Source organism: Oryza sativa, chromosome 5, assembly GCF_034140825.1.
Source record: "Oryza sativa Japonica Group chromosome 5, ASM3414082v1".
Lineage (NCBI taxonomy): Eukaryota > Viridiplantae > Streptophyta > Magnoliopsida > Poales > Poaceae > Oryza > Oryza sativa.
The window spans coordinates 5468186-5612364 of NC_089039.1; the positions used below are offsets into that span (position 1 = coordinate 5468186).

At 45.2% G+C, this 144179-nt stretch overlaps 6 protein-coding genes, 2 long non-coding RNA genes and 2 pseudogenes across 10 annotated transcripts; 1 reads left to right on the forward strand and 9 right to left on the reverse strand.

Annotated features, from left to right (window-relative positions):
• The first annotated feature begins 1674 nt into the window (after positions 1 to 1674).
• LOC4338019 (ubiquinone biosynthesis protein COQ4 homolog, mitochondrial) lies at positions 1675 to 3743 on the forward strand. 2 transcript variants are annotated; one of them, XM_015782440.3, is made up of 3 exons: positions 1675 to 1865; positions 2303 to 2486; positions 3049 to 3743. In XM_015782440.3, exons 2-3 carry the CDS (start codon positions 2307 to 2309, stop codon positions 3550 to 3552), a joined length of 684 nt encoding a protein of 227 aa, XP_015637926.1. In that variant the 5' UTR covers positions 1675 to 1865; positions 2303 to 2306; the 3' UTR covers positions 3553 to 3743. The 2 variants fall into 2 exon arrangements, with proteins under 2 accessions (XP_015637926.1, XP_015637927.1); XM_015782441.3 differs by having other exon boundaries at positions 1675 to 1834.
• A 3102-nt stretch (positions 3744 to 6845) lies between these two features.
• LOC107281024 (uncharacterized) lies at positions 6846 to 10133 on the reverse strand. Of its 2 annotated transcripts, XR_001545905.3 has the most exons (3): positions 9973 to 10133; positions 9680 to 9808; positions 6846 to 7714 (listed from the first exon to the last, which is right to left on the reverse strand). It is a non-coding gene; the product is annotated as an uncharacterized lncRNA (long non-coding RNA). The 2 variants fall into 2 exon arrangements; XR_010741355.1 differs by lacking the exon at positions 9973 to 10133 and having other exon boundaries at positions 9680 to 9821.
• Positions 10134 to 24296: 14163 nt separating this feature from the next.
• Positions 24297 to 26306, reverse strand: LOC4338021 (acid phosphatase 1). Its single transcript, XM_015783345.3, has 2 exons — positions 25832 to 26306; positions 24297 to 24930 (listed from the first exon to the last, which is right to left on the reverse strand). The coding sequence occupies exons 1-2, from the start codon at positions 26200 to 26202 to the stop codon at positions 24546 to 24548; spliced, it is 756 nt and encodes a 251-aa protein (XP_015638831.1). The 5' UTR covers positions 26203 to 26306; the 3' UTR covers positions 24297 to 24545.
• A 10547-nt stretch (positions 26307 to 36853) lies between these two features.
• LOC107280912 (acid phosphatase 1-like) lies at positions 36854 to 52888 on the reverse strand (annotated as a pseudogene).
• On the reverse strand, positions 39972 to 42405 carry LOC136356472 (uncharacterized). Its single transcript, XR_010741305.1, has 3 exons — positions 41819 to 42405; positions 41431 to 41496; positions 39972 to 40305 (listed from the first exon to the last, which is right to left on the reverse strand). It is a non-coding gene; the product is annotated as an uncharacterized lncRNA (long non-coding RNA).
• Positions 52889 to 60032: 7144 nt separating the features above from the next.
• LOC136351241 (acid phosphatase 1-like) lies at positions 60033 to 64503 on the reverse strand. Its single transcript, XM_066310817.1, has 2 exons — positions 61477 to 64503; positions 60033 to 60721 (listed from the first exon to the last, which is right to left on the reverse strand). The coding sequence occupies exons 1-2, from the start codon at positions 61842 to 61844 to the stop codon at positions 60337 to 60339; spliced, it is 753 nt and encodes a 250-aa protein (XP_066166914.1). The 5' UTR covers positions 61845 to 64503; the 3' UTR covers positions 60033 to 60336.
• On the reverse strand, positions 62995 to 64503 carry LOC107278344 (uncharacterized). The gene is made up of 2 exons (XM_026025892.2): positions 63644 to 64503; positions 62995 to 63362 (listed from the first exon to the last, which is right to left on the reverse strand). Exons 1-2 carry the CDS (start codon positions 64316 to 64318, stop codon positions 63354 to 63356), a joined length of 684 nt encoding a protein of 227 aa, XP_025881677.1. The 5' UTR covers positions 64319 to 64503; the 3' UTR covers positions 62995 to 63353.
• Positions 64504 to 67714: 3211 nt separating this feature from the next.
• LOC107277453 (acid phosphatase 1-like) lies at positions 67715 to 72634 on the reverse strand (annotated as a pseudogene).
• Positions 72635 to 86152: 13518 nt separating this feature from the next.
• On the reverse strand, positions 86153 to 87944 carry LOC9269151 (acid phosphatase 1). Its single transcript, XM_015783288.3, has 2 exons — positions 87321 to 87944; positions 86153 to 86852 (listed from the first exon to the last, which is right to left on the reverse strand). The coding sequence occupies exons 1-2, from the start codon at positions 87665 to 87667 to the stop codon at positions 86468 to 86470; spliced, it is 732 nt and encodes a 243-aa protein (XP_015638774.1). The 5' UTR covers positions 87668 to 87944; the 3' UTR covers positions 86153 to 86467.
• A 17394-nt stretch (positions 87945 to 105338) lies between these two features.
• Positions 105339 to 106579, reverse strand: LOC4338023 (acid phosphatase 1). Its single transcript, XM_015783327.3, has 2 exons — positions 106098 to 106579; positions 105339 to 105962 (listed from the first exon to the last, which is right to left on the reverse strand). Exons 1-2 carry the CDS (start codon positions 106508 to 106510, stop codon positions 105578 to 105580), a joined length of 798 nt encoding a protein of 265 aa, XP_015638813.1. The 5' UTR covers positions 106511 to 106579; the 3' UTR covers positions 105339 to 105577.
• Between the last annotated feature and the right edge of the window lie 37600 nt (positions 106580 to 144179).

Genomic DNA, 144179 nt, shown 5'->3' on the forward strand with positions numbered 1-144179 from the left:
TGGTATGGTCTCTGGAGTTTGGATCGATCCGCCATTTTCACCTTGGAGAAAATTGGTCCCTGCACCTGTGAATTTTCGTGTTCAAACGAGTGATTATTTGTCTTATTTTAATTTTTTTATGATTAATATTTTTTATTGTCATTAGATGATAAAACATAAATAATATTTTATACGTCATTTATTTTTTAATTTTTTTTCATAAACTTTTTAAATAAGACGGACAATCAAAAGCTGTATACGGAAACCGGTAACTGCACTTAAAATGGGACAGAGGTAGTACTACTATCCTGTCTCAAAATATATATATAAAAAATGATCGGATATGATATATTATAGTATCATGAATCTGAATAGACGCATTCAAATTCGTCGTAGTGTCACATATATCACATTCGACTTGTATTTTGGGTTGGAAAGAGTACAAGATCAGAAGTTACTCTTGTGTGAACCAAAAATATGGAATCCAATATTTGTTGCTCCGGTTAATATTTAATACTCCCTTCGTCCTAAATTACACGGCGTCCTTATTTTGTTTTAGAAAAAAATAAACTCGTTAACTTTTGATTAATGATTATACTAAAATTATTTATGTTAAGTATTATATATGGAGTATGCTATATCACTGTATTCGTGTCTTAAAAATTTTCATGTGATATTAATTTTATAGTTGTTGATAATATAATGTGAAATAAAATAATAGTTCATTGAAAACTATATGAAAAATTATATGCCTTATAATTTGGAACAAATGGAGTACTCCCTTGGTATTTAGAAACTACTTAGTTTGTCCATAAATATAAGGATTTAGGGTATAAATATAAGAGGTTTTGATGTACTACTTTCTCAATACACCTGACCATTATATTTATTACCATTATTTACTCTAATAAATAGTAACACTTCAATAAATATCACTCAAGATTGTAATTGCTCTTATCTCCTTGACCAAGGTTTTTTTTATTGTTTCGCTAATAATTTGTAGTACACAAATTAATAAGGTAATAATAAACGTTTCTTGAGTGACAAATACTACAGGTTTTACAACATCGGGCCAATACATTTTAAGTGTCATTTCAAATTATCTTTTTACTGCACTAAATTTTCTAGATGTGTTTGCTACAGCTAGCTCGCTCCGCCCGGTGCCGTGTGGCGAGAAGGAGAAAGAGAAGAGATGAAGGAGAGGAGAAAATGAGAATGAGAATGACATGTGGATCTACATGAGCTCCACTATTCTTTTATTATTTTTAGTGTAACTGACCTATGGGTCTACTATTTTTATATATTTTTGGACTGAATTGCCACGTAGGTGTCATGTCAATGCCATATGGAACAAAGAACTAGTCAAAATAGCAACGTAGATGTCACATCAGTTAAAACTGAGAAAAATGCCGCCGAGAGACCTAATTTTCACTAGTTTTGTAAGCTGGGAAATACATTATATCTAGTTTTATAATTCAAGGACGAATTTGAAATTCGGTGACAAGATGAGGTGCCTCCGGTGTACTTTTTACCTCGGATCGCAAAAGTGACCCATGTTTTTGGTGGGCCTTTGTGGGCTTTCCAAAAGCCTGTCTCAAGCGAGCCCAACTTTGGTGGGCCGAATTGTGTTTAGGGAAGTTGTGCGGCCCATCACGGATTGGCCCATTATACTGCAACTAGGCCATTCAGAGCTTCGGATCCATGGCCGGCGAGCCCAGCTCTACGCCGGCGGCGGCGACGGCGAGGACCACGTGACGTGCGGATCAGCTCGGAGGCAACGGCGATCCATCTCTTCTCTCCCCCCTCACGATTCAGAGGCTCAACCGAGCGGCGAACGGGAGCGCTCGACGGCGAGGTGCGCGCACGCGAATCCAGTTCCCCTAGAGGTCGCAACTACGCCTCCACAGTGTTCCTAATTTTCTTGATTTTTCTGTCACCTACTAGTTTGTTGATCTGCTTAATTTGTTTGTCACATGCTAGTTTTTTTGCAACTATCGGTGCTTATCGATTTAGCGATTCTTGGAGACTTGGTATCTTTTTGTGTTGACTCGCTGGTGTTAGGAGTGATGCTCTCTAGCTGCTCGATGAAATGCCTGATAAAAGCATCCTGTCATGCCATGCCAATACATCTATCAACATTTATTCTCACGATTTGTTCTTCTTTGCTAATGTACCTATCACCATCGATTTGCATGCAGTAGGACCATCGGATATATTAGATTAATGGTGAATGGCGTAATGATTTTATTTTACAAAGTATTGAACAAGATTGCGAGTGGCTTGATGAGTTCATTATTCTTTCCGATTTCTTCTGGGTTTCTAGAGTCATGCAGGGGGCGCGCGTTAATCTGAAGGGGTGGCAACAGGCAGCGGTTGCATTTGGTTCTGCATTTGGGGCATTGCTTGACCCTAGAAGAGCTGATCTGATAGCTACTCTTGGGGAGACTACTGGGAAGCCAGCATTTCACCGTGTGCTTCAGCGGATGAGGAACAGTGCTGAAGGCAGGGTAAACTCATGCTACCCTCTATTTCCTAAAGGGTGACGTTATGCCGATGCATCCATTTGTTGTGCTTGACCATCTCTTTATAGCCTTTTTTACTAGCATATTCTGTAAATAATATACATATATACTCAGCTTCTGAAACAGCAACAGTTTCTCGGTCAACAAATGCTAAGGACTGTATGATGTAGATTTTTTGTGTGAAGTAGCATTATCCTTTTTACTTGGTTGTTTCAGGGAGCAAATGTTATCCTGAAAAATGGAATTTAAGGTGTAGGTCTTCTAGCGAATTATTTTTCGTATGTTGTCCATCTTTTTGTTGTTTGTTTGTTCTGTTATGCATTTTACTCTCCAGAATATGTTCCTTATTTGGCTGCAGTATAAGTTTACCCATTTAGTGAACAATAAATTTAAACCTGCTATTGCTATACTTGATGCAATTTTCCTTCTTATTACATCACTGCCATGCAATTTGCAAGTACATAGCAACACATGCCAACTGAAAATGTGTACCCAACTCTGTGGACTTTTTTTCCCAACTGACTTAACTAAGATAATATTCCTGCAGGATGTTCTCCTGGAGCGTCCTCGAGTTATATCCACGCAGGTTTCTCATGCCTGGGACATGCCTCAGAACACATTTGGTGCAGCATATGCTCAGTTCATGGGATCAAGGAACTTCTCACCAGATGACCGCCCACCTGTCCGTTTCATTGACACAGATGAGCTTGCGTATGTTGCGACCCGTGCCCGTGAAGTCCATGACTTTTGGCATGTGCTGTTCGGCCTTCCTACGAACCTGATTGGAGAGACTGCCCTTAAGGTCATTGAGTTTGAACAGATGTTCCTTCCTATGTGCATGCTTTCAGTCGTTGGGGGCTCTGCAAGGTTCAATGAGAAACAAAGGACACTGTTTTTCCAGCATTATTTCCCATGGGCTTCAAAAGCTGGTCTTAAGTGCACAGATCTTATGTCTGTGTACTATGAGAAGCATTTTCATGAAGATTTGGAGGAAGTGAGGAGGAACTGGGGAATTATACCGTGCCCTAATCCCAAAAGGAGCAGTGTTTAGACTTTTAGATCGGTACATTTTGCATGAAAGATGTATGAACTTGGTATTTAGCTTTGTCTATGTTAGTATTAGCTCTTTCCTTTGAAGAATAATAGAAAGAGTTATGCTACTGATACCTAAAAAAAACTAGTAATTCTCTGTAATTTAGCATAGCAACTAAGCTTGCAATGTCAATGTTCCCTTTAACAATAGTGTAGATGAGTTACTTACGTGTTTATGTGTAATACTAGTTGTTTTGCTATGGATAGAAGAAAATGTATTATAATAATATCTAAAATAAAATTATACTAGCAAAAGTGCCCGTATGTTGCACCGGGTGATTACGGAGTGTGTATATTGACCAAAAGTGTTGTTTGGTTTAGAAAAAGTGCCCGTGCGTTGCAACGAGAAACATACAGATCAGAAAAATATGCAATTAATTAAAATACAAACACATTCAATAACTATAATTATAAATGCTTCTGGAAAAAATGAAGTACTAAAAATGAACTTCTTTTCTTTTTCTTCGGCCTGAGGGACCAAAAATAGACTTCTTTCTGGCCCTTGCCAGTCAGCCCAGGCCTTTTTCGCTCACGCGGGCGCACTTCCCCTCCCTAGGCCGCAACCTGGGCTTGGGCTAGAAAAGTGGCCTCGCTCTCGATCCCTCTTGGGCCGATTTCGGCCCGGCCGACGCCGGCCGTCTGATCTCTAGGGTTTTGATCGGACGGCCGAGCGTCGAGATCGGGGAAACAAAACCCCCTCTGGGTTTGGTGTGAACTTCTGTGATGTATGTTGGTATTGTTGTTGTTCTTGGATGATTTTGTTATTGTTGTTGTTCTTGGATGTGGTGTATGTCGTCGTTGTTCTTGGATGATTGTGGTTGATTTTGGAGGCAAAGAGTGATTGATTTTTTTTGGGCGACGGACGAAACCGGACTGAAAAAGGCAGAGTTGTTGATTTTTTTTGGGGGCGATGGACGAAATCGGACTGAAAACGGATGGACCAATCGGACTGTGACGATAGGAAAAATACAAATATTTATATTATTAGTTATATATATAGATATAGATTTACTATATGGAATATTCACCTCAATTTGATTTTAAGGGTATGTTCAGATTGGTGCTAAAATAAATCTTATTAAAATTTGGCAACTTTAAAATTTTGATAAATTAGCAATATCGCCAAATTTTCATAGGATTGTCGTACATATGCTGAGGAAGAGACCTAGACATGACCGAACCGTGTCATGCCTGACCGAGCCAAATCTCCGTGCCATTAGGCTATGGGCCATTAGGCAAGCGGTTCGTCGTGAAGTCGTGATGGCGAGGGATGGAGATGGGCAGATGGCCTGTACCCCACATGTTGTAGCTGCAGCCGCATGCACTTGCCCGACACTACCATGGCTGCCGCACGGCACCGGCCATGTACTCCTTGCTTTGCTCACAAAACGTACGTATTCCCGGCCGCAACAGCATGGTCAAATTGGTGCCGACGCGACGGTAAGGCCATGTACAGTGCGTATCCTCAAACTATAGCCTCGCTCACGCCGCCCGCCGCCCGTTCACGAGCCATGCCCTTGGAGGGAGGCACGACCCTCACGAGGGAAACACGCGCCTCTACCTCCTCCAATTCCCTTTTCTTGAGGCCGAGGCGAATAAAAGGAGGGGCGACGAAGAAAAAGAGAATAGAGAGAGGGGGAGAAGAGAAGAGAGGGGAACACCTAGTGTAGACTTTTGGGTTGGGACACCCACTATGAGCTTGAGTACTTTTATTCAATTGCTTCAGATTTTGAGAAGCCTATTTAGAATATCCTCCATTGGAAGATGAGTGCCCCAGAGTGTCCTCAGTTAGTGAGAGCACTCTAAGAATGGCTTTGATTGTACATGCCCTAATTAACTCCCGTCTGTTGGTGGTGGTGGTGGGGTTCGTAGATGATCTTGTATGGGGCACGTATGAGGCACCGGAGCAACACGTACGTGGCCTCGTTGGGGGCGATCTCAACAGGGGGATAGCCGTGTTGTTGTATGTATGCGTACGTTAGCTGTCGACGGCTTGCAACACCCTGACTACATGTACACATATATAGCTAAAGAAAGTTCGCTTCTTCTTCAGTGGCGCCCGCGTTGAGCTGCTACTGCATCTCATCACCAGCTAGCTCTGTCTCTTCAATAGTGAAGGCTTGTAGGCAGGAGCGCGCACGGTACAGTCTCATGCGTGGCGAATGGCTCGCCACCTTGCACAAGCTCCAACCACCACCGCCGTCGATGGCACCCCCGTCGCATGCCAGTTAGCGCCATCTTTACCCCGTCAGGTGCTCTCCCTACTCCCTCACCTCGCCTCCTCCTGCTGCATTAATTCCCGGGAAAGAGGGGAGAGACAGAGAGAGACGGGGAAGAAAGGAGAGAGAGGGGAGGAAGGAGAAGGTCAACCTCACTGGCTCCTTTGCGTCCCTCCTCTTCTTCTCTGTCATGGACCACCGGAGTCCACCTTGTCTCCGACCTACCATATTTTAGTACTTTTTTTTAACTATGATGTCACATTAGCAAAACCAATCATCTATACTGTCATGGGAACTGACTTAAATGATTTTGCTGGTGAAGATTTCTGGCACCGTGCTTTAGGGATATCGATTAAAGACAACATAAAGACGAGGGAAGATAACTGGACTTATTCCAGCTACCAATAGTGTAGGCCTGCCTGCCGATTCTTCCCTACGTGCTCTGCATGTACACAGGCCCTTGCTGGCCCATATATAAAAGGTGCGATGTGGCTGCCATATGTAGCACTATACCAGGCTCGATGGAGACGGGAATAGATTTTAAGGATCCCTTAATTAGGTCAGTTTTCTTTAAATATAATGTAAATGATTACGAACAATTTCAAAAAAATAATGATGTAGTGTACAAGTGACATCAATCACTTAAAAATTCAAGTTAAAAAAATCTATAAAATCGTCACACATTTGAGCATGAATAGTACCGGTACTGTTAATATATTGGATTTGTCTTTTTGATGTGCGAGTTAAGTTTAGATTTGATTAATTGGTACTTTATATAAGTTTGAACCTTTTCCTGTAGTTTTTAATTTTTTTATATGAATTCTAAGTTTATTTCACGTAATTTTATAAATTTTATATGTTGGCATAATTGATTATTCAACCATTGAAGAGTGATAAGTAATAGCTAATAGGAACGTGATGAAACCATTAAAATATTCTGTAGGGATGAGAAAAGTAACTGAAAATTTTGAAAATTTAATTTAGACGCCTAACACTACTAAAAATAAATCCAATCAACTTGGAACAAGTTCAATGGAACAAAACCCATCAATTCCATTATTACTCGAAATAAATACAACAAGCTTGCGATCAACAGTACATTGATCATCAACTAATGACCAACTGCATGCCACACAAGCGTTATTACAAACAGTTCATGGCCTTAAGCAAAGTACGATGAAACACACGCCAATTACAACGTACGGATTCATGGATAGACAGCTAGTTAATTACTACCTCCGTCCCAAAATAAGTGCAGCCGTGGATATCCGTGCCCAACGTTTGATCATCCGTCTTATTTAAAAAATTTGTGAAAAATTTGAAAATATTTAGTCACACATAAAATACTATTCATGTTTTATCATCTAATAGCAATAAAATATACTAATAAAAAAATTACAAATAAAACAAACGGTCAAACGTTGAACGTGAATAGTGTAAAACTGCACTTATTTTGAGACGGAGGAAGTAGCTAGCCAGCCAGCAATGGCGTCTCCTCCGGCCGGTGAGCAATGCAAGCTTGTTGACGTAGTACACATCGGATTGGAAAGCTTGAAGGTGCGGGCTCCCGCCGCCGGGCCGAGGAGGTCGCTCCACTGGTCACCGATGTTACCGACAATGGCATAGCCATCGCTCACCAGCTTATGCCGCTCACCGCTCTTGAACGCCTCGATGGAGAGACCCCCCGTCGGCTGAAGCACCAGCTTCTCCCACCCGGAGTAGCCCTGTTGGGAAAGGTTGCGGATGGTGACGGCCCTCTGGTTCTCGGTGCGGACTGTCAGGAACACCGGTTTAATGCCGAGCTCGAGCAGCCGTCGGTAAAGTCGTAGCGTCCCTGCTAGCGCCGGTGCGGTCCCCTGCTCCACGTATTGGAGGAAGCTCCTATTGTCGTACGGCTGGGCTCTGTAAAATGGATAATATATATACCGGCCGTTTCAAAAATGTGTAAGCATGTAGTATTAGCAAAAAATATATTACACATGTTCAACTTTTTTGTTTTATGCAAAATATTTTAAGCAACTAAAATTGTGCCTATTTTACTACATAATGTCTAAAAAAACTTTTATATTTTTTTACTACCGGAAAGAGTATTTTAGTCATCACTACCTCTTATGATGAACGGGCATCAAACAATTGCAAGAGGTATTCATTCATTACTAGAAATATGAGCGCGGCGCCACGCCGCGCACGTTAATATCGACGTGGTTAGAACCACACATAATCAATGTTAATTTGACAACGTGGAGTGGAATATTATATACATGTAAATTTGGTTTAACATCAGTTTATTATATGGGCCCCCTTTTTTAAGAATTGTTAGTTTTTTTGCCATCTAAAAGTGGATAAAAAATGGTATAATTTTGGAAAACAAGCGGTAACACGCAAGAACAGCAGAGATTGGTTTGAAAACTATAATTTAGTCGTATATGGGTTTATAAATGATAAACAACAGGTTTACTATGCAGACCAAGTACTAAACGAATTTACAGCGAGTTGTTAATACTTGTATAAGGGTCTGCACATTTATCCATTACTTTTTCCATTACATAATGTAAGTTATTCTAGCATATTACTTTTTTCATTACATAATGTAAGTTATTCTAGCATTTTACATATCATTGTGAATGTTACTGAATTTAGACGCATATATATATCTATATTCACTAATATCCATATGGATGTAGAAAATGCTAGAATGACTTAGGGTGCGTTCGTTTCTGGGGGATTGGGTGAGAAAGCCCATCGTATGCCGCACGCACGCTTTCCAAACTACTAAACGGTGCATTTTTTGCAAAAATTTTCTATAGGAAAGTTGCTTTAAAAATCATATTAATCTATTTTTAAAATTTAAAATAGTTGATACTCAATTAATCATGCGCTAATGACTCACATCGTTTTGCGTATCTTCCCAATCTTATTAATCCCCTTCTGCTCAAACTCACCCTTACATTACGAAAGGGAGCAAGTATATGGTTATTGGTAAGGATTTATAGGGAGGCTAAGGTCTAGTTCAATCTGTGAAGAGTATAAGTCAGCAGCCTATATACGTGTTGGAAAGTTACTTTATCAGTATGGTATTATCGTGCCTTAATTCTGGGCTTTGGAACATATGGTACTGCGTGGGGCCGGTAGAGTTAATATTAGGGTGTGTTTCGTGTACTCTCATGGTACCAAAACACAACAGAGCATTTACGGCAAGAGTAGTCAGGACCACCATAGTAAGATCGACCAGAATACGCAGCTAAAGAAAAAAGAATAAAAATAAATAAATAGCCATCAGAAAAAAAGGTAGAAGGAGGAAGACGGAAACAAATACGATAAATGGAGTATAAGGGAAAAAAGCACGAGAGGAAACAAACCTTTCAAATGGCATATATAATCGGTGGAAAAAACAACATATCCAACAGGGAAAGAAGGATTAGAAGTAGGAACTGTAAACGAGGAAGAAAAAAAAAAGTTTTCACACCGAGCACGGGAGGAAGAAACTAAGAATAAACAAAGAGCAGCAGAGAAAACAAGGCTCAACATGGGAGCAAATAATCAAAGAAACGATAAAAAAGATAAGATAATGAGAAAGAACCAATCTGGTGAAGCAAACAACCGCCGACGTAAGATCGCCAATTTCCTTTTCCTTCGATTCACCAAAGACTGGTACGAAGGACCAGACTTGAACGATGCAGCTTAAAAAAAAGTAGCATGATCAAACTATCTAAAAAGTAGAGGGTAAACACAAATTTAAATCTAATGAGTATCGAAAAGCATAGCGCGCTAATCGTACAGTAAAAAATGCAACGGAAGAAGTCATGTTTAAATTTGGGTCAAAAGGAGAATAAAAATGAATATGGTAACCAATGAAACTGAAATTACCAGTTTGTCGTGTCAGTTCACATGCTGAGCGCGAGGAAAAACTCCTACCACGAAGGATTGCAGCACGGCGAGCTCTAGCAGCTGATGCAGACGGCATAAACCAATACGGCCAAGCAAGTATACCCAGTGCTTAATACGATTTGGCAAGTAAAAACAATAAACACATAAGTTTACAGAAACAAGGAGGCGTACAATCATCAGAAAATTAGCACAGTATAATTGAAAGAACAGAGCAAGCGTCGGGAACGGGAGGAGAAAATAACAAAGAAAAGACAAACAACAAAGACAAGCACCTTGAACGAACGGATCGCAGAGAGAACAGAGGAGCTATCACTAATGCAGAGAGGAACAATATAAGGGGAGGAGCAAGAAGAGACAACAAGCAAGAGCATGGACACGCATAAAACAAACAGCAGGCATGCAAGCTGACACCTAGGCCATTAAACAGTGAATCAAATCGCCAGCAACCTCTGTTAACAGTAAATACCAAAAGAGGTCGGGACACATCCGGAAGAATACAACGCATGGGACAACAAAGTCAACTTACAGAAAGAACAAACGGACAGCAAGGTCGACAAGAAACACCAGCTGTTTTTTTACCACTAATAACATATTAAAGACTAATCGAGCAATCAACTTGAAAAATTACAAGGCATCACAGCAACCTACATCACCCAAAGGGCGAAAAATACCGCTTACAAACGGAAGTTAGGCAGGTTAAAATAAATATGCCCATGTGTGTACGTAGTTAGTACACATTTTTTTTACCCCTACAAACAGCATTTTACATTTTACCAACTACGTAAATCTGTAACACTGAAACCATATTTGGAAAATAGATTAACATACCGCACACAACAGCAAAGAGGGCAACTCGTCATACACTGACACCTGATGAAAAAGGGAGATTTTTACAAGCGGTAATACATATCATCAATCAAGGTTAAGCAAGGGGATTTGGGAAATTTAACAAGCACAAAGTAAATCTAGGTGTTATAAAACCGGCCCCGAAATCACATCGGAAACCAAATACGGAAGAAAACGCCATAGGAGATCCAAACATGATGACAACACCGAGACACGATATTTGATAACGGAGTTCAGCCGAGGCCTACATCTCCGGGGCACTGATTACGGGCGCTTCTCCCCGATCCAGCATATTACAGCGTATGAGAGTTACAATGACTCACGGTCGGTCGCTGCCGGTAGCTGCTCCCTCTCGCTATGCTAAGTCACCATGCGGTTACAACAGGCACGCTCCTCTATTTATGAGAGAACCTAGGATAGAGTCCGACTCTTACCCTAGTCCTAATACCTATTACAACTTCAAGTCCAAAACTGTAACCGACTACGTACACATATTCGATATAAACTCTAACAAACTCCACCTTGGCGAATATGCCATGCCAACCTGAATTTGTTACTTGCTCGAACCTCCGTGTACCCGGACTTGAGTTGGTCATTTTTCGCTGCTCAGGCCGAGCTGCCCCGACAAACCTCCATCAGGCTCACCGTAAACAAGAGACTCCCGCTATCCCGGTAACTTCTTCCTCTCGACTCCACCTGCAGCAGTGCTACACCTTCTCTCATATCACCATAGTTGTCTTGCCAAGCGAAATTGAATTCCTTTCTAGCTGTCACATCATAGACTCCCCGAAGACCATGTTCACCTCCATCTTCCGTCTTAAATTTGACTTGATCTAATCCATGGCCAGATAACCGATGTCATCACCAAATAGATAAATTGAACTTACTAGACATGAAGAGAACCTTTCTTGCTTGTTGTCTTATGAACTGAGCTAAAAAATCCAATATCCACGCTTCTCCGTATCTGTAGACTGAGTATCCGATAATTTGAGAAAATCACCGTTGCGTTGAATCATCTGAAGAACTTATTATCATAGAGCTTGCTCTTTCTCTTCAGTGATGCAGATTCCATATATCCCCATCATGCAAACCCGCAGATTCTGGATATACCCTGTATTGCCAAACAGACCGTTGACACCCTCAACGATTTTCCCCCGCTGTTACCCGGGATCTTCTTCACGCACCTTTGCCACACCCCTGCACCACCGCAGCCTTGCCTTCGAATCATAATGCAGAAGCCCTGATGCACAGTTATTTGCTGTCAATTCCAGCCACCTAGCCTCCGTGCTGATCTCCACGTCCATTGCGACTCCGAGTTGATAAACAACTCTGCAACCGTGTCGATCTCCACCAGCTACGCAAACTGCACATCCTCTGCAACCTGATTCCAATACCAATTTGCTGCTCCGTGCATGGACCTACACACAATATGCCCATGGACTTCCCTGCCGCATGCATGCACATATCCAGAGCCACCACGAAAACGAGCCTGCATGCACATGCATCCAATTAACTACTCCATGCATGTAACCATGCAATTAATTAATTGATGTCTTCATGCTTGACTTGTTCTTCGTGTCTGATTATGATCCATGGCAAAAAATCCAAACGGCTCCTATTGCTTGGTCCAATTTTATTGTGTTGCTCCTGTGTGCACCGCCACCGCCTCCTCTGACCGGAGCCGGCCCGACGAACTACGCCAGCACCTGCACGACGACTACACCAAGCCGTGGTCCTACCGCTCATAATTCGTTGCCCAAACCACCGCCGCCAAGAAATCGGGACCGATCTCTTCATCGCTTTGGTTGTTTGATTCGATTGCAATCTCTGCAATCCCGTGGATTCCTCTTGCTGCTTTACAGGGACAAATTGAGCCCGATTCTATTTCCAAATCGAATTCTCCTCCGATCCCCTTTCGTGTCTGACGCGGTATCCTTCTTGATCTCTTTTTGTTGTGTGTATTGAAGCCGAGCTCGTGCTCAACTCCTTTTCTACCACGGCCCCCTTCGAGTCGAGTCCTGCATGAACCCAAATCGGGTCTGCTACCACCAGCACCGCTTCTGTCTCCGTCGTCGGCTTGGCCTCGCACGTCGCTACGACCCTGACGTCCAAGCTTCACGTACCCCCAGCGATATCCTCGCTCCAAGAGCAAGCACACACAGGACATAGCATGACCACCGACATCGTCAATGACTTCCGCTGCCAATCTGCGTCGACCCTATCCTGTCCTCTGTAATCCATTGCATGTACGTCTCTAAGTAGCAATCCTCCATGCAGTACCTTGCCGTCAACACCTCCAAAACAGCCTCTAGGAACCATCCGCTCCGACTTCCGATTGAACGCCATCAATCTAGTCAAGAGCCGAAGCCGACAAGTCACATGCCGTCTTCCCAGCCGCCGAACGACCTGAGCGCTACGTCTAGCCGTCTCCCTGTCGAACGCAGCTCATCGAAAGGCCCAGGTCACCTCGCCCAGAGTGTTCGATTCCACCAACCGAGAACGCCAATCGCCTCCAGCTTCAATCAACCCCGAGCGTGTGGCCACACGTCTCCCTGTTGAGAGTAGCTCACCGGAAAGTTCGAGCCACCCACCCGAAGTGTCCGACCCATCGATTGGATCGCCAATCGCTTCCGCCGCCATCAACCCGAGCACCACGTTTAGTCATCTCCCTGTTGATTGCAGCCATCGAATGGTTCAGACAGCCACCTGAAGTGTCCGATTCCACCGATCAAAATTCCTTTGATCGCCGCCGTGCTCCACCTTGCGTCCATGTCCGTCCCTGGACACCCTGTGTAGCCGTCGCGGCGTGGAGCACCTCCCTCGTACCTCTACTATGGATCTCCCACAGGCTTTGGTACCACTTGTTATAAAACCGGCCCCGAAATCACATCGGAAACCAAACGCGGAAGAAAACGCTATAGGAGATCCAAACATGATGACGACACCGAGGCACGATATTTGATAACGGAGTTCAGCCGAGGCCTACATCTCCAGGGCACTGATTACGGGCACTCCTCCCCGATCCAGCATATTACAGCGCATCAGAGTTACAACGACTCACGGTCGGTCGCTGCCGGCAGCCGCTCCCTCTCGCTATGCTAAGTCACCATGCGGTTACAACAGGTACGCTTCTCTATTTATGAGAGAAACTAGGATAGAGTCCGACTCTTAGCCTAGTCCTAATACCTATTACAACTCTAAGTCCAAAACTGTAACTGACTACGTACACATATTCGACACAAACTCTAATACTAGGTAGGAAAAAGTAAACAGCAAATAAATTGAAAAGAGGGCCAAAACCTGCGTACCGTAGTGCTTGGTACCATGAAATACAAAAAAAAAAAACAAAGAATTCGGCAAGTAACGATGTACAGAGCGTATAGCCGTGCTGCTCCTTCTTCTCCATACACCCCCACAGTAAAATTTCCACCATCTCTCTCCATCGTGGAGCCATTGGAACCGGCATATTGGGGGCATCCCCCCGATCAAAATCTGTCCGGCGAGCAGGAACTCCCCGACGGCATCGGGATAGAGCGGCTGACGTGGACGCGGTTCAACACCTCCGACAGAGCGGGGACGGCGGCGTCCGTGCAGCACAACACCCACGCAGATCCCACAGAGCTACCCCTCATCCTAATCGCAATCCCCGGCCAGGAACGGGCAAATCCCATCCCCCATCGTCGGCACCTCCTCCGGTCAGCAAACACAACGGAAGGGAACACATCCAAGATCGAAGGAAAAAAAAGCAGTCACAACAGAGGGGAAAAGAGACTGAACCGAGTGATGAACAAATACAGCAAGAAAGAACAAAGAACAACACAACCCCAATGTGGACTAACCTCGACCGATTCAGGAAGGGAAGATGGGAAGCAGCAAGGGGCGCCGACAAAAGCAACAGGACAGGCGAGCTCGTACGAGGAAACCACCGGCGACGGGGAGACGACCAATCCGAAGGGCACAAGAAAGAAGAAAGGGTCAACGAGGGCCCCATACAGAGACGGCCGGCAGGGGAAAATCGCACCTCCATACCCAACACAAGAACAAACCACAAACACACCCCAAAAACAGAATTTTGCCTTCTTCACATTCAATTTACATAAAAGCTAAGGGCCTAAACAGAAAATCACAAAGACACAGAGTACAGAATAGATAGACCGATGTGAAATAATAGAACACACAAGTGGACCAAAACAAGAAATGGCAACATGCCACGCGCCATTCAACGCGCCAGCCAACCGGAAATAGCCGTCACTGTGACCGGCATCCAAACCCCAAATGCATGAACTAATTACCTGATCAACCGGCGTAATTAAGCAGGCAACCGGCGCACCGGCAAATCATAAACGCGCAGGTTAGGCCGAGGAGCAGAGAACAGTAAACGGAGACGTGTAAAAACAATCAGATAGCCAGAAAAAAACCAAAATCACGAGAAAAACGGTGGGGTTAGGGGAGCTATTGATTGATGATTTATGCCCCCTAATGTATAAACGTTGTTATATACATTTGTCCCATGAATATGGTATACATGATGAGGCCCCCTCTTTGTACTCTTCTGTAACAGTTTCAAGTTACTATATGGTATACTCCGTACATTATGTCGGTTATCATGTTGGCTTTGGCGTTTTTCCCGTCTCACGACATATGAGTACCAGATGTGTTATACTCGTGATAGAAATAGACTGATGCACATAACTAATAACACTGGCCGTTAACCCGTGTGTTATTTGGGCTATTACGATTGGTATAAAATAAATACTGAATTTTAACCATACATTGAACGCATTGGTTATTTTCTGAGTTACAACTGGTTTTTCCCATGCCCTAATTAGATCGATGAAACATGCAAGTACTAATTCCAAAATTTCAGAATAATAAATTGAGCTATGATATCCACCTGTATGTTTTGGTTTGACACATACTATCATAATAATCGACCTAATCGACAGACGGTCAAATCTTCCTATATCGTATTCCTAATGGACTCTACACTCTTATTTTCATATTTCTTATATTTTAATTCCGAACTTAAGTTATTTCCTGTATAGACTCTAGACTCTTCTCCTAATCTTCATTATTTTTTAATTTCGAATTTCAGTGTTTTCTAAATTGTAATTCTATGTGAACCCTAAACCATAAAATCTATTTTTTGCAGGCGGACCTATTAAGAGGCCACACACAAAAATAAGCATATTTTTTTTTGCAGACAGGCCTCTTTAGAAGCCGTATGTAAAAATGAATGTTGATTTTTGCAGACGTGACCAACTACGGTCTGTCTTGTCTTGTAGTAAAGTTCTAAAAGGACAATGAGTTGTATGGCCTCTCTTTTCGTATGCGGGTTCTTAAGTGGCCTACACGCAAAAATATTCATTATATTCTGCCTTTTTTTCTCCCCTTCTCTCTCTTCACCCACTTCAAATTTTTTTCACCTCCTCTCTTCTCTCTCTTCCACTCCCTTTTATTTTCACTCCTATCATGTCTCTCTTTCTCTTCTCTCCCCTCTCTCTCTTCCTTTCCTCTCCTCTCCTCTGAGCGTCTGGCGCACGGGTGGCGGCTGGCTCGGCACCGACCATGAGCAAGCGGTGGCTAGGAGCGGGCGGGCGGTGGCCGGCTCGGGAGCGGCGCTAACCCCATCCCCGCTCGGCACCACTGCCAACGAGGAGGAGGAGGAGGAGGCGGCCTAGAGCACCGCCGCATGGCCGGATTCCGGCGCTGGCGCCGCCACCACCACTGCATGCCAGAGTTTTGATTTTTGTTTTTGAGATTTTTATTTTTTCGGATTTATATTTTTTGCATGAGGAAGACATAAGCACCCGCAAGTGAAAATTGAATTTTCGCGTGCGTGTGTCACCCGCACGCAAGAATCCTGTTTTTTGCAGACACTTCCGGGCAGACTGGCCAGAGTTTCACATGCAAAAATCCCTTTTTTGCCTTCTGGAAAGATTGTTTCTGTACTTGTGGAAGATTTGACAAATCTAATAGCGTTTTCTATTCTTCATGAAAAATTAAGTTCAATTAACTTCGAAAATGCTCAATTCTAGAAACCATCTTGACCCATCATTAATAATTCCACTATTAATTACTGTAAAAGATACAACAAGCTTGCTCAACACAGTACATTATTGATCGATCAATGGCCAATTACCAAACAAACCATTTTTTATAGCAAACAAACGTTATTACAAACTTAAATCCCATCCCACCGACAACTAACAAGCAGAAACCCTCTCCCTCTAAAAAGAAAAGGAGAAATAAAGCATATGAGTCGAAGATTAATTATGAGACGCAATTAATGAGAAAACGAGTAGATGAAACGGACACGAAGCATGGATATATAGTTAGCTATATAGCGGGCTAGCTAGCTAGTCGATGTAGTACATGGGTTAGGGAACTTAAAGGTGCGGCAAGCCGGCAACCCTCCGCGATGAGCGACGAAATATAGTTCCACTGGTCATCGATGTTGCCTACGATGATGTATCCGTCATTCACCAGCTTCTGCCGCTCGCATGTCTTGAACGCTAGCGTCGAGGTCTCTAGCCCTTCTGGTTGGAGCACAAGCTTTCCCAAATTGCAGTAGCCCTGCTGGAGAAGGTTGTTGGTGGTGAGCTCCCTCTGGTCGTCGTCAGTACGGTCACTCAGGAACAGTGGCTTGATGCCGAGCTGTAGCGGCTGTTGGTACAGCCTCAGCGTCTCCTCACTGGAGAATGCCTTTTCTCTCCCAATTAGAAACTCTTTTTGTAGTCCCGGATTATAAATTAGGAGAAGAAATTCGGGATTAAAGATAGCGGTTTAAATACCCGGGAATAAAGATGCATCTCTACTCTCGGTTGGTGTTACCAACCAGGACTAGAGATATTTTATCTTTTTTTATATACTCGTGAATCATTGTTTTTAGCTATTTGCACTTGTTTTTCAACCAAACTCATCCACAGATCATCTCCCGACATCCCAAATCATTCGTAACAACAAAATCATCATCCACAATTTCAAATCATCCACAACAACATATATAGTCAACAAAAATATCATCCACAAATTAAGAGGGAAAAAAGGAAAAAAAAACATCCGGCGTGCGCCCGGCCGCCTGCCGCCCGGTGGCCGTCGCTCGCCACGCGCCCATCTGCGCCGCCGCCCACCTCCGCGCGCCCCTCCGTGCCGTCCGCCACCCGTTGCGCGGTCCTTCATGCCGCTGCCCGCGGCGCCTCCCTCAGCCGCTCGCTCACCTCTACCGCAAGCAGGCAGAAGAACACGACTTAGTAGGAATAAGGATAAGAAAATAGAGAGAAAAGAGAGAGGATACGAAAAGAAAGGAGGAGGACAAGGAAAGAGTGGTTGCTAGAGGATAAGTGCGAGGGATTATATACTATGCGCTGATTTTTAGTCCCGGTTGGTGTTTCCAACCGGGAATAAAAAGAGTAGAGGAGCAGACACTTTTCAACCGGGACTAAAGATCATAAAAAGGCTATGGACTTTTCAACCGGGGCTAAAGATGATTTTTAGTCTCGGTTCTTTTTGGAACCGGGGATGGTTTTCGGCTGACCTAGCAAAAATCAGTTCTCTAGTAGTGCCTGCAGAGCGGGCACACCTCTTGCACGTATTGGAGGTATAGTTAGCCGAAAGGCTCGAGGCTCAATGGTCTGGTCCATGGCACGAAGTTTTGGTCCGTCCTAGGCATGGCACAACCCGACCGTTGGGCCGTGCTTGGGCCTCTGCATCGGCATGGCGGGCCGGCCCGGCACGGTCTAAAGATTTAGGAGGCAAAATCGATAAGGGAGCCAAAATAGACTTATTCCAGTCATTCAAGGCACCGCCAAAGAGTTGTGGGATGCAAAATAGACTTAGTATAGCTTTATATATAAGACACAACCCAATGAGTTGAGGGACGCAAAATAAAAATTTTTCTAAGAAGGAGCACGGTGGCTTTCGTGCCTTCGGGCTAGCGGGACACGGCTCGAATCTTATTGGGCCGTGCCTGGGTTGTTGGTGCAGCAAGTAGGCGGGCATGTAGGTCGGTTGTTCGACTAATCTCGGATCCGGCTTGATCATGGCCGGGCCGTGCTGGGCTAGGCGGCTCGTTTGGTCATCTATAACTGGAGGCAGTTTACATTGTTGAATGGTTAAGTCCTGCAAATCAAGGGAGTTAGATTTTAAAGAATCATAGTAGCCAATCCATATTGTATATTGTATTATTATTGATATTAGAGATTAAAATTTTAGGTATATATCACCAACTATGTTGGTCATATTTGGAATTATAGCGCTTAAGATTAAGGAAAGTACACGTTGTGATTTTTGCCTTACTAGGCCCCCGTGTCGCCCCGCTCCAGGGCAACACGGGCGGCGACGCCACAAACCCCGCCGCCACCCCTTCCCCCTCTCCTCCTCCGCCTCACCACCACCGACAAAGCTAAGCGACATCAAGGACAACAAATGTGGGGCCTCTCCCTTCGCTCCAGCCACAGCGGTTGGGGCAACACCAAGATCTCAGCTGGAGGGGGGTGGCGACCGTCGGCGCTAGTTCTGGCACCGACGAGGCCGGTCGCAGTGGATTCGGCCCACCCGTACCCAGATCGGGCAACGGAGGCGCCGACGGCGCCGCTTCTGGCTTGAGGAAGAGGCCACGGCGGATCTGGGGAGGCAAGTCCGACCCCCTGCGGCCAAACGGGAACGAGATTGATAGCACGGTGGCAAAGTCGGTGGCGTGCGTGGCCCTAGAGTCACGTGCTCGCGCGGGAGGCGCTAGGCGGCGTAGACGCGGCCGGCGGGCCTGGGCGGCTGGAGGAGGAGGGCAATTTTCTTATATTATTAACATGTATATATTATAGATGTTATAGTGCAATTTTTGAACACCCTCCCTTAAAATCGTGGGCCCGCCACACCTCAGGCCAACCACCATGGATGCATATGCACCAAGGAATGGATGCAAGCAATGCCCTACCTAGAGTGTCAAGTTAGTTCATTTTACGTACTGATACCATCAAGAACATATGGACCAACTATAAGGTGTAGTGTCCCATGCATACAGAAAACAAATTTACTACTCCCTCCGTTTCGAAATGTTTGACACCGTTAACTTTTTAGCACATGTTTGACTGTTCGTCTTATTCAAAAACTTTTGTGAGATATGTAAAATTATATGCCTACATAAAAATATATTTAACAACGAATCAAATGATAGGAAAAGAATTAATAATTAATTAAATTTTTTAAATAAGACGAATGATCAAACATATGATAAAAAGTCAACGGCGTCAATCATTTCGAAACGGAGGAGTATTCAACAATAATCTGTGCAAGCTCATGGTTGCTTGTGAACAGCGAAAATAGGACGCTTCGTAGGATCGATCTGAGGTGTTTGTTTTCAATATTAACTAGCGTATATAGTCACACGTTCGCCTGACTTTAACCTCCCTCTATACTGAATGTGTTTTTACATATTATTTGTGGTTTATAAACATATAATGAGGATTCATTTGAATTTATTTTAAAATTATTTATATGTAAATAAAGATCACGGATAGTACTGCGAGGATATGACTAGGGTTTATATTTATCTTCTCCATTATATTTTCTCTCTCCCTATCCGCTCAACCATAACCATATCTGCGAAGATATCTTTTTCTCATGTACTTGAGCCACCGCACGCGCTTCTTCACCAAATTACCAATCAGCATCTCCATGGTTGCATGACCCCTTTATCTTCATATTATATTCTATTCATTCTCATTTTCGGCAAATTATGTTTTTACATACTTGAATAGGTGTTAAGAAAATGTACTATTTGGCAGGAAATCTAAGTATAACACAAATTGATTGTCCTGATATGTAATAAATAAATATTATCACGGAAATAAATATTTTACAATGATTATGCTAAACTTGTGAAACTACCCTAAGAAACAGACTATAAAATTTTAGGTGATCTTATCATTTATTTTTTAAAAAATGATAAACAAGAAACCAGGAGACATCCTGTTGAGAGATAAAAATCCATCTCCCTTATTATTTCTCTTATAATGATATATTCAGTCACATAATGGATGTCTTCTAGCGGAACTATTGAACTCCCTCGGGGGTACGACCCTCCTTTGTTGCATGCAGTCCAAGTGATTACAAAACATTTTTGAAGATGGAAAACATAGATGGCTGTGTTACATATTCGTGGAAAATTTTAAAAAATACATCACATCAGGCAAGAAAGTAAAGTTCAGTTAAACTCGTAGTTGGATTGTTACTTTTATTTGTCGATGTATAGTTTAAATTTGTTGATTAATTTTTATCCTTCATTTTTATGGAGGAATGTACGTAAGTGGCAATACTATATATATCCTCACATGTTTGTGAATGGACATATATATCATGAACGATTATTTTATCTTCTTTTGTTCTTAATTTTTTATAATTCCTGCAACAACATAATCGTAGTCTTTAAGGTCTTGAAATCGACTTTCTATCTCCAAAATGTGATCAAATCCCAAAAAGAGTGGATTTTAAATTACCATTTTAATATCTGGCTAATTACTAACCCAATCTGGAATTTCCTTTGGGCCTTGTTCGGTTTGGAGGGGGTTGAAGGGAATTGGAAGGGTTTGAGGGGGAATAATTTCACACTATAATAGATGTGGAATAAATCCCCTTTAATCCCCCTCTTGGGATTAACCGAGCATGGCCCTGGTGAAAACTTTTCTTGTGGGCTAGCAAAACTGCCGAGGAAATTGCTGTTTCCTTAACGGTGCTAAGCAAACTGGCAATAAATTGTACTGTATATTTATTGAGGAGTGACTGCAAGTATATGGTAGTTTTCTCGGGTGTTTCACTGAATCAGCAAATTAAGAAATTGCCTTTTATTGCGCTTTATTCGAAACCACCAACAATCCTTTTCTAGATGGTGCTAAGTAAAGTGGCAATAAATTGTACTGTATATTTATAGAGGAGTGACTGCAAGTACATGGTAGTTTTCTCGGGTGTTTCACTGAATCGGCAAATTAAGAAATTGCGCCTTTTATTGCGCTTTATTCTAAACCACCAACAATCCTTTTCTAGACGGTTTTGGTACTTCCTTGGTGGTTTTGTAGCACTCAAGAAATTTCCTGATGCTGGTAATTCAGTCAGGCCATCTCGAATAAAACTAAAAATTCTAGAGAGAGAGATAAGTTAATTTGTTACTATTTTTGAAGATTTGACAACTCCAATCACTTTTCTGTTTATGTATAAAAAACTAAACTCAAAGAACCTCGAATATGTTGAATGCAACTCTATTAGAAAAACCATTTTTTCCGACGATGACATTTTTTTTTTAGCCAGGTAGATCTCTCGGAGCTAAATGGCCGCCTACGAAAATGACAACCGGGGTCCGAGATCGCCGTCCGCCTGCGAAAATATATTTTCCCATGCAGGCGGTACCTTAAGAGGTCTGCATGCAAAAATATTGAGCACCATAAAAATAGTCACCTACGTAGCCAAAAATCGTTAAGTCCCGCCCCTCCCACGAGTCTTTTACCCCTATACCATTAAAAAAGTTGCTGCTTATCTGTGTGCCACAAAAAAGTTTGGAGTCACCTGTATGCCATGAGAAAAACTTTCACTGACCCGTGTGCCATTCCGTCCACCTTCTGTTAGAACTTAACGGTTCCATAGCTCTGACATGTGGGACCCATGTATGAAAATGACTAATTTGCCCCTAAAGGATTTTCAGCTCTATTCTCCTCTTCTGCTATCTCCCGTGAGTGCCTGCTCTCTCCCTGTTGCGCCGCACGCCGCCGCACCCTAACCCTAGCCGCACGCCGCCGCCTCGCCGGAGCCGTCACCGCCGGAAGAAGATGGCCCGGTCGTGCGATGCCATGGAGAGGGCGCGTGCGGTGGCTGGGGAGAGCGGCAAGTGGTGGGCGCTGCTGCTGGGGTGGTCGGGGAAGGCCGACTACATCGAGGCGCCAACGCCGGCGAAGGAGAAGGCGCGGGAGCTGCGTGCGAGGATGGCGGAGACGGAGAGCTTCCACGACGCCATGTACCACTCCGCCATCGCCTCCCGCCTCGCCTACTCCGCCTAGGCGCGCCGCCGCCTCCGCCGGAGGAGGAGGAGGAGGGAGATGAGTCCAACTCGCCGCCGCCGCCGGGGGTGGCATCGCCGCGACGGCGTGTATATAAAACCCGGGTGGGATTCGTCTCGTTGCTCTAGCTGCTGTTGTTGCGGAGGAAATTTAGAAGGGATCTGGTTTTTTTAGAATTGATCCCTTGCATCCATCCATCTACTTTGCCTTTTCATTTTCTTCCGAGATGTAATCTGGATCTGAGATCGAGATCTACCCGCTTGTGGTGGACTATGATGCATCAGATCCATTAGGTTTGATATGAACTTGTTGCTATGGATGCAATGGTCATGTATGGTTTGATATGAACTTGTCGCTATGGGTGCAATGGTCATGCCCTTGTTTTTTCCTTGTGATATGTCGTTATTTGTTGGTATGCAATGGTCATGCACCTGTTTTTTCCTTTTCAAAAAAATCATTTCCGATTTTTCCTTATTTTTTCCACCATTTTCTAATTTTTCCCACATTTTCCTAATTTTCCCCGGAATTTTAATCATTTTTAAAATTTATTCTCACTTTTTCTGATTTTTTGCCTTTTTTAATATTATTTTCCATTTTTTCTGATTTTTTAACGCCTTTTCCAAATTATTTTTAATTTTTCTGATTTTTTAAACCCATTATTGTACACAAGGGCAAAACTGTCTTTATATAGCCCCTAACACCTCTGTTATGTATCCATCCATCCAAAATGGCACACGGGTCAACGAAAGTTGGGCTCATGGCATACAGGTAACTCCAAACTTTTTTGTGGCACACAGGTAAGCAACAACTTTCCTAATGGCACAGGGGTAAAAGACTCCCCCTCCCACCTCTCCCTCACTCTCCTCAGCATGTATCCTCTTCTCCTTTCCCCAGCGGCAGCGGCGGGTGACGTCGGCTCCTCCCCTTTGGATCTGGCCGGAGGTAGGTTGTAGCACTCGGCGGTAGAGAGGAGGGGCGGCGCGGTGCCGGCGGCGGGTGGCGTCGGCTCTTCCCCACCGGTCCGGGGGTAGGTCGGCAGCGCCCAGTGGTAGGGAGGTGGAGGGGCAGCGCAACGGTTGCGGGCGGCATCGGCTCATCCCCTCCGGATCTTGCGGCAGGTGGCTTCCGGCTCCACCTCTCCGGATCTTGCGGTGGGCAAGGTCCAGTTCCTCTCCTCCGGATCTTCTCCCTCTCCTTGGCCAGAGGTTTGGTTGGTAGAGCGACGGCATCCTGGAGCATCCGCCAGGCGGTAGGGGGAAGGAGGGGCGGTGGCGGAAGCTCACGTGGCGGCTCCCCTCTCCTCCCTTTCCTAGATCCTCGCTCCGGTGGCTTGGCGCGGTAGCGGTGACTGCTTGCTCCACCGACAACGGCCATCTGCGATGATGGTGTGATGGATTTGTTTTGTTTGTGAATTTATGATGCTTCCGTGTGGATTCGATTTGATTTTGGAGATGGGGGATTGGATTAGATTGGATGGGAATTGGGAATTGGGAAATGGGAAATAGGAAGCTGCGGCTGGCCAAAACGGCATCAGCTGCAATTTTTTTTAGCATAACAAAATCTCTTCGCAGGCGGATCAGTTGCCCGCCTAGGAAAATCATGGTTTTTACGGGCGTTGAGGTACAGACGTCATTGCTGTCCGCTTGTGAAATACGTTTTGTCCGCCTGCAAAATACCTTTTTTTTTAAGTAGTGCAAGACATCATATTGGCCCATCAGTTCCATTATTAATTCTGTAAAAATACAACAAGCTTGCTCAACACAGTACATTGACCAATCAATGGCCAACTGCCAAACAAGCGTTATTACAAATTCAATTTTCATCTCACGAAAAATTAACAAACATATCAAACATATGCACGCGTCAAAGATTAATTACTAGATGCAAATTCATGACAAAAAACGAGTAGATGAAACAGACACAAACAAGGTATATATCCATGGATAGCTAGCTAGCTAGTCGACATAGTACATGGGGTTGGGGAACTTAAAGGTGCGGCAACCATCCGGCGAGCGGCGGATGTCGTTCCACTGGTCGCCAATGTTGCCGACGATGATGTAGCCATCATTCACCAGCTTCTGTCGTTCGCAGGTCTTGAACGCCAACGTCGAGGTCTGAAGCCTAACCGGCTGCAGCACAAGCTTCTCCCAATTGCAGTAGCCCTGCTTAATAAGGTTGTTGGTTGTGACCGTCCTCTGGTCCTCGGTGCGGTCTGTCAGGAACACCGGCTTTATACCAAGCTGGAGTAACCGTCGGTAAAGCCGCAGTGTACTCTGCAGTGCTGGCGCGCTTCCCTGCACCACGTACTTGAGGAAGCTCTGGTTGTCGAACGGTTGAACTCTGCAAATTAATCAAGGGGGATCAGTTAAGGTCACCAATCCGTATGCTGTATATGTTGGCAGTTATTATTGATACTCCATTGGGTATTCTAAATGTATGCATTTTCTTCAATTCAATTTTGTACACGAAGAAAGCATTTTTTACGACATTGAATATTCCATTCCACTGAAATCCAGGCGTTTTTAGTTAAAGTACTTATCAGAGGAACACTGAAAAAAGTTAAAATTGAAATTTTCACTTACGAGATGACTAAAAGAGAATGTTTCCTCCTATCCTTTTTTTTAAACAACTTATATTTAGGACATGAGCTATTAGCTAGAGAAAAAAAGATTTAACTATATATGTTCCAATTACATTGGTCATTTTTTATAATTATAGCGCTTTACATTAAAAGAAGAGTCTAGATCAATTACAATCTCGCTAATTATTAATTTTCAGTTGAAATTAAAGTAATACAATTCTAAGAATAAGAGCGCAATGTTGGTACAATCAATATATATTCGCTCCGAAGTCAGAAATTATTAAACTTTAGGAAAACTAAAACTAAAGAGTCTATATGGTACAAACTATTGAATAATCCATCATACTTTAATATGATATTTTGTTCAATATAATTTTTTTTGCTACGATCTATGGTCATCAGTAAAATCTTTTTGACTACTAACGTGAGTATTTATTTAGTCGAACCAATTTTGATTAAAATTATTGTTTAGTTTCTAAGGCGTTTTTTTTTTGTTCATTTTTGCCGCTAGCTGATCATTTTTGCAATCCTAGTTCTAGATTGTCATTTTTTCAAGATGGTTGACTGTTAAATGTTGAGTATGGATTTGGCTTTTGATGAATGGAATTCCTAGCTAGTATGCATGAGCTAGCTAGTGTACATGTTTGTATATATACTTACCCGTAGCCATGGTTGGCTTGGTAGGGCACGGTGGAGAGGGCGGTGTCGTCGACGTCGAACACCCAGATCTCCTTGCCGGTGCCGGAGAGCTTGAGGCTCTCGGCGTAGGCGATGGCCTCGTTGATCACCACGTCGGCGTCGCGGCCGTACCGCTCGCCGGTGATGTAGTCGGCGACGTACTTGGCGCACGGCGGCGGCACCGTCTTCCACCCGATGATGTTCCGCGCCTCCACGGCCGTCCTCAGGCTGCCGCAGTACGGCGGCGGCGGCGGCGCCGCCTCCTGGCAGGTGGTGTGGCAGAGGCAGAAGCCCGCCACCGTGAGCAGGAGGAGCAACCTCGCCGTCGTCGTCGCCATTATTGGCCGGCGCATGCAGTGTGAGCTCCAGAAATTGCAGTGAGAGTATTGAAGAGGTTGTGTGTGAGCTGCAGCGAATGAGGCCTTTGGGATTTATATAAACAGAGGAGACGAGAGCTGCGTTGATTGGTCGTCGACGACTCACATCAAATTATTCACAGGCCAAACGTCGAGGTCAGCATTTCCTCGGTGTCCGTGTCGTTAAACTCTGTATTCCCTCCATCCCAAAATATAATATATAACCACTTTTTTTAATGTCTCATAATATAAAACACACATACATACATTAACTAGCATCTCTTGGTTCTATAAAATTGATTTGTTTTAAATCTTATATTATCAAACCTTCCAATCACATTGTTTGCATGTATCAAGGTGATCTAACTAAGAAGATGATTAAATGTTTTCTTTATTTTTTTTTTGAGTGGTTATGCCTTATATTTTAGGATGGAGGGAGTAGTATATTCTCCATGCGTATGCATCGTGGTCATTGTTAGTAGAAGGAAAAAAAATGTACGGTGCAAATCACATATATAGCGAAAACTTGAAAACTATCGTTGGATAAAAGTACATTTGATATTTATCCACATTATCCAGAGTAAAAAATTATTTCTGAATTAACCATAAGTAAAAATTTTACTGCTCTTGATAACATGGATAAATCTTAAATCTTCATTTTTTTAATTCAATGATTGTTTTTAGGTTTTCATTACATATATGGTTTGCACTTTACATTTCTCATGTTAGAAATAATTAATGTTGTTGTTGCAGCTACATGCATTGGTGTATAAGCAATAGAATTAAGGCCAACATGCATATGCATGTACGGGACCGTCGTCCTCTGCATGCAAGAGTGGGAACCCTGCGTACGTCGTTAGGGAGCAGTCCAACTGTCCAAATAGTTGGCGATTGCATAGATTAGTTGTACGTACTACTATAGTACACACAACATTTTCACAGTAACCTGTTTATACGGGCGTTTCTAGACTTGCCTCTATCTACGCAATAATATAGTGGCTTATAGAAAATAGGTATTTTTACATACACATAACTTGGACGTGGAGCCGTAAGGGAGAAAATATAATGCATTTGGTTGATTGACCCAGTGAATATAGAAGAAAAGAAAAGAAGAAGACACATTAGCTTTGTCATGTTGTTCGATCGAACTCTCTTCGTTTTAAATTGCAAGACGATTTAGTATTATTCAAAATGAAATATTCATTACTTTGACCATCAATATATTTATAAATTCACATACTTCATCAATATGTGAACTATATAATAGCATTTCTGATGGTGAATCGAAAAATATAAATTGTATAATATTAAACTATATATATTTTTAAAAAAAATCAACAGTGAAATAGTAATGTTTGAGTTAATTAGGATAAAGCTAGCTAAATCGTAGTACTACGTATGACTGGTAATTTATAAAGGGTGGAGTAAGTTTATTATGTTTAAAGATGTGTCGGTGTCGACGCCAGCAGCATGCTAATTAAGCTTAACTGCTTAAGCTATACGGTCACGTACTTAGCTTCTCGATCTCCCTCTTTTCTTTCCCCACGAAATTCTACCATGGACATTAGCTCATCAGCATCACCATTAATCGCTAGCCAATTAGCCGATAGGTTCCTGGCCCAGAACGTACGTAGCTTCTTATCATTTTGAATGCCTAAATGAAAGGAGCATGCTAGACATATATAGCGTGTTAATGGCGTTGGTTAAGCATGGGGCCAATGACGATCTTAGTTTTGAACAAGAGCAGTGTGAGAGATCTGATGGACTTAATGGCGCATAAATGCGAATTATAGAAAGCAGAGCGTGGACGTAGCTCAGCTGTATATGGTACCTTGTAGTACTGTAGTATTACGTGGTAGCTACTGAAGACTTTTAGAGCAAGTTTAATAGTATAGCCAACTACTAGCTCCAATTTATATATAGCCAATCTAATAGTTCATTTATACAATAGTTACATGGTACACTATTAATATCTGGTCCCACCTGTCATATACACACTGCGTCTTGGAGTCCGTGCTGTAACTGGCTACAAATCTGTAGCCCGCTGTCATTCTCTCTCCTTATTTACCTTCTTAAAATATGTTTACAGCTGGTTTATAGCCTGCTATTGTATCTGCTTTTATCTTAGTACATATAACTAATTAAGTTCCAGGTTCTACAATAACCAAGTAGTCCACTGGGCAATACATGCATGCATGCATGCATGCATATGCTTGCTTGCATTAGAAGGCATTTCCAACGATATATAGACGCTAGCAGCAATGTGTTCATCTCTGATTCCACCTCTCACATGAACATATTCATGAAACTATGTATGTACCTAGCAGTGGTTGATGCAGGATTTTGATGATGGGATACAAAGTTAATGAGGCATTATCTCAAATTAAGAAAAATAAACTTCATGAAAGTGGAAATGGAGTTGATGGCATTTTGTTTTGAGGTCACTTAGATGTAAAAAGGAGAAATTTTATGGTACTTAATATAATTTTACAGTGAAATTTTAATACCTTGAGATACCTGTTACCAAGTTTTATATTAGAAAACACGATACCTACTTACACATTATAAGGACGGTAAAATTAAAGAATTGCCATATAACTTCTCACATTTATTTGGAAGCTAACCTTGCAGTTGTCAACATTTCTATTTCAGCTCTTTGGTCGTGTCAAATATAATATAAAACAAAAGGTATTTTACTGGTGAGATTGTAAAGTGAATTTGTGAGGGCAGAGAAATCCTTGGTTCGAGTCTTATAAACCATATGCAGTATACACTACTACAGAAATGGTGATAAGTGCCGGTTAAATATTAGGAACCTGTTATAGGTACTAAAATTTTCAACCAACACCCAGCAGGGGGAATCTTTGAGGACTTAAAGGTGCCGGTTTAGGAACCGACACCTTTAATGTTGTAGGAATGCAAAAAAAAAAAAAAGCCGACTCGATTCATTGGCTCGAATTAAGCCGATCAACACATAAACCCCACTTCTGAGCCCAAAAATTTCTCAAATTCTTCTTAATCAATCACAAATTATTTTTCAACATTCAAATCACAGAGTGAATAACAAATCTTATCACTAGTGGATCCATGAGCTCGCCGTGGTGGATCTGGTGCCCCAAGCTCGTGGAGGCCGGATCAGGCCACTCCTGAGCTCATGGCGACGGATCCGCCGGTCTGGAAATATGTTAAATGTTTATATTGTTGGACAGTGGGAGTAATATTATTTCTATCTTGAGTTTGTTGTGTATGTCACGATGAATTCTATCCATATAGTATATTTTCCTAATATTTCTATCTTAAATTTTTCCTATGTTAATTCCATCCAAAAAAATGTTAATTCCATCGAATTAAGTGCTATAACAGGCGGGTGAAGCATCATCCATCCATTACAGGTACTAAATCATTCATTCTGAGGGCCATAAAATTAGGGACTGATACTACCAGAAACCAGATAACTTCTGACAGCCACAAGCAAAATCAAGAACGGAATGACCAGCATATATTTCCCATGCATGTAGCCAAAAACACTGTAAAATTACTACTTACTAATTAAAGGGTAGAAAATATAATAGGGACATATGCTCACGGCTCATACGTGCCAGTTTAATTAAAACCGGATCATATGCGATTTTTCCCGCCCTTCCGACCCAACATACATGTATAAAATTAAGCCATTATAACCTCTTATAAATACTGGACAAATAATATTTGTGCCAGTTTTTTTTAGTAAATTGATACATTTATACATGAGATATATATATGTGCTGTTTTTTTTATTGACGACTCTGTCCATTCTTTGTCACTCACTTAATCACTCACTCATTCTCTCTCGGAATCCATCTCACCGCCTCATTCTCTTGTCTCGCCCCCTCATTCTCTCCAGAGGAGACAAGGGAGTATCTCTCCCCACCACTGCCACCTTAGGGCCTCCTCTCATATTCATCGCCGTTGCCGCCCTCCTCCTCTCCGCCGCTACCACATGCAGCCCCTCCTCTAGGCCAGCGGATCTACCCAAATGAGACCAGGGGCGGCTAGATCCAACGCCGCAAGCAATTATATCATTGTTTCATTTTTACTGATTGTAAGCTGCATCCAAAAAATAATTTGTGAATACAGATTTTATATATGTGTTCATAGCATTTTAAAAGCAAATGCTGGAAATTAAATTGTGAGAAAAATTTCCTAAATTAAGTCTAAATTTAAGTTTTGTAATTTAAATTTTGGTTGCTGTTTAATTTATAAACTGAATTGTAAACTATGGGATTGGTCCACCATCTTTATATACGATTATATTGAAAGGGTGCTCAACACGGGAAACTTTTTTTATCCCTTAAGGGTATGAGCCTTCATTCGTTGCAAGCAGTCTATAAGTAATAAAAGTTATTTCAAAGAAAATAGAGACGGACATACAGATGATTGTGTATCTGGAGAAATATCGGACTATTGGTTCATCAGTCAGATTCGTTATGTTCCTTCGATTATTACTTTTATTTCTTCATGTGTAGTTTGTAGATCAAATTTGGTTTTGCATGTTTATGGAACAATAGTAATCTATCCTCAGATGTTTGTGGAAGGACATGTCAATTGTGACAAAAATAGTCTGTCTAGCTTATCTATTGTTTTCATATTTATTAGGAGTTCCTTAATTTGACATTTAGACAAACATACAAAATGTGACAAAATCCTAATGTAGGGCCGACTAGAATAAATTAAAATTTGGAAAGAGAGACCAGTTATATTTTTATCCTTTTTTGAAGACCTGACCAAACTCTCATCACTTTCTCTCCTTCCGTTATATGAAAAGACAAATTCAACCAATAATGTAATAAAATGTTTGATACATTAATTTCCATTACTAAGTACTGTAACTCAAAAATAAATCCAGTCTACTACATATGGAACAAGGTTCAATAGTGTAAGACATCATCTTGAACTATCAAGTTCATTATTAATTACTTTAATAAATACAACCAGCTTTCTGTACACTGTACATTGATCAATAAATGGCCAACTGCCAAACAAGAGTTATTACAAATTTAAATCTCATCTCATAAAAAACGAGTAACATGGAAATCAAGCACATGCGTCAAAAATTAACTATATACTAGAAACAATTCATGCAATGAAATTAAATAGATCAAAACATTCACCAAATATAAATGGATTCATCCATAGATAGCTAGCTAAGCTAGCAATGTTACCGGCAATAAGCTAGCTAGGCGATCGACCGAGTACATGGGGTTGTGGAACTTGAAGGTGCAGTACAAACCTTGAGCAAGCTTGTGAAACATATGTAAGTTTAATTTGACTATATAGTACAAAATGATAAATAAAAGATTAATATAAATGTCAAACGCAACTATCGTTACCGACATCATTACCAGAACAAAAATACCAATCCCATTATTTAGTCCTATGAAACTATATATATACACACTTCAAGTCTTTGTTCAACCTCTCAGTTATGGAATTATTTGGTTCCAGTCAATATGGTTTCCGTTTCCATGTAGTATTTCTAGTTTGCGCATGAGAGCTGACACATCTGGCGCACGAGACACAAGGATAAAGCCTATGGCGTTGTTCGAGTCTAATCTGGTGTGGTGCGGTCAGTCTAGTGCGTGGGACCACATGTTGCTAGAGTTGTAAAGCGTATGTCCTGGCTCGATGTCGGAAGAAAGCCTATCTCTATCTCTATCTCTACTATTATAAAAATTAAAGGTGTTTTTCTGGTACTTTGGTACGTCATCCGTATGTGAATCGGTTTTTAAATTCGTTCGCTTTTGGAAATAAATTTCCGTATTTGAGTCAGGCTTTAAGTTCGTTCGCTTTTGGAAATACAGAAGAAGTTGTAAAAGAAATCTCTTTAAAAAAACTTACATGCTAATTTGAGATGATCGCACTCTTAATTACAACTCATGATTTTTTGAAAAAGATATATATCCAAGCGAATTCCCACAGTGAATTCCATCTTAACTAAACTGTATAACAATAATAAGATTGAAATAACCTTCACCAGTTGCAACGCACGGGCATTTGTTCTAGTTATATTGAAGGATGAAAATTATTACACATACAACTATTACGTATGACTTGTGTCCAACTAGGACTTAGCTATTTCTTGCCTTGGCCCACATGCAGAGAAGTTGCTCGCATGGAGAGAATTGATTGGCAGATGAGGATGGGTCGGACGGGAGTCACGATCTGGTCGGATCACTACTACAAAAACCCTCATAGAGATCGGCTCATAGGTGCCGGTTTATTTAAAACCGGCACCTATAGACAATTTCTCACCTCCCTGTGATGGAAAAATATAGAACCAACACCTTTAAACACTATAGGTGTCGGTTCTAGCGAAAAAAGGGCACATATATTATAGGTGCCGGTTTTTTGAAAGAACCGGCACATATAGCTTAAGCCGAGCCGAGCCATCAGCGGCTCAGCAGCACCACACGGTCCACACCCACCAAACATCCTTATCTAGTCGTCCACACCACACAGTCCTTATCTACACATCGATCCCATCCCTTCTCGCGTCTCTCTCTCTCTCCCCTCTCTCTCTCTCTCGCATCGCTCTCCCTCCCATGGCCGGGCGCTGGCTGGCAGAGGTGGCGGCGGCGGGCACCCCTCCCATGGCCGGCGGCTGGCTGGCAGAGGTGGCGGCAGCGGCGGCGGCTGCACCCTCCCCTCTGCCAGATCCAGCGGGAGGGGAGGCGGCAAGCTCCTCTCCGCTAGATCCGGCGCCAGGGGAGCTAGTGGGGAGGCGGCGGGCTCCCGCCTGCCAGAGGCGGCGGCGGCGCAACTTGGCGGCGGCAGCGGCCGCACCCTCCCCATGTGGCGATGACGGCGACCGTGGAGGACAGCGGTGGCACGGGCTCTTTTTTGAAGAAACCCCTGTGGCATGTGTTCTTGAGTTTCTCTTTTTGATTTCTTGTTGAGTTCTAGTCCTAAACTTGAGTTCTTAATGATTTGTACTATTCGCTAGTTCTTGGTGACCTAGATCTTGATGAATATACTAGTTTGTTGTTGAGTTTATCTCGGATCCGAGAGGTGGTGATGAAGGGGAGTAGGGATGGGCTCGAGGGAGGAACGGCGGTGGAGTGTGGATGGTGAGTTCAGCTCGATTCGAGCCGGCTCGCTCTTTTTTTTTTTGGCTCAAGCAAAGCTAAAGGTGCCGGTTCTATTTTGGCATGGGTGTCGGTTTTTCTTATTGGTCCCGACCAATAGGTAGCCGATTTCCAACCGGCACCTATGGCGGTTTCTGTACCAGTGGATGTATATCAGTACTCTTGAAGGATTTAAGGCACCAACAATAGACCAAGAACAGAACTGCTACCTAAGCGCTTAGGTATATAAGGAAAGAAAAGTCCAATGCCATATTCCATCCATCTAGCTAATTAATTAATTAGTGTTAATAGGTGGGCGAAGCACATCCTATTACACACACAAGTCGTTAAAACATTCATTAGAGCACCCGCAAAGATAAAGTAAGGTGCTATCTATAAAACATGTACATCTCAGCAATAGACTAGATTAATAGTAAACCACTTCAATGGTATGTCTACATGGGTATCTATAGCTCTCTAATCCATTGCCTCGTTTTTCTCTATAGACTATCTCCAGGTTAGTATATAGCTTTGTTCTCTCTCTTCATTTAATCTCTTCCAAATAGAAAAATATGCTGACATGAATATCTTGTAGAGAGCCGATAGATAACCATTGCGGGTGCCTTTATAAAGGGCCATATGGGGTGGAGAGGTCATTATGTTGATAGTAAATACACATGCAGCCGTATAGTCTATTTCAAAAAGATGGGAGGCCACATGTCTCCTTCCAACCACCAACCCTACATATAGGGTCAAATTGTTCTTCATCTATGTAACATACCAAGGACATATATAGGGACCAACATATCTCCCATGCATCCAGCGAAAAGCAGTACCCGTACGTAAAATTAATGTGCGCAAGTTGGTTGTTGATGTAAAGAGGACAATATATTATTTGTAGGGTTGATTTCTGAGGTGTCCATTTTCAATAACGCCTAACATATCTAGCCATATCAGCGGTGATATATATAGTTGCATTGCATGCATGCATCTACTCCTTTGCAGGTATTTCTATAGGTTCTAAACCAATCTCTTAATGTATGACCGAATTGGTCGATCGGATGTGCTCCATGTTTCGTTTTTCGTCTCTTGATATTTAGTCACATGATAGATATGTCTGCATGCAAGGAACTATTTTAAGCCTCGAGGGTATGAGCCTTCATTTAAAAAATATTTTAAAGAAAATAGAGAATAAATTAAAGCAGGTTACCTTTTCGGCCAAATTCGTATAGTTGGAGTGTTACTTTTATTTCTTCATATGTACTTTGTAGATGAAGTTTTCATCTTGCAAGTTAATGCCACATGTTTGTGAAAGGATCAAAAGAGACATCTCGTGAACCAAAATTAGTACGTCTACCTGATCTATTTTCCGTACTTATTAATTAATAGTTCCTTAGATAATTATTTCTCGAAAGTTTGCATATATAGCTATAAAGAAAATCTCTTTTGAACCATAGATTCTTGATTTGTAAATTTCTTTCATAATTTATAAAGTCACACTGTTTTGAAGTCAAAACAATATGAATGGATTTTAAAATGGGATAATTGAAGTCGGCGTTGAACTTTGCTCGAAGGTCTCATTTTTCAAACCCAAATTGTAGGACATGTTATTTTTCATCGTCAACTTTTAAAACTTAGCATATAACACCCTAAATCATATTTAATGTTGGTTTTGATTCATATACATGATAGTAGTCTTTCCACTGGTGGAGAAGGGGTTATTACTCCTGGTTCGCAACCCCCTGTAGTCCCGGTTTTCTAACCGGGACTACGAATCCGGGACTAAAGATCGCTATCTTTAGTCCCGGGTGAAAAAATCAGGAGTAAAAATCCATTTTTAAGGATCTAACACCAACCTAGACTAAAGAGGCTAATCCGGTTGCTCTTTCCGGTTTCTCTTTATTCTTTTCTTTTCTTCATTGTTTTTAAATATATTGATTTCACCCCATCCCTCCATAAAATCCCAAATAATTCATCCTCAAATTGCCTCCAAATCCACAAATCGATCATCTCAAATACTCAAATACATCACAAAATCTTTTAAAAAATTATATCACAACTTCTACAAAATTCATCACATATTCACATCACACACAAATCAAATACATCACACAACAATCTCAGATCCAATCAAATACATCACACAACAATCTCAGATTCTCAAAAAAAAAAAGAGAAAGCCGTTGCCTCGCCGCGCGCCGCCGCCGCGCCGGCCGGCCGGCCGCCACCACAGGCCGCCGCCCCGCCGGTCGCCGTTGAAGGCCGCCGCCTCACCGCGCACCGCGCCGCCGCCACACTGGCCGACCCGCCCATCGCGTCCCGCCGTCGCGCCGGCCTGGCAGTAGAGAGGAGAAGGAGAGGAATAGAGATAAGAAGAATTGATAAGGTTGAGGAGAGGAATTAAAAATGAGAGGGGATAAGGTTGAGGAGAGGAGGAGAGAGGAGTTAAAGGAGAGGAGGAGATACCTCGATCCGATCGCGCACACCTCTCTGATCTCCACGTCGATCTTTTTTCCCGGTTGGTTTTACCAACCGGGACTATAAATAGATCTTTAGTCCCGGTTGGTAACATCAACCGGGAGTAAAGCGTATGGCGATCTTTTTTCCCGGTTGGTGTTATCAACTGGGGCTACAAATAGATCTTTAGTCCCGGTTGGTAACACTAACCGGTACTAAAGATTGAAAAATACCCTGTAGCTTTTAAACCGGGACTAAAGATATTTTTAGTCCTAGTTTTTAATACAACCGGGACTATTGTAAAATCTGGTCGACCGACCAATGGTTTCTCCACCAGTGTTCGTTACCATGAAAACTAATTAATTAGGCAAGTTTCTTGGTTGTAGACCTAATTAAGTGACAGTCACATGAATTAAAATACTATGAATAAGGGTAGAAATAGGAAAATCACGTTAATTTCAAACAAATTAAACTGTTGTAAAACTTCTGCATCAAGGTGTTTTTTATTCTCTAGTTATGAAAGTGTTGGGGTGAAAAATAACCTGTTTTGTTATTCAGGGTTTGAAAAATGGACTTTAACTCAGTAAACAAAAATGAACTTCAATTTAATCGAAGTTCAAGTACTAAAAATGGACTTCATGTTTTAAATTGCCACTTGTTAAAACCAATATTTGGCTTAGCTAAAGTAGGTTAGACTAGAATAAATTAAAAGTTTTGAAATAGAGACTTGTCAATTTATTGTCTTATTTTAAGATCATGCCACTCATAACATTCACGTAATGTATGAAATGACAAATATAATTACTACTAAATATGTTTAATGTAAGGAACTGCTTGATCATTGATCAATACATTGATCAATGAAAATCAGCTCTCTCAATACAATACACTGATCAATGAATATGGCCAACTGCCAAACACGCGTTATTACAAATTTTAAAATCTTGCCCATCTCATCAACAAACCAACAAGCAAATCAAGTAAACAGTTCATGACAAGAAATTACGTAGATGACACACACGAACTTGGATCCGTCGATGAGCTAGCTCTCTAGCCATTATATTCTAGCCATGGGGCCAGTGGCCCAGCTAGGCGACGTAGTACATAGGGTTAGGGTACTTGAAGGTGCGGCAACCCTCCGGTGATCCGAGGTCGCTCCACTGGTCACCGATGTTGCCGATAATGATATAGCTGGCGTCTACCAGCTTTTTCCGTTCACTATCTTGAACGCTTGAGTTGAGGTTTGGAGCCCAACTGGCTGGAGCAGTAGCTTCTCCCAGCTAGAGTAGCCCTGTGAGAGGAGGTTGTGGGTGGTGACACCTATTTGGTCCTCGGTGCGGCCGGATAGGAACCCCGGCTTGATTCCGAGCTGGAGCAGCCGATGGTAGAGTCACAGCGTCCCTTGCAATGACAGAGCGCTCACTCTAGCCACATACTGGAGGAAGCTCGCGTTGGTCGTATGGCTGAACTCTGGAAAGGGAAATGATGATTTAAAAATGATAATCGCCAACCAATACAACAAGTTTTATGAACTTTTTCTATTATATGAAAAACACGAGCATGCATACACCACCACGCATGTACGCACGCTCATGAGAGTGATGGAGAACAACTGCAAGTCACTGACCCATTAAATTCTTACGGGACTCCCGTGTGTGTAATATTCATGGGCAAAAATTTGAATCGTGGTTTGGTGAAGTCTTGCACCCAAAACTCTACCATCATAGCGCCGGTGTTTTCATGGATGGGTCACTGTTGCTGATACTATGGAGTAGTGCATATGTGTTATCTATTTTTTTGTATTAACTACAGCTTCTTTTATTGAAAAAGAGTTCATATATAATTATAATTTGCTAATTGTTATTTGGAATCAAATAAATTAAATAGTCAAAGTAAGAGTTTAAGGTACACATTTATATTTATTAATTCCAAATTTACTTTTTTATAGGGAAGGAATTATTAAATTTTATGCATGATAGAAAAAAAATAGTACTTTGACCTAGTGTTTGAGTATATATATGTACCCGTAGCCATGCTTGGCCTGGTAGGGCAGGGTGAAGAGGGTGGTCTCGTCGATGTCGAACACCCAGATCTCCTTGCCATGGCCGGAGAGCTTGAGGCTCTCGGCGTAGGCGATGGCCTTGTTGATGACCACATCGGAGTCGCGGCCGTAACGGTCGCCGGTGATGTTGTCGGCAACGTCACTAGTACAGATCCTCTCATCTGTGACGGCCCATCACATGCCTGGGCAACGTGGGCCGTCAGAACGAAGTCATCTCAATCGGGCCTAAATTTTTGCCGTTGTAGATGTACTCGTCGGGGTGCATATTGCTATAGCCCGTCACCGATGACACTCATCTGTGATGGGCTCAAAGTTAGACCCGATTGAGATGACCTCCACTATGTCAATCGGGCCCAAATATTGAGCCTGTCACAGATGAGTGTCATCGGTGACAGGCTCCAAAGAAGGCCCGATTGAGATGGCCTTAATGCTCGTCACCGATGACTCTTATCGGTGTCGGGCTTCTATTTGCGCCCGTTAGAGATTAGTGTGCGCCCGTTAGAGATGACATTTTTTTGGCCCGATTGAGATATACTTTGCACACTATATATACTCTAGCAGTCTGTTGTCCGTAGTTATCCTACTGTTCACTATTTTGGTGGGAGGTTGAAGGGGGCGAATTTTTGTAATTTTTTTGCAAACAAAACAGGAAAATCATAAAAGTAAGTAAAAGGGTCCTAATCATTTCCTATTAATTTAGTAGTAATTATGTTATGAGATGTTAACTAATATTTTGTTCAATGTTCAGCGATGAATCGAAGTTGGATGTACACGACTGGCTTGAGGCGTCAGTACAAGGAGTACAGAGATGACGTATTAAGTTTTATGAAAGCCGCAGAGGAGGATAGGATAAGAAGAAACGACAAGTACATGTGTTGTCCATGTAGCGATTGCAAGAATGAGATTTCGTGGGAAAATGAAAAGGAAGTACACGCTCACTTGATACGTCGGGGATTCATGGAGAGATACACATGTTGGGTGAAGCATGGAGAGCAAGATCCGGGTACTGATGGTGCAGCTGTAGACGGAAGTGGTGCAAACAATCATGAAGGAGATGAAGAAGAGCATGACATGTTTGTCCCATCTCCATTGGGTGGTGAAATGGTTCATGTGGACCCTGATCTGCTGCAAGACTTGTTACGTGACGTTGATTACCCAGCTATGAACGAGAGAGATTCCATGAAGTTCAGCAGGTTGGTAAGTGACTCGGAGACTCCTCTATACACAGGATGCAAGCCAAAGCACACCAAATTGTCAGCAACATTAGATCTAATGAAGTTGAAGGCTAGTAGTGGATGGTCAGACAAGAGTTTTACAAAACTTTTGGGAATATTGAAGGACATGCTTCCTCAGGAGAACACATTGCCCGAGACGACATATGAAGCAAAACAGGTTATGTGTCCCCTGGGGTTAGAGGTCCGGAGAATTCACGCATGTCCAAACGATTGCATATTGTACCACAAGCAATACGCGGACTTAGATGCTTGTCCTGTCTGCAATACAAGCGAAAGAAGAGCGCGGAGGAGGGAAAGAAGTCAAAGCGGGGTGGTCCAGCGAAGGTTGTGTGGTATCTACCAATCATTGGTCGTTTCAAGAGAATATTTGCCAACCCCAATGAAGCAAAGTTAGTACGTTGGCATGCCACAGAGAGAAGGAATGACGGTTTGCTAAGACACCCTGCGGATTCGATTCAATGGAGGAATATAGATCGAAAGCACAAGGACTTTGTTGCCGACCCCAGAAACATGAGGATATGTTTGTGTACGGATAGCATGAATCCTTTCGGAGACAAGATCAGTTCTCACAGCACTTGGCCAGTTCTTATTGCAAACTATAACCTCCCGCCATGGTTGTGCTTCAAAAGGAAATATATCATGTTGTGCTTGTTAATCCAAGGTCCGAGACAACCCGGCAATGATATCGATGTGTTCTTGAAGCCTGTTATCGATGACCTTGAGAATCTGTGGAAAGAGGGTGTGGAAACTTGGGATGCATATGGTCAGGAGAACTTCACGCTACGAGTTATATTGTTCTGCACCATTAATGATTATCCCACGCTGGGTAATCTTTCTGGACAAACCGTGAAAGGAAAGAAGGCATGCTCTGACTGTATGGAACATACACACAGTATGTGGCTGAAGAAATCAAGAAAGATGATTTACATGGGTCATAGGAGATGTGTCACGCCCGGAATTTCTATCCAAAATTCCAAACGCTTACATGTGTGTTAAATCCTCGTCCAGGAATCAGCCGAGGCACACAATAACAAATTGATAATAGAGTACTCTTAAACAGCTAATTAATATTCGCGAAATAAATTATTACACAGGTGGATAGTTCCTCTCAAAGAATAAAATTCTATGCAGCGGAAAAATAAACCAAAAGACGGAACAGCTATGGCGACTCCACTCCACAGGCAACTTAACCCAGACCAAGCCTAATCCTTCAGATCATCACCTTCACTGAAGTACTCCTCCTCTGATGAATGAATATTGCAAGAATGAGCATATGACATACTCAATAAGCCACACAGCAAATATGCAAGTGCACAGGATAACAAAGGACGGCATAATAAAGCTCATTTGCATAAACAGCATTTACTAAATATTTAAGAGAATAGTAAAACAGTTGAATAATTAAGCAGTATTAAATAAACACTACACAACACACCCGTGTTGCATAGGCCCAACTTCATCTGAACAACCAACCCCGGTTGTACAAATCAAACCTCCAAACCAGGAATATACCATTCCAAACTAGGAGTCAAATTGATTAACACAATTACCATTAATGAGTAGTGTGGGACTAATCACGAAAAACATTGTTTAACTCACCCATAACCGCGGGCACGGCTATTCGAATAGTTTTACTCTGATCAGAGGTGTACCACTGTACCCACAAGACACAACTCTATAACATGTCACCATGCGCCTCAGTACCACCACGGTACCTTGGAAAGGAACTGTGACAATACCCCTTGCACAACACAACTCACCACAGTGCACCGTTCCTGGATCATAATCTCCCCCTCAAAACCAGAGGTAATGGACTCCCCAGCGACCCCCACGGACTTCTCGCTGCTTCACAGTCTGGCACACTATAATGAATCATGCTATACAAAAGGTAAAGTCGTTGCCCACGCTGACTTGTGGTTGGCACGGTAAATGTTTCACAACAGTAGCTCGCGAACCGGTCTTTAATTGTCATAAGCACGACCTTCAAAACCATATACTCACAACCCACCTTTAATCAGGTTTTAATTATCAACTAATTAACATTACACGATTAACCATCATGAGCTACCATTAAATATAACCATAATTAATAATGTAGTATATATGATTCATCCCATTAATGAGTTAATGTTTCTAAGCATGGCTAAGCAAATATATATATAGCATTTAGCTGAACCAAACCAATATATAAGGTTCTAGCTAATCAAATTATAACCCATAGGAAAATAAAGTCATCTTCGGCCATTAATTAATTGGGAAAGACTCACCACCCGATGACATTCGAAAATAATGCATAAGTTGAAATAAAACATTAGCTTTAAACGGGTTCAACATGCTCAAAGGGTTGTTTGGGATCTGTGTGGCTTGCCTTGAGCTTCCACAAACACTTCCGAACCTTCCTCAACGAAAGCGCTCTCTTCGGGAACGTCGGAAACTAAAGCAAAAGAACAAAATCAATAAAACAGTACAAAAACAAGCATAAAGAGTACATGTGGATATTTTTAACATGTAGATCTTGATTTTAGAAAAATTTAGCAACTTGAACCACTCGAATCAGAGTTACAATGATTTAGTTATGAATTTCCGAAGTTTAATCGATTTGCATCTAATAAAGAAAAACTAAAAGAAAAGGATTATGACATCATGATGACATCATCATCACCGGCATGACGCGAGCGTCGACCTCGCCGGCGATAGAGAGGTCGGCCGAGCGATCTAAGGCCATCTACACGTAGAGGACGACGACGCGAACTCACCGGTGCAAGAAAACGCGACGGACGACGACGAACGGCGGCCGGCGTCGAGCTCCTAAGGCGGCGCGGCTCGGGTCGTCGGCGGCGGCGGCTCTCCGGTGACCGGCGACGGCGGCGAAGAGGCGGCCGACGTTCCTCACCTCAGTGCGCACCTAACGGCGGCGACGGGGAGCGGCGGCGACGGCGCTAACGACGGCGCGGCGCGGCTCGAAGACGGCCCGCGGCGGCGGCGGCTAGGGCGGCGTGGCGGTGGCACTACGGGTGACGAGGGAGCTCGGGAGTTGGGGAAAACGAAAGAGGACGCCAAGGGGATGCTATATATAGGCTTGGATTGAAGAGATCGGGCTCCAACCGAGAGGAATCGAAGCCGGAAAATCTTCGGGTTAGTTTGGAGAGATAAACTCAAACGGACTCGATTTGGTTTATCCGGGAGAAATTGGTCTCTGAGACTTTAGGGGAAAGGAAGAGGATAAGGAGGAGAGTATTTCCCCTCAACTAATTTTCGGAAAACACAAGGGAAAAGGTCGGATTTGGAGGGGAAAAACCGAGCCCACTCGGTCACAGTTCGGCTGTCCTGAGGTTGAAGATGAACAGTGCCGAGGGACGCAAAACAGACTTTTAACCTTGGGCTGGCTGAGAAAAAGGAAAAACGGAAAAAAGAAAAGAAAAGGAAAAGGGCGGCTCAGCTGGGCCGACTGGGCTGCACAGCCGCGTGCGAGGGAAAGAGATGTTGGGCCGAATTCGGCCCAACGGCCTAGGAGAGGATTTTAAAAACTTTTCCAATTAAAATAATTCGTGAAATGATGTTTCATTTATTAAAAATACTTTCCTTGCTCAAATAATTCCAAAAAAATCTAGAAAATAGATAAACAAGAAAATTATTTAATTAAATTTTATATAGCACAATTTTATGTTGAAATTTTTCCTAGATTATTAGAGTTTAACTTGTAGGCTTTTAAAATAATTTCTAGAAATGATTTAAAATATGGATTATTAATTTAGGCGATTTTTAGGGCGTGACAAGATGGCTCCCCCTACGGCACACCTTTAGAAGGAAGAAGAAAATTTTCAATGGTAAAAAAGAACTTGGATATGCCCCTGCGGATTTGTCCGGAGATCAGGTACACAACATGGTGAAGGACATTACTAATGAGTTTGGGAAGAAAAGAAAACGTAGCAAGGAGGATAAGAAGAGGATGTGGAAGAAAAAATCCATATTTTGGCGGCTAGCTTACTGGGAAGATCTTGAGGTCCGTCATTGCATTGATCTGATGCATGTAGAGAAGAATGTGTGCGATAGCATGCTGGGGCTATTGCTGAATATGCCTGGCAAGACAAAGGACGGGTTGAATACGCGTCTTGATCTACAGGAGATGAACATTAGCAGTGAACTTCACCCTGTTACGGATGAGAAGACATGAAGAGTGTACCTCCCACCAGCTTACCACACATTGTCGAAGGATGAGAAGATCGCAATGCTATCATGTTTGGCAGATATTAAATTTCCTTCGGGCTATTGTGCGAGAATAAGTAAGTACGTTAAATTGGAGGATCTAGAGCTGGTTGGAATTAAGTCTCACGATTGCCATGTGCTAATCACATAGATCTTGCCAGTTGCTATCAGAGGCATTCTACCACCACAAGTCTGTCACACGATCCAACGGCTTTGTGCCTTCTTCAATGCAATCGGTCAGAAGATTATAGATCCAGAAGACCTAGATGGGTTGCATGCCGATATTGTCAGTACCCTGTTCACTTGGAGATGTATTTTCTATTGGCTTTCTTCGATATCATTGTTCATCTCACTGTTCACCTAGTGAAGCAAACAAAAATATGTGGGACAGCTTTAATGAGAGAAATGTGGCCGTTCGAGCGGTACATGGGAATTCTGAAGTCCTACGTTTGGAACAGAGCAAAACCATAGGGGAGCATCATTGAAGTTTACACGACCGAGGAAGCCATTGAGTTCTGTATCGATTACATGGCCGAGACTGATCCTATCGGAGTTCCTGCGTCTCGCCACGAAGGAAGGTTAGCAGGTGTCGGCACAACTGGCAGAAAAAGAATAGTTCCTGATCAAGCTTCCTACACGCAGGCTCATTTCGCAGTGCTGCAACAGATAGCTGAAGTAACCCCATACTTTGAGGAGCATTTAGCGAAAGTTCGACGGGACAATATTGGTCGATCAGATATTTGGATCAACAGAGAACATGGTGCTCGTTTCAACGAATGGTTCAAGGATCGTGTAGCACGGTCGACCGATGGCCCAAGTGAGATATTACAAAGGTTGGCAAGGGGAACTTCACTATTCTGAAGGACCACATCGATCTGGTCCCTCAAGAAGAAAAAGAAGAGGCCTGGAGGCAGTTCAAGGAAAGCTTCCAATACCCTACATAGGCTGAGGCAGGACTCAAGCGGCAGGCTATCCGCAAGATGGGCAATTGTTGGAAAAATTTCAAGACAATGCTTGTCACGGAGTACGTCCTCAACCCCGCCCAGCCAGAACCATTTGGGAAATACCCATTCATCACCCGAACCGTGTGGGATGAGTTCCATGCCGCCAAATCAACGAAAGAGTCTCGGGCAAAAAGCCAGGACAACCGTGATCTGCAGGCAAGGAACCTTCACCCGCACCGGCTTGGCACCGGAGGCTACGCAGGGAAATAGGCAGAATGGGACAAGGAGGATGAAGCTGCAGTGGAATCTAACACCCTGCTTGCTGATATCCCGGTCCAGCAGGCATGGAACTGGGCAAGGGCAAGGGTGAAGAAGAATAGTGACGGAACTCTTTCGTTCCCAAATCCCGAAGATCAAGCGGTGTACCAGAAAATCATAAGTTGAACACATAGAATAAGTTTCATTATGTTGTATCGTATTCTTCGTCTAACGCATCCTAACTGTACCCCAGGTCGAACTGAATGCTGAGAGACAGGTCTGCTCACAAAGACGCGAGGATGACATCCTCACGAAAGCGTTGGGAAACGAAGAACACCGTGGACGAAGAAGGGGCATTGGCTCCAATGTTCCATGGAAGTTTGGGTTTCCCCAATACGCGTGGCAGTACAAGAAGCACAAGCTTTCCAAGGCGCAGAAAGCTGCACGCCTTATGGCCCAACTTCGGGTGGAGCTTAAAGAAGAGCTTAGAGAAGAGCTCACTGCCAAGCTGTTAGGTATGGAGGTTCGGATGGAGGCACGCATTAGGGATAGGTCGACCGATGCCACTCCCGGTCCCAAAGTACAAGTAATTAGCCCCACGCAGAGGCGTAGCAGCTGCGCATCAACTGAGGCTCCGGCAGAACAACCTGAAGGCCCCGCTGCGGTGGACCACATAACGGTAAAAACAACTTAATAACGCATATATTGTATTAGCACCACAATACATTGCAACATATACTAAGGACACTAATGAATCTATCGCAGGAACCCACATCGTGTACCCTAGTCGTTAGGGTGACACCAGGATTTGCAATTACTGCCGCAGAGGGTCAAGCGTTCAAGCCTACCCCGGAGACCCGAGTGCATGGGGTGCAACTGCTAGCCAGCAATGCCAAAGTTCAGGTGGACTTAGTGAAGCCCAATTGGGTTGGCTACACTATCCCACACCCACCTAATGACGAGATTCTGACTCTTGGGGCTACACGTGGGACCTTTATTCAATGGCCCAAGCACAACATTGAGATCAATATAACTCCAAGGCCAGCGCCAAGTTCTCGTCCGCTGCCGACGCGTCCCCATCCAACTGTTGTATCTCTCCCTCCTGCCGTTGAACAAAGAGATGAAGATCTCCAATTACAGTATGATACAGATTTTGGGGAGGACGGTATGGAGGTCGACAGCAGGCCGCACCTCCCCCTCCTGCCAAAAGGAGCAAGAGGGCGAAATCTTCTCTACCCAAGCTTGACACACGCAGAAAAGCTGTTGGAACGGGGAGAGGAAAAGTAAAGGTGCCATTAGCCCCAAAGAAGCTTGATCTTGGCAAGGCGCCAGTAGCTCCTCCAAAGCCTCCAGCCGAATTCACATTGGGCATGCCATTGGTCGGAGACGATGCCTTATTCAAGATGGGCCCTGCATGCAAAGAGTTGCACGGGTACTACATGGAGAAGTCCAACGCAAGGAGGAAGAATAGAGAGACCTCCATGTTGGGCCAACACGATGGTCAGCCGTTCCTTGGGCCTACTGCCTTCATCGCCGTAGACTTCAAATATCTAAGGGATCTCTACAGGGTGCGAGCGATCGACACCAACCTCCTTAAGTGCTACTCCTTGTAAGTATTTCTGGGTACGTGATATGGTAGTAACTGTCCATAAATTACGCTTACCCTGACTCTTGTCTTGCTCATAGGTTAACCTGGAAGCATGTCCATCGTAAAGCACCTCATGTTGCCTTACTCGATCCAGCTGTCGTCAACAAGACAACGCTGAAAAACGATCGAGCAAACATGGTGGGCTATATCAAGAACTGCTTATTGGTCCGTCAAGACAAGGACTTCATTATGTGTGCCTACAATCAACAGTAAGCGTGTACCGTACTTGTACTCAAATACTTGACGCGTACAATTGTAGTATGTAACTAGCAATTTAATAATTTCGCAGGCAACATTGGATTCTTCTGGTAATAACGCCGAAGTGGAGTTTGGTACACTACCTTAACTCCAATATCAAGCCAGAAATATATGATTGGTTGGCCATCGAATATGCCTTGAACGAGGCATCGGACCAATACGTGGCAAGAGGCGGGAGGCATAAGGATGGGCATCCCAAACTCGGTCACAAGAAAGACTTCCCAATACGTCAACAAGTTGGCGACCAGTGCGGGTTCCATGTCTGCCATAACATGAGGAGCTTCGCAGACAAGGTGACATTGCTCGACCCTGAGGTGTGTAATTCAATTGTTTATACACACATAGGATGACGAATTTACAAGTATGTAGACTAACTTGGCGCCGAACATGTAGGAATTTATTTCAAGGATTCCGGAAATCAACTTCGAAATCATTAGAGAGGAGATAGCACAATTCATACTAGATGATATCTTGTGTCACGCCCCGAACTAGTCCCGACCAGAACTAGCCCGTGACACTCCAAATTAACCTGTTAATCGATACCAGTCCCTAGAAACAGTGCTGGTATCACAGGAAGACAGAATATCACAGCAACAGAGGTCTCTTTATTATAGAGTAGGAGTACAGTCATGTTGGGCTGCGAACAGATCCCGAGCTCACAACTGCATTACAAAAGGGAAGCGGAAGCCAAGACTTGGACCAAACATCACAGGCGCGACTTGGGAACTAGGCCGAAACCCTAAAACTCATCGTAGCCGGCTTGCTCCTGGAAGAACTCCTCGTCAGCGGGATCCGCTTCATCTTCTTCAGCAACTGGGGGGGATTATTTATATAGAGCAAGGGTAAGTACGGGAGTACTCAGCAAGCCATGGTGAATAAGTGTTTAATGCAGGCTTCAAAGAAGGGCTGTTGTTTTTGCAATTGATTTTATTTAAACTCTTTTCTGAAACAACTAAGTGAGTGCTTCTCAAACGACACGGATGAGACAGTGCGTCTCGTCCGGTCGGAGTATGTGCAATGTATCAGTCTTTTGAATTGATCAAGATTGGCACCCGGCCAACAGCTTTCAAACGGCCACCCGGGCCTGGCTGATCCCGTCAGCCGCAGATTTTCCAAACATCAAACCCATTCCACAACAGCAAATTTCACAAGGCAGCAGTCAAACAAAACTACACTAGGAATCACCTCACATCCGCCCATGACCGTGGGCATGGCTGTTCGAACAGTTTTATTAACCTCTGCAGAGGGGGTACACTTTACCCACACGACATTACTAACACGGATCATCCAGCCCGTGCAGAACGGCCACGACTAGAGACCTTAAGGCTTTCATGACAAGGCATTTCGAAAGCCGACACAAGTTCACCATATGCCAACGAGAGGGGTCCCAGACCAACACCAGATTAGGTCCCAGACCATACTGTGCCAGGAAGCCCAGGGGTCCTCCCCGACACCACCCCGGCGAATCCACATGTCTCTTAGCATCATGGCTCCCCCGATAAGCTAGTTACTCAGCCAGGGGTGTCCCATTCCACCCATGTGGTCGTACTTGTCTTATGTTTGGATGAAATTCCAAGGAAACGGTCCTTAAGTGCAAGAGCGGGAATCCGTACACCCGGTACGTTCCCCGGTCTACGGTTTTGGAAATTCATTTAGTTCGCAAGCACCGACCCAGGTGTCGGGTTTTCCAAGTCTTTTGTAAAACCCAAGTTTTACCCAAGATGTTTCTCAGATTTTAAGTTTGAAGGCGATCATCGATACCCGTGCAGAGTGCATGATTACCGAGGCATAACTAGGTGGGTACAAGGGAACATGGTATAACAATTACAATGGAAGGGTCAAATGCAACAAATTAGGTAGGTCCGCCAATCTGCCTTGCAGACGGGACAAGCAGATTAAGTGCGATCCTATCAATGCATAATATTTTTCAAGCAACATAATTAAGTTCAAATATAGGCTCAAGATGTTCAAAGGTGGCTTGCCTCGCTCGAGATCTTGAGCTTGATCCTCGAAATCCTCGCACTGCGGGTCTTCAGGCTCCGAAACTACACGTGAGACGGGACAACTCAGCAAACAGCGAAAATAAAGCCCTATTATTGACCTCTAAGCATGCCATTAGATAGATCTCGAGATTTGAGGAATTTTGGAAGTTGAACGGAGTCAAACGGACTTACGGTTGGGAAGATATTGAATTTCTAAGATTATTGGATTTTTGGTCTAAAGGAAAAGGATTTATTTAAATCCTTTTTGAAAAAGAAAAGAAAAGAAAAGAAGGAGGGAGGGAAATTAGACTTCCCTCGGGCGGCTAGGGCGCGGCCCGAGAGAAAGGGGCGGCTCGGCCGAGCTTAATGGGCCGGCCGGCCCAAGAAGGCGGCCCAAGGCGCGCGCGGGCGGGGAGGGGAGAGAGAGAGCCGGTGGGCCGGGTCCATCCCGCGTGGTCCCGGGTGGGACCCTCTTGTCGGCGACTCGGCTCACCTTGAGCGAGGCGCACGCGGGGCGTGCTAGGGTTTGGGGAGGGAGGCGCGGCGCATGCGCGCGGTTCGCGGAGGACGCGGTGCGGCGGGCCCACGCGCAGCCTCACGGCTCGCGGTGGGCCGCGCGCGCGAGGAGCGGAGGGAAGCGGCGGACCGGGGTCTACTTGACCCGGTTGCGGCCGAGGTGGCGCCGACGTGGCGCCTACGTGGCTGCCACGCGGGCCGGCGGGAGGTAGACGACGACGCAGGCCGGAACGGACGGCGGACGACGGCGGCGAGCGGCGGAGCGAACCACGGCGATACAGGCGAAAGCGAGCACACCGGGAGGTTGCACGGGACGAGGGGAGACGAGCCAACGGCTCGGATTCGCCGGGGGATGCTCGACGGCGGCAGATTGCGGCGGTGGCAACCGGCGGAGAGAAAAGGGGGAAACGGCGATGAGGTTACGAGGGGCCGATTCCCGGCGGCGAGAGCATCTACGCGGATACGGGAACCCATCCCTTACGCCGGATTAGGAGGGAACGCATCGAGGGAGGCCGGCGACGAGAGGCGCTTCCGAGCTCGAGCGGCGACGGCGGCGAGCACACGGCGAGCGACGGCAGCAGTCGGGGCGGCGCTGGCTAGCTACGGGGAGGCTACACATGCTACTACCGAAAACTAAGGGGAAGAGAAGGATTGAGGAGGGAGAACGGGGAGATGCACTACCGTGCGGATGGGGCGCAGTGACGATGGGCCGACGGCACGGGAGTGATCTCTCCGGCCTCGGGCCGGGGAAGAGGAGGAAGACGAGCTCCCGGAGTCCCCTTCCACGTCCACGAACGCACCGGCTCTCCCGGTGCTTGGCGATGAACGGTGGAGGCGAGACAGAGGGGCGGCAATGGCGCGGTGGCAGCGAGCGAAACGGGAGGAGGAATCGATGGGAGGGCGCCTTGGTTTATAGGACGACGATGTCGGTTTGGAAACCGACCTTGGGCGGTCAAGGCGCGAGCTGACGCTCGGCGCTTGCGGCCAAAACGACGACAGAGGCGGATGACGCCGACGGGGAGGGGAAAAGGAAAAAGGAAGGAAGAAAGGGAGCTTGCCCCTTGCCACTTTGGGAAAAGGAGGAGGGAGCGGGGGCGACGCGGCAGAGGGAGGAGGAGCTCTGCCTCCGTCCCTTGGAGGCTAGCGCGTGGAGTGGCGGGGGCCGGGTCGTGACGACGGCGATGACGGCGGGGGCGGTGTGGAGCGGAGCGGCGACACGAGCGGCAGGCGTGGGCAGGCGCGGCAGATGCTGACGACGGCAGCGACCAGGCGGTCGGCCACCATGGTGCGCGCGGCGATTTCGGTGGCGTCGGCGGGAAGCGGCAGCGAGGGCGGAGGGCGCTCGGCTCGGCGCGGCTCACGCGCACGCGTGAGCAGCGCACGGGCAGAGCGGGGGAGAGGGAGTGAGAGAGAGAGAGAGATGGGGAGGGAGGGGGAGATGGGGCGAGAGGGATTCGGCCCATCGAACCCGAGGGAGGCAAAATAGACTTTTGCGGAGGGATTTGATTTGGGAAGGATTTGGATTCGAGATTGAACTCGACGATAGATCGGGGATTTGAGATCTGAGATGGCACGGACACTAGACAACAAGCAAAGAAACAGATTTCGCAACTAGGGTTTTTAAGAGATAGTTTTCCCGCTAGGCGCCACGACGGAACGGGCGCTACATCTTGTCACCGAAAGGGATGTTTAGAGTGAAGTCCTAGGTAGCTCGTCTCGGAATGGCATAACATTTGCAATGCATATGCGACAAACATTTGATTTTTGTAAATATTCTTTGTAATACAATTAAATTTTTTAGAGTAAAATCCTAGGTAGCCCGTCTCTATATATACTTGCATTTCTAATTACATATAAAATTGTTCCAATTTAACTTAGCTTTACAGGTTTTGATGCATGTCGGCGGTTTGGAGAGAAAAATGGATGTGAATGACATATACTTCCTCCTTTTCACAATGTAAGACTTTCTAGCATTGCCACATTTATTCAAATGTTAATGAATCTAGACATATGTATGTGTCTAGATTCATTAACATCTATATGTATGTGGCCAATGCTAAAAAGCCTTAGATTGTAAAACGGAGGGAGTATATGTGATGTGAATGCATGTGTTGTGATGGAATACAAATCTGAATGAGTTGTGAATTGGCTGTGAATGCATGTTTTGTGATGGAATGTAAATGCTGTGATGCTGGGAATATAAATGTTGCGAATTGACTGTGAATGCTGTGATGCTGGGAATGGGGTTGCTGGGAATGTGACTATATATATGCTTCTGTCAATTTTTGCAGCGGGCATGGCTAGCAAAGGCCTGAGGCTAGCCAAATTATAAAATTTTATTTTCTTTTTGGTTCCAAACTCATTCCTGATGGGCATATTAGTATTGCCAAAACGAGATATGTCATCCGTGACGGGCTTTTAGAATAAGCCCGATAAAGCTATGTCATCCTTGCTGGGCTTTTAGAGTAAGCTTGATAGAGATAAATCATTTAAACCGGGATTCGTTTGACTCAACACGTGGGGTCAAATCAATCGGTGACGGGCTCTCTAAATGCCCGATTGAGATAACTAGTCATCCGTGACGGGCTTAGCGGTGTGCCCGATTGAGATTAGTCATCCGTGACGGGCTCTTAACTACGCTAGTTTGACGGGTCAAACTCATCTGTGACGGACATTGTTTTCGGCCTGATTGAGATAACATCCATCCGTGACGGCCTTTTGCCCAATTGAGATTTTTCCTCACATCAGTGACCTTTGCTCAGTGACAGAGGCCTTGCCCGATAGTGATGAGGCTTTCAGCCCATCACAGATAAGCGATCCCGTTCTAGTGCGTATTTGGCGCAATCTGCCAGAAACGTCTTCCAGTCGACGATGTTGTGCGCCTCCACCGCCGTCCTCACGCTGCCGCAGTACGGCGGCGGCTACGCCTCTTCCTGGCCGCTGCAGAAGCAGCAGCCCGTTGCCACCGTGAGCAGGAGGAGTAACCTCGCGCCGTCGCCATTGTTGCCGTCGCCTTCTCTTGAGCTGTGAGTTTCTGTAAGCTAAAGGAGATCGATGTGTGTGATCGAGGAGGCCGGCCACTGGGTTTATAATGCTGTGTTGCGTCGATCGCTTCACGATCGTGAACAGAGGTGCGACGTCGTACGTGCGAGCTCAACATTTTACCGGCCGGCGATCTCTCCGCGCGCTTGCCGCCGGAGCTGGCGTAAGTAGCGGAGTACGATCCCGTCGGATTATGACCGGAGTGCGACGCTGCGCCTGGCGATCGACACACGGGCCAAGTGTTAGAAATAATGTTGTTGTTGTAGTAATAATGTACTAGTAGCTGCTTGCTTGGTGGAGATCGACGCAGGGGTCAAGTGTTAGAAATAGTGTTGTTGTTGTAATTAATGTAGATGCTTAATCGCATATATAGTGGAGTACTACCGACACACCCCCTCTTCTAATTTTCTAAAATAAGTTTATTTTTTTCAATTAATCTGGATGTATAGTTTATGTTCAAATTAATGTATAAAAGTGAATTTATTTTGGACGGATACTAAAAAATATTTTTTTTGCAGATACGTACCTCTTTATTTTTATAATTAAACGACCGCTACAAACGGGCTAAAATAACTTCCGTATGTAAAAGTTAACGGAAATACTGTATACCGGTATACCCGACGGGATACCCTTCGTCCACCTTTCCCATCCAAATAGGAACGAGCCTGAGCGCCTAAGCTGTCAGGAGGAGGTGGCCGTTGGCGACTCCGGCACAGGCTGGGGAAGAAGACCCGCTCGGGGAGAGGAGGACGCGGCCGCCAGAGACGTGGCCGCCGGCGACGTGGTCGCCAGATTGCTGCCTAGTGCTCCATCCACGTGGCCGGCCGGTGCGCCCTCCGCCGGCGCCCCAACTCCGTCACCGGCGACGTGGCCGTCGGTGAAGTGGTCGTCGGATTGCCTCCTGGAGCTCCAGCACCGCCGCCTGCCATCCACGGCGCCGCCGTTAACGCCCACCCTCGGCTCCATCTGCATGGCCAGCCGGTGCGCCCTCCGCCGGCGCCCCCACTCCGTCGCGGGCCCTCTCCGGTCGGCGCCTTCATCGCCGGCCGTCGATCCTGCTACGAGTTCGGGCCTTCATCCTATCTATCTGCTGCTTCGGGGGAGCAAAGAGACAAGATTGGGTGCAAATAACTTGTTAACTTGGTCATGGCTGGCTGTGGAGTGTGGTAGAATCATCTTCTACGTGGTAAGAATCGCATGATACATGATAGGTATCATCTTCTACGTGGTAAGAATAGCATGATACCTGATAAATATCATCTTCTACGTTGTAAGAATCGCATGATACTTGATAGGTATCATCTGATACCTCTCAATTATCACCTGATACGTGGTAGAATCGCATGATACCTAGTAGGTATTACCCGATACTGGCTAGGTATCAGGACCTGATACATCACAAGCATCACCCACCACGTGGTAAGAATCGCATGATACCTGATAGGTATCATCTGATACCTCATAAGTATCATATGATATGTGGTAGAAACGCAAGTATCACACGATCTTACTAAAGTGTCATCTGCGAAACCCATAGGATCTTGTTACTAGACATGATACCTAAGTAGGGTCATGCGGTACTGCATAGGTATCACACAATGATACTTTTGAGGAGGGTCATGTGATCCTCCTAGGATATCATTTGTGAAACCTGATGATACCAGACATGATACATATGAGGATCATGATACCTGTCACGCCCGGAAATTCACTAGTAATTTCTGAACTTATTTGTATATAAAATCCTCGTCCAGGAATCAGCCGAGGTACACAAATTGATAATTTAATATACAAATCCATCATAATAACATCTTTACATACTTACAAAAGAAAAGAAAAATAGCAGCGGAATTAATGGTCTAGCGATGGCTTCAGCTCCACTCCCACAGGCAGCTCAACTGGGGTATAAGCCAAACGTCTTCTCCTTCTAGATCTTTTTTCTTCAACTGAGGTTGATTGATTATTGCAAGGTGAGCATATGACATACTCAACAAGCCACACAGCAAATATGCCCATGCTGCTCAGGCCCAACTATTCTGAACAACCATACCCGGCTGTACAGATCTAACTCCAAACCAGGTGCTAAGCAAATTATTACCAGTTATAGCATCAATAATTATTATGAGAGGTATGAGACTAATCACGAAAAACATTGCTCAACCCGCCCATGACCGTGGGCACAGCTATTCGAATAGTTTTACTCTGGCCAGAGGTGTACCACTGGCCCTATAAGACACAGCCTCAACATCATGTCTACCATACGTCGCGATACTGGAAAGTACCCGAATAGAGGCTGTGACAATACCCCTGCACAACACAACTCACCACAGTGCACCATTCCTGGATCATAATCACCCCCTCTATAAATATAGGCATGGATTCCCCAGCGACCCCCATGGACTTCTCGCCGCTTGTCAGTCTGGTGCCCCGCAATGAACCATGTTATACAAAAGGTAAAGCCGTTGCCCACGCTGGCTTATGGTTGGCACGGTTAATGTCTCACAACAGTAGCTCGTGAACCGGTCCTTAATTGTCATGAGCACGATATTCAAAACCATGCGCTCAAAACCTACCATTGTCAAGTTTTAGTTGGCAAATAATTAATTAACCAATCACGATTGACCACCATGAGCTACCATTAAATATAATCATAAGTGATAGTGTAACATTAGTTATCCCAATCATGTGCTAATGTTTCTAAGCATGGCTAAGTAATTTATATATATATATATATATATATATATATATATATATATATATATATATATATATATATATATATATATATATATATATATATATATATATATATATATATATAGCATTTAGGCCATAACAAAGGAATAAGTTCACACCACCCGGTGACATTCAAAAATAAATGCACGGTTGAAATAAATAGAGAATTTAAATATAGGATCAACATGCTGAAAGGAATTGTGTTTGGGATCTGTGTGACTTGCCTTGCAATAATCTATCTTCAATTAGTCTTCTTGAACACTTCCGACGCACTCACGAACCTTCACAACGACGGAAACGACAAGCTAACAAGCAAAACGAAGAAAAAGACTAATAAAAACCAAATAAATAGTACATAAAAGTAAACAAACATGTAGATCATGATTTTAGATGAATTTAGAGAGTTGAACGGCCTCATTCCGACTTCATATGAATTAGTTATGAATTTAAGATTAAACTGATTTTAGCCTTATACAGAAAAGGATTAACGATTTATTTTAGAAAAGAAAATAGCTTTATGACGTCACTGATGACATCATCGCCGGAATAAGACACTGGACCACACGGTCGCCGGCGCTAGAGGACTCGGCCGCACCAACCGAGGGCATCTACGCGAAGAGGACGACCAGACGAACTCTCCAAGGGGCGGCACGACGACGAACGATGATGGAAGACAACCAGCGATGAGCTCCGAACGGCGGCGAAGTAGGGACGACGACGACGGCGGCTTTCCTGCGACGAGCAGCGGCAACGGAGGGGTGGACGGGCTTCTCCTCGGTGCTGCGATGCCGAGGGAGTTGGCGGCATAGGTCGGGGACGACCGAGGCGACGGCACGGCGCGGATGGAGGCGAAGCAGATCGGCTTGACGGCGTCGGCGGCGCTCCGGCGGGATTCGGCTTCGGCCGAGTGGTGGACAGTGTGTGGCTCCTCCTCGCGAATCCGATGGTGGTGACGGCGACCGGAGAAGGTGGCTGCAAAGGCGGCGCGGCGCGGCTGGAAACTTGGCGGCGACGGCGGCGCTAGGGCAGACGCGGCTAGGGCGCTACGGCCGACTGCGAGCTCAGGCGATGGTGGCAAACGAAAGAGGAGAGGGAGGGGACTCTATTTATAGCCACGGGAGAGAGAGATCAGGCTTGGAACGCAAGGAATCGCGCCGGAAAAACCTAGGGTTTGGTGGAGAGATAAACTCGAAAACGAATCCAAATTCGCGTCTAATTTAAAGGGATAAAACTGGATTTTTGGGGAAAAAGATAGAGGAGGATAAGGGAAACAAATCCCCTCAACTAATTTTCGGAATACACGAGAGATAAGGCCGGATTTGGAGGGGAAAAACTGAGCCAACTCGGTCTCAGTTCGGCTGTCCTGAGGTTGAAATGAACAGTAGTGAGGGACGTAAAGCAGACTTTCTCTGTGAGCTTCCTTTACTAGGCCGGATTGAAGGAGGGACCTGAAATGGACTTCGGAGGAGGGATAAGGCCAGCCGAAAGGAAGGGAGAATGGGCCGAGGAATGAAGGTGAACTTTTCCAGTTTCAGCCCGAAAAGGAAAATGGTATTTAATTTACTTTTCCAATTAAATTAATCAGTAAAATGATCTTTGAATTGTTAAAAATACTTCCAATGCTCGAATAATTTCAAGAAAAATCCTGAAAGTACTTGAACACTATAAATATTTAACAAAGTTATAAGAGGACCATTTAATGATTAATTTAATATGTGATTAATTACTGAAATGTTCTTTCTATGATTAAAATTAGGAATTGAGTTCCGAAAAATCCTAGAAAATTCCAGATAGTATAATTAACTATGGCGAATTTAATAAAAATTAAATCCAGCCATACTTTATTTTTAGCAAATTTTATTTCCCACATTTAGCTTCACTTGTAAATTAATGAACATTTAATATAAATTCTAATAATAATTTATTAAATAATTTATAAATCCTAAAACGAAAATCAGAATGTGACAATACTCCCAGGTATCACATGATCCTCCCAAAGTATCACCTATGAAACCTGGTGAAACAGGACATGATACTAAGGATGATCATGATACCTCCCAGGTTTAACATGATCCTACTCAAGTATAACTTGATACCTCGCAACTATCGTCTTCTACGTGGCAAGAATCATATGATAACTTACATGTATTACTTGATAACTAGCTGGTATCGGGTGATACATACCAGGTATCATGCGATTCTACCACGTATCAGGTGTTATACGATTCCTATCACATATCAGGCGATACTCGTGAGGTATCATATGATACTTATCAGGTATCGTGCAATTTCTACGACGTATTGGGATGATATTTGTGAGGTATCATATTCAGATGATACCTACTAGATACCAGGAGCTGCGCGTCGAGGTGTCGAGGCATCGTCGCCAGCGGCCGCGTCCTCCCCCGTCCACGCTCCACACTGAACCCAAACCTCATCGCCGGCAGCCGCTTCCTCCCCCATCCATGGTCCACATCGGAGCTCGTCGCCGACGACCACGTCCTCCGTTGGGAGCTCATCACCGGCAGCCGCCATCACCTTAGCCGGCGACCGCGTCCTCCACGCTAAAGCTCATCACTGGCGCCGCCGCCATCACCACGCAGGATCCTCTGTCGTCCACGCCCCACGCCAGAGCTCGTCGCCGGCACCGTCTTTGTCACCACGCAGATCCTCCGCCGTCCATGCAACCATGCACCACGCCGGAGCTCGCCGGCGGCCACGTCCTCCACGCCAGAGGTCGTCGGCGCCGGCCGCGTCAGCGCCACTGGTGTTAGCCTCATCTGTGCTGCTCCCACGGTGGCCTGCGCTCTCGCGTCTGAGGGAGGTAGACAGGGAGCGATCCCGTTGGGACAGTACTCCAACGGGATTCCGTTATATAGCAGCCCCCAAAAGTTAATTTAGATTGTTTTTTGCAGATAGATCTCTTAAGAAACCCGTATGTAAAAATATTGCACTGACCAGCCACACGTTGTGTCTGTCTCCTTTAATTAATTATTCTCTTACCTATCAGCCTCTGTCCTCATTTCTCTCCATGTTCTCTCTAATCGATCGGTCCCTTCTCCCTCGTATCCACTCCTCCCCTGCAGGCAGCGATGTGAGGCAGAGGGCATCTATGGTGGGCTTCTGGCAGCGGCAACGAAGGCAGCTTCGGGCGGTGGAGGCAGAGGAGCGTTGGGCTTTCGATGATGGCGACGGCAAAATCAATGGCCGCAGCCACATACATAAGAGTTGGTTCCAGCGTCATGCATGGGCTTCGAACAACGACGGATCCGGTGTTGGAGAGCTCGGTGATGGTGGATGCTGCGTTGGGAGCTTGGTGATGATGGGGTGCTCGGTGATGGCGATTCTGGCACTCGGGAGCTTGGCGGTAGCGGATCCAGCAGCACCGGCTTCGAGAAAGGCTAATCCGCCAAAAGCGGCCTCGGGAGCTACGGGGCCTCGAGGTGACAATGACGGTGTTTTTAACGCTTGGGAACTCGACGGCGGCAGATCTGCCACCGCTGGTCTTAGCCCTTAGGAGAGGCTAATCTGCCGCTGCTATCCCTTGGAGCTGTGGGGCCTCGCGGTGGCGATGATGATAGCGGATCTAGTGCTTGTGTGTTCGACGCTGGTCGATCTAGTTGCGCCGACCTCGAGAGGGGTAGATTCGCTGGCGTTGGCCGCTGGACCTGTGGCACCTTGGCGGCAACACTGACGATGGCGAACCGTGGTGGTAATGACCAACTGCGGCAACGACAACAACGGCAACGACAACAGCGGCAGCAACGGTATATCGGAGCTAACTAGGGTTTTAATTTTGCGAATTATTTTCACAAGTGGGCGACTTAACTGACCACCTGCGAAAATCATATTTCCGGAGTGGGTGCGTCGCCCGATTGGAAAAATGCCGATGTTTATAGACACCTATGGGGAGGCGGACTGCTCAACCATTTGCAAAAATAGGTTTTAGCCGTTTGCCAAAAAAACTTTTATGTAGCCAGGAGAAAGTTGATCGCTAGCCACCGACTACAAATCGTCGGATTAGTTCTCATAAGATACTAGTCAATGGGATAGATTAGCTAACTTGCTCTCCCATTGTAATCAGTGTGATATATTTCATAGCTATATATATAAACTGGAGTTGGGTTATTACCCATCCTAAGTGCCTGAAGTAGTATAAAAATCCACGTCTCCCATTTGTTTTATAGTAATCTCGTGTATACCTCTCCCATCTATTTTATTGTAATCCTCGTGTATACCTTCGTAGCACCATCCTCATCCCATGCAAATAACATTATCGAGTATAGCTCGTCGACAGATCTCAAACAAAAGAGTACAAAGTTTTAGATATCGTCCGGATCAACAATTTTGTATGTAACTTGATATTAGTGAATGGCAATAGTAAAAAAATATTCCATGAAAGCATTAAAGTTTTCATATTATAGGAAGTACTACGAGAATCTATATAGGAGCTTGATTGACCTCAATCACGTTTAATATGAATTTTCAACTTTTTAAAGTGTGGACTTTCTAAAGTACGTAGAAACCCTTGTAAAAATATTGGCCAAAACTTATAACGAATATTTACGCACCTAAATGTTCCATATTAGAAAGCCTTCCAACTACAAAGTTGTATATGTCATCGAACTGTACACTTTTAAGATGTCAGTGAAAACTAAAAGGACAAAACCAAAAATAGATCTGAGAAAAAACAAATTTTTGAAACCATAATGATCTCTTAGGAACAAACCTTGAATTTGAAAGTCGTTGATCCCGTCGAGGGCTAGAATTTTCTTATAGAACATACATGTGTCTATCTAAGGTTGTTTGGAAATATAAGAAAAATACATTCAAAACAGATCTGAGATAAAAAAGAATAATTCAACCATCTCAAATGAATAAACTTTCAGCAAGAAAAGTTGTACATCTCTTTCGAGGGATACAATCTTCATATTTATCATCATATCCGGCTTCATTTGAAAGAGCTGCATATTTCTTTAGCATGAACATAAATTATGCAAGTTTTATTCATTGTTGTAGACCTAATTAAGTGACAATACACCAACAAAATATGCACAATGAGGGTAGAAATAGGAAAACCACCTTACTTTCAAGTAAAACTGCTATGAAAATTCTGCATCAAGTTTTTTCTACTATCTGGTTTTGAAATTGTTGGGGTGAAAAAGTACTTTATTTCAATGAAAATGCACTTTAATTTGAGAGAATTTCAAGAGCTAAAAATCTACTTGCGGCTTTAAATTGCCACTTGTTAAAGCCAGTATCTGGTAAAGCTAAAGTAGGGCAAGGCTACAATAATTTAAAAATTTTGAAATAGAGATGTACCATATTTGTTATCTTTTTCTAAGATCTTCCCACACTCATCAGTTTTCTCCTTCACGTATATGAAATGAAAAATCCAATCAATAGTGAATATTTTAATGTAAGGTACTGCTTGATCCATTGATCAATAATTACAACCAGGCAACATAATACAATGATCAATGAAATAGCCAACTCCAGCGTTATTACAAATTTAAATCTCATCTCTCACAAAGCAAACTAAGAAGGAAATCCAGCATACACGTCAAAGAGTAAGTAACCGCGAGCTAAGAATATTTGATGACAAGAAATTAAGTAAATGAAACACACGCGAACTTGCATCCATCGATATAGCTAGCTGGCTAGCAATAATGTTGGTGGCCCACCTAGGCAACGTAGTACATGGGACTGGGGTACTTAAAGGTGCGGCAACCCTCCGGTGATCTGAGGATGTCGCTCCACTGGTCACCGATGTTGCCGATAATGACATAGCCGGCATCCACTAGCTTCTTCCGCTCACTTGTCTTGAATGCTTGAGTTGAGGTCTGGAGCCCAATCGGTTGGAGCAGTAGCTTCTCCCAGCTAGAGTAGCCCTGTGAGAGGAGGTTGTGGGTGGTGATGGCTATCTGGTCCTCGGTGCGGTCGGTTAGGAACACCGGCTTGATGCCGAGCTGGAGCAGCCGTTGGTAGAGTCGCAGCGTCCCCTGCAATGCCGGTGCGCTCCCTCCAGCCACGTACTGGAGGAAGTTCGCGTGGTCGTATGGCTGAACTCTAGAAAGGGGAATGATGATTTAAAGATGGTAATCGCCAACCAGTAGTACAACGTGCTATTTATGTTACTTCTTTTTATTATATGAAAGATCCAAGCGCAAATACACCACTACGCAGGTACATTACACTAACATGCCCATGAGAGTGACAGCGACCATGTGCTAGCTAGTCACTTAATTACGCATTAAATTCTTATTGAACATGTACTCGTATGTATGTAATATTTGTAGGCACTAGGATTCGAATCACGGTTTGGAGGAGTCATGCATCCACAACACTACCATGACAACGTCGGTGTTTTCTCATACGGGTCATTGTTGTTGATATTATGGTCATTATTAAAAATCTAATTATATAGCATATATGTTTGTTGGATATTTTTGAGTATTAACTATAGCCTCTTTGATTGAAAAAGAGTTAATATATAATTACAATTTGCTAATTGTTATTTGGAGTGAAATAAATAAAATAGTAAATCACTTATATTTATAAAATTAGAATTTAGGTTTATATTAGAATTTAGGTTTATTATTTTTTAGAGGGAAATAATTATAAAATTTTATGCAAGATAAAAATACGGTTGCTATAATTATGTCGACACACTTTTTGGGACTTTTTTAAATACATTAAAAGTAAATATATAATTTAGGGATTTACAATGTAATTGCATGACTATTTTTTCATGAAAAATATGATGGGATAAATATTGATAATAAAAAAACAAGTTTACCTAGTGTTTGAGTATATATACGTACCCGTAGCCATGCTTAGCCTGGTAGGGCACGGTGGAGAGTGCGGTCTCGTCGACGTCGAACACCCAGACCTCCTTGCCACTGCCGGAGAGCTTGAGGCTCTCGGCGTAGGCGACGGCCTCGTTGATCACCACGTCGGAGTCGCGGCCGTAGCGGTCGCCGGTGATGTAGTCGGCGACGTATTTGGCGCAATCCGCCGGAAGCGTCTTCCACCCGATGATGTTGTGCGCCTCCACCGCCGTCCTCACGCTGCCGCAGTACGGCGGCGGCGGCGGCGGCGTCGGTGGCTTCGCCTCCTGGCCGCTGCAGAAGCAGGAGCCCGCCGCCGCTGCCACCACCGTGAGGAGGAGGAGCAACCTCGCCGTCGCCATTGTTGCCCTCTCCTTCTCTTGAGCTGTGAGCTGCTTTAGAGGAGATGTGTGTGATCGAGGAGGCTGTGAGCTTCAGCGAGGAGGCCATGGGGTTTATATAGTAGAGGCGAATGATTGGTGAGGGAGTCGCTTCACGGAGGTCCGTACGTTCTTCGAGGTGCGACGTCGTACGTGCGAGCTCAACGTTTGACCGGCGAGATCAGCAGCTGGGTGCATGCTCCACCGGCCGGACTAGCTTGCCGTAAGTTGTGGATTACGATCCCGTCGGATGACGACCGTCGACGTCGACCGGAGTGCGACGGGGCGCCCGGCCACCGACACACAGGGGTCAAGTGTTAGAAATAACGTTGTTGTTGTTATTAATGTCGCTTCTTGGTTGCGTGGTAGAGTGCGCTTCATATGTGTTTTGTGTTATAATACGTATGTTTTTCTAGTACCTTTCTCTAATATTACTAGCAGAGGGGCAGGCCCGTGCATTGCAACGGGATTTGACAAAAGTTATGATAACGGGTTCACCTCGTGGTCAAGTATATATTTGAATCGAACCTTGCTGAACGTACAACGATGCCATCCGATTGTTGTCCGACCGTGTTACGGCGTGGGCACAGCTAATAGACGCATGCCAAGATTCATCACGGCCTAAATCATGTATCGTTTGTGAGGTTTTTATCGTTGCTTTGATCATACACTGGGGTCGAACAACAACGTCGTATCTATATTATTTTCGATTGGAAAATCATGTTCTAAATACTTAATAAAACGATATTTCTATACAAGGACCCCTATAGATTACAACCACACCGTATCTAGTCCATCTGCAAAAATCGAGCTTTATTTTCGCATATGGCTCACTAAGCACTACTACTTTCAAGATTTTTCCAAACGGGCATTTTGATTTTTCCGTGCGGTTGTCCGGTCCGCCTGGAGCCAATCGTCTGGGAAAATAAGCATTTTCGCATGCGGGCGGTCCAACCACACGGGATAATCGATTATCCCGTGCGGTTGTGTTATACCCTTCTATCTTTCTTTGTATTTTATTCTAAGCGTGGTAAGGATATTGAATTACACATCACTGCGAACTTATTCACTCTTCGAAGCCCCCTGGCCGAACCGGAAACGGTGGTACCACCATAAGTAGGTTCTTTCGGTATTGACCAACAAGTCCCTCTCATTGAGATTAATACCAGCTTGCAGGCAGTTTCAAATTCAAGAACTTCGTACAGAGCATCTCGATCAAGACTGACCCCACGAAGATCGAAGCCATTACCAGCTGGCCGATTCCAACGTCCATCCACGACATTCGGACTTTCCATGGCCTTGCTTCATTCTTACATTTCTTGCTTCTTTGCGAGAGAGATCTTTGTCGTCCTCTATTCGTCAACAGATGAAGAGGTAGGGGTTGTAGGGGAAGAACCAACCTTTTCGGGTTACGGGAGACCGAGGCAGAGCAAGAGTGTAGCTTCAACCGATCCCCGGCGACATCTTTTAGGCCAATGTTGGGCGTATCAGCTATCTCACCTGGAGAGTGAGGAAAGAAACGGTCCTCGTCATTAAAGGAAATTGTGCTTCTTCAGTTCTACATTAAAATTGTGAGTAGATTCTTCAGTTTTAAGCTGATAAACTTGGTTTCGGGAACTTTCTAGGAGAAAAATAGAGCCATTTGGAGCGGAGGGTGATCGATTTATGACAAAGACTGTGCTTTCAAACACGTCCGCACGGAATCAAAAATACCAAAAATAAAAAAAACGAATCGGTCGCTCGCTGCCGCCGCCGCGCTCGGCTCGCTGCCGAACCGCTACCTCGTCGATGTCGTCATCTGGGTCCTCCTCGTCGACGTCGTCATCTGGGCCGCCGCCGCGCCCGGTTCGCCGCCTCGCCGGCCGGCTCGCCCACTCGCTGCCGCGCCCGGCTCGCCCAGCCGCCGCCGCGCCCAGCTCGCCACCTGGCTTGGTTGCGGCCGCGCCCAGCGCCCGGCTCGTCCAGCCGCCGCCTCGCCCGCTCGCTGCCGCGGCCGGCTCACCGCCTGGCCTGTTCGTCGTCGTCGGCCCGCTCCCGGCCTCCGCCTTGCCGTCGTCGTCGTCGTCGCGCACACGTACGCCACTTCCGGCCGCCGCCTCGTCGTCGTCGTCAGCCGCGCGCCGAGAGCCGCCTAGAGGAGAGGAGGTGTCGGCACCATGCACAGGAGGAGGAGACGAGGCATCGGCCCGGCCGTCTCGCCCAGCCGCCGCTGTCCGCCCTGCCGCCGCCGTTGCCCAGGCTGCCGCCGTCACCCAGGCCGCCGCCGCCGAGAGCCACCTGGAGGAGAGGAGGCGTCGGCACCATGCACAGGAGGAGGAGACGAGGCGTCGGCCCGGCCGCCTCGCCCAGCCGCCGCCGTCCGCCCCGCCACCGCCGTCGCCCAGGCCGCCGCCGCCGAGAGCCGCCTGGAGGAGAGGAGGCGTCGGCGCCATGCACAGGAGGAGGAGACGAGGCATCGGCCCGGCCGCCTCGCCCAGCTGCCGCCATCCGCCCCGCCGCCGTCGCCCAGGCCGCCGCCGCGCCCGGCCACCGCCTCGCCCAGGGGAGGGGGAAGGAGGAGGGGAAGCCAGCTGGGGAGGAGCTAGAGGCCGGTGGGAAGCCGGAGAGAAGAGGAGAAGAGATAAGGTAGAGAGAGAGATGTGGAGTTGGGAGTGGTTGAGGTTGTACGGGAAAAAGGGAAAAAGGAGGAGAGAGATAGGGAAATTTTGAAGTGGTTGGGAGGGAAAGGAGGTAGGAATATCCCATGCGGTTGGGTTAGGACGCACGCACCGGAAAATCGATTTTTCCGTACGGGCGACACCCAGCGCCATTTTTTTATTTTTCCGTGCGGTTCCACTTACGGACCGCATGGAAACAAAAGGAAGGACGTCTAGGAAAATCAATGTTGTAGTAGTGAAGAGACCCGCATGAAAAAAAATCTATTTTCCATGCGGTCCTCTTAAAGAGCCGCATGCAAATATGAGCCTATTTTCCCATGCGGTCCTTTTAATGGGCCGCATGCAAAAATAGATTTTCATACGCGGACCTCTTAATTGGTCCACATGTAAAAATATTCCTTCTCTTTTACATAGATATTTTCTCCCCTCCTCAGTCTCTTTTCCTTCTCAACACTTCAAATTTTTCCACTTCACCTCTCCCCTCTCTCTCATTCTCTTCCTCTCCGCTCTCTCACCGAGAACTCTCTCATTCTCTCCTCTCCCTCTCTTTCTCTTCCTCCCTCTCCTTTCTCTCTCTCTCTCACCGACAAGGAGGGCGGCGGCCGACGGCCGACAAGGAAGTGCCAGGAGCGCGCGGCGTGACCGATGAGGTGGCGATGGAAGCGTGCGGCGCCGCTGAGGTGGCCAGGAGCGTGTTAACGACCAAATTTTGCAATATTAGTGCCAGAGATGAAGACTGGATCGAAGCGTAATCGAAGATGAGGATCATCGGTGAAACAGAGTAGGAATCAGCTGAAGTTCGGATCGGCTACGATTGGAATCGGCTAAGTCCGAGTCAGACTGGGTAAGTTGATATAGCCGATTCCGACAATACAACTTGGTATAAGTCATTGGGTTGAGTTGATATGCTTCAAGGTGATTGCCATGCATGGATAAAGTCCTGAGAAGGCAATTATATCTAATAATTAGGATATTTTATGTAATTTCCTTAGAGATATGTTTAGGCAAAAGTCTGTCGTAAAGACTTACTGTATCTTAGAGTTTGTTAGAGATAAGAGTCATGTCCGATATGGACATTGTTTGTAATTCTCGGGTATAAATAGACCCCGAAACCCATGTAATCAATTAACACATACGTTCAATACAATCTCGGCGCGTCGCCACCCTTTTTGCTTTAGTTTTATTTCAACGAGTTCTTGCTTTCGGGTTGAGCTGCATCGGTTTCGATCTTCAACAAGAGGTAAAACTTGTTATGATGACTTGCGTTCTTGGGATTAGTGCTTCCATCTTTATGATACTCTAATCTTGTTTATGTAATTCATCGAGTTATCACATATCTTATATAATCTCTGACAATATCGCTATCTAACCTACAATCGGCTAACATCTATTGATAGAGGGCAGTCGATTAGGTCAAATATTGATGTTGGCTTAGATTATATACGGTATCCACCACCTTATGAAACTTCCAACGGCTTGATTGTTTAGATGTTGTTCTTCTTTTCATACTTATAGCTGCATCAGTTGTTTGATCTTATGAGTCGTGATTAGAATCACAATCTCTAGCCTGCTTCTTGGTTGCCGATTAGGATAGTATTGGCGTTTCAGCCAATCTTACCTGATTTAACTATATTTGCTTTATATGCTTTATTGACATGTTAAATCTGCCCTTTATGTCAAGATCTTATTGCATTGAGTGTATTAGGCTTTCGTTTGGTATATTCTGCTTGCTTTAATATCTTAACGTAGAGTAGTATCGGAGTATTAGCCGATATATACTAGATCTATCTGATCGGCTATGCTACGAACATATATAATCTTATTATTAATATATATTTCGATTTAAGTGATTTATACTGTCTCGGCATGGCGACCGATCTATCCCAATCACTTGATTTAAGTATATATCGATATAAGGATTATATATCGTTAATATCTACAGCCGATCGAGTAGATTTAGTTCTGTTTTATTTATTAATGCTTACCGATCGATGCATATATGACATCGGCTCAAAGATAAATGATATGTCATCGGCACCTAACCGATCGGCTATCATTTATAGATTTAATCATGGTTTCTTTGCCTTTATTTCTTGTTGATTGCATGATCAAATCAACTGGCATGCTAGCATACTCAAAGACGAGTTTTGGACCTGCACTGGAGTTAAGCAGATCTCCCAGGCCTCGTGTTTTTCATCAACAGAGCGACGCTGCCCTACGTGGCTCAGTGTGACTCCAGCGGCGGCCACGCACAAGGGCCATGGCGGGGTCGGGCGTGGGCGGCGGCGGCGGCCCTCCCCCACCCCAATCTACTGGCCGCTACCCTCTCCCGCCCGGATCCGCTGGCTGCCGCCCTCCCCCACCCCCATACTAGTGGCAAGAAGGGAGGAGGATGAGGACGACGGGGGCTACTGGAGGATGAGGACAACAGCGGCGGCGACTGGAGGACGGGAACGGTGGCGGGTCACCTATGGTAGCGGTGTATTTTTTGATTTCTGGAATTTTTATTTTTTTTTTCTAATTTTTTCCTTTTCGCATGCGGTCGGCTTAAGTGCCCGCATGCGAAAATCAGATTTTCTCATGTGGTTGCGCTGGCTTTCATGCTTTTGCAGTCCTTTTCTTCCATGCGGTTCGCCCAACCGCATGCGAAAATGCATTTTGACCGTTTGTAAAAAGCTATTTTGTAGTAGTGAAAGTAACAGGTCGTATGTACATATATTGTCTAGGTACTCATGGTAATGTTGGCCGGTCGTAGATGAGGCCACAAATTAGATGACAAGTGGAAACGTAATTTAATCGAACTTTTCGATAGTATGGCAACGTATGTAATTAGTGGATGGAAAAGGATGCTCGACAGAGCCATGTACGCGGACAAGGCGAAGTCATGGATGGACTCACGACTTACCAATCGGACTAAATGGAAACAACTTTAATCGTGTTGTTGCTGGTCAAAATTTGAAAAAAAAACAATTATATACAAATATATATATACCAACGCAAAAACCAATTCAAACTTAAACAACATATCAAAGTAGTGGCAGAAACACGTTCAATTTACATAATATATATAATAGTAGAGAAAGGTAAAAAAACAACATAAGAATTGGATTGAGTAAATCAAACGCACGCGAACTTGGATCCATCGATATAGCTAGCTAGCCAATTAGCTAGCTAATGATAACGCTGTCAGACGAGCTAGGCGACGTAGTACATGGGGTTAGGGTACTTGAAGATGCGACAGCCCTCTGGCCCTCCGAGGATGTTGCTCCACTGGTCACCGATGTTGCCAACAATAGCATAGCCAGCGATCACTAACTTCTTCTGCTCGCTGGTCTTGAACAAGCAGTTGAGGTCTGGAGTCCAACCGACTGGAACAATGGCTTCTCCTAGCTGTAGTAGCCCCTGCAAGTGGAGGTTGTGAGTGGTTATAGCCCTTTGGTTCTCTGCGCGATCGGTTAGAAATACTGGCTTGATGCCTAGAGCAGCCATTGAGAGAGTTGTAGCGTTCCCTGTAGCTCTAGTGCACTCCCTCCTACCATTTACAGGAGGAAGCTCGCGTGGTCGTATGGCTATACTCTGAAAAGAAAAATGATAATTTGAAAAAAAATTGGCCAGCAGTACAAAGGGTTATGTTAATTTTTTTTTATTATACGAAAGTCAGGCACACACATACACTGCTACGCATGTACATGTATTATACCAAAACGCCCATGACAGAATGACGGAGACCAGCTACGAGTCACTGACCCATTAAATTCTTAGTGAAGACAAACTCGCTGTTTACATCCAAATTAAACACTTAGAGTCAAAATAGGGAAATATTACAAAAATTTGGAAGGCGCCGGGTTTCCTCCAGGTAGCCGGTCTAACCGCCGTCGGTGGGCCGATCTGATAGGCGTGATGGGCCCGTCAGACCGTCATAGTGCGATTAAGAGATGCTTCAGGTTTCCATTGGTTTCTACCCTGTGTTGGATGTGGAGAGTACTTGTAGAAGGCAAGACCAACTCCTTTATAAGAGCCAAGGTCGGTTTGATTCCAAACCCCAATACCCCAATCTCTCAATCACTACAATATATTGAATCATGCTATTACTTTACTTTTCCGCTATGTTTTTCACTTTACCATAGTTCAGTCCATCTTTATCGATTTGCGCCATAAATCGGCCGTCGTCGCTGCGAGATTGCAATTATCATTTTGTAAGTTTGTCCTGTAAACCTTCCGTTCACCCACGAGACGGGTGATTATCTTCAAATTGATCTAAATCAGCCTCATGGCTAGTTTTGATATCTAAATCGCCTCCGCTAGCCAGTTTAATCTTCAAAATCCATCTTGATCGATTTCAAGCTGTCTAGATCGAGGTTGTTGGCAACTCCGTTAACACCACAAATCTTTAGGCGAGTCTCGTGTTGGGATCGAAAAAGACGCGAACACTCGCGTGTGTGTAATATATTCATGGACACTAAGATTTGAATCAAGTCACGTAGCCACAACTCTATAATCACACGGCTTCGGTGTTTCCCATAAGGGTCACTGTTGATGATATTATGGGTATTAAACTAACTAGAAAGATAGCGCGGGCACCTTATATAATGTGTGTGAATTTTAGTATAAATATTTATGTGTGGCTGACTTTTTATTAAAATATATTTTTACTATATTCTAAACTAAAATTAAGCTTATTTAGTGTGCTTTGAATGCTAGTTATTTTCTTAGAATTACACTTGCAATCATGCAGTTTTGAAATTATGAGAAAGCATTATGTTAAAATATTTTTTTACTATATTCTAAACTAAAATTAAGCTTATTTAGTGTGCTTTGAATGCTAGTTATTTTCTTACAATTACACTTGCAACATATAAATTCTAAAATAAAATTACTTGATATCATGCAGTTTTGAAATTATGAGAAAGCATTATGTCAAAAAAATGAAGGTGGTTCCTATGAGAAAATTTAGGGTATTTTGACTCCCCAGAAGGATATCTCGATACCCCAAAAGAAATCCAATAATATCAATTTTTGTTTGATTTTATTTTAAGTTATATATATATATTTATTTATTTTAAGAAATATTGAAGTAGTGGTCATAGTATTTTTTGTGAATTATCACTAAACTGAAGTGTCTTATAACAAATAATACTCCCTCCATTCCATAATATAAAGCACAACTATTTTTTTTCTGATGTTCCATAATTAATATAAGGCGTGCATGCATGCATGCAATTAATTAGCACATCTTATCCATTAAATTATTATTTTTTAAAATCCTCCACCCTCGAGATCTCTAATCTATTAGGTGCATGCATTATATTTATTAGGGTGATACAAATTAGGAGGTGATAATAATAGTTTCTTGGTATTTGGGTTAAGGGTGGTTGTACCTTATATTTTGGAACGGAGGGAGTACATGTTTCTAGATTGTTCTACATCAGGACTCATGATTTAAAATGTTAGCATGTTTTACCAGAAAAATAAAAAAAATGGACATGGCCTTTAATTCTTATATGGAATTGACTTGATATATTTCTAAGGCCACCTCAAGGTTGTATCATTATTAAGATTCCTAGGTGCAATCCACATGCTTATTGGTATGATCTTCAACCGACCGCACCTTTATTTTCAACTTGTTGTCTATAATGCTAGATGAGTACATTTATGATTAAAAAATTATATATGTCACTTAAAATTCTTTTTCTCTAATTTATTAGTGACTTCATAGATCATATTTGTAAGTTGGATGCTATGAACATCATTATTAAGAACATTTATTTATTTCCGAAAAAGATTGTTTTAAAAGTATCAAGGTCAATTTGTATAAGTACATAGCCCCGTATGCATCTTAAGAGAAATTAATTAAGTCGGTAGAAAGTCACTGTATGTCTAACGGGATATAAGTAATAGATAGAGGTCCATTTGTTTTTTTTGCCCATATAGATAATTTTAATTTTAATTGTTAAGGAGATAGAAAGCAAAGAGAAAATAATGGCAAGGAGAGAGGGAGGTTTGGGATGTTTTTCTAAATGATCAATCTAACCATCTAAAATAATGTATTGGATGTTTAAGTCAAAACCGATGGTCGGATGTTTTGTTTTCTTGTCAGAATTTTTAGGATTTTATCTGATCTATGAGAGCAACATAATGTCTTAAGAGTGTTTATAGGTGGACGTTTAACACCGCATGCCGCAACGGAGTAAGAGAGATGCAAGGAGGTTTGGGCTTTTTTTTAAAAAGAAAAAGATCTAATGACTCAAAATAATATGTCAATCTATTGAAAATAATATTTCCATAGATTTAAATAAAAACCAATGGTTGGATTATTTTTTTCAAAAATTCAAAGATTTTTCTTTGCTTTAAGAATGCCATATAATAGTTTAGAAGCATCTATAAGATGTTTAATGGATTTGAATGTCGCATAGGGGTGGGGAGAGGAGAGAGGTTTGGGTTTTTCTATTTAAAAATACAAACAATCTAAAAAAAGTATTAGAGTACGTACTGGAGTACGTGGGAGGACGAGAGGTGGGGTTTTACATGAGGAGGTAAAAGCAGTCACAGAAATTCCCAATCGACCGAGCGTAGTTTCTGTATAAGGGGTACTTTTTCCGATCATACCTTTTTGATTATTTTTAAATTTTGTTTTTTCTAATTTATTTCTGCATCGTATTAATCTCGACACTGAGTAGTTTAAATGATAAATATGGTCAGTTACCGGCCGATCGAGCATCGTTTCCGAAGAGATGCTACCGATTCCAACCGTTTCCGACCGTTTTCACCTTGGAGGTGCGCCTAATCAATCTAATCTAACGGTTGATAATGTTGGACCACCAATTTAATGGAAAGTCGAGGGATGGATGTTTTGCTTTATCTAATCTAATGGTGTAAAATAATGGGTCCACCAATTTAAGTAAAATCGACGATGAGATTAAATAATGCCACATGGCAATGTATCCGTCAATTTAAGTAGAAATCGATAATCGATTACTTCTTTTTTTATGATTTTATAGTATTTCTCTAATTTAATAGCACCAAGTAGCGGTTTAAAAGTGTTTGTTGTAAGATGTATAAAGTGACAGAGGGAAAGTTAGTAGACCTAGTAGGTGAAAGTCTATTTGTGGGACCTTTTTGCCTACGAAAATAATTTTGGTTTTAATTAATTTCTCATAAAGACAAAGAAAGATATATATAGAAGTACGTACGTACATTGCACATTACGTACGCTTGTTTGTTTGTAGAGGGGAGTTTCCGGATGTGATTTTTACTGTCAAATAGATCTAACGATCTAAAATAATGGGGTCCACCAATTTAAATGAAAATCAATGGTCGGGTTTCTTTTTTTTATTAGAATGACACTTGGCGACTCGAGAGCGTTATTAGAATGCCACTTGGCGACTCGAGAGCGTTTATAGGATGTCACTTGGTGACTCGAGAGCGTTTATAGGAAGTTTAATAGACTTTTATTATATAATAGAAGATAGATAGATAGATTATATAGTAAAACAAGAGCCCAAGATGGGAGCACATTTATATTTATTAATTCCAAATTTATGCATTTATATCGACCTAGTGTTTGACGTATACCGTATGCGTACCCGCATCCAAGCTTGGCTGGGCAGGGTGGAGAGCGCGGTCTCGTCGACTTCGAACAGCCAGACTGAAAGCGTATAGAGTCAACACGATAAGTTAGATTGATCACGGACACAAATACATATAGGGACGGTATATCTTTGTCTCTATACCCGACTTATAGAAACAGAATCGGGATAGAATTGAGCAAAACCGAACCGGATACAAATACAATATCTCTAACACAGACCTCCTTGCCATTGCCGGAGAGCTTGAGGCTCTCGGCGTAGGCGATGCCCTCGTTAATCACCACGTCGGAGTCGCGGCCGTAGCGGTCGCTGGTCATGTAGCCGGCCGGCGACGTAGCCAGCGCAGTTCGCCGGCACCGTCTTCCAGCCGATCGATGATATTCTGCGCCTCCAATTAAGGCCGTCCTCACGCTGCCGCAGTACGCGGCGGCGGCCGCGGCGCCTTCGTCTGCGGCGCTGGCCGCTGCAGAAGCCGGAGCCCACCGCTGCGCCACCGTGTGACCACTAGGAGCAGCCTCGACGTCGCCATTGTTGCCGTCGCCTTGTTTTGAGCTTTCGAGCTGCAGTAGAGGAAATGTGTGTTTGATCGCGGATGCTGCTGTGAGCTGCAGCCAGCTGAGATTGGTGAAGGATGGACTCGATCGCTTCACGGAGGTCGTCCGTTTGTCGGTCGAGGATGCGACATCGATCGATCGTACGTGTGCGAGCTCAACATTTTACCGGCTGGCGAGCTCAACTGGGTGCATGCATGCATGCTCCGCCGGCCGGACTTGCCGTAAGTAGTGGAAAACTTAATTAACGATCCCCTCGGATTACGACCGGAGTGCGACTGTTCGCCCGGCGATCATCGATCGACGCAGTGGGTCAAGTGTTAGAAATAACGTTGTTGTTGTGTAATAAAGTATAGCTAGCTGCTTGCATGGTGGCGATCGACTCAGGGGTCAAGTGTTAGAAATAATGTTGTTGTTGTAATTAATGTAGCTGCTTGCATGGTGGAGTCCTACGTACACACCCTACTTCCGATCCGTTTGACGATTACGCTTTGATTTTTTTCTTAGTTAATTTTTATTAAGTTTAATCACGTTTATAATTAAAAAAACATAGCGACATTGATAACACCTAACAAATATAATGAAAGACCTGTTGACAATATAGGCATATAATGATTTAATATATTCCATAAATAAATCATGACATTACAGATGTATACTAGCATTAACGCATCATTAGATCTACACATGTAAACTAAGCAGTAAAATATGAACAGATCAAATATGCGCAACATGTCGAACACGTATCGAGGTGGTGGAAAGACCGGTTGCTCGGCAGGAACTACTCGAGGTTCCGAGCGTCGACGAAGGCGCGCAGCACGCGAGCGGAGAGGAAGGCGAGCCGTCGTGGACGAACAGGGAGCAGTCGCACGAAGCGCTTCCCAAAAATCTTATTGCCGCCTTCTCCCGGTGCAGGACGTCGAAGGCAGAGGTTCCGGAGACCTGCTCTCCCGATCGCCGGTGTACGCTGGCGAGCGGGATGGAGTAGTCCACGAGCGACGGCACAACACAGAGGAAGAGGCAAACCCTAGATTGATTTTGCGTGTGTTGCGTGAAGGCGGCGGCACGTTTTATATAGAGATAGGTCGCTTGATCAGGGCGCCCGCACGATCTCCACTCTTCCTGCAGCAAAACAAAACTGTAAAAGGAGGCTGCATCTGCGCAAGGTGAGGAGCCAATTTTTCCTTCGGACCATTCGACGCGTACGTCGTGCACGCGCGCCCCCTGCCCTGCCCTGCCAGGCCAGGCGAGCGAGCGCGCGCGTGTGTTCCCCCTCTTCTCTCCACCACACATGCTTCAAGTGGCTAGGAGAGCATCCTCCCTTTTAAGGAGGTCCCCCTCTCCTAGAATAAGTAAGGTGGTACTAAACTCCACATGCATGCCATCCCATGAGGTGGGCTTTTGTGATTTTCCAAAGAATTAATCTTCGAATGGGCCTTAGCCCATCTATTAATTCCAACAATCCCCCACCAAATCTCAAAATCCCACTGAGATTTGCCTTTTCCAATGTACTGTTTATATACCAGCGGTTCGATGGAGTCCGATTAAGGTTGAACATCCACCTAGAACTCCAAGCTACACTTACTCACAACTTGAACAATGGACTACGCCTTGGATTGCAAGTCTTGTGCAAGCAAGTTTCACTCAGAGTCTTATCTGGTACTAGACCGTTTGTAGACTACCCCTCGGGTGGAACGTATAAGTCATACTCCTAGGTCTTTAGTAAGCTTCCTAAAAGATTCACCCAAAATCTTCATAGACTGTGACCAACAATCAAGCTTACAAAGGTGAGTTCTTTCAAGAATGCTCTGCAGGAAAGCATCTTCGCTAACTAAAGCCAACAGAACTCATTAAGGCATAGCCAACCTGCCTTACAGCTCCAGAGAGTACATGCATCTTCACTTAGAAAGGATATAGATTGGTACTCTCCTCTAGTTTACTAATGGTTTGTTCTTCCCAGGTTATAATTCACGGGATCTCCGATCACATAGACTAGGTTACCACCATAGTATAACTCACATATGTCACAAACCCATCTCCTTCGATGCATTATCTATCACATTTCGTGATAGTCCATTCGTGAAGGGATCTGCTAGGTTTCTAGCTGTTTGGATGTAATCCAACGTTATAACTCCGGAGTTTCTCAATTTTCTGACAGACTTCAATCGTCTTTTCACATGTCTAGACGATTTCATATTATCCTTAGAACTATTCACTTTGACAATTACCGTTTGATTATCACAGTTCATGAGGATAGCCAGCACCGGTTTTTCAACAATAGGCAGATCCATTAATAGATCACGCAGCCATTCTGCCTCAACAGTAGCAGTATCCAGTGCCGTCAGTTCTGCTTCCATGGTTGACCTCGTCAAAATAGTCTGTTTGCAAGACCTCCACGAAACAGCACCACCACCCAGTGTGAAGACATATCCACTAGTGGCTTTGATCTCATCCACATCAGAGATCCAGTTAGAATCACTATATCCCTCCAGTACTGCAGGATACCCAGAATAGTGAAGCCCCAATTCCATAGTACCTTTCAGATAGTGCATTACTCGCTCAAGCGCACGCCAGTGATCATCTCCCGGATTAGAGGTAAACCGACTCAACTTGCTCACAGCAAAGGAGATATCAGGCCTAATTGCACTAGCCAGGTAAATCAGCGAGCCAATGATTTGGGAGTATTCCAGTTGATTCCTAGCAATTCTCCTGTTCTTGCGAAGCAACAAGCTAGGATCATAAGGTGTTGGAGAAGGCTTACTATCAATGTAGCCAAAGCGATTTAAGATCTTCTCCACATAATGGGACTGCAAGAGTGTAATCCCATTCTCACCTCTAATTAACTTAATGTTTAAGATAACATCAGCTACTCCCAAATCCTTCATATCAAAATTTTGAGACAAGAATGATTTAACCTCATTTATCACCTCAAGGTTTGTCCCAAATATCAGTATGTCATCAACATACAAGCACAGAATAACTCCCTCACCCCCACCATGGCGATAGTACACACATTTATCTGCCTCATTGACTGCAAAGCCTGCAGATGTCAATGTTTTGTTAAATTTCTCATGCCATTGCTTAGGAGCTTGTTTCAGACCATACAAAGACTTCAACAATTTGCACACTTTGCCTTCTTGACCTTCAACTACAAATCCATCAGGTTGATCCATATAGATCTCCTCATCTAGCTTTCCATTAAGAAAAGCTGTCTTAACGTCCATTTGATTAACGAGAAGACCATGTGAGGCTGCTAGGGAAAGTAGCACACGAATTGTGGTCAATCTAGCAATAGGTGAGTATGTGTCAAAGAAATCTTCACCTTCTTTCTGAGTATAGCCCTTAGCAACAAGCCGAGCCTTGTACTTTTCAATAGTACCGTCAGGCCTGAACTTCTTCTTGAACACCCACTTGCACCCCACAGGTTTACACCCATAGGGTCGCTCTGTCACCTCCCAAGTCCCGTTAGAGATAATGGAATCCATTTCACTACGGACAGCCTCCTTCCAGCAGTCTGCATCAGGAGATACGTATGCTTCTGAAATTGACTTAGGGGATAATGGAATCCATTTCACTACGCAACATCTTCTCCCTCCAGTCTTTGTTCGTTCCCCTCCTTACCAGACATACTCCAACGAGCTGGTCATCATCGATCCCCAGTGGGGCCACAACCACGCCCACTGTCCATTTGCCGCCGCCACATCCCTTTTGGATGACACATGAACAAAGTGGCGTGCAGCGGTTGGAGGTAGCGCCATAGGGGTCACCCTAACGAGCACATCCGTGACACGTTGTGTACCCCCATGGAGGATATCCCAGTGGACATGGTCGGCCACACGAGCACGAACCCCATGGCTCATCACCCCACCCACACGGCGACAATGACAACTACGGCTGTGGATGTGGAAGCTGCTATGTCATCGTTGGGTGGAGATCATCGCAACCGTATCTTCTCCTCTAAGCTGTGGCAACAGCAAAATCTGCGGCAGCCGGGCGGCTGGCCTAGCTTATCCCAGTTGTCTTAACTATCTTGTATGACTCTTTCACTGCTAAGTTATAAGAGCCACCATTTCTATTTATGTGCCATGTACATGGTATGGATGTGATAAAGATGTTGTGGATGCGTGTACTAACCACTGATCATGGGACTTAGTGTACGCTCCAGGTATTCGGGAATTCCATCCCAGGGTGCCGATAGCACCTATCGCTACCTATACCCCGGAGAAACCGTCGCCACCATTTTCATCCCCAAACCACCAATGTCGCAACCATCCCCTCCATCACCGCCGAGCCCTAAGAACACCAAATCTGGCATCCCCGAGGTCGGGGGACACCGGATCTGACCAACCCCAACCTCGTGGTGGCTAGATCCAACATTGGTTGTGTTCTCTCTGTTCACAAGCACCACCATTGCTTCCACCTCGAGTTCCAGCTACCATAATCGATGTCTCCTCCGCTCCTGAGTGCTGGCGGCAACCTCTTCACCTGTGAGCTCGGGCCACCGCCACCTCCTCTCTCGAGCCTTAGGGGCGCCAGATCCGGGCTCCTCAAGGTTGGTGGACGTAGGATATGACCGCCCCCGACATCGCGGTCGCTGGATCCAGCGATTGTCGTGTCGTCTCTCCCGCTCACAAGCGTCTCTGCCGCCTCCACCTGGAGCTCCGGCCCCGACCATCGTCGTCTCCTCTGCCCTCGAGTGTCGGTTGTCACCTCTTTGTCCTCAAGCTCTGGCTACCGCCTCTTCCACATCGAGCTCCACTTGCCTCCTCCAAGCTCGACATTCAACTTGCTGAAGATTGTGGCGGATGGTGGCGGCGGTGGAGAAGGTGGTCCTGCTGGCGGCTAGGTGCAACATCCTCACCGGTAATCCCGGGAGCTCCAGCGGTCATTCTAGGTCTTCTCTACCCCTATGAGCTCCATTCGAAAATTGTTGTTTCCATAGGAATTTCTTTTGGTTCCTCATGTGAGATGTGAGATTGTCATGATCGAGCTCCGTCATGTTCTTTTTTCTGCAAGAGATTTTGTTATGTTTAGTTTGCAGTATGAGATCCAAATGATTGATTCATTTATGTTTGTAGTGTTTTGACACCGTGTTAATAAGACAGTGATGAAAAAGAGTTAACGCTGTTTTTTTTCCACATTAATACACATCAGTGACGGGTGCTAACACGTGAATTGATTTTTTACCTGTTAAGCTGCTCAGTGACGGGTGATAATATGTGGCCCATTAGAGAACAATCTCCCCTGTGAAGGGTGAAATTTTGCAGTCCGTCACAAGTGATAGTCGCCACTGACAAGTCTCCATCAGTCTCCATCCCTGATTCACTATAATGTGTATTTCTAGATTCCGGACTCCACAGAGGGCTTAAAAGAAGCCAGTTGCCACGAGCAAACCTGAGACCAAAAACTACACCCTCCGTCAAAAAAAAAAAAAGATAACTTCTAGGAAAGCTAGCTGGTTCATCTCCAGAAGTTGGTTTTTTATGGGACGAAGGAAATAGTTGTTACAACGTCGTTATTACTGCATTTAGAAATGTTATTATTACGCGTTTGTTCGTGTCTCTCTCTCTCTATATATATAGGATACCCATATGGGACTCCATGGTGCACGGGCTCAAAGGTATAAAAACACAAATTCTCTCAAATTTTTAAAAATTTACAAATTGTAAGTAGATATCTAGGTATATGAATTTGATTCATACAAATACCTAACAACTCAAACTCAACTTTATTTCACAATTCATTATTACATACCTAACAAATTATATGTTTAGATGTTATATACCTAGAACCAAAATCTAACAAAAAAAAAAGTTCAAACTCAGCTCAAACTTGTTTGAACTTGTTAGTAAAGAAGTTAATGTTTATATCTAAACATTTAAAAAAAATTCATACTCATTCAAATTGGGTATATACTCAATTTGAATCTTGGAGCCCATGCTCCATGTAGCACCAGTTAATTTACCTATATATATATATATATATATATATATATATATATATATATATATATATATATATATATATATATATATATATATGAATTGGAAGTTGGATAATACGAACCTAGGTGCATATGGACCAGCAATCTGCACCATTCATATGTGCCTGCGGATGTCAAAGCTAGATACATTTAGCCCTTGGTAGCGTGTACATATCTGCATTTTTTCCCCTTATAATAAGAGGAGGGGATGGTACATGATACAATTTCAATGACTGAAATGCCCTTTAAATAGTACTACAGTGCAATTCAATGTGTAGTTTTTGATTCTTCTTTTTAGTTTGTTGTTGCATGATTAGTTCATTTCACATGGATGCTCTGATCCTACAAGCAGTAAGTCAAGTCAGTACACAACGATAGATGTGTCAGCGTATATGTTTTTCTAATGGAAACTAATATATTTTCCCTAGCTAAAAAATGATGGTATATATCTTCTTGCTAAAAAGAACAGGGGTATTATTAGTTTGAGGGAAGGTCTGAATTTCCAGCGATATATGGTTGACCTTTCTAAACATGAAATTCACACTTGTCATGGTGTGTGGAGATTATGATCTGAATATATTTTGATGTATCATTTGTATAATGAAACCTATGATATAAATTATCATTACAGTTTGGGATATGTATGGTGTGGGATTGATTGATGAAGAAAAAATTGTGTACCTAAAGGTTAATTTTTTGGCATCAAAACTCGGAATGTCATGGGAGTTACCGGGTTTTAGAGATATATCAATTTCTTAGTGTTGTTGAGTGCCATATTATTTTCTTAATGATGTTTAGTGATACATCATTTACGAACTTATTATTTTAAGATTTATAAACTTTCGTTCATTTTAAGATAAAAAAACTTGCCACGAGATATGTGATTTGTAAATGTCATTTATACCTTGAAAATGTAGAGAAATTTCGCAATTCCAAATGTAGGGGGATTCTTATTTTTGTTTTGAGTCGTAGCAGAAGTTCTTTCTTGTGTGTACCTTCAAAACGCTTTATAATTTATAGTGTGGTAAAGTCTCAATATAACTGTGCCTTTTTTCCTCTGATCTTCATTTCTCTTGTTTCTTCCAGTGAATTGTGAATCGAGGCAGTAGTATGTTGTATACGTATGTATGAGTTTTCCCTATATATTTTACTCTAGTGTTTTTTACAAGTTACATAGACAAGCCACACCTGCAAAAATTAGATTTGTAACATGTAGGAGCAGTGAAGAAAATCTAACTAACATGCATGAAGTGAAGAAATCAGGTAAGGGATGCTAGCTGAGGGGCAAACCTGGAAGGCTGTGTATTCCCAGAAATACTGAAGAAACGTGCGAAAGTTCAACTTTTGAACCGTTAATCGATAAGGCGATCAGGAACTGTGGATGCGTAGAGCTCGTTGAGTAGTGCAAAGTAGACTATGAGTTTGTAGTAATCGGAGTCCGAACGAAGCCCTGAGGATTGAATTGCTGTGGGCCGTTGATCTCCTTCTAGAGTCTATATAGCCAAAAAAAAAAAAAAAGGAAAAGGAAAGATCGATACCCTGAAGCCCCTGCCACTACTCCTGCGCCCCTGCCACTGCTACTACTGATGCTGCCATTTCCTGTCACCGCCGCCGCTTCTGCGTCGCCGCCACCGCCCCAACCGTTGCCAGTCGCTGCAGCCTTCATCCTCCATCGCAACCGGTGGTTTCTTTCCTTTCCGTTTCTTCCCGGTGAGTTCTTGCTGCTATCGATCTGAACTAGGGCTGCTGCTCTGTTTGCTTGCTGCCGCTGCTAGCGTTCATCGCTGCTACTGCTGCTTGCTGATTGTGTACTGCCTGCTTGTTGCTACACCAGGGAAGAAGAGAAGAACAGGAAGGAGGGAGAGAAGGGGAAATTTGGAGAATTTGGTGGATATTTCTAAATTATTTGTTTTTCTTACAAATTAGTATTTCTAGGTAATCTGTTTAAGTCCCTAGTTGTTTCTAATTTATATATAAGACGATCGGTTTCCAGTAGCTCGAATTTATTTTTATCGGCCGCTAGACAGAAACCGTATTTTCAAATCTAGTAATTATTCATAGAGATTCAAGTTTGGTGAAGTAAATAAGATTTGTAGGATTCGTTGTTATCTTTCTAACGCCGCTGGTTTCGTTCGATTCCGATAAACGGTTCAGGAGAAACACTAGAAACAATGTTGTTTATGGATGGGAGAGGTGTTTACTTATTGTCCTGAGGTTGGGATAGGGCCGTAGGAGTGTGCCACTTAATTTCTTATAGTCATATGTGAATGTGTTTGATGAGATTTTGTTTGTGTAGGTGGTGGTCCTTTAAATCGTGCATGATACCAACCCTTCATTAATTGGAGGCAAGTGCATGACGAACTAATTGTGTGATTAATGGATTGTTTGCTCTATCTATTTATTTCATTATATTTCTATGTGATATGTGACTGCTTATGTGTAGACTGTTGTTTATGCCATTTAGATTTCAAGTTTATCTTATGTTTACAACGTTATTCTTGTTTTAATATTCTGGATTCTGGTTCTGGTTAAATAATTCAACTTCCATGCTTGCCATGGATGTGCATATAGTTTCAATTTGGTTCCTTGTTTCCGGTTTCAATTATTCATGTTCCATGTGAGTCATGGATGTGCTATCTGGTTTTTATTCATGTTTCTGTGGGTAAGCGCTGATCACGCTTACTCGGCTTTGCCGGTAAATGCTAGGATGTATTCACAATTGTCTGGGATGGAAACTACTATTTTAATTCATGTATGCCCGAGATGGGAACTACTATTTTTTTTTTCTTTGATTTGGTGTTTGAAAAGTGTTTCTTAACAAAGAAAGAAAACTTTCTGTTCATGCTATATTGGCACTGATGTGTATATGCGTTTTCTAGTTTAATATTGTAGTTGCTGATTATTTCCGTACTCACTCTTGTGTTTATTTGGTTTTAGGTACACATTGAGAACGGCATGCTTGGGCGGGAAATAGCACCCTTATATACACATTTATCTATACACTATCAAACTATATTGCTTAGGTTCATAATGACACTCAATCTATATCCCGGTTTGGTCAGGTAATAATTATTTAGATATCTATTAGTTTATTTTCATGGAGTTATATGGATGGATAGCATTGTGTGAATGAAATTATTAATAGTTTACATTATAACTACATGTCGTGGATGTCCATATTTACAGGGGAGACTTTGTCGAAATTCCTAATGTATTTAGGACTTCATAGTTTTTGTTCCGTAGTGTGTAGCATTCTAGGTAAGAGATTACCTGGGGTGTTACAGTTGCTCTCTCTGTTTTTTTAATGTATGACGCCATTAATTTTATGACCAACATTTGACTATTCGTTTTATTTAAAATTATTGTGCGAATATAAAAATATTTATATCGTGCTTAAAGAACATTTGATGGTAAATCAAGCTATGTCATAGTAAAATAAATAATTGCATAAATTTTTTGATTAATTAAGACGAATGGTCAAAACATATATCAATGTCAACAATGTTATGCATTAAAAACCGGAGGGAGCACTTATTATCCTAAAATCATTCGTTACAAAGGACGATATGGGACCTAGGGGTCATTGTCTTGATACCAGTAAATATGAATGCATCCCTACATGGTCGTCTGAAAGCCACTTGTGTCATGCCAACCACCATGCAGGCATGAAGCATTATATAAGTTTGGAAAAAGTATGAATTACCCCCCTGAACTATTGCGGTCGTCTGAATTACCCCCCGAACAACAAAACCGGACATTCTTCACCCTGAACTATACAAACCGGACAAATTACCCCCCGACCCAATCCGCGGTGGTTTTGGTCTACGTGGCGTACGTGTGGCAGTCCACCTCCCCGCGTCCTCCCCGCGTCGCCCGCCGCCGCCGTGTCCTCCCCTACCGCCGCGTCCACCTCCTCGGCGCCGCCCGCCACGTAGACCAAAACCACCGTGGATTGGGTCAGGGGGGTAATTTGTCCGGTTTATATAGTTTAGGGTGAAGAATGCCCGGTTTTATGTGGTTCAGGGGGGTAATTCAGACGACCGCGATAGTTCGGGGGTGCTAATTCGTACTTTAGGCTACATTAGGTCAAGTTGTTCTTTACGTACATAGCAAGAACATATACATAGGGGCCAACATATATATTCCCATGCATGCATGCAGCGAAAAGCAACAGTAAAATTAATTACTACACAATTAATGTGGGCAACAGTACATGTTTGTTGTTGGTGAAACAGTACGTGCAAAGAGGACGATTTGTAGGGTTTATCTGAGGTGTCAACTTTAATCAATAACGTCTACTTTTATCTGAGTACTATTTGTTAAATAACATCTCTATGTACCCTAGTCGTATTTGTTAAATAACATCTCAATGTACCATAGTCGTATTTTGACCGACCGATAAAAAATGATTTCTCCACCAGTGCATTATATGCATTTCTGCATGTACAGGTATTAAATCAATATATAAGTTTTCAAACCACTCTTTATATTACTGAAGGGTGTGTGCTCCATGCATGTCCTGTTTCTTCTCTTGATATTTAGTCAATCGATAGATATGTCTGTAAGGGAAGCTATTTTAAGCCCTCGGTGGTACGAGTCTTTGTTTAATTTCTTGGTTTGCTTATATGGGCACGCGGTCGAGGCAATCTATCTATCTATTATATACTAAAAGTCCATTAAACTTCCTATAAGCGCTCCTAAGCCGCCACGTGACCTTCTATAAACGCTCCAACGATGTCAAGTGGCAGTCTAAAAATCTAACCGTTGATTTTTCTTTAAATTGGTGGGTCCAATATTTTTAACCATTAGATCAAATAAAAAAAATAAAATCCTCCTCTCCACACTGGTCCCCACCTCCTCTACGTTCCCCTCCTCCTCCAGTTGGTACGTAACGTACGTACTCCCTCTCTCTCCACATATCCTCTTCCCTTTCCTAATCTTCAATCTATCTATTATCTATTATCTATCTATTATCTACTAAAACTCCATTAAACTTCCAATAAACGCTCCTAAGCCGCCGTATAGCACCTCTAAAAACACTCCTAAGTCGTTATGTGGCGCTTTAAAAAATTTTAGAATACAGTGGACCCATATTTATAACCATTAGATCTATTATAAAAAAATACAATTAAATTTATCTCAAAAACTCGCATTGTATGTGCACATATAGGTATAAAAAAACAAGTACGTCCATACTTTGATACGCGTAAAACGCTGGGCCCACATCATTCTTTTTTTTTCTTTCTCACTTATTAGATGGAAAACCAATCTGCCTATATTTATCGTCTCACTTTCCCAAAAAAAAAAGACAAAACTTAATTACCTACGTCATATACTATGGACAAAATGATAAATCAAAAAAAATATCAATATATTAATAGTAAAATCAGAAAGAAATACTAATAAGAAAAATCATAAACGCCAGCACTTATTGTTGTCAATAGTCTTTGAACTACGATTTTGTTAAAAATAATACCACACAGAAATAAGTAGGAGGCAAAAATTATAATTATTTTCATCACCTCCTCTTTTTGTCCATCCCTGTCCTTCAATGCAGGGTGTAGTGTTTACTATGCCATCGTAAATATCGCAGGCATATGCATATGGTTGAGTTAAGATGGTGTCAGTAAAAGACCAATGTAGACAATGTATCTAAAGTGACATTCTTACTAATGTAATCCTTTGTGGGTATGCCTATAGTGAACTAAGTGTTAAAATGGTGCCATAGGATGGTCTTCAGGTGCACTTCTACGTCAATATGGGACCTATGTTTCAGGGCATTACATAAGAAAGCTTTTGTAGTTATCGACTTCATCCGTTAGAGAGACATTTATGTCTATTTTTAACGGTGCTATCGTATTATCCGGTAGAAGTGGTATGTTTAGACTATTTATACATAGATGTGGAAATAAGTGATGGACATCGAGTTAAGCAGTGTTGATGATTTTTTAGTGTATTAATAATATACAATGCAGTTTTATTTATTAAAAATGCACATAGCTTTTAAAACTATAACAATAGGGGAGTTTATATATGACCACGACAAAATGATTTTTATTTAAATATGAGAGATATTCTTATTCTTATATTTAGTAGTATATTAAAATATTACATCTATTTTATGGCAAATATATTTCTTTTTTATTGGAAGATAATTTACATTCCCTTACAGTGTATATAATGATATATGATTTATTTTACTATTCTTTTTCTTGAACAACAAAATGTCAGTGCATCTATGCGGCTTTTATTTCCAGTTTATATTTTTGAAAATATTTTCTAATTTATATTCCACCCTTATAGTGTTTGAAATACAACCTACGATACATGTCCGCGCGAATGCGCGGGCTACTGTTAAGATAAATTTTAAAAAAGAAGAGAACATATAAGGTTATTCTGCTACTTATTCAATTCCTTGAAAAGATAAAAAACTCAGACTATACGAAAAGGTTTAATAAAATTCGTAGATGGATAATGTTTACTTTATTTCTTCATGTGCAGTTTGTAGATCAAACTTTACTCTTGCATATTTATGAAAGAATATTTGACAATAATCTGTCCCTATAGATGTTTGTGGAAGTACATATCTATAGTAAAATAGTCATTCTGATCTATTTTTTCCATATTAAAATATTAATAGTTCCTCAGAACATAGCACAACTCCAAAATATGATAGAATCGTAAAATGAATAAAATTTAAATTGGTGGTAAAGTCCCTTTTTATCATTCAACTTTGCTCGAAGTACAATTTTTAACCTGAACTACAAAATTGGATATATTCTTCACCACCAACATTTAAAACTATAGATATATATAACACCCTAAATTATATTTCATGGGGATCTTGATTGATAGATAGTATCTTTTCATCAGCACGAGCTTAAGGGTGAGTTTGAGGAGGAGGAGATTGAGAAGATTGGGAAGATACGTAAAACGAGGTGAGCCATTAGCGCATGATTAATTGAGTATTAACTATTTTAAATTTAAAAAATAGATTAATATGATTTTTTAAAGCAACTTTTCTATAGAAAATTTTTACAAAAAATACACCATTTAGTAGTTTGGGAAGCGTGCGCGCGGAAATCGAAACAAACTCACTCACTTTCTTCAACTGCCGAACGCAGCCTAAAATCAGGTACTCCGTACGTTTCATGGTTATGTGTCTAATCGTAAAGAAATGAACAATAAGGGCGCAAATAGGAAGACAATCTCCATTTCAAATAAATCAACGAAACAACTGTACGCTGAGATTTTTTTTGTCTGGATTAAATACTAGCTTGGAGGTGAAAAACAGACTTTGACTAAAGTTTATTTTCTAAAATTTAATTGATTTACCCTTTAAATTGCCAGTTTGCCACTTTGACTAAAGTAGAGCGCCGACTAGCTAGCTAGAATAATTTAATAATCTGAATTAAGAACCGATCGATTTATGCCATGGCGTAGTGTTACCACTCTCACCACACATTTCTCCTTCATATATACGAAAAGACAAATTCAGTCAATATTCGACATGTTTAATGAAAGGAACTTTTTGATCCATTACTCTCATTATTGATTATATATTGTCACAAATCCAAGCAGCTTGCTCAACACACGATACATCGATCAATATATGGCCAACCCATGCCAAACAAGGGTTATTACAAATTCAAATCTCACCTCTCATCAATAGCTAAGAAAGGAAATCAAGCATATGCTTCAAAGGTTAACTACTACAAACAGTTCATGAGAAGAAATCAAGTAAATATATGAAACACACGCGAATTATGGATCATCGAGATATGGCTAGCTAGCGAAGCTAGCATTATGGCGCAGGCCGGCAGCCGAGCTAGGCGACATAGTACATGGGGTTGGGGTACTTAAACGTACGGCAGCCCTCCGGCGAGCCGAGGATGTCGGTCCACTGGTCGCCGATGTTGCCGACGATGACATAGCCGGCGTCCACAAGCTTCTGCCGCTCATCAGTCTTGAACGCCTGTGTTGTGGTCTGAAGCCCAACCGGCTGGAACAACAGTTTCTCCCAGCTGCAGTAACCCTGAGAGAGGAGGTTGTTGGTGGTGACTGTCCTTTGGTCCTCGGTGCGGTCAGTCAGGAATACTGGCTTAACACCGAGCTGGAGCAGCCGTTGGTAGAGCCGCAGCGTCCCCTGCAGCGCCGGTGCGCTTCCCTCGGACACGTACTGGATGAAGCTTGCCTGATCATATGGCTGAACTCTGCGAACGGAATAATAATTTAGATTATTTCAAAAAGAATACTCCCTTCATTTTTTAATAGATGACACCGTTGACTTTCGCCATCACGTTTGACCATTTGTTCTATTCAAAAGGTTTTTTGTAAATGTTATTTATTTTGTTATAACATATTTATTATTGAAAAAAATTTAAGTACAATTTATACTTTAGCATATTTGCACTATATTTTTTAATAAGACGAATAATCAAACGTTATTACAAAAGTGAGTGACTTCATCTATTAAAAAGGAGTAGTATTTAAAAGTGCTAAAACATTAATAAATGTCTAATTAAGGTGGTTAGTGGGTACATCCATTTATATTAATTAGAATTTCAAATTTAGGACTCATATTTTTTTTGAGAGGGAACAATTTATTAAATTTGATGATGATATATAACTAAAAGAAACTTGGTGACCTAGGGTATAGGTATATGTGTATAAATACGTACCCGTAGCCATGGTTGGCTTGGTAGGGCAGTGTGGAGAGCGCGGTTTCGTCGACGTCGAACACCCAGATCTCCTTGCCGCTGCCGGAGAGCTTGAGGCTCTCGGCGTAGGCGATGGCCTCGTTGATCACCACGTCGGCGTCGCGGGGGTATCGATCGCCGGTGAGGTAGTCGGCGAGGTATTTGGCGCAATCCGCCGTGAACGTCTTCCAGCCGATGATGTTGTGCGCCTCAATGGCCGTCCTCACGCTGCCGCAGTACGGCGGCGGCTTCGCCTCCTGGGCGCTGCAGAAGCAGCTGCCCGCCGCCGCCACCACCGTGAGCACTAGGAGCAACCTCGCCGTCGCCATTGTTGCCGTCTCCTTTCTCTTGAGCAGTGATGAGCTGCTGTAGAGGAGAGATCGAGGAGGCTGTGAGCTTCAGCGAGGAGGGCATGGGGTTTATATAGCAGAGGAGGAAGGAGAGATCTAAGAGGGGGGTTGTCAGTTTGGGCGTCAACGTCGAGGTCGCGCGCGCCTTGCCGTACGTACTCGCGAGCTCAACATTTCACCGGCGAGATCTCCGTGCGTGCGTGCCGCCGGAGCGTACGTTGGCGTAAGTTGCGGGTTACGATCCCGTCGAATCGGATTAGGACGTTTTGCCCGGCGGATCGATCGACGCGCGCAGCGGGGTCATAACGTTGTTGTTTGCTGTAATAATGCATAGTTGCTTTGCATTTGCATATGTCCGGTGGCGATCGATCGACTCCATCCGGGGTCAAGTGTTAGAAATAATGTTGTTGTTGTAATTAATGGTAGCTGCTTTTATGGTGGGGTACTACAGTACGTCGTACTGTACTACTGTGTGCAATTAATTGATTAAGGTGTGCGTGCACAACGTACCTGGGGATATGATCATGTATGATATGTACACGTACAGGACCGTGACGTGCACTGTGATTTGTTCAGTGGAGTTTGTCGAACGCGTGTGAGTTGTTTTCATGTAGCCGTACGTTTACCACCACCGAAGAAAATCAGGGTTGTAATTGGACTTTTTTCCATTGCAATGCTTTTTTTTACTGAATGCTTATCTCTATCTCTATCTCTACTACTCCCTCCGTTTCATAATGTAAGTCATTCTAGTATTTTCCACATTCATATTGATGTTAATGAATCTTGACATATATATATCTATATAGATTCATTAACATTAATATGAATGTGCGAAATACTAGAATGACTTATATTGTGAAACGGATGAAGTATTATATAAATTAAAGTTGTTTCCGCCAAAATTTTAGTATGTCATCCGTGTTTAAGTTAGTTTTCTAATATTTATCTTTATCTCAAATCTATTTTATACCTAAGCAAGGATTCTGTGTATTTGATTTTGTATGTCATGCATACATATGTGTCTAATCCGTTGCCGCGCACCTCTGCAGCGCCGCCGCCGCGCCACCACCGTGCCACCCGGGCCAAACCCTAACGCCGCCGCCACATTGATCTACCACCTCATGCGTTTTCTCCCCTAATTAATTGCAAAAATTGATTCCTCACTCATCCCTCATCCTTTCCCATGATTTTCCCTTTCAATTTGGCTTTAGTTCATTAGATTTAATCTTCGTTTAACGGTAGTGAATGATGGCCAATCAGTGATCTTCCCCCGGCCGTTTTTATCCCGAGTTTTATGGATTTGCTCCGAGTTTGGGAAATACTGAAAAAAGAGATCAAGTGGATCAAAAGCCCTTAATCAGTTTTAGAAGACCGAGAAATATTCAACTAGATTTGATGGAGATGATCGGCTTCGGTATTGTACGTGCACGGAACTATTTTCCGGAAGTTAAGAGAGGCAGGCAGAGCAAGGGAGGTAGGAGGCAACGCTTGTTCAATTATAATATTTATCAATACTGATCTTTCAATTTATTCCTCAGCTCTCAGTTGTTGTACCATTAGAAAAAACGCTTTTACTCGTTGTAACGCATGAGTATTTTTTCTATTAATAGAATAAGAGAGAGGGGATCAAATATGTATGTATGTTCTTTTTCCTTTGAGTTGGACCCTTGATAGCGAGTCGTTCGTAGTGATTTCGTCAACATTTGGATATACCAATTCAATTTTTCGGAGGTACTGATAAGGATAGGGTATGCGTGTGTATTTATAGGATGAGTTGAGTACGTTACGAGCGCATGCGTTTTACTGTGTAAGTAAAAAAATGTTATGAAAAACTAGAGAACGTAACAGTCCTAGATTTTTCTATTATGACATGCTCCAATTGGCAAAATGCCATCAGAACAGAGGTAATTGCTTATATGCCACTAGAATAATGCACTGTCGTACCTCCAAAATGCCACTGCCACTCAACAAAGTCCCTAAAATCTTGCAAAATGTAATTTCTACATTTTACTCTCCTTTCTCTGTCCGTTTCGATCGCCTTCCTCGTCGCTGGGTGAAGGACAGCGTCCGCAGGCTCTAGTGTGTCTAACAAGCATAGTAAAAGAAAGGGGACCTGGCAGGTGATTAAACCGGGAAAAACTGAAACCAACACCCTGAGAGCTGAGTTTTGTCATGACAACCGCCTAGTGATTTGGTTTATTTAAAAGACCGCCTTCACAATTGACCGCAGATGAACCGGCTGGTTTTGGCATGACCCGACGAACCGAAGCAAACCGAGCCAGCCGGGTCAATGTGTGCAGCAACAGAACTTAAGCCACTTAGAGGCCCATGTAGCATAGCAAGTATATTTATTCGAAATAAACTCAAAATAGGTGCCTATGTTGAGAATCGATCCCTATTAGGTGTGATTTTGGCACTACTGAGGAGATGAACCATGTTTGCTATCAAAACATGTGAAGTATTCCTATGGTTTCAAACCGCGGTTTAACCAACGGAGTAGTGAACTAACAGCTTGACCGATTCAATCTCCGGTCCAGTTTTTTCTACTATGCTAATAGATAGGGGTGGATATCAAGCTGGCTTGGCTCGAATGCTGCTCCAATGAGCTCATCCAGCTCGATCACAAGATAGATCTGGGCAAGGCAGGCACCAGACGCCTTCGTCTCCGCGAGCACAGGCAAATAAGCAGGAGGAACAAGCTTGCGGCGCAAGTTGATGGTCGGCAGAGCGAGCAGGAGATCAGAACGCGCGCTGGCAAGCAGCACGTACGACGACACCTTTTTGGAGCGGTGAGCTCCACCGCGTACGGAAGCCTGTCGATCTTCTGTCGGTGGGGGGAGTACTCTCGTCGGCGGCCGGCGCTGGAGGTCATCGCCCTCCGTACCTCGCTGCCTGGCTCGGACCCCCGGATGGGAAGCTAGGATAGACGGCTGCTATGCACCTGTGCGGCTGTGCTTGCTCATGAATCGTTTGCTTGGTGGCAAGGATTTAATTATAATATATGGGCTGCTGCAAGATGGGGCCGTGGTCACGTTGTTGTTACGTCTGATGGGCTACTAACACGTTTTATAAACATATATATTTGCCTTTATGATAGAGGGCTGCTACAAAACGGGATCCCGTTACAACGGGATAGACATATTAACTATTTTCTTGCACGAGTATCACAGGTATCAGGTCTTAGGTATCACAGATACCAAGTAACAGGTATCGTAGAAATCGGGTACCATGTAGCTGGTACCATAACATGTATCATGTATAGGTACTGTCTCATAGAAGAGTATCCCGTTCCAACGGGATACCGTTCTCTAGATTTTCTGTTATGATATCATCATCTCTAACGAGCTAAATCATTAGATCAGCTCGTTACAAAATTGCAAAGGGCTGAGCCAAGCAAGCTAACGAGCTACTCTCTCTGATGTAAGACATATTTCTGTTGTCATAGCGATCACTTAACTTCCCCCATGTAAGGAAACCAAAGAACTATATATATGTATGCACCCGATAGGTACTAAGATGATTGCTTAGGCTCCAGTCAACAATTAACTTAGCACATGAAAACTACAATGATAATCTCTTTTGGAAAATCCAAAAAATAAAATACACCTAACATTTTTAGATGGAGGGAGTACGAGCTTTTTCGTCCAAGTCTACTGACAAGGGAGAATGATACAGTTGCTGAGTTTGACGTGGATTTGACTATTGGTATGGATCAGGGAGGAGGACAGCGGTGTTGGGTAGGGGTGGCAATTTGCCCATAGGGGAGTGAAGACCTAGCGGGTACCCGCCCCTACGGGGTTGGGGGCGGGGTTGCTTTTTCACTTGCGGGGCTATCGGGTTGGGGCCCCGATAATTTTCGGGTTCGGGGCCGGGGGCAGGGATAGAAAGTGACCCGCGGATCACCCGGAACCCATTGAAATTAAGAAAAAATATGTTTAGCACTTCACCCCAATGGCTAAGGCCCAATAAAAGCCCATATGCTAGCCACCTGGCCCATTTGATCCCCTAAGCGCTACTCCCTCCGTTTCACAATGTAAGTCATTTTAGCATTTTCTACATTCATATTGATATTAATGAATCTAGACACACACACACACACACACACACACACACACACACACACACACACACACACACACACACACACACACACACATATATATATATATATATATATATATATCGTAGCGGTTTAGTTCGATCGCTGCACCATCAAGATGAGCCTAGAGGAAGCGCGCCGCATCTCGCTGCATTAGGAGGAGTTGGAACTCGAGAGTCGAGAGGAAGCGAGCCGGCTGTATTGAACAAAAGTGGCAGCTCAGTTGGGAGGAGTCGGTTGACCGTGTGGTGTAAATAACTACTTCATCCATTTCACAATATAAGTCATTCTAGTATTTCCACACACATTCATATTGACATCATATGAATGTGTGTGGAAATGCTAGAATGACTTATATTGTGAAATGGATGAAGTAGTTATTTACACCACACGGTCAACCGACTCCACACGGTCAACCGACTCCTCCCGACTGAGCTGCCACTTTTGTTCAATACAGCCGGCTCGCTTCCTCTCGACTCTCGAGTTCCAACTCCTCCTAATGCAGCGAGATGCGGCGCGCTTCCTCTAGGCTCATCTTGATGGTGCAGCGATCGAACTAAACCGCTACGAAGACCAGCCTCGATCTCCTATCCGACTCTCCCTCCACCCAGGTATATCCCATGAGCTTCATTACAGTTTTAACTATGCAGCAATTAGCTTTATGTACGGTATGTTTTCATTTGTACTGCTCGTGAGTGGATAAGGCAAATGGAAGCTTGATTAGAGCTTGATTACTTTGTACTGTAGAATTGTAGAATAGATATGAAGTTTTCATTTCCCTTATCCACTCACGAGCAGCCGAGCACCCGCTCCTTCTCCCTCTCCTTCTCCCTTATCCACTAGCGAGGAAGAGAGCAGCGGCGGCGCCCTCCCCACAGGTGAGTGGCGACACGCTATACTCTTCCTCGAGAGCGGCGGTGCCCTCTCCCGTGTGGCTGGCAACTGGCCTCAACATAGCGGCGGTGGTGGCTCCATGCATGGATGACAGTGGTGGCGATTCCATGCGACGACAGCTAGCTTTTCCCTAGCGGCGGGACGGTGGCGGCTTGCGACAAACCTCTACCCGGCAACTCAACGGCTCGACGGCGACGGTGTTGGTGGTCTCAACCTTGCTAGATCCACACGGTGGTGAGTAGAAGCTGATTTCGTGGTTGTTAGATTGGATAATTCAATCTTTGATGTGGATGATTCATTTTGTTATTCGATGTGGATGATTCAGTTTGTTCTTCTATGTCAAATGATTTGGGGCTACATGGATTTATTTTTTTATATATGTCAAATGATATTGGCCGTCAATTACAAGCAACTCGAAGCATCCATCGGCTTGATGCGAACCGATGCATCGAACTTATTTTTTTTCCTTGCGTGCACCTGAAAGGTGTCTATTGTAGAACCGGCAACAATGGTTTGAATCATCGGTACCGTCTCTGTGGTGCTGATTGAAAAATCCGGCATTCAAGTGTAGTTCTCAACTGGCAGCTATTAGCATTTATGTAGTAGTGACACTAACCTACATAATTTTTTTAATAATTGATAGTTCAAACTAGTAAAGTTTGATTTAATACTAAGCTAATTACATAAAACTGTAAGTGATATGGAATCACTAGTACAGAATTTATTTTTCCGTGCGGTCAAACTCTATTTTTCCGTGCGGAGGTAGCGCCCGTCTGCACCCAGGGGTCTACGAAAATCAATATTTTCACGTGCGGGCATCCAAACCGCACGGGATAATCATTTTAAGTGGACCGCCACGGGATAATCGATTATCCAGTGCGGTCAAGTTATACCGCCCGCACGCAAAAAAGAAACACAAAATAAAATAAAATAAAATAAACCTAACCCTAACCCTAGAATCACCCGCCGCCGCTCCCCTTGTCGTCGCGCCGCCACCACACTTGGCCACCGCAACCCGTCGGTGAGCCCGCCCGTCGTCGTTGCTGTCATCGCACCGCCGCCGCCGCCACCCTCGAGCCCGCTGCTCCCGGCTGCCGCCGTCGAGCCCGCCCGCCGCCGCCACCGTCACGCCGGTTGCCACTGCCGCCGGATCCGCACGGATCCGAGTGGGGGATGACCACCGACGCCACCGCCGGATACGGGCACGGGCCGGTGGCCGTTGCCCCTCGCTGCCGCGCCCGAGCCATTCGCCGCAGGGCCACTCAACGCCGCCGTGCCGCTTGCCGCCATGTCACCTCCCGCCCGTTCCGGCCCAGCTGCCGCCTCGTCGGCGGCGCCGTCGAGCCGGCCACCTCCCGCGGAGCGGAGAGGAGAGAAGAGAAAGAGATGGAAAAATAGATAGAGAGGAGGAAAGTGTGAGAGAGAATGGAGTGCACATAAAAAAGGAATGTAAGGGAGAGAAGGCGTGAAAATTTTGAAGTGAGTGAGAGGGAGAGGTATTCTCGCATGTGGTCTACTTAATGTGCACACACGTGAAAATTGATTTTTCCGTACGGTCTTCGTAAGGAGCTGCACAAGATAATGGGAATTATCCCATGCAGTCGGATTATATGCCCGCACGGGATAATGTATTTTCCCGTGCGGGCGAGTGGCAACATCCCAATGCCGGTCGTCCGGTTTTTTCAGACGGCACCACTTATAATCCGCCTAAAATATACCGGGCCGACGTCCATGAATTTTTTTTTGTGTACTAGCGAATGGATGGACTAACATTTTGTATTTAAAAATGTGTCGGCAACGGCCGGCGCGGCTTGGCCGATAAGCTACGGTCACTGTACTTAGCTTCTCGATCTTTCTTTTTTTTTCCCACGAAATTCTACCATGCACATTAACTCATATCAGCATCGTCATTAAGTACTAACCAATCGGTAGGTCCTTGCTAGGAGAACGTACGTTGTAGCTTTCTTGTCCTTTTGAAATGCCTAATGAAGGAGTATGCTACACATATAAGCGTGTTAATTGTGTTTGGTTAAGCATGGGCCAATGACGATCTTCGTGTTGAATTGGAGCAGTATGAGAGATCTGATGGACTTAATGGAGCATAAATGAGAAGTAGAGAGGAGTGCGTGCACATATATAGCTGTATGGTACCATGTATCATGGTAACTACTGTGCATGTAACTAGCGAAAGATTTTGCATGTACTCCCTCCGTTTCAAAATGTTTGACGCCGTTGACTTTTTAGCACATGTTTGACCGTTCGTCTTATTAAAAAAAATTAAGTAATTATTAATCATTTTCCTATCATTTGATTCATTGTTAAATATATTTTTATGTAGGCATATAATTTTACATATTTCACAAAAGTTTTTAAATAAGACGAACAGTCAAACATGTGCTAAAAAGTTAACGGTGTCAAACATTTCGAAATGGAGGGAGTATCATGGTAGTTCCAGGTTCTACGTAAGGTTTTGCACTAGCGAAAGATTGTGCAGGGGTGTTTGGTTGCTTGCATCACTTAGCCACGTCAAACTTTTAAAATTAGGTAGGTGTTTGTTTTACTGCTTAACTGTGCCACATCACCCTTTCTTACTCTTAGGACCCGCATGTCACACTCTCAAATTAATTTGTAGCTAACCATGCCACACTTGTGATCAACATAGTACTATCTCTTATCTACATGTGTCACTATGACACAACTGACCTAAATGACCTAAACTTAATTATGATAAGATTAGACATTAACCAGACAACCCCGTATTCATGTATATATGCATGAATTAATGTGCTTGCTTGCACTAGAGAAAGCATTTCAAATAATAGACGCTAGCAGTAATGCATTCGTCTAATTCCACATCACATTGATGTACACATATTCCTGAAATTATATATCTGTACCTAGCAGGCGCATGTAGGATTTTGATATGGGGATACAGAGTTAATGAAGCATTGCCCAATAAGAAAAATAAAGCTTCTTGACTGTGGAAATGAAGTGCTAATTGTCGTTACTTATTCTAAATAAAAATATTTCATATAGAAAAATTATACTCCCTCCACTCCATAATATATATAAGGCACAAATACTTTTTCCAGATGTTTTATAATATAAGATGTGCATGCATTTATATAATTAATTAGCACATTTTCTCCACTAAGGTCCTGTTTAGATTCCAACTTTTTTCTTCAAACTTTCAACTTTTCCATCACATCGAACTTTACTACACACACAAACTTACAACTTTTTCGTTGCATCGTTCCAATTTCTTCAAACTTCCAATTTTGGCATGAAACTAAACACAACCTAAATTATTATTCTTTTAAATCCTCCACCTTCAACTTCTCTAAATCTATTGAGTGCATTCATTATATATATTAGGGTGCTTCAAACTAGGAGGTGATAATAATTGTTTCTTAGTCTTTGGGTTAAGGGTGGTTGTGTGTTATATTTTGGAATGGAGGGAGTAGCGTATCTATAAACAAATTATAAGTAATACTGTTGGAAAGGATGATCTTGACATAAGAATATAATAATGATTGCTTTCACCTAACTGATCTATATATATAAATATATACCTAGCAAGTATATTAACTAATTCGATATAAATATATATCTTGCATTAATTTGTCCTATATATGGGTCGATTCTATTCATATATATAATGTTTTTCCACATATTTCTATGTTGAAATTGTCATATATATGTTGATTCCATCCAAGTGCTAATAACAAGTGGGTGAAACATCATTCGTTACATGTCCTAAATCATTCATTACAGAGATATATGGTGTTTTAAAAAAAAAGAAAAACAGATATATATGGGACTGAGGTCAACGTCGGGATAGTAAATACACATGCATCCGTACTCTAAATTCGAAGCGACGGGAAGCCACATATATATGTCGGGCTAACCACCATGCAAATATGCTTGGACCACTCAATGGCTGCAACCCCTGCATGTACGTATAATACAATATACCAAGTCATGTTGTTCTATACTACGTACGTACAATGCAAAATCAACAACTGAAGACCAGCTAGCAATCTACTACTCCACACATCCGTTTCAGGTTATAAGACTTTTGTAGTATTAATATTACCCATATTTATATAGATGTCAATTAATTGATCTAGACACACATATATGTGTTTAGATTCACTAACATATATATGAATGTTGGCAATGCTAGAAAGTCTTAAAATATAAAACGGAGGAAGTAGCATATTAATCCCCAGGCATGCATGTAACGAAAACACTGAAAAATTGAGCTACATTATTTTCGTTTCTTGTCCTGATATTTAGTCACAGAATAGTTAGTATATGTTTGCAAGGGAAACTTATTATGCCTACGAGTCCTCGTTTGTCGCATGTGGTGTAAGTAATAAAAACTGTTTTGATGAAAATAGAGAACATAAATGATCGTGTTATAAATTATTAGAAAAACAAGAAAACAGACTAGAATGCACAAATAAGGTTCATCATGTGTAGTTACTTATAGATCAAATTTGATCCAGCATGTTTATGGAACAATATGTGAACAATATTCTGTCCTCACATGTTTGTGGAAAGAATATATCATGATAAAAAATAGTCTATCTTATATATTTTGTTTCCTTAATTATTTATTACTTCCTCCGTTTCACAATGTAAGACTTTATAGTATTACCTCCATTCATTTAGATGTTAATGAATCTAAACATATGTATATGTCTAGATTTATTAACATCTAAATGTATGTGGGCAATGCTAGAAAGTCTTACATTGTGAAACGGAGGGAGTACTCTCTTACTATTACAAAACCTCTAATTGATGCCAGCTAATAGGTGCCAGTTCATTTAAAACCGGCACTTATAAACTTTTTCCCATCTCCGCGGTATGAAAAAACATAGAGCCAACACTTTTGATTACTATAGGTGCTAGTTCTAAAGGAAAAAGTGCCAGTTATACATGGATTTTGTATGGGTACTGGGTCAACCGAGCAAATAACAAAATCGCTCCAGCTGACCTTATCCACAGTCTAACCTTACCTACTCCCTACCCACTCCTCCTGTCCCTGTCCCTGTCCCTCCTTCTTCTTCCTCCTCCTCCTCTGCCACCCCTCCCTTTCTTCTTCTCCTCCTCCTCCTCGTCCTCCTTCTCATTCTGATAGCGTCGCCCTTCCCCTCTATCTCCCATCGAAACCCTCGGACGCCACCGCAAGGTGCTCCTATCACCCATCCGCTGCAACAACGCTCACCGCCCCCGCCGCAGCGACCCCTCCACTTGTACTGAGCCGCAACACCATCGGATTCATCGCCCGCCCGTCTTCGATGACAAAGGTGAGATCTAGGTGTTAGTGGTGGTGGCGGCACAAAGTCGGATCGTGGGTTAGGGTTTGGATTGCTCGGCCTCCCCTTCCTCCCACCCCCAACCTCTCCTATATCTTCCTCACCCCTCTCAATCTCTCACTCTATCTCCCTCTCCTTCGCCGGAAGCACCCCTCTCCGACCGATCTCCTTTCGCCCGCTGGATGCAGCAACGACGACGAAGGGGCGACAGCGACACCCGCTGGATGGGGGTGACCCGGTAGAAGAAAGGAGGGGCGACGACGGAGGACGCGGCTCCCCTCAACTTTTCCTCGATAGCCTGGTCTGCGGATCTACTGGCGTGGAGGTGGGGGGCCACCAGATCTAGCCACCTCGAACCTTGAAGATGGTTTGGGAGGTACGACCGATTTGATAACTGAAAAAGTTCTGGTGAGGATAAAGGTATTCAGGCAACCGATTCTGGCAAAAAAGTAGGGGAGTGTAATCACACAAGTGTATAGGTGAGGATAGACAAAAGGCACATAGCCATTCTGCTCTGGCGATGGCGGGTTCGAGGTGCGAGGAGTGAGCGGCTGGATGTGTTTGTTGATGTTTACTCATGTTTATTCTTGTGATTGTTGATGTTTATTCATGTTTTTGTATTGATCTTGATGATCTAGATGTGTTGTTCATTTGTTGAAATAAGTAGATGTGCTCATCTTCATTTTAGGGGATTTGGGGCATCATTTGGGGATCTGGGGTACGATGAATCACCTCGATTTGAGCCGGTCGAGGATTGGGTTTTCTTTTTTCTTTTTGCTCCCAGAAAACCAACGGTGTCGGTTGTACACTTAGAACCGGCATCTACACTATTTGGAAAATGTACTCCTAAATTGGTGTTGGTTGGAAAAAAAATGCACCTATAAGGGATTCCAAACCAGCACCTTTGGGGGTGCTCTGTATAGTACTTCCATTCTAAAATATAAGGCACATACTAACACAAAGACAACCAAAGAATTTAATCAGCTCTACGGTTGGATCACCTCCACGCATAAAAGTAATATAATTGGGATGCCGATTCGATGGTAGAGGATTTAAAACAATTGAGAGGAGAAAGAGGTGATAGTTAATAAATGCATGCATGCACGCTTTAAATTATGATACATGGAAAAAGAGTGGTTGTGTATTGTATTATGGATGAGGGGAGTAATAGTTTCTCGATACCATATGTTGGATGTATATCACAACTCCAAAATTGATAATATCCTAAAATGAATGGACTTTAAATTGCAACTGGAGCTAGGATCCGGTTAAGCTAAAGTAGAGCCGGCTAGTATAAATTAAAAACTTTGCTAGAGACGAGTCATATTTTTATCCTTTTCCAAGTACCTTTCCGCTCTCATCACCTTTTCTCCTTCCTGTATATCACAGAGCTCTCGGTGACCGGCCTAGTCAACAACATAAGGGAGGAGACCAAAACGTGGGCGCTACATGGGGCAAGGAATTTGGCCGGCCACTTGGTTACCCTGGTCGCTAGCCTGGGTTTCGAGATCTAGTTGTACATTTTAATTTCTTGCTCCTTTTTTTCTTTTGTATAGTTTTCTCATGCTCTATTCAATTAAATGTATTGGCGCTCGTCGATTCGTTCAACAATAAATCAAAATTGAACACGTTTAATGAAACAAACTGTCTGATCCAATAATTCCATTAATAAGTACTGTAATGAAATAAATAAATCCAATATACATGGAACAAATTCAATATAAGACACCATCTTGATCCATTAATTCCATTATTGATTACTCTAATAAATACAACATGCAGCTTGCTAGCTCACACTGTACAATTATCAATCAATGGCCAACTGCCAAAGAAAAGTTGTTACGAATTTAAATCGCACCTCATCAATATCTAACAAGGAAAGCATATGCATCAAAGATTAACTACTGCAAGCAGTTCATGATAAAAAAAATTAAGTAGATGAAACGTTCGGGAACTATGGAGCCAACAGCCAAGCAAGGCAATGTAGGACATGGGGTTTTGGAATTAAACCTGATGGTGCGGAAACCTTTGAGCGAGCGAAGGATGTGAAAAATGTAAGTTAAATGTTTGACTATATATATAACATGCAAAAATGAGAGAATATATTTTTAAGGGATGATAAACCATCTCTGCGCTGTGCATGCATGTAACCAAGTTCCAGGTTCGATTATATTGTTGATGCATGTGCTTGCTTACACTAGAAGGCGTTTCCGATAATTGACGCTAGTACGGAGTAGTAATTAATGTGCTCATCTAATTCCACATCACGTACCAATATTACTACCTTCGTCTGATGTCGTTAACCTTTTACATCATGTTTGATCATTTCACTATAAAAAAGGACCAAACGTGCCGGTTCCTAATGGCCTATAGGTGCTGGATTTTCATCTGACCCCAATTGCTCGGCACCAATAATAGCAACCAACAACTATAACAAAAATAGAACCGGCACCTTTACCATTGCTCGAGCCAAAAAAAAAAAAAGCTGGCTTGAATCCAAGCCGGACTAACCAAGCACCGTCACCGCGCAAGCGCCCATCTCAAAATCAAATTGATATCCCAAACCCCAAAATAATCCACAAATCATCACCAAAATAAATTGACATCACAGAATAAACAAATTCGTCAACAAACATCAACAAAAAATCTACAATTAATATACTGGGACAGGCATAGAGGGGCGGCGCTACAGCCACCCGTCGCATGCCGCCTCCCCTCCCGCCGGATCGGGCGGAGGGGAGGGCGCCGCCGCCGCTACACGTCGCCCGCCGCCTGCCGCCTCCCCTCCCGCCGGATCCAGCGGAGGGGACAGCACTGCCGCCGCCACCTGCCGCCTCTCGCCCACCGCCTCCCCTCCCGCCAGATTCGGCGGAGGGGAGGGCGCCACCGCCGCCCGTCGCCCGCCTCTTGCCCACCACCTCCGCTCTTGCACCGCTGCCCGCTGTCGCCCGTCGTTCGTCACGGATCTGCTTTTGCACCGCCGCCTGCCGCGGATCCCCTCCCGCCGAATCCGGTGGAAGGGAGGGTGCCCGCTGCCACCCGTTGCCCGTTGGTTGCCCGCCGCCTCCCTTCCAGCCACCGCCGCGTGCTAAGTAGTGAGAGCCGAGAGAGAGAGAGAGACAGACAAGAGAGATGGAGGGGATAAGGCTCACTTATAGGAGATAAGGCCGATACGTCGACCTAGATTTGCGGTAAGGGTGAAAACGGTACATAAACCATCTTTATCGTTATCGTTTTCATATTTTTTGGGAAGCGGAAGCGGAATCGGAAACCCCAGATACGAAAACGGAATCGAATATTATCGGAACCGAAAACGGAGCGAAAATGATCCGGCGCGAATACGGTGACGAAAATTTATCAGAATAAAAAACACCTTAAACTGATAAATCCAATTCTCAAGTCTCAACGGTCAACAATTCATCATAAAACACAATCATATAAGTCCAATTGTTAAGTATCGATAGTAATGCTATTGATAAATCCCAATGTTGGAAAAAAAATTTCTAATTTATTTTAGATTTGCATAACAAATATTTTTTAAAAAATAAAAACCAAAAACCATGGTATTCACTATTCAGGCTTAAAAAAAGAATCCAGGGTATTTCCGTCACAAAATTTCTGGAAATTCCGAGAAAGTTTCCGACCGATTCCGAGTTCCGACGGAAACTGACCTTATCATTTTCGATTCCGTTTCCGAGAAAATATTTCCGAATCCGTCCGTACCGTTTTCACCCCCTACTTGGTGGTGGCTCGACGGCTCGGCTCGTTTTGGATAGGTGCTGGTTTTCTTAAAAAACCGACACCTATAATATATTAAAGGTGTTGAGATTTTTTTAGAAAACTGGCACCTATACTATAGGTGCGGTTTTTCTTTAAAACCGGCACCTATAGTTGCTTAAAGGTGTCGGTTTTATGTGTTTTCAGCCCGTGGAGAAGGTAAAATCACTATAGGTGCCGGTTTCAGCTGTTGCGACACCTATAGTGCCGATCTCTATGGCATTTTTTGTAGTAGTATTTGTTGACAGTGAAATTTGGTAAGCCCAAAGTCATCATCGGCTTAGAGTCACTATCGGCTACAGCATCTCGGAATCAGCCGATGGGAGTTATCAAGTCGCCAATAGTCGGATTCCTGCTATATTCGGATAAGGAAATCAATCTACTAAAGGAAGCTTATCCATAAACGACAGAGTTCAAAGAGAATGTGGCATGGCAAGTTATCTATTAATTAGAAATATTTTGTTAGTTTCCTTTTATATTTAGGAAAGTGTGTTTAGTGTCCTATAAGGACTTTATCTTTTCCTTTTATCTTTAGGAAAGTTTCTTTCTTGTCCGACAAGGACTTGTATCAACCCATGGGTATAAATATGTACACCCGGGGTCTATGTAATTATCTTCACGATCAATACAATTCGGCGCATCGCCACCCTTTTTACTTCTACTTTTATTTTTACATTCCGGCGGAACATGGCACCTGACGCGGGGCTGCATCGTCTTCGATCTCCGGCGAAGGGATAAGTCCAATGTTCCGCCGGTCCAGGCAATTGTATCGTCTACGTCAGCGTCGTTCAAGGCTGTATCAGGACATTCGACCACTTGGATTACTCTGGTTTGGATAATATATTTGCCTGGCTATTTATCATATGTCTATATTAATCTAGTCCTAGCATCTCAATTTAGCTCTATCGGCTGCTTCTCGTTTTAGGGTTTCTGCCGGTATCGGCTAAATCGCATTACTAGATTAGATTAGCCTAGACATCTACCACCCTGAAAATCAGTCAACGGCTTGATTGTCTAGATATTGTGTTTCTTTTCATACTTAGTGCTGCATCAGTTGAGTTTGATCTACTAAGTCGTGCTTAGAATATCAATCTCTAGCCTGCTTCTTGATTGCCAATAAGGGTTTCATCGGGGTTTCAGCCAATGAGTTATCAGGACGTTGCATCGGTTTACAAGGATTGCATACATATTGGATTTAGCCGATTGCAATAAGATTTAATTGTTTAATATAATCTTGTGGATTTTATGACATCGGACCTCCAGCCGATGTATGCTTTAACCTTCGGATCAGTGCTTATTATATATTGTTTCTAGCCGATTGGTTTCTACTCGATTATATTGTTATTTTATTACATCAGACGATTGCCTTTATATCATTATCTACATTGGACATATAGCCGATTGCTTAAACCCTATCACTATCGGCTGGTATCGGCATCAGCTATTATCGGCTATCGGCTGGAACTACTCCATCGGCTGGTCAGCCGATTGGCTGTTTTGATCTGCTATTTGCATATCTTGTCAGTTGTAGAATCAAACTGACTGGCACGCTCGCATCTCATTAAGATTTGGACCTGCATAGGAGCTAAGCAGATCTCCCAGGCCAATGTGTTCGATTTTTTCGTCAATAGTATTTGTCTTATTTAAAAATTTTATTTCTGCTGTTGTGGTTTGGTTTATCACTAGATAAACTATAAGCGTTACTTATATTTTGAATATTTGCACAAATTCTTTGAACAAGATGAATGGTTAAAGGTTATAACAAAAATAAACGGCGTCATATATTAGTATTTTTCTACCTATTTTTTTCTATGTCAGTTCCATCCATCTAGCTAAGTGTCATGTTAATTGTTCTAAATTAAATCATTCCTTACACATGCATCCGTATATATAGTCTATTCAAAGATGGGGAGCTAATTGCATGCATGTCTTTGTCGAACCGCCATGAATTAATGCATGCATTACTCAATGGCTATAGTATAATATTCTACATAGGGTCAAGTTTGTTCTTTACGTACTCCATGTAGAGAATCAAGAACATATATAGGGACCAACATATTTCCCATGCATATGCAGCGAAGAGCACACCCATAAAATTACGATAATGTGTGCAAGTTGGTTGTTGGAGAACAGTACGTGCAAGGACAATATATTTGTAGGGTTGATCTCTGTGGTGTCCATTTTCAGTTAATAATGTTTGTTTGTTAAATAATATCTCTAGCCAAATCAGCGGTGATAGTTGCAGCTCTACAGGTATTCTAATAAGTTGAGTAAAGTGTACGGACGGTGCTTAAACTTATACTTATAGGGGTGTGTCATCTATATCCCTAAACTCTCAAAATGCATATCCAAGTCTCAAAAAACTATGTAGTTCCCAAATCGCCACAAACCCTTTTAGGATCCTACGCGGCATGATGTGGCATGCCACACGGACATAACGTGGCATCATTTTGACTGACAAATGGGACCCATTTATTTTTTTCCTTTTTTTCTTCTCTTTTTTTAACCTTTCTTCTTCTTTCTCTGTGACCCGAGCGAAAGAAAGGGAAAAAAACAAGAATGAGAAGAAAACGAAAAAGAAAAAGAAAAGAAGAAAAAAAAGGAAAAGGATACGTCACATCCATGTGGCATGCCACATCAGCGCCACGTAGGATTCTAGAGGGGATGTGTCGATTTGGGACCTAGATGGTACACTTTGATAAGTTTTGAGATATGGATATACATTTTGAGAGTTAAGGGAGCTAGATGACACAACCCTACAAGTTTAAGGACCGCCTATACACTTTACTCTAATAAGTTTCCAAACCAATCTCAACATATGCTGGCCAGTCTTTCGAAGATCATAGGATAAGGTGTACGTGTGTTTATATGGGTGAGTATGCGGAGGCATTTAACTTTTTACCACTTTTAAGATGTGGCAATAATTAAGGATTTGCCTCTCGCAGTCTATGACATTTGTGCCCTCATGCGTGTATGACATGTAGGTTCAGTATCTCATTAATTGACACTTGTAACAGTGGTAAATAGTTAAATATCTCGAGTATTTGCACTTTGTATGTGTTTCTAAGAACTATATATTTGGAATCATGAATTCTTGAACGTTGCTCGAAGGTTATTTTACATCATCAACTTTTCAAACTACGCATATGACACCCTAAAACATATTTCATGATGGTTTTGATGATATGATAGTAGTTTTTCGTTTGCATGAGCTTAAATTAGGCAAATTTGATGGTTGTAGACATATATAATTAAGTGACAATTGCATCAACAAAATGTGCACTGTAAGGGAAGAACTAGGAAAACCATCTTAATTTCTAACAGAACTACTGTAGAAATTCTGCATCAAGGTTTTTTCGATTGTTCAGTTTTTATTTGTTATTCATGGTTGAAATAGATCATGCCACACTCTCATCACTTTTCTCCTTCACGAATATGAAATGAAAATTTTTCTCCAAAAAAAGAAGATATGAAATGAGAATGAAAAATCCAATTTATAATGAATATGTTTAATGTAAGGAACTGTATAATCCATCGATCAATAAATACAACCAGCTTGCTCAACACAATGCATTGATCAATGAATGGCCAACTGCCATGCCAAACAAACATTATTACAAATTTAAATTTCATCTCATCAACAACTAACGAGGAAAAATCAAAGCAAACGCGTCAAACATTAACTACAAACGACAGTTCATGAGAAGAAAATAAGTAGATGAAACGCACGCGAACTATGATCCATCGATATAGCTAGCTATAGCTAAGCTAGCTAGCGATGGCGCCGACACCAAACTACGCGACGTAGTATATGGGGTTGGGGTATTTGAAGGTGCGGTAGCCCTCCGGTGATCCGAGGATATCGCTCCATTGGTCACCGATGTTACCGACGATGACATAGCCGGCGCTCACCAATTTCTGCCGCTCGCCGGTCTTGAACGCCTGAGTCGTGGTCTGGAGCCCAACAGGCTGGAGTAATAGCTTCTCCCAGCTGTAGTAGCCTTGCGAGAGGAGGTTGTGGGTGGTGACGGCCCTCTGGTCCTCGGTGCGGTCGGTCAGGAACACCGGCTTGATGCCGAGCTGCAGCAACCGTCGGTAGAGTCGCAGTGTTCCCTGTAGCGCCGGTGCGCTCCCTCCAGCCACGTATTGGACGAAGCTCGCGTGGTCGTATGGCTTAGTTCTGCGAAGGGGATAGTAATTTGGATTTGAACATTTATAAAAAAAACTAAAAATATTAATAAGGGTCCAAGCTTGGTACGAATTTTTATTTCTTAATTGCAGTTATAGAAAATTATCATTTTTGGAGCACACGTACCCATAGCCATGCTTGGCCTGGTAGGGCAGGGTGGAGAGGGCGGTCTCATCGACGTCGAACACCCAGATCTCCTTGCCATGGCCGGAGAGCTTGAGGCTCTCGGCGTAGGCGATGGCCTCGTTGATCACCACGTCGGAGTCGCGGCCGTATCGCTCGCCGGTCAAGTAGTCGGAGACGTACTCGGCGCAGTCCGCCGGCACCGTCTTCCAGCCGATGATGTTGTGCGCCTCCACCGCCGTCCTCACGCTGCCGCAGTACGGCGGCGGCGGCGAGGGAGCGGGCGCGGCCGGCGGCGCCGTCGCCAGCTGCTCGCCGACGCCGCCCACGATCACCTCCTGGGCGCTGCAGAAGCAGCAGGAGCCCGCCGCCGCCGCCGCCACCGTGAGCAGGAGGATCAACCTCGCCGTCGCCATTGTTGAGCAGTGAGTGAGCTGCTGTAGAGGAGATCGAGGAGGCTGTGAGCTGCAGCGAGGAGGCCATGGGGTTTATATAGTGGAGGCGAGTGATTGGTGAGGGACTCGCATCACGCGTGGTGTCATCGTCGACGATGCGCGTCGTGTACGTGCGAGCTCAACGTTTTACCGGCGAGGTCGATGTGGAGCGACTTGTGGTGAGGTGGAGACCTCATGCAGCGTGGTCGATTTCGTCGGCAAATTATTCGATCAGCCGGAGTGCGACCTCGCGCCGGCCGGCGACACAGGGGGTCAAGCGTTAATTGCCAGAAATAACATAATGTTGTTGTTGTTGTTGGAGTAATTAGCTAGCTCTGCATGCATGGTAAGAGTACGTACGTACTACTAGTCTATTACTACTCCTACTCCTAGCACACTTTTCTAGATGGGCCCAGCCTTAACGGCCAATCTATGTCGGATCTCGTCACGGATAGCCTATTAGAGGCTGTAGGCTGTAGGTTTAGGACATCCTCAATGTTTAAGGTCAGTAGAGCAGTAAAATAGGACCCATAATCTTTGTTTCTTTGTATATACCGAATGCTATAATGTACTACCTCCCTTTCAGACTACATTCATATAAATGTAGTCTTATAATGTAGGTTATAAGACTTTCTAAGATTATCCACATCTATCTTCTATTATATACTAAAAGTCCATTAAACTTCCTATAAGCGCTCCTAAGCCGCCACGTGTCCTCCTACAAACGCTCCAAAGATGCCAAGTGGCAGTCTAAAAATCTAACCGTTGATTTTCCTTTAAATTGGTGTGTCCAATATTTTCAACCATTAGATCAAATAAAAAAAATAAAATCCTCCTCTCCACACCGGTCCCCACCTCCTACGTAACGTACGTACTCCCTCTCTCCCCACATAATCCTCTTCCCTTTCCTAATCTTCAATCTATCTATTATCTATTATCTACTAAAAGTCCATTAAACTTCCAATAATCGCTCCTAAGCCGCCACATAGCACCTCTAAAAACACTCCTAAGTCGTTATGTGGCGCTTTAAAAAATTTTAGAATGCAGTGGACCCATATTTATAACCATTAGATCTATTATAAAAAAAATACAATTAAATTTATCTCAAAAACTCGCATTGTATGTGCACTTATAGGTATAAAAAAACAAGTACGTCCATACTTTGATATGTACGTAAAACGCTGGGCCCACATCATTCTTTTTTTTTTCTTTCTCACTTATTAGATGGAAAACCAATCTGCCTATATTTATCGTCTCACTTTCCAAAAAAAAAACAAAACTTAATTACCTACGTCATATAGTACGTCATATACTATGGACAAAACGATAAATCAAAAAAAATATCAATATATTAATAGTAAAATCAGAAAGAAATACTAATAAGAAAAATCATAAACGCCAGCACTTATTGTTGTCAATAGCCTTTGAACTACGATTTTGTTAAAAATAATACCACACAGAAATAAGTAGGAGGCAAAAATTATAATTATTTTCATCACCTCCTCTTTTTGTCCATCCCTGTCCTTCAATGCAGGGTGTAGTGTTTACTATGCCATCGTAAATATCGCAGACATATGCATATGGTTGAGTTAAGATGGTGTCAGTAAAAGACCAATGTAGACAATGTATCTAAAGTGACATTCTTACTAATGTAATCCTTTGTGGGTGTACCTATAGTGAACTAAGTGTTAAAATGGTGCCATAGGATGGTCTTTAGGTGCACTTCTATATCAATGTAGGACCCATGTTTCAGGGCATTACATAAGAAAGCTTTTGTAGTTATCGACTTCATCCGTTAGAGAGACATTTATGTCTATTTTTAACGGTGCTATCATATTATCCGATAGAAGTGGTATGTTTAGGCTATTTATACATAGATGTGGAAATAAGTGATGGACATCGAGTTAAGCAGTGTTGATGATTTTTTAGTGTATTAATAATATACAATGCAGTTTCATTTATTAAAAATGCACATAGCTTTTAAAACTATAACAATAGGGGAGTTTATATATGACCACGACAAAATGATTTTTATTTAAATATGAGAGGTATTCTTATTCTTATATTTAGTAGTATATTAAAATATACCATCTATTTTACAACAAATATATTTCTTTTTTATTGGAAGATAATTTACATTCCCTTACCGTGTATATAATGATATATGATTTATTTTACTATTCTTTTTCTTTAACAACAAATAAGATGTCAGTGCATCTATGCGGCCTTTATTTCCAGTTTATATTTTGAAAATGTTTTCTAATTTATATTCCACCCTTATAGTGTTTAAAATACAACCTAAGATACATGCCCGCGCGAATGCGCGGGCTACTTCCTTGTTCATATAAATATTAATGAATCTATACACATGAATATGGGTAATACTAGAAAGTCTCATAACCTGAAACGGAGGAAGTATATGATATTCTTGATCCTAAGCTGGGATTCAGTCGTAAAAAAAAACTCTATCCAACATGAATGAAATATCACTCTATATATTGTAAAATGCATGAACTAATTAATTTTTTACTTCTTATGGTTCAGTCTTAAGCTTAAAATTGGCCATAGAAATATTCCTTGTTTTCTCTTCTTCCAATACATAAAGGTAGAAAAAAATACTATTTTATTACTTAAGGTTACTGTGCATGTTAACATTGTGGATACCCTAAGACGCGTCACAAGTAGAGATAATCACCTGTGATCCGGAGTAGTGGCCCAATTAATTAATTAAGGAATGCATGCACAACGTGCTCATGTTCATGAATGTACACTGGACCCGACAACGCATCTACGTATGCAGGCAGCAGCTAGCTGTACTGTATGCAAACACTTGCTATAGAAGTGGATTCGTGTGTTAGGGAGCAGTAGTCCAATTGTTCCCAAGTAGCTGGCCATTGCATACTCCCTCTGTCTTAAAAAAAAACCAATCTAGACATGGATAGGACATTACCTAGGACAGCGAATTTAGATAATAGCCCATCCATAACTAGGTTGGCCTTTTTTTTTTTGACAGAGGGAGTATGCATCAATGCGCACGCGTAGAGTTTGGCGGATGCACCTCTAAATAAAATGAACATATATAGGTTGGATATAGTCATGATAACCGAATGCAACATATACCGTATATATCATATTATGTTTTAGTCATATAAAAAATTAAGGCATAAAAGAACATCCAAGATAAAAAAAAATAATTACGGGAAGCCAGAGAGGATTGATGGAAGGTTATTGTGGTTAGGAGGTGATGGAAGTTGGTGGCTGATCAGGCAGCGGGAGCCACCGGAGATTTGGAGAAGAACGACGGTGTGGTGACATTGGAGCTGGACAAGATCTCGATGGAGGGAGAGGGTGGTGTCGAGTGGTGATGCCAGGGAGGCCATCGAGAAAGTGAGAGAAAGGGAAAAAGTGGATTGGGCAAACAAAGTCAACAAATTACTTTAGATTGTTGGGGATGCAAAGTTAATATGTCGTGTGTGCTGCCTCATGATTGATGAGCTGTTAGCATGGATAAGATTAGGAGAGCAATTACCTCTCTGATTAAACTTGCTCTTAGCTATAGGCTCACCCCATCATCATCAGTTAGTACTCAATTACTTGCTCTATTCTAAAATAAAACCATTGCTCAAGTAACACCTCTATATTAAGGGTTAGACTCAGTAATTTTTAGACCTAGTCTATGAAGTTTACTCGTTGGCCCCTCGTAAAAACACAGGGTAAAAATCTATCGAGGACGTGACCCTCGTGTGAGGGGTAGGAGGGTCTATGGGGGGCGAGTCTACATTTGGGGGGGGGTGTGGATTCACGGCCTTTCTTGACCGGTTTGGTTGATGCTTCTTCTTCTTAACGAAAAATCATAAATACAGTATTTTCCGTGTCAGATAAGTTTTTTTATAGAATGACTCGGATCTTGAAAAAGCTTTACTATATATAGAGAGATGAAAAGACTAAGATGTCTCTTTTTTTAGAAGAAAACAATATTAGTGGGAGGTGGGCAAGAAGTATTAAATAAAACCTTTTGGTTTGTGAGCCAATGGTAAGTCAAGACAGTAGAAATTGATTTATTTTGAACAAAATAAATACTCTAAAAGTTAAAATAATTTGTAATCTGAGAGTATGTCGGTGACATGGGGCCGGGGGTATCGTGACTAGAGGCTTGGGTAGCCGCGGTCACCCACGTGGCCTGACCCCCTCGGGGGGGGTGACGTGGCCACCCCTCCCTCTGTCTCCCCGAGGGGTCGGGCCGCTCCCGTTTCGGCTCCGAGGGCTGGGGCGCCCCTGTTTCGGCCCCGAGGGCTGGGGCGCCCCGACCCCCTGTGGTTTTGGCGCCACGTGTGTGGGTTAGGTGAGCACAGCGGGGCTCACCTAACCGTATTTATAGCAGGTTGGACGAGCGCGCCACGCCGCATTTAATGCGGCGTAGCACACGCTTATCCGGTCCGTGACCGGTCGCGGTGTGTGACCGGTCACAGACCGGTCAAATCGCGGGTTAGGTGGCAACAGGCGGCCTGTCACACGCCTCGCCCCGTCCCGTCGGAATGATGAGAGCTTCCTGGCTCTCGTCCCTAGCCGGAGCCGGCGTGCTAACTCCTGGAGTTGGTATGTCAGTCCCGGTCAGATCCATTCCAGGCTTTAGTACAAGTATGGCAAGGAAGTCGCTGGCCATTAAATGAAGGTTGAAATGGGCGTCCACCGGGAAAGCGGGCGAGCGGGGCAGGAGGCGTGTGCTCTGCTTGTCAGAGGTCACTTCCGGCTGTAGACTAGCCCTCATTGTAAAAAGCATGTTTCCCTTCTTAGGCAGCTAGAGGCCCATGTGGTGACCCCTGACCAGATAAAAAGGAGGCCCAGGCCTAGGAGAAAGGGGGGTTGGGACTCTGGGGAAGGGGTTCTAGAGCCTGAACTCACTCTCGCTCTCCGGTTCTTTGTATTCCTTCACACACAGATCCACTAGAACACAGGAGTAGGGTGTTACGCTTCTCAGCGGCCCGAACCTGTCTACGTCGCCCGTGTCTTGTGCACTTCCTCTCCCGCTGACGTTCCTCAGATCGAGGGCGAAGAACCTCACTTAGCGCCCCCGGCCGAACCGGCAAAGGGGGGCCTGCGCGGTCTCCCGGTGAGGAGCCCCACGCTCTGTCATCTGGCGCGCCAGGTAGGGGGCGCGCGTGTCTTTCTAAGCCCTCGTCCTCTTTCGTGTGCGCCATGCTTCTCCCGCTCAGCCCAATGGCCGAACGGGCAGTGGCGCATAGCCTCTCTCCGAACGCTAGCGGTGACGACGGGGAGCAGAACCCGCGCCGTCGGGCTCGCACCCCACCGTCCCCCTCTCGCCGAAATCTTGGGCGGGGGGAGGCGCTCGGGGAGGTCGAAGGATCCGCGACTTCACTGCCCGCGGGCGACGGGGCGAGGACGGCGAGACGGGGCGCATCGCCGCCTCGCCTACGGCGATGGCGGCCCGCCCCAGGGCGCGCTCCAGGCTGCGGGCGCGCTCCTGCGTCACCCGCCCGTCGTCCCCGATCCAGAGACTCCAGCCCGACGTTGGCTGGATGACGTGGCCGACTTGGTCATGACGGCGCAGCAGCGCCTAGGCGCCGGCGGGCGGTCCTCCGCCACCGAGGCCTCTGGTGCTGCCGCCGCCGGCTCCATGTCGTCGAGGCGGAGGGCGCGGCGAGCGGCGGCCGTTACCCGCCGTTCGTCCGCCATTCCCTCGTCAACGCCTCCGACCCAAGAAGATGTGTGTGGGGGGCCGGATGCCCGCCTCGATATCGAGCGCCGGCGCGACACTCGTCGTGCCGCCCACGCAACGGAGGGCGCTTCCTCGTCCGGAACCCTTTGTAGTCCCGGTTCGTAACCCCCCTTTAGTCCCGGTTTCCAAACCGGGAGTACCAATCCGGGACTAAAGATCGCTATCTTTAGTCCCGGGTGAAATAACCGGGAGTAAAGATCGATCTTTAGTCCCGGTTGGTGTTACCAACCGGGACTAAAGATAGAGCTGACCTTTTTTTTTTTTGCATGCCCCTGTTGCTGCATGGTTTATATATATATATATATATATATATATATATATATATATATATATATATATATATATATATATAGATATATATATATATATATATATATATATATATATATATATAAACCATGCATATATATGTTTCAATACATATATATGCATACATATATATATATGTATTTATACATATATATGTTATGCAAATGCATATGTATATAGATATATATATGAACAAAATATATTTACATTATAGAAAATGTGTACACATGCATATAGAAACATATGTAGTCATGTATTAATTACAATCCATTATATGTCCTAGCTAGCTACGATTTCGACGTAGTAGTACTCGCTACTAGCTCAGAAGCTAAGGACCGGTGAATTGTGTTTCCGTCGTAGTAGAATTCACCCTTGGGATCAAGGATTTCTTCGTTGATGAATCCCATGAGTTGTTCTTGAACCGCCGCGATAAATTCCTTGTGTGTGGTCAGGTTATCCCTCATGCGAATAAACTATATGAATGTATGAAATTGATTAGTAATTAAACAAGAAATCGCTACGTAATGAAATTTTGAATTTATTTGTACGTACATTGAGCTCTCTTGTGGTGATGATTTGGTCTGCAAGGCAGTGGCAATACTCGCACACGTAATAGCCGCACAAGTTAGTTCCCTGCTTTTGCTTTGCGCACTACAAATAAATGACAAACAGCGAGAGATCTAATTAATATACACTTGTATGTATTTGAATCGGAGAAATATAAATGTAGAGCATGTGTACTCACAGGAAATTTGAACTTCCGCCTAAGTCTTTCTCTCCATTTGCCGCGGACCAAATGACGGAACCGATACCAAGCCCTACATGGAGTTTAAAGCTATGATTCGTAGTAGCAATTAACATAACAAGATTTTCTTAATTAACAAAGGAACTTATGACGGTACCTGTCTATAAGTTCGAAAACCTTGTCAAACGTAGACTCTTTTTTATCCATTGAGTCATATACGTTGACGGTGCAGGCCTCCAGGTCGATGAGTAAAAGCACCCAGTGGAATCTGCAATGTGCGTGGGATGCATTACATATGAAACACTTAGCAAGTTCGTACGGGAATGAAATTTGGTATGTAGGAAGACAGTAAAATTAAACTAACTCTGTGCTGTATGGCAACAGTATGAACGTCTTGTAATGCTGCGCCTTCAGGAGATGGACGAGATTGTCCTCTGTTTCTTGTGGATATTGGTCGAGCATTGCGACGTTTACTTTCCGAGGGTCGATGAATCCAGTATCGAAAACCCTCCGCCGTCGGGCCCTTTGAATCTCCATTCTACAACGATAAAAGGGAGTATATTATTTTATATGGTCTACTTATATACAAGGACCTAATTAATTAAAGGAGACGTATAGTAAGAAATCTAACTGAACGATATACTTACAAAATCCAGCAACTCATAATAGAGACGTCGAGGGCGTCCAGCTGGTATAGTTCGTAGATTCCCCTGAAATTGATCCAGAGAATGTCATCTCCTTGCAAGAAGTCCGTGTCCCTAATCCTCGCTCCGATCATCTCTCTACCGGTGGCGCTCATCTCCATGTACAGCTGATGGAACTTGTACATTTGTGTGGGTAGGGACTGCAGCAGCTCAGGCTTGACAAGCGGTTTACCGAGTTCGTACATGTATTTCACTTCCGCCTTTTCGATTGGTGTGACTCCTAGCAATTGATCCGTAGTTAGACCGGTGTCAGTAATAAATTGTTCTATCGTCATTTCTTTACCGGTCACCAACGGCTCGATCTCCTGGTTTGGTTGCTCTCCAAGCTGAGGGACTGGTTTGGACTTTCCAGAAGATGCTTTCTTCAGCGTTCGCTCATAGTCCGATAGCTTGATGGCCTCCTTGACAGATGCAGACATACCCCTGAAGAAGTTCCTGACACTGGGGTCTATAGGAATCTTCTTTTCTGGACTTCGAGGCTTGAATTGTCTCTTGACTTCTGATGCAACGTAAGCGTCAAGCTCCTCTTGCGTGCAATCGTACCCCGGGTCCTTGTTCTTGGCGGCGTCAACTTTCGCCTTCTTTGTTGCCCTTGTGTGGGCAAGCGGTGGAGCTGGGGGGGCCCTTGACTTTGAAGGTGCCGGAAGAGGAGCTTGCGGGGGAGTAGGTGTAGGAGCACGAGGAGGAGTCGGTGCAGGATCCTGAGGAGTCGATGCTGGAGCCTGAGGTGGAGACGGTGCTGGCGGAGCATGAGGAGGAGACGGTGCAGGATCCTGAGGAGGAGATGGCGGAGCCGGAGGAGATGGTGCACGAGACGCCGCTTGTCGCCCAGGGAGGATGATGTACCGCCTGCGCCATAGAATAATGGCATGGCATGTGTCTCGTAGATGCGTCTCACCGTCTCCTCCAGGGTAATCCAGCTCGAGGTCCTCGTACGCGCCTTCGACCAACTCAACTTCGACCTTGGAGTATCCTGCTGGAATCGGCCTGCAGTGGTAAGTACCTGAAGGGTCCGTTGGGATGGCCATGCCCGACGCCACCTTCATGTTGTGAGAGATTATTTATTAGTAATCAACATATATAAGCAGCAACTAGCGGAATGGCTAAATCTTACCTTTATTGATAAGTTCTTGAAAGGAATATGCAGCTCACATGGTGTCCGCTGAGTGATGTCATCAACGGGACAGGTCGATTCGTCCTGTGTTTGCATGGCGTCCATGCTCTGTGATCCTACCTGCCCCGTTGAGGCGCAGCTGCTACGGTTTCCTGACGGGCTCACCATTGCAGGAGGAATGGTCGGCTGGGGATCATGGGACCGATGTGCGGCCATGCGTTCATCAACCTTCCTTGCAACCTCCTCTTGCATGTTGAGTTCGTAGCTCGATACCCGGAACTCTAGGTCTGCAATCTTCGCCTCGGTATCTCTCTTGCTCCTCATCCGACTCCTGTACGTGTGGATGTCCTCCTTGAAACCAATCTTCCAAGGAATCACCCCTTTCCCTCGAGTTCGTCCTGGATGCTCTGGAGTCTGCAGGGCGAGTGTCAGCTCGTCCCTATCTCTGTCTGGTCGGAACGTGCCCTGAGAGGAGGCCTCCACTGCATCTGTTAGTCGTCGCGCAGCCTCTTGTATCTGATAGCCGAAGACCAGTGAGCCATCAGCTGGGTTGAGCGTTCCACCGTGAGCATAGTACCAGAACTTCGATCGTTCCGGCCAATTGGCTGTTGCCAGTTCGATACCCCTCTCAATCAAGCTAGCCTCCATCTGCTCCCACTTCGGCATCGCGATGCTATAGCCTCCTGACCCCAAGTGGTGATGGTACTTCTTCTTGGCGGCATTTTCTTTGTTTCTTTCCATCATCGCCTTCCCTTGTTCACCTGTCTTATATGCAACGAACTCGTCCCAGTGATCCCTTAGCTTTGGGAATGTGTCGAAGTTCGGTGTCTGCCCCTTCAGTATATACTTCTGGTACAGATCTCCCTTGAAGCTCTGAAACTGTTCTGCCATTTTCTTCAGAGTCCACCTTTTCACTTTGTCCTCTGTACCCGCAGGAAGGGTGAATGTCTCGAGCATTGTGGTCCACAGCATCTCTTTCTCCGAATCTGGGACAAAGCTCTCATGATCTCCGCGTGCCCTTGTTCTTCGCCAGTACACCGTACTGACAGGCACGTTATCCCGCACAACCCAACCGCTGTGACGTACATAGTTCTTGGCGGCTTCGGCCGGGGCACTAGGACGTCCATCTTCTTCCACTTCCGTTATGCTGTGCCGACCCTAAGCTTCTTCGCTGCACCTCGTTGCCCGCGTGCCCTCTTCTGTCCAACGGAGGGTTGACTACCACTAGCCTCCTCCTCCTGGTTCCCCTCCACATCCCTTTCCACGTGCCCCTGCTGGTTCCCCTCCGCATCCCTCTCCACGTTCCCTTCCTCGTTCAAGTACTGGTTTGGATCCTCGTTCCCCTCTTCTTCATTCCAGTACTGGCTGCTTCCCTCCGCGATTGTATCGTACAATATCTGTTCCTCATCGCGGTCAGCCATCTGTTGATACAAGAAACATCTGCTAAGTCACGAGACATTTATGTTTTAACAATCTAATTCATGTATGCTAAGTGTAAATGTCGTACATTAGAACCCTACACAACCTTACGTGCTAAGTCTAATTACAAATCGTGATATAAGCTAAGTCTAGGTGACGTATATTATACAACACTAGCTAGTAAATAATTATATACTAAGTCTAATTACAAATAAAATAATCTTATATTAAAACTCAAATAATATTACATGCTAATACTAAAATAGTCATGTATATGCTAAGTGTTTCGTGCGTATATGCTAAGTCTAATTAAGACTACAATAGTCAATTGCTACTTGTCGCACCAATTCCGTAGTCAATAATTACATACCAAGTCTAATTACAAATAAAGTAATATTATATTAAAACTCAAATAATATTACATGCTAAGACTAAAATAGTAATGTATGCTAAGTGTTTCGTGCGTATATGCTAAGTCTAATTAAGACTACAATAGTCAATTCCTAGGAGTCGCACCAATTCCGTAGTCAATAATGTCATACTAAGTCTAATTTGCAATAAAATAATCTTATATTAAAACTCAAATAATATTAGAACACTACACAATCTTATATGATAAGTCTAATTACAGGTCTAATAATCTTAATTACATTGCATTACAAATATAACAATCATTTATATTATTACGTCACTTGCCTCCTCCAATTCCTTCTAGGGCTAGCTCTTCCACTCAGGCTTGACGGACGACTCCGACAACACGTCTTTTCTGCAAGATAAAAAAAATGTATTAGGATAAATGCGAAGTAACATATATATATATATATATATATATATATATATATATATATATATATATATATATATATATATATACATGTATATATATATACATGTATATATATATATATTGCATTTCACGTTAACGTTCGTCCTCGTTCGTTCGCTCGTTCACGTTCCCTAGCTCGTTCACGTTCGTTCGATCGTTCTCGTTCTCGTTCACGTTGTCGCGGCAACGTACGTTGACGTGTTCGTTCTCGCTCTCGTTCGTTCGATCGTTCTCGTTCTCATTCGTTAACGGCGGTGTGGCGGGCATCGGGGCGGCGGTTGGCGCGGCGGCGTGGCGACGGCGGCGGCGGCGTGGCGTTGTGGGGCCGTGGCGGCGGCGGCGTGGCGTGGCGGCGGTGGCGTGGCGTGGCGTGGCGGCGGCGGCGTGGCGTTGTGGGGCCGTGGCGGCGGCGGCGGGGCGTGGCGGCGGTGGCGTGGCGTGGCGTGGCGTGGCGGCGGCGGCGTGGCGTGGCGGCGGCGGCATTGCGCGCGCGGCGGCGAAGGCGGCGGCGGCGTGGCGACGGCGGCGGCGGCGTGGCGTTGGCATGCGGCGGCGGCGTTGCACGGCGTCGAAGGCGGCGGCGTCGAAGGCGACGGAGAGAGATCGAGATCGGAGAGATCGAGATGCATGAAGGGAGCTAGATGCGGCGGCTCTCACCCCAGAGATGCGGCGGCAGCGGAGGAGGCGGAGGCGGCGGCGAGGACGACGAGCTCGAGACGACGGCGAGATACGGCGGCGTCGGCGCGGGGATTTGCCCTAGGCAGTGGCGGCGAAGGAGAGAGGCCGAGAGAGATCGATCGGCCGAAAACGTTTAAGTGTTGGTGAAGAAGACGAGGGCGCACCGGGAATATATATACCCCTGGATCTTTACTCCCGGTTGTTCTCAACAACCGGGAGTAAAGATTTTTTCTTTACTCCCGGTTGTTCTCAACAACCGGGACTAAAGATATTCCCGGGAATTTCGAAAGAATTTCGAAATAGCGGGAAAAGATATTTACTCCCGGTTGTTGAGATTTTTTCTTTAAAAAGAATTTCGAAATAGCGGGAAAAGATATTTACTCCCGGTTGTTGAGAACAACCGGGACTAAAGATCTTTTCTTTACTCCCGGTTGTTCTCAACAACCGGGAGTAAAGAAAAGATCTTTACTCCCGGTTGTTCACAACAACCGGGACTAAAGATATCTTTAGTCCCGGTTGTTGAGAACAACCGGGAGTAAAGAAAAGATCTTTAGTCCCGGTTGTTGAGAACAACCGGGAGTAAATATCTTTTCCCGCTATTTCGAAATTCTTTTTAAACCCGATTAGGGTTAAGAACCGGGACTAAAGATTATAGCATTGCATATGATTTTCGCTTACATATGTGTTTATAAAATAGAAGTTAATGCATTAACATTATTTAAAGTACAAAGATTGATGACAATTACTTCGAAAAATTATTTTTGTCTGTAATAAATTAAGTGGATAAATCGTAATAAGCAAATATATGACTTATAATTAATAAAAATTCCAATATATATATATTCTTAGCATATATATGAATGATATTATTATATTGGTAAAAACTCTAATTAAGATATTAATGTACATACTGCATGATTTAAAATTAATAAAAATTGTAATCATCATATGTACTTAGCGTAGGAATTATATTAAATTAAATGCTAAAAACTCTAATTAACATATGTAAATGCCACATGCATGATTTAAACCTTTTAAAAATTCGAATAGTCATATATAAGTAGCATATGAAAGATAGTAAATTAAATTGTGAAAAACTCTAATATATGAATGATAGTTTTAAAAATATATTAAATTTAATACTTTTAAAAATTCTCCAGTCAATTATAATTAGCATATGAATGATAGTAAATTAAATGTTAAAAACTCTAATTAACATATGAAATTGCCACTTGCGTGATTTAAAACTTTTAAAAATCCTCTAGTCAATTATAATTAGCATATGAATGCTAGTAAATTAAATGTTAAAAACTCTAATTAACATACATATGAAATTGCCACCTGTGTGATTTAAAACTTTTAAAAATTGTAAGTATCACATATAACTAACATATACATGATTTAAACTTGTTGAAACCTCTAATAATCGTGCGTAATTAACATATGCCATACATCAATTGATTTATATGGATAATCAATACATCCAAAATAGTTTACATCGTGTACACAATAATTACGGCATTACATCGGCGGTGACGGTTGACCGCACGTACTTTCTCCTCACTATTGTTCCCTCCTTGTGATCGCTGCGTGAGTAAGGGGTGTCTTCATTTGATAGGAGGATGCTAGGGTCAATCGTCACCGTGAAAGGGGGTTGCCCATCCAACTGATCGTAATCCTCGTCAGTCTTGTCCTCAACTCCGACGATTTTTCTTTTGCCTGGGAGAACCACTTGACGCTTAGGCTCATCAGGCCCTCTGCCCTTCTTTCCTTTGCTAGACATGTCCTTCACGAAAAAGACTTGCGTTACATCATTGGCAAGGACAAAAGGTTCGTCCGAGTATCCAACCTTGTTAAGGTCAACAGTTGTCATCCCACTGTCATCAATCATTACGCCTCCACCAGTCAACCTAACCCATTGGCACCGGAACAGAGGAACCTTGAGAGGACCATAGTCAAGTTCCCATATGTCCTCGATGGCACCGTAATACGTGGCAGTTGTTCCATCGTGTCCCATGGCATCGACACGAACAGCGCTGTTTTGGTTCGTGCTCTTCATGTCTTGGGCTCTCGTGTAGAATGTGTACCCATTGATCTCATATCCCTGGAATGTCGCGATCGACCCAGACGGTCCCCTCGCCAGGAAGGCAAGTTGTTGGTTGATCGACTCGTTACCCATGAGATGTTGTCGTAGCCACGCGGGGAAAGTATCAATGTGATGCCGTGTAATCCATGCATCGGACTTACCGATGTTCCTGGCGCGAACTAGAGCCAAGTGCTCCTCGATGTAAGGAGCTACCAATGAAGAGTGTTGCAGAACAGTGAAATGGGCTTTACGGAATAAATTGTTGTCTACCGTCATTATTGCTTTCCTTCCGAGAGTTCCCTTTCCCCGTAGTCTCCCTTCATGGCGTGATTCAGGTACCCCGATTGGGCGAAGGTCTTCGATAAATTCTACGCAAAATTCGATGACCTCCTCTGTTCCATAACCCTTGGCGATGCTTGCCTCTGGACGAGCACGGTTACGAACATACTTCTTCAGAACGCCCATGTATCTTTCGACTTTCCGTATACACCTAGGAAGCCAAGAAGGTTTACGCAAAGGTTCTTAGTGAGGTGCATCACGTCGATTGCGTGGCGTACGTCCAAGAATTCCCAATATGGTAACTCCCAAAATATAGAGTTCTTTTTCCACATCGCCGCGTGACCATCTTCGCTCTCTATATGCTGGCTTCCAGGCCCCTTTCCGAACACTACTTTAAGATCTTTAACCATAGCAAACACTGTTTTCCCGCTGCGATGTTTAGGATTCGTACGGTGGTCGGCCTTATGTTCGAAGTGCTTGCCTTTCTTCCGTACCGGGTGGTTTGCTGCAAGGAATCGACGATGACCCATGTATACAACCTTCCTACAGTGCTTAAGATACGTACTTTCTGTTTCATCCATACAGTGAGTGCAAGCCTTGTACCCCTTGTTGGACTGTCCGGATAGGTTGCTAAGTGCAGGCCAATCGTTGATGGTTACGAACAGCAGCGCTCGTAGGTTAAACTCCTCCTGTTTGTCCTCGTCCCACACGGGGACACCTTCCTTCTTCCACAACTGTTTAAGATCTTCGACCAGTGGTCTTAGGTACACGTCGATGTCGTTACCAGGTTGCTTGGGGCCTTGAATAATAATCGGCATCATTATGTACTTCCTCTTCATGCATAGCCAGGGGGGGAGGTTGTAGATACACATCGTAACGGGCCAAGTGCTATGGCCGCTGCTCATCTCTCCAAAAGGATTCATGCCATCCGTACTCAAACCAAACCGTATGTTTCGTGCGTCCTTTCCAAATTCTTTAAATTTTCTGTCGATGTTTCGCCACTGCGAACCATCGGCGGGGTGTCTCAGCATCCCGTCCTGTTGACGCTCTTCAGCGTGCCATCGCAACATTCTAGCATTCCCCTTGTTCCTGAACAAACGCCTTAGCCGTGGTATTATAGGGAAATACCACATCACCTTAGCAGGAATTCTCTTCTTTGTTAGCTGCCCGTCAACTTCTCCTGGATCGTCCCGTCTAATCTTGTATCGTAGTGCTTTGCAAACAGGGCATGCTTCTAGGTTCTCATACTCCTCACCGCGATATAGGATACAATCGTTCGGACATGCGTGAATCTTATGAACTTCCAGTCCTAACGGGCAGACTATCTTCTTAGCCTCGTACGTTGTCTCGGGCAATTTGTTTCCCCCCGGAAGAATGTTCTTGACGAGTTTCAATAAATCGCCAAATGCCTTGTCACTAACCCCATTTTTTGCCTTCCATTGCAACAACTCCAGAGTGGTATCCAACTTTTTGTGCCCCTGCTCGCAACCTGGGTACAACGAAGTTCTGTGGTCCTCCAACATCTTGTCCAATTTATGGGCCTCCTTTTCACTTTCGCAGTCTTCCCTGGCGTCCTGCAACATCTGACCAAGATCATCCGCAACGTCGTTACCATCAGCAGCTATTTCCTCCTCGCCCGTTTCATTTCCTTCAAATCCAACATACTGAGCAAAGTCCGGAATATTGTCGTCTTCCACTTCATCTTCTTCCATTTCAACACCTTGCTCTCCGTGGGATGTCCAACAATTATAGCTTGGCATGAACCCCGACTCAAACAAGTGGAAATGAATAGTCCTGGATACAGAATACTCCTTCTGATTCTTACACTTATTGCATGGACAACAAATAAAACCCCTTTGCCTGTTAGCTTCGGCCACTCTCAAAAAATAGTGCACGCCGTCAATAAACTCTTTGGACCGCCGGTCAGCGTACATCCATTGCCGATCCATCTACATGAGTCAAAAAAACCGCACACAAATAATTATTCTTACAATAATGACAGTCATACAATAATTATAAGATATCTTTATTCATACAAAAATCATAAAATATCACACCAAATAATTCTTAAAAACTATTTGTAAAGTTTTAAACTAATTTTAATGTGTTTTACTTCTTTTAATTTTCATTTTAGTTTGTTTTCTATTATTTAAGATTAACTTTCACTAGAGTTTTCCTTCTCAACTATTTTATAAAACCTTGTTTAGCAAATGAACTAAATTTCTATATATTCTTTCTTCCCCACACACATTTTCTCTCTCATCAACTTACAACTAAATTTTGGAGACAAAAAAAAGTGTGCAAAACATAGGTGCAAATGTAGTATGACAAAAAAAAACATTGGAGGATGAAGTTGCAAACCTTTTAGGCACCTCCGATTTGTATGTAATCACCAAAATAAATTCAATAGAAATTTTGGCATGACCTCCCCTCTTTTTTGAAGAAATTTTGAAGCTTGCTCGGGCAGCTGGAGGAGGAAGAAGACATATATATAGGGGTGGGACTTTAGTCCCGGTTGGTAGCACCAACCGGGGCTAAAGATCACCGGGATCTTTAGCCCCGGTTGGTATTACCAACCGGGACTAAAGTTAAGATCTTTAGTCCCGGTTGGTAGCACCAACCGGGGCTAAAGATCACCGGGATCTTTAGTCCCAGTTGGTATTACCAACCGGGACTAAAGTTAAGATCTTTAAAGATCCCGGTGATCTTTAGCCCCGGTTGGTGCTACAAACCGAGACTAAAGATCCCGGGGGGGCCTGACAGGTCCTGACAGCATTCGAACCGGGACTAAAGATGATCTTTAGTCCCGGTTGGTAACACAAACCGGGACTAAAGATCAAATATGCCCGTTACCCTTTTGAACCGGGACTAAAGATCATCTTTAGCCCCGGTTTTTATTGCATCCGGGACTATTGTGGAAATCGGCCGACCGACGAAAGATGGTTTCTCTACCAGTGTTAAGGGTTAGACTCAGTAATTTTTAGACCTAGTCTATGAAGTTTACTCGTTGGCCCCTCGTAAAAACACAGGGTAAAAATCTATCGAGGACGTGACCCTCGTGTGAGGGGTAGGAGGGTCTATGGGGGGCGAGTCTACATTTGGGGGGGGGTGTGGATTCACGGCCTTTCTTGACCGGTTTGGTTGATGCTTCTTCTTCTTAACGAAAAATCATAAATACAGTATTTTCCGTGTCAGATAAGTTTTTTTATAGAATGACTCGGATCTTGAAAAAGCTTTACTATATATAGAGAGATGAAAAGACTGAGATGTCTCTTTTTTTAGAAGAAAACAATATTAGTGGGAGGTGGGCAAGAAGTATTAAATAAAACCTTTTGGTTTGTGAGCCAATGGTAAGTCAAGACAGTAGAAATTGATTTATTTTGAACAAAATAAATACTCTAAAAGTTAAAATAATTTGTAATCTGAGAGTATGTCGGTGACATGGGGCCGGGGGTATCGTGACTAGAGGCTTGGGTAGCCGCGGTCACCCACGTGGCCTGACCCCCTCGGGGGGGGGGGGGGGGTCGGGCCCGAGGGTGACGTGGCCACCCCTCCCTCTGTCTCCCCGAGGGGTCGGGCCGCTCCCGTTTCGGCTCCGAGGGCTGGGGCGCCCCTGTTTTGGCCCCGAGGGCTGGGGCGCCCCGACCCCCTGTGGTTTTGGCGCCACGTGTGTGGGTTAGGTGAGCACAGCGGGGCTCACCTAACCGCATTTATAGCAGGTTGGACGAGCGCGCCACGCCGCATTTAATGCGGCATAGCACACGCTTATCCGGTCCGTGACGGGTCGCGGTGTGTGACCAGTCACAGACCGGTCAAATCGCGGGTTAGGTGGCAACAGGCGGCCTGTGACACGCCTCGCCCCGTCCCGTCGGAATGATGAGAGCTTCCTGGCTCTCGTCCCTAGCCGGAGCCGGCGTGCTAACTCCTGGAGTTGGTATGTCAGTCCCGGTCAGATCCATTCCAGGCTTTAGTACAAGTATGGCAAGGAAGTCGCTGGCCATTAAATGAAGGTTGAAATGGGCGTCCACCGGGAAAGCGGGCGAGCGGGGCAGGAGGCGTGTGCTCTGCTTGTCAGAGGTCACTTCCGGCTGTAGACTAGCCCTCATTGTAAAAAGCATGTTTCCCTTCTTAGGCAGCTAGAGGCCCATGTGGTGACCCCTGACCAGATAAAAAGGAGGCCCAGACCTAGGAGAAAGGGGGGTTGGGACTCTGGGGAAGGGGTTCTAGAGCCTGAACTCACTCTCGCTCTCCGGTTCTTTGTATTCCTTCACACACAGATCCACCAGAACACAGGAGTAGGGTGTTACGCTTCTCAGCGGCCCGAACCTGTCTACGTCGCCCGTGTCTTGTGCACTTCCTCTCCCGCTGACGTTCCTCAGATCGAGGGCGAAGAACCTCACTTAGCGCCCCCGGCCGAACCGGCAAAGGGGGGCCTGCGCGGTCTCCCGGTGAGGAGCCCCACGCTCTGTCATCTGGCGCGCCAGGTAGGGGGCGCGCGTGTCTTTCTAAGCCCTCGTCCTCTTTCGTGTGCGCCATGCTTCTCCCGCTCAGCCCAATGGCCGAACGGGCAGTGGCGCACAGCCTCTCTCCGAACGCTAGCGGTGACGACGGGGAGCAGAACCCGCGCCGTCGGGCTCGCACCCCACCGTCCCCCTCTCGCCGAAATCTTGGGCGGGGGGAGGCGCTCGGGGAGGTCGAAGGATCCGCGACTTCACTGCCCGCGGGCGACGGGGCGAGGACGGCGAGACGGGGCGCATCGCCGCCTCGCCTACGGCGATGGCGGCACGCCCCAGGGCGCGCTCCAGGCTGCGGGCGCGCTCCTGCGTCACCCGCCCGTCGTCCCCGATCCAGAGACTCCAGCCCGACGTTGGCTGGATGACGTGGCCGACTTGGTCATGACGGCGCAGCAGCGCCTAGGCGCCGGCGGGCGGTCCTCCGCCACCGAGGCCTCTGGCGCTGCCGCCGCCGGCTCCATGTCGTCGAGGCGGAGGGCGCGGCGAGCGGCGGCCGTTACCCGCCGTTCGTCTGCCATTCCCTCGTCAACGCCTCCGACCCAAGAAGATGTGTGTGGGGGGCCGGATGCCCGCCTCGATATCGAGCGCCGGCGCGACACTCGTCGTGCCGCCCACGCAACGGAGGGCGCTTCCTCGTCCGGAGCGCCACTTCGGTCCGGGCACGGGGGCCGGCCCCCCGTGTCCCCGATTGGCGGTGCCGGCTGTCGAGCCTTTGTGGCGAGCCTTCGGAACGTCCGTTGGCCCCCAAGGTTCCGGCCCACCATCACCGAAAAATACGACGGAAGCGTCAACCCCGCCGAGTTTCTCCAGATCTACACGACCGGGATCGAGGCCGCCGGGGGTGACGACAGGGTCATGGCGAATTTCTTCCCCATGGCCCTGAAGGGTCAGGCGCAGGGTTGGCTAATGAACTTGCCACCCGCGTCAGTCCACTCTTGGGAGGATTTGTGCCAGCAGTTCACCACGAACTTCCAGGGCATATATCCGCGCCCAGGCGAAGAAGCGGACTTGCATGCGGTACAGCGAAGGGACGATGAGTCTCTTCGCTCGTACATTCAGCGGTTCTGTCAAGTTCGCAACACCATACCATGCATCCCCGCACACGCGGTGATCTACGCGTTCAGGGGGGGCGTGCGGCACAACCGCATGCTCGAGAAGATCGCCTCCAAGGAGCCCCAGACCACCGCGCAGCTTTTTGAGCTCGCGGACCGTGTGGCTCGCAAGGAGGAGGCCTGGACCTGGAACTCCTCTGGTTCTGGTGTGGCAGCTCCGGCCGCCCCCGTGTCCGCCGCTCGGTCAGGGCGGCGGGACAGGAGGAGGAAGAAGGGGTCGGCCCGTTCCGACGACGAGGGTCATGTCCTCGCCGTCGAGGGCGCTTCGCGGGCCCCCCGAAAGGGGAGGCCTGCGAGCGACAAAAAGAAGGAGGCCGGCGCTCCCAGCAGGGAGCGCCCGACCGGCAAGTGGTGTACCGTGCACAACACCTCCCTCCACGACCTCGCGGACTGCCGCGCGGTCAAAAGTTTGGCTGAGCGGACGAGGAAGTAGGAGGAGGAGAAGAGGCAGGAGCGCCGTGAGGGCAAGACCCCGGCGGCTCCCGCCGGCAACCGGCGAGGCGAGGCCAAGCAGAAGGCCACCACCGAGGACATCGACGATGGCGACGATGACCTGGGGTTCCAGGAGCCTGAGGCCACCGTCGCCACCGTCGATGGGGGAGCGTGCGCTCACGCTTCTCGCCGGAGCCTCAAGGCCATGAAGCGAGAGCTTCTGGCCGCGGCCCCTACCCATGAGGCGACGCGGCGGGCGCGCTGGTCGGAGGTTGCCCTCACCTTCGACCAGACCGACCACCCGCCGTGCGTTGCCCGGGGAGGACAGATCGCGATGGTGGTTTCCCCCACCGTTTGCAATGTGAAGTTGGGGCGTGTCCTCATAGACGGGGGTGCAGCTCTCAACATCCTTTCCCCCGCAGCCTTTGACGCCATCAAGGCCCCGGGGATGGTGCTCCGGCCGTCCCAGCCGATCATCGGTGTGACGCCGGGGCACACCTGGCCGCTGGGTCATATCGACCTCCCGGTCACCTTCGGTGGTTCCGCCAACTTCCGCACGGAGCGGGTGGACTTCGATGTGGCGGACCTCAGTCTGCCCTACAACGCGGTCCTGGGGAGGCCCGCGTTGGTGAAGTTCATGGCGGCAGTCCACTACGCCTATCTCCAGATGAAGATGCCGGGCCCCGGTGGCCTCATCACCGTCCATGGTGACCTCAAAGTCGCGCTTGCTTGTATGGAGCAGCGCGCGGACCACCTCGCCGCGGCGTCCAAGCCCGCGGGTGGCGACGAGAGGCTCAGCACCTCCGTCCCGGCCGCCCCAAGGCAGCGGATGGTCACGTGCGACGAGGTCCCGGTCAAGGAGGTTGCCCTGGGCGACGGCCCGTCCAAGACCACACGAATCGGTGGTCTTCTGGACGACAAATAGGAAGACGCGCTCGTCTCCTTCCTGCGGGCAAACGCCGACGTCTTCGCCTGGAGACCGGCGGACATGCCCGGGGTCCCCAGGGAGGTGATTGAGCACCGTCTCGCCGTGCGGCCGGGCGCAAGGCCGGTCTGGCAGAAAGTGCGGCGGCAGGCCCCGGAACGTCAAGCCTTCATCCGCGAGGAGGTGGCGCGACTTCTGGAGGCCGGATTCATCCGTGAGGTCATCCATCCGGAGTGGCTGGCGAACCCGGTCGTCGTTCCCAAGGCGAACGGCAAGCTTCGGATGTGCATCGACTACACCGACCTTAACAAGGCATGTCCTAAGGACCCTTACCCCCTGCCACGCATAGATCAGATTGTCGACTCCATCGCGGGGTGCGACCTTTTGTGTTTTCTAGATGCATACTCTGGTTATCATCAGATTCGCATGGCTAGGGAGGATGAGGAAAAAACTGCATTCATTACCCCCATAGGAACTTATTGTTAACGACAATGCCTTTCGGGTTAAAGAATGCAGGTCCTACTTTTCAACGTACTACTCGAATTTCTTTGGGTAGCCAGATAGGACGCAATGTTGAGGCCTATGTTGATGACTTGGTTGTGAAGACGCGCAACCAAGAGACCTTACTCTCGGATCTAGCGGAAACTTTCGAAAGTCTCCGCTCCGCCCGCATAAAGCTGAACCCCGATAAGTGTGTGTTCGGCGTGCCTGCGGGCAAGCTTCTCGGGTTCTTGGTCTCTGCCCGAGGCATCGAGGCCGACCCCGAGAAGATACGAGCTATAGAGCGGATGCGCCCCCCCAGCAAGCTTAGGGATGTGTAGTGCGTCACCGGCTGCATGGCCGCCCTAAGTCGGTTCATATCGAGGCTGGGAGAGAAGGCACTACCCCTATTTAAGCTCCTCAAACGCTCCGGGCCGTTTACCTGAACGGAGGAGGCTGAGCGGGCCTTCACTCAGTTGAAGGCGTACCTTAGTTCTCCCCCAGTCCTGGTCGCCCCAGAGCCAGATGAGCCGTTGCTACTCTACCTGGCGGCAACCCCGCAGGTGGTCAGCGCGGCGTTGGTCGTGGAGCGCGACGAGGACAACCCTCACTCCGCGCATCCCCACCCTGTGTCAACTCGACCCGGGAGAGAGCAGGGAGGAGAGGACCCCGAGCCGAACGGCGGCCCAAGGCCCCCGACGGCCGGAGCTGGCCCTCCGCCTGCTTGTCCGACGGTGCCAGGCGCCCCCGACCCCCAGGATGGCCCCGGGGCCACTGCGGGAAGGCCGCGCCTGTCGCCCTCTGACCCCGAGGTCAACGGCACAGAAGCCGAGTGCGCCCCGCGTGGCCTCTCGGAGGAAGAGCGCCCTGGAGATGCGGCCCGTGGCGAAGAGGATCGGCCCCGCCGAAAGGTGCAGCGGCCCGTCTACTTTGTTAGCGAGGCCCTCCGGGACGCCAAGACCTGATACCCTAAGGCCCAGAAGATGCTTTACGCTATTCTGATGGCTTCGAGGAAGTTGCACCATTATTTCCAGGCGCTTCGGGTCACGGTGGTTACGTCTTACCCCCTCGGCCAAATCTTGCATAACCGAGAGGGTACTGGACGGGTGGTGAGATGGGCAATCGAACTCTCTGAATTCGATTTGCACTTTGAACCACGCCACGCGATCAAGAGCCAGGCCCTCGCCGACTTTGTGGCGGAGTGGACCCCAGCTCCCGAGCCCGTCTCCGCCCCCGAGGCCAGCTCGGGCCCCTCGCAGCTGCCTCACACCGCCTACTGGGTGATGCAGTTCGACGGCTCCCTGTCTCTTCAGGGCGCCGGTGCGGGGGTCACGTTGACCTCGCCGAGCGGAGACGTCCTCAGATACCTGGTCCGCCTCGACTTTCGGGCGACCAACAATATGGCGGAGTACGAGGGACTCCTTGCGGGACTCAGAGTGGCAGCTGGACTGGGGATCCGCCGCCTCCTGGTGTTAGGCGACTCCCAGTTGGTCGTTAACCAGGTCCGTAAGGAGTACCAGTGCTCTGACCCGCAGATGGACGCTTACGTGCGCCAGGTGCGGCGTATGGAGCGCCATTTCGACGGGATAGAGCTTCGGCACGTGCCCAGACGGGATAACGCGGTCGCCGACGAACTCTCAAGGCTCGCTTCCTCGCGAGCCCAGACCCCACCGGGCGCCTTTGAAGAAAGGCTTGCCCAGCCGTCGGCGCGACCCGACCCCCTAGGGGAGACGGACGCGCCTGAACGGCCCCCGAGGCCCGTCGGAGTCCAGGCCTCGGGACCCGAGGGGAGCGCTCCCAGCTCCCCTAGATTGATTGCTTGGATCACTGAGATCCAGGCGTACCTCGCAAATAAGACTCTACCCGAGGACCGCGAAGGGAGTGAACGCGTCCGGCGCATCTTCAAGCGCTACGTGCTGGTGGAAGGGACCCTCTATCGGCGCGCGGCTAACGGAGTCCTCCTGAAGTGCATTCCTCGGGAACAAGGCGTCGAGCTTCTCGCCGATGTCCATGAAGGCGAGTGCGGAGCCCACTCCGCCTCACGCACCTTGGTTGGCAAGGCCTTTCGCCAGGGTTTCTATTGGCCGACGGCTCTCAACGATGCGGTCGACCTGGTCCGGCGGTGCAGGGCGTGCCAGTTCCACGCCAGGCAAACCCATCAGCCGGCCCAGGCCCTGCAGACCATACCTCTTTCGTGGCCGTTTGCTGTCTGGGGGCTCGATATCCTGGGTCCGTTCAGGTGGGCCCCGGGCGGGTTCGAGTATCTGTATGTCGCTGTCGACAAGTTCACTAAGTGGCCCGAGGCTTATCCGGTCATCAAGATCGATAAGCACTCCGCGCTTAAATTCATCAGGGGCATCACTGCTCGGTTTGGGGTGCCTAACCGTATCATTACGGATAACGGCACCCAGTTCACTAGTGAGCTCTTCGGTGACTACTGCGAAGACATGGGCATCAAGCTCTGCTTCGCCTCCCCCGCCTACCCCAGAAGCAATGGCCAAGTGGAGCGCGCCAACGCGGAAATCCTCAAGGGCCTCAAAACCAAGACCTTCAACATCCTCAAAAAGCACGGCGATTCGTGGATCGAGGAGCTGCCAGCGGTGCTCTGGGCGAACCGAACCACGCCAAGCCGAGCAACCGGGGAAACGCCTTTCTTCCTCGTCTACGGCGTGGAGGCGGTCCTCCCATCTGAGCTCACCCTGAGGTCCCCTCGGGTCACCATGTATTGCGAGGCTGATCAAGATCAGCTTCGCCGAGACGACCTCGACTATTTGGAAGAGCAAAGGCGGCGCGCGGCCCTCCGAGCCGCGCGCTACCAGCAGAGCCTGCGGCGCTACCATCAGCGCCACGTCCGGGCCCGATCACTCTGCGTCGACGACCTCGTCCTACGCCGCGTCCAAACGCGTGCTGGACTGAGCAAGCTCTCACCAATGTGGGAGGGTCCGTATCGAGTGATCGGCGTCCCCCGGCCGGGCTCCGTTCGGCTGGCCACGGGCGACGGCACAGAGCTGCCTAACCCGTGGAACATCGAACACCTTCGTCGCTTCTACCCCTAGTGGGGGTCGGGTGTCATGTCTCGGGCTCGGGCCAACCCCGCACCCCCCACGGGCGTGCAGGGTTGGCCGGGGGCTACCACATGCATATACTTACCTTTTTTCTCTTCCGTATTTCAACAAAAGCATTTTCGATTTCCTGAGGACTATGTCTGTACCATCGTTTCCTTTTGAAGAATCTTGGCTTGAATTAGCACGCTCGTGCTCGACCCTGCCCTCGGTGGCCCGGGCCGGCTAAAATCGCCAAACGGGGCCCAGAACCGAGCCGTGCCCCGGGGCGTGGTGAACTCCGGGGGGGAATCGGCAAAGGCCCACAATCGGGTCATCCATAACCCTCGGTCACCGCACTCCCGGCCTGGCCAGTCTCGACACGAGGATCTCCCTAGGCACTAGCCCCGACCCGCGCTGTTTGAGGCTGGGACCTGGGCACGAGCCCTTGTTCAAGCCAAGACACAGAAGGACCGCGGCATAGACCATCCTCGTCTCATACACACAACAAACAGAACTGACGCAGAAATTTCCTCTATACTTGATTGCAGATTAAATCAGTCTATACAAGAAGGGGGCCCGAAGGCCTCGCAAGAAGAAGGAAAAGTTATTAAGATTGGCGGGAGCCTGGGGGCTCACTCCGACGCGCCCGGGTTGCCGGCCTCGTCGTCGCAGTCGTCCGCACCGTCGTCACCGCCCTCCTCGTCGGAGTCGAGCGCGAACGCGAGCCGAGGCGCCGTACCCTCGAAGCTGTGGACGATGTGGTCGGCGGCGTCCCGGACCTGCGTGCGCGCACCGTTCTCGGTTCCGGGAGGGAACTCTTCCAGCGCTGCCCACGGGGAGAAGTCAGGGTCCCTGGCCTGGTAGCTTGCCAGTACGAGCTCCACTACCCCTCGGGCGAGGTCCCTCGAGGATGACTTGATCGTCTCCTTGAGCTCCTCAGGGAGCCGCTTGAGGGCCCCGGCCATCTCTGAGAGGCGCTGGGCGAGGCCCCCCTGGTTGGCGGCGTACTTCGCGTACCGCCCGCCCCAAAGGCCCGCCTGCCGCCCGGCGCGGTCTAGACGGGAGACGGCGTCCCGAAGCATGCCGGGCCCTACCTCGCTCGCCAAGCGGAGGGCCTCGACCTCCCCGGCGGACGAGTCCAGCGCACCCTGCAGCTCGGCGATGGTGTGTTCGGCGGCTGCGAGGCGGGTGGCTAGGTCGCCGTGGCCCGCGGCCGCCCCGCCGCTGTGCGCTCTCGCGTCCAGCTCCTTCGCCCGCGCCTCGAGCTCAGCGGCCCGCTGATCCAGTGCGGCCCTCTCGGCGCGGGCGCCTTCCAGATTGCGGCACGCCTGCTCCTCCCGCGCTGCCTCGCGGAGGAACAGGCTGTCCGCCAGCCGCTGCGCCGCGGCCTCGGCCTCCTCGAGAGCTCGCCCCCGCTCGGTGAGTGCATCCTCGCGGAGGCGGAGTGCGGACTCCTCTTCGGCGTAGGCGGCCTCGTGCGCCGCCAGTGTTGCCTCCCGGGTGGCGACGGCGGCCTCGCGGTCCGCCAGGTCTCTCTCCTTCGTGTCCAGGGCGCGGGCGCGCTCCTCCAGCGCCGTGGCGCGAGCCTCAAGGGCCTCTTCGCGCTGCCGGGACGCCGCCTCGTTCTCCGCCGCCCGCCGTTCCCGGGCAGCGGCGGCGTCAAGGACTCCCCGGGCGGCGTCGAGCTTCTCCTCTAGCTCCGCAGCCCGGCTCCCGTATTGGAGGCGGAGGTCGTCCCGCGCCTCGTCGAGCACGGCGGTGGCGATGAGGGCAGTCTCCCGCTCCTCCTCCACCTCCCTGGCGATCTCCGCCAGGTCCCTACAACGGGCCTCGAGCTGTGAGGCGTGCCGGCGGTGTGCCTTGCGGCCCGCCTCCACCATGGCCTCCACCGAGCGCCGCCCCTCCTCGACGCGCGCCTACGCCGCGTCGAGCTCCGCCCGCTCCGCCTGCAGGGCCTCTATCTGGGCACTTAACCCGTCCAGCACCGTGCTATTCGCGGCGGCCAAGGCCTGCAGGAAGGGCTCCGCGCTCAGTGGAGCAGCGGAAGGCCGAGGGGAGAGCCGCCACGGTGTGGGTGCCGTGCGGCTCGGCCCGCCGATCGACGTGCCGGACTCGCGGGCGTCCACCGAAGCTGGCTCGTCCCAAGCGTCGCCCGAAGGGTCGGGCCCGAGCGGCGCGCCCGTGGCCTCGTCGTGGGTGGCCTCGGAAGTCGTCGTCGCCTCGGGCGGAGTCGGGTCGGGGGTTTGGCAGGCCGCCTGGCGTGCGCGCGCCGCCTCTGCCTCCCGGACGGACTCCCTGGCCCGGTGGAGTCTGGCCTCCTCCCGAGCGGCCTCCTCAGCCTGGCGAACCCGGACGGCCTCCTGGGCAGCCTCCTCGGCTTCCCGGAGGCGGTCCGCGGCTTCTCGCCGGTCAGCTTCCCGCCTCCGGGCCTCCGCGGTCGCCGTCTCCTCGGCCTCAGACCGGCCGGACTTGGAATGGCGGGGGGGGGGGGGGAGGGGGGGCGCGACGGGATCTCGCTGAGGCAGAAGAAAAACCAGAAGACAAAAAAAAACGGGTGAGTGAAAACTCGCCTTGGGAGATGGGAGAATGAATACGGCCGCGGTGGGCGCGGGAACGAACCTGCGGGGAGGTCGGCTAAACGACCACCTCGGGGGCGAGATGAGGTTCCCCCGGCATGGCACGATCCCCCCCATCTTGCGGGGCCATTTCTTCTTTCGCTCCCCCTCGGGCTGCGGCGTCGGCACGGCACCCTCCGGGCGCTTGCTGCTGGCACGCACCGCCCCGCCCCCTCGGGGAGGAGATGGGGGAGGGGTACCCTCCTGCTTCCTCTTCCCCCGGGCGTCGGCAGGGCGGCTGCCCCCCGGGCCCCCGTCGCGGGACCCAGAAGCATGACCTCCTCCCGGGGTAGATTGTTCCCCCCTGCGGCTCCCGCCAGCGCCATCGTGGCCTCGGGGGGCCCGCTCCCCCGACGCCCCGACCACCTGCATGATGGCCAGGATCTTGGCGCGCTCTGGATCGCAGCAGAGGGGGAGGACCCCTTGGGGGATGAGGGATGCCTCCACGGAGCTGAGATTCAGCACCCGTTGGACCACCATCCTGAAGTCCTCAGGGTCCCAGTCCCATTTGCGCCCCTGGTGGGTCTTCGCGTAGTCCTCGGGCCCGGTGTACTCCCAGGCGCCCCGGGCGCGCCGCTGGAGCGGCGCAATCCGGCGACGAAGGTAGTCGCCGAACACCATGGCCCCCGTGAGCCCCTGGGATCGCAGACCTGCCAGGCGGTCAAGAACGGCGTCGTAGCCGTCTCCCAGATCTACCGCCGCCCGCCAGCTGGAGGCCTGCGCCGGGGGCTGGCTCGGAAGTCGCAGACGCGCTTCGTTGGCGAGGGGGGTGTAGAACCAATCGCTCTTCCAGTCGTCCCACTTTTTGCGGAGGACGCAGGGAATGTAGCGGTTCAACACCTGCCCCCGCGGCGGGAAGTAGCAGCCACCGACTACCGTCGGCGGCGACACCGGCTGTACGGTGAAGAACCACCGGAATAGCCGGAGAGATGGGCGCACCCCGATAAACATCTCGCACAGGTGCGCGAAGATGGCCAACGTCATTATCGCGTTGGGGGTGAGGTGCGCCATCTGGAGATCATAAAACTCCAGGATATCCATGAAAAAAATAGAGAATGGCGGGACCAGCCCCGCCATTGCGAAAGAGAGGAAGAAGACGGACCGCCCCGGGTAGTGTGGCGCCGGGCGACCCTCGCCCAGCGCGACCACCTCCCGGCCGGTGGCAGATTCCGGCATGAATCGGCGCGGCAGCCCGGCCTGCCTCTCGCTCACGATGCGGGAAGGCGGCAGCACGCTACCATCGAGCGGTGCGGAGCCCCGTGCCATGACGCCGGTGGAGGAGGAGCTTGAGAGCGAGCGAGTGCGGCAAGGGTAGGGCACAGGAAACGAAGAGTTAGAGCGCAAGTGGCGAAGGCAAGGGGAAGAGTGGCGAGAGGAAAGAAACGAATCCCTTCCTCGGCGTCTTTACACACTTGCCAACGCTATGCCCGGCTCCTCGCTTCCCGCACCCACTACCTCGCCCCCTCGTTTCTCGCGCCCACGCCTCCACTAACCCCACTCGCCTGTTTGCGGCGCACGCGGCAGATGTGCGGCCGTGGTGGTTGAGATGGGGCAGATCGTGCGCGCATTAACTGCGCTCGCCAACCGTGAAAAGCGCCATCATCATGTCTCTAGGCGAAACGAACCGGCTCGTCCCGATTCGCGCGCTGCTCGAGTAATGTAGCGGTCTTAAAGAGGCCGCTCATTATCGTCGGTCGGTTTTCCCTTGCCGATGCGCGTGATTTGCGACCGCTGGGTTTCTGCCCGCCTGTAGGGACCGGCCCCACCTGTCACCGGGCCTAAGGAGTGGCGTCACGCCCGAGCGCTTCCCTCGAGGGGGGCGATCGCCCTGGCGTAACGCCGGGGGCTACTGTCGGTGACATGGGGCCGGGGGTATCGTGACTAGAGGCTTGGGTAGCCGCGGTCACCCACGTGGCCTGACCCCTCCCTCTGTCTCCCCGAGGGGTCGGGCCCGAGGGTGACGTGGCCACCCCTCCCTCTGTCTCCCCGAGGGGTCGGGCCGCTCCCGTTTCGGCCCCGAGGGCTGGGGCGCACCGACCCCCTGTGGTTTTGGCGCCACGTGTGTGGGTTAGGTGAGCACAGCGGGGCTCACCTAACCGCATTTATAGCAGGTTGGACGAGCACGCCACGCCGCATTTAATGCGGCGCAGCGCACGCTTATCCGGTCCGTGACCGGTCGCGGTGTGTGACCGGTCACAGACCGGTCAGATCGAGGGTTAGGTGGCAACAGGCGGCCTGTCACACGCCTCGCCCTGTCCCGTTGGAGTGAGGAGAGCTTCCTAGCTCTCGTCTCTAGCCGGAGCCGGCGTGCTAACTCCTGGAGTTGGTATGTCAGTCCCAGTCAGATCCATTCCAGGCTTCAGCACAAGTATGGCAAGGAAGTCGCTGGCCATTAAATGAAGGTTGAAATGGGCCTCCACCGGGAAAGCGGGCGAGCGGGGCAGGAGGCGTGTGCTCTGCTTGTCAGAGGTCACTTCCGGCTATAGACTAGCCCTCATTGTAAAAAGCATGTTTCCCTTCTTAGGCAGCTAGAGGCCCATGTGGTGACCCCTGACCAGATAAAAAGGACGCTCAGGCCTAGGAGAAAGGGGGGTTCGGACTCTGGGGAAGGGGTTCTAGAGCCTGAACTCACTCTCGCTCTCCGGTTCTTTGTATTCCTTCACACACAGATCCACCAGAACACAGGAGTAGGGTGTTACGCTTCTCAGCGGCCCAAACCTGTCTACGTCGCCCGTGTCTTGTGCACTTCCTCTCCCGCTAACGTTCCTCAGATCGAGGGCGAAGAACCTCACTTAGCGTCCCCGGCCGAACCGGCAAAGGGGGGCCTGCGCGGTCTCCCGGTGAGGAGCCCCACGCTCCGTCAGAGTATATGTTGGTGTCTAGGTTCTGGTCAGAAGGTAGCTTGCTATCCTATTTTCGCTGATAGTGTGTTATTTCCTCTATCCCAAGTTATAAAACCTATAAACTTTTTATATCGTCTTCAATGACATACTTTGAAGAGTAATTTATTTGTTATCAATAACTATAAAATTTACATCACATAAAAGTATTTTAAGTATAAATCTAGTAATATAACATGTATTATACTTAGCATAGATATTGTTAGTATAATCATTAGTTAAAAATTACCCAATTTGATTTTCATTAAAACAAGGGCGCCTTATATTTTGGGACGGAGGGAGTATTTGTGTTGGTTTGATTAATAGGAGGGAAAAAAGAGAATATGGAGAATATATGCAAAGCAAGATGAGTCATTAACGCATAACTAATTGACTATTGATTATTTTAAATTTAAAAGTAAATTAATATGATTTTTAAAACAACTTTATTATTAAAAGTTTTTAAAAAACACATTCTTGGCAACTTTTTTATAAGTAGACAAGCACGATAGGACATATAAATATCTTGCGGTGATTGTAGAGTCGCCAACCACCCCAATCTAGCAAAAGTTAGACCGAGATGGGTTTTGATAAATTAAATCGGCTAGTGGAGCCGATTTAGATGAAACAATAGATAACTACCCGTCTCATGGAAACACGGAAGGTTTCGGGACAAACTTACAAAGGATTTCGCACTCTCGCAGCGAAGGCGGACGATTTACGGTGCAAATCGATAAAGATAAACGAACTAGACTAGAACTAGATTGAAATATCTATTATCTATTATCTATCTATCTATCTATTATATACTAAAAGTCCATTAAACTTCCTATAAACGCTCTCGAGTCGCCAAGTTGCATCCTATAATCTCTCTCGAGTCGCCAAGTGGCATTCTAATAAAAAAAAGAAATCCGACCATTGATTTTTATTTAAATTGGTGGACCCATTATTTTAGATCGTTAGATCTATTTGGCAGTAAAAATCACATCCGGAAACTCCCCTCCACAAACAAACAAGCGTACGTAATGTGCAATGTACGTACGTACTTCTATATGTTTCTTTCTTTGTCTTTATGAGAAATTAATTAAAACCAAAATTATTTTCACAGGCAAAAAGGCCCCACAAATAGACTTTCACCTACTAGGTCTACTAACTCTCCCTCTGTCACTTTATACATCTTACAACAAACACTTTTAAACCGCTACTTGGTGCTATTAAATTAGAGAAATACTATAAAATCATAAAAAAAAGAAGTAATTGATTATCGATTTCTACTTAAATTGACGGATACATTGCCATGTGGTATTATTTAATCTCAACGTCGATTTTACTTAAATTGGTGGACCCATTATTTTACACCATTGGATTAGATAAAGCAAAACATCCATCCCTCGACTTTCAATTAAATCGGTGGTCCAACATTATCAACCGTTAGATTAGATTGATTAGGCGCACCTCCTGGGTGAAAACGGTCGAAAACGGTTGGAATCGGTAGCATCTCTTCGGAAACGATGCTCGATCGGCCGGTAACTGACCATATTTATCATTTAAACTACTCAGTGTCGACATTAATACGATGCAGAAATAAATTAGAAAAAACAAAATTTTAAAATAGCCAAAAAGGTATGATCGGAAACAGTACCCCTTATACAGAAACGACGCTCGGTCGATCGGGAATTTCTGTGACTGTTTTTACCTCCTCATGTAAAACCCCACCTCTCGTCCTCCCACGTACTAGAGTACGTACGTACTCCAATACTTTTTTTAGATTGTTAGTATTTTTAAATAGAAAAACCCAAACCTCTCTCCTCTCCCCACCCCTATGCGACATTCAAATCCATTAAACATCTTATAGATGCTTCTAAACTATTATATGGCATTCTTAAAGCAAAGAAAAATCTTTGAATTTTTGAAAAAAATAATCCAACCATTGGTTTTTATTTAAATCTATGGAAATATTATTTTCAATCGATTGACACATTATTTTGGGTCATTAGATCTTTTTTTTTTTAAAAAAAAGCCCAAACCTTCTTGCATCTCTCTTACTCCGTTGCGGCATGCAGTGTTAAAAGTCCACCTATAAACACTCTTAAGATGTTACGTTGCTCTCATAGATCAGATAAAATCCTAAAAATTCTGACAAGAAAACAAAACATCCGACCATCGGTTTTGACTTAAACATCCAATACATTATTTTAGATGGATAGATTGATCATTTAGAAAAACATCCCGAACCTCCCTCTCTCCTTGCCATTATTTTCTCTTTGTTTTCTATCTCCTTAACAATTAAAATTAAAATTATCTATATGGGCAAAAAGAACAAATGGACCTCTATCTATTACTTATATCCCGTTAGACATATAGTGACTTTCTACCAACTTAATTAATTTCTCTTAACATGCATACGGGGCTATGTACTTATACAATTTCGGTTTTGATACTTTTCAAAACAATCTTTTTCAGAAATAAATAAATGTTCTTAATAATGATGTTCATAGCATCCAACTTACAAATATGATCTATGAAGTCACTAATAAATTAGAGAAAAAGAATTTTAAGTGACATATATAATTTTTTAATTATAAATGTACTCATCTAGCATTATAGACAACAAGTTGAAAATAAAGGTGCGGTCGGTTGAAGATCATACCAATAAGCATGTGGATTGCACCTAGGAATCTTAATAATGATACAACCTTGAGGTGGCCTTAGAAATATATCAAGTCAATTTCATATAAGAATTAAAAGCCATGTCCATTTTTTTTATTTTTCTGGTAAAACATGCTAACATTTTAAATCATGAGTCCTGATGTAGAACAATCTAGAAACATGTACTCCCTCCGTTCCAAAATATAAGGCACAACCACCCTTAACCTAAATATCAAGAAACTATTATTATCACCTCCTAATTTGTATCACCCTAATAAATATAATGCATGCACCCAATAGATTAGAGATCTTGAGGGTGGAGGATTTTAAAAAATAATAATTTAATGGATAAGATGTGCTAATTAATTGCATGCATGCATGCACGCCTTATATTAATTATGGAACATCAGAAAAAAAAATAGTTGTGCTTTATATTATGGAATGGAGGGAGTATTATTTGTTATAAGACACTTCAGTTTAGTGATAATTCACAAAAAATAATATGACCACTACTTCAATATTTCATGAGATAAAATTTATAACATATACCTTTACCCCATGCCATAAATGCATTTATATTTTCACCCTAAATTGCAAAGATCAAAGCATTTCAAGGATGATTCATAGAATGGAACATTGAAAAAAAATAGGGCATGAAATAAATTGAAAACTAAAAAAAATGTTGCTGGATTTAAAACCCATTCTAAATAGAAAAAAAACATTTTATGAGGACTGTTACAATGAATATATGTATATATATATGTATATATATATATATATGTGTGTGTGTATATATATATAACTTAAAATAAAATCAAACAAAAATTGATATTATTGGATTTCTTTTGGGGTATCGAGATATCCTTCTGGAGAGTCAAAATACCCTAAATTTTCTCATAGGAACCACCTTCATTGTTTTGACATAATGCTTTCTTATAATTTCAAAACTGCATGATCTCAAGTAATTTTATTTTAGAATTTATATGTTGCAAGTGTAATTGTAAGAAAATAACTAGCATTCAAAGCACACTAAATAAGCTTAATTTTAGTTTAGAATATAGTAAAAAAATATTTTAATAAAAATTCAGCCACACATAAATATTCATAATAAAATTCACACACATTATATAAGGTGCCCGCGCGTGTGCGCGGGCTATCTTTCTAGTTGAAAAAGCAATTCAATTGGCTAAATTGGATTGTGTGTAGATTGTATGCTCAATTTAACCGGCCTTGTCCTTTATATAGGGGTTGGTCTCAGATCCCCCTTCACGTCCAATTCAGGATAGAAACCTAAGGAAATCCGAAATATAGCCTCCCGAGTAATGAATCCCGAGACCTGACGAAAACAAACTCAGGCTCGGACTCTGCCGGTCTGACAGGTCACATGCCATCGGTCAGACCGGCCCTCAAGCGGCGGTCTGATCGGCCAATACACGGCGGTCAGACCGGCCCTGTGGAGGAAACCGACGACTTTTTCAAATATTGGCATTTTTTCTTAATTTAAACCTAGGTGCTAAATTTGGGTGTAAACACACGCACTGTTCGGAAAGCACCGTGCTTGTGAAAAACGACACAAATCTCCCCTTTCCGTCCTAAATGAACGTTAAGCATGGACAGATCTTTCTTGTGAACGGGAGGAATAGTGGGAGAGATCTGATGACCAATGGCACATCAATGCGAGGGAAATTAAGAGGAGCGCGCACATGCATGTAGGTCCTGCTGCACACATTGCATGTAATTAAGTCCTAGGTTAATTATTGTGTTGTACGTACAATTTAGTTAATGTCCTGACCATGCATGCATGCGCTTGCTTGGTCTAGAAGCATTTCCAATACTGGCTTGACAATAGCAGTAATGTTCATCGGTGTATTTCACTTCGCATCACGTACGTGAACTTGTTAAGAGAACTGTTTACTGCATATTAAATCCTCGAAAGATTCACTCCCACTGCTACAGAATCGGTCATCGGTGACCGCACATCTCTAACCAGTAAATAAGACCCACTAAAGATGACCTCATCTCTAACTGTTCTAAAAACTTGAGATGAGGGGCTATGAGAGATGGCCTATCACCGATATATTATTATCCATGATGGGTTCTAGTGGTGACCTCTAATTAATATATTTGTGATAAGTGACTACTATGATCAGTGTAGATAATATCACATCTACCATGGGTCAAAAACATAACCCATCACATATATATAAGTCATCTTTAACGGATATCAAATACAACCCATGAAAGATGAGAGATTATCTCTAACGGGTCTATTTTATTTCCTGTCACTGCCACCAAAACCATTGTAGCTCTCTCCCACCGAATAAATCAAATCTTTCAGAACTCCATGGAGATCACCAAATTCTTATCCATAGCGCTCTCTCTCTCTCTCTCCACAACTCTCCTTTAGATGTTTCTCCTGTAGCTCCTCAAATCAATCAGGCGGTGGTGCGGCTGGACCTGCCATTGGGGTTCCAGTTCCACCCCACCGATGAGTAGGGCTGTCAAAAAAAAAGTTCCAGGCTCACGAGCTGCACGAGCTTGGCTCATCTCAGACTTGATTTGAGCTTTGCTCGAGCCTAGCCCCAAACTCACAAGCTTTGTCAAGCCTAGCTTAAGCTTCTCATGAGCCTATGCGTACGTTTAATTATTATCTTTTACATTCATATGAAAATTAGTATGTTTTGGTCTCATATAATATTCTTATGTTATCCATAGTTTGTTTTAATATTATTAAGTTAAAATTATTGTTTTCTATAAAATATTATGAATAAAATATACATTATCATATACTTGGTCAATCTCACGAGCCTAACTGAGGTCAAAAGCTCGATGGCGGATTAGCCTCGGCTGGAGCTTTTATCGAGCTCGAGCCTAGAAAGTCAAGCTCGCTCTAGGTGGTCTGGGACTACGGAATATGATCGCCTAGAGCTCTCTTCCTCCGTCCCAAGGCCACTGTCTCTTGCCGGTCCAAGCTTGTCGTCCTTGTCACACGCCATGGACCAAACTCACCATCCCGAGATTGTCGTCCTTGTCATCGGACCAAACTCACCATCCTCGCCGCAGGCCTTGAGGTCATTGCGACCCTTCGCCCTTCTGCCTCGTCGTCGTCAACTCTGTGAAGATTGTGGCAACGGCGGAGACCGCGAGCACCGCCACACCAGCAGCTAGTGAACGACCTTGCTGCTGTCCCCCCTCAGTTTGTTCATGATCTCGCCGCTATCGTCTCCTGCTCCAACTATTACTAGATCAACTCACCAAGAAGTTCGATCAGTACAAAGCGCTCATCAAGGAGAGGACGAGCAGCGCGACAAGGCCAAAAGAGCAGCCCAAGATGTTTGCAGATCCTATACTCTATTTTGTTAGCAGATCGACGTAGTGTGAACGTGTGAATGTGATGATTGAGATCTCATGTGCTTTTTCTTTTTTGTCTTAGAGATTCTTGTGAGTACTGAATGAGTTGGCAACTAGAAACTAGCAAGGGAGAAGTCTATTTTTTAACCATGATTTACAATAGTAATGGGTGGTGATGAGAGCATTTTTCTCCCATTATCCAAATCTATGATGGGTATCAAAACCATTAAACCAACCCATCACAAATAAGTCATATGTGACAGGTGATAATGCCACTCGGTAATCGTGTCAATCTCATTTTTTTACGAGTATTCTTTTAACAGCACGTCACAAATAGCATTCCCATTGACGGATCTTCACCAGTTATAAATAAGGTTGAGTCATTACTGATCATACATGTGTTATGAGGTGTCACAAATTAGCTAGGATCTGGACCCGTCACAGATGACATGGTCTAGCTTGGTGTCCAATCTATTGACCGTGGATGAACATTGAGATTAAATGCACCTTTTCTTCTTTGTCAAGCATGCACCTCTTCTCCTCCCAATGGCCGAAAGATGGATGGCGCTGCAAACAAGTTAGGTCTCAGGGGTTGGTGTGGAGATGAGAGGGGCTCGCATGATCTAGAGGAATGGTCGGGAAACACAATAAGTTACCAAATAAATAGCGAACCACTTATTATTTCCATATGCATAATTATCGATTATTTGAGGCCTTGTCGCCACCGCGTTGCTCAACGGAGCCCAGCCACCCTGCAGCTGTGGAGATATATATCCATGATATATACTTCACGTAGAACTCACCTGAGGTAGTTTCACCTGGGAGACGAGAATCTGCATTTGTTGATGAGCTGAGTGGAGTGGCGGCGCTAATTAACGTAACCTAAGTATTGAGTGAGAATGGGGAAACTATTTTAAATTCTCGAGGCGACGTCCCCGTATTATTTACATGTCACTTAAATAGTTAAGAAAAAAATTGAAAAAAATCAACAAGATAGATTAGCATGTGATAGATCAGTCCCCATGAATGTAAGGTCAAATTTAACTTCTACGTTTTACAATGAAGAAAAATGAATGTGAATGTTAACTAGTTACAACTTAATTTGTTTTTTGTAATTGTAAAAGTTCACTTATGTTTGCTTGTTGCGCAACTTGCTATAAAGTGATCATAGCGGTGATAGCATGCAATGACCGTTTCAAACACTATGTGTACCAAAAAGTGCTTTCAGTAATCGCCATGGCAGAAATCCGATATAGCTTTTTGATCGAGCTTGCAAAACTAGCTAGTACTGTTGGAAGGTTGAATGGGGCCTAATTAATGCATCAAAGTGCTTCACTAATCACGTAATTTCCGCACAAGGATTTGGTTATTTATTTATTTTTCCTATTATTCACGTTTTAAGTTTGGTATTTTTATTCGATCCTACATAATTTACATGTCCCCGTCTCCGCCACTGGCCAAGGTGAAACCTAACAAAATGCGCCTGGTTATATATCACGCCCCCACCCACCCACACACACACACAGAGGCCACTAGGTCTCTTTATTTATATTACCTTTTATAATTCAACATGTATTAATGTATCATATGTTAACACAACAAATAATTAATTTGTCAAAAAGTATAGTACTTTAGTTATAACTAAAACTAAAGTATTACTCCCTTTGTCCCATATATAATACAAGAGTGACCACCATACTAGTATAATATAAAGGAAAAAATACGAATTACCCCCCCCCCCTCCCCGGAACTA

Coding starts and splice junctions, on each gene's coding strand:
- LOC4338019 (XM_015782440.3), top strand. CDS start 2,307: ATGCAGGGGGCGCGCGTTAATCTGAAGGGGTGGCAACAGGCAGCGGTT. Junction 2,487..3,048: donor GGAACAGTGCTGAAGGCAGG/GTAAACTCATGC, acceptor ATATTCCTGCAG/GATGTTCTCCTGGAGCGTCC.
- LOC4338021 (XM_015783345.3), bottom strand. CDS start 26,202: ATGCGCCGGCCAATAATGGCGACGACGACGGCGAGGTTGCTCCTCCTG. Junction 24,931..25,831: donor CAAGCCAACCATGGCTACGG/GTAAGTATATAT, acceptor ATTAATTTGCAG/AGTTCAACCGTTCGACAACC.
- LOC136351241 (XM_066310817.1), bottom strand. CDS start 61,844: ATGGCGACGGCGAGGTTGCTCCTCCTCCTCACGGTGGTGGCAGCGGCG. Junction 60,722..61,476: donor CAGGCTAAGCATGGCTACGG/GTACGTATATAT, acceptor TCCCCTTTCTAG/AGTTCAGCCATACGACCACG.
- LOC107278344 (XM_026025892.2), bottom strand. CDS start 64,318: ATGCCTCGTCTCCTCCTCCTGTGCATGGCGCCGACGCCTCCTCTCCTC.
- LOC9269151 (XM_015783288.3), bottom strand. CDS start 87,667: ATGGCGACGGCGAGGTTGCTCCTAGTGCTCACGGTGGTGGCGGCGGCG. Junction 86,853..87,320: donor CAAGCCAACCATGGCTACGG/GTACGTATTTAT, acceptor TTCCGTTCGCAG/AGTTCAGCCATATGATCAGG.
- LOC4338023 (XM_015783327.3), bottom strand. CDS start 106,510: ATGGCGACGGCGAGGTTGATCCTCCTGCTCACGGTGGCGGCGGCGGCG. Junction 105,963..106,097: donor CAGGCCAAGCATGGCTATGG/GTACGTGTGCTC, acceptor TCCCCTTCGCAG/AACTAAGCCATACGACCACG.